This window comes from Oncorhynchus mykiss, chromosome 3 (assembly GCF_057628025.1).
Source record: "Oncorhynchus mykiss isolate SJ-2025 chromosome 3, ASM5762802v1, whole genome shotgun sequence".
Classification (NCBI taxonomy): domain Eukaryota; kingdom Metazoa; phylum Chordata; class Actinopteri; order Salmoniformes; family Salmonidae; genus Oncorhynchus; species Oncorhynchus mykiss.
In genome coordinates, this window is record NC_143024.1 from 72989135 (window position 1) to 73133313 (window position 144179).

The 144179-nt window shown below is 43.1% G+C and overlaps 2 protein-coding genes, 1 non-coding gene and 1 pseudogene across 4 annotated transcripts in view; all 4 read right to left on the reverse strand.

The window, feature by feature from the left end:
- LOC110520312 (zinc finger protein 385B) overlaps positions 1–2647 on the reverse strand; it is a 125601-nt gene extending 122954 nt beyond the window's left edge. The window contains exon 1 of the mRNA XM_036974819.2: positions 2281–2647. Within this exon, the coding sequence (XP_036830714.2) occupies positions 2281–2632 (352 nt within the window). The 5' untranslated portion in view covers positions 2633–2647. The remainder of the gene's footprint in view (positions 1–2280) is intronic.
- A 2656-nt stretch (positions 2648–5303) lies between these two features.
- On the reverse strand, positions 5304–6068 carry LOC149984673 (uncharacterized; annotated as a pseudogene).
- A 38786-nt stretch (positions 6069–44854) lies between these two features.
- cwc22 (CWC22 spliceosome associated protein) lies at positions 44855–96566 on the reverse strand. Of its 2 annotated transcripts, XM_021597545.3 has the most exons (21): positions 96448–96566; positions 96099–96193; positions 94638–94728; positions 86746–87005; positions 85716–85771; positions 85462–85548; positions 84945–85187; positions 81981–82109; positions 81638–81806; positions 81267–81456; positions 80773–80979; positions 73532–73594; positions 73108–73215; positions 72198–72282; positions 65626–65686; positions 55568–55645; positions 53381–53533; positions 48683–48810; positions 48390–48491; positions 47616–47794; positions 44855–46068 (listed from the first exon to the last, which is right to left on the reverse strand). In XM_021597545.3, exons 1-21 carry the CDS (start codon positions 96473–96475, stop codon positions 45341–45343), a joined length of 3240 nt encoding a protein of 1079 aa, XP_021453220.2. In that variant the 5' UTR covers positions 96476–96566; the 3' UTR covers positions 44855–45340. The 2 variants fall into 2 exon arrangements, with proteins under 2 accessions (XP_021453220.2, XP_090086209.1); XM_090230083.1 differs by lacking the exons at positions 94638–94728; positions 96099–96193; positions 96448–96566 and adding an exon at positions 92454–93845.
- A 15899-nt stretch (positions 96567–112465) lies between these two features.
- On the reverse strand, positions 112466–112522 carry LOC118964366 (U7 small nuclear RNA). Its single transcript, XR_005051416.1, has one exon. It is a non-coding gene; the product is annotated as a U7 small nuclear RNA (small nuclear RNA).
- Between the last annotated feature and the right edge of the window lie 31657 nt (positions 112523–144179).

Sequence of the window (144179 nt, forward strand, 5' to 3'; positions counted from 1 at the left end):
GTATGTGGGGCACCAGCACAGAGAGTTGATGTTGCTGCTGCTGTGGGGTGTGTATGTGTGCGTGTGTGTGTTTGCATGCGTGCGTGTATGTAGAGGGGGGTGGGGTGTTACAGCAGAAAGGACCCAGGCCATGTGACGCCTAACCCCCCCCCCCCCCCCCTCCTCGATCTCCCAGGGGCACCAGCTGTCATGGCTGGGACAGTCCACAGACCTTGTCTCACACACACACACACCACTATGATGGAAGCACAGATAAGCTCCCCTGGTAGGGAAAGTACACACTCAATCCTTCGTCTACTACTCTAAGCACCACTGTCACTATCACTGACACTGTGACCCACTCCATCACTCTGTCCTGTCAGCCTGGGAGGATATAGAGGAGATAACGTGTTTGACTCCATCTATACATCTGTAAATCAATCCGAATTCAACCTCAAGGCATGTACATCATTCAAGAATCCTACTCACTGCATTGTAAAGCATTCAACTTCAGTGTGTTAAATGTCTGAACACCAGCTGTCAACATGTTTTTCATGGCCATATTGCATAAACTTGGATTATTAACCAAACTTCAGATAAAATGTCACTGTCACTATATTACAACTCAGGCATTTAAAACAACATAGTTGTTATTTACCAATGAATTTGCTTTGTCTGTTCAAGTCTTGATTTTTAAATTGCAATGCAATTTAAGTTCCACACATTCTTTAAGCCAGTCTGGACAGACTATCTTTATCCTCTGCCTACGGAGCATTTGTGTCACGAATCCCTCCGAAGATGGTGCCTCTTCCTGTTCGGGGGGCGCTCGGCGGTCGTCGTCGCCGGCCTACTAGCTGCCATCGATTCCCTTTCCTTTTGTTTCTGTTAGTTGGGTCTAATTGGTTACACCTGTTTTGAGTTTAGTTTTGTTAGTAGGCTATTTAAGGGCACTAGGCCCGCCGGTTATTGTGCGGGCTTGTTCTCTGTTTTATGGTGTTGGTTGATTAGTGTGATCTCTATTTTTCCTGACAGTTTTAGTCCTGTTTATTTGGACGGGTTGTATCATGCGCCCTTGTGTTTTCCATGTCCGTTTTTCCGCTGTCATTGGAATAAAAGATCCACGTACGGAACTACCTGCTCTCTGCGCTTGACTCCTCCACCCACCATTCATAGAAGTCATAACAATTTGTTTTGCTCCAGTCTGACCAGAACAGAATCAAGTCAACAGAACATGTCTACAGCCAGGCACTAAACAGTCAAGATGATTGTATTTAAACAAGGAGTAAAAAACCTGGGCATCGCACTAATCACCAAGCTCTAATCACTAATCACTAATCACCAAGCACTAATCACTAATCACTAAGCTCTAATCACTAAGCTCTAATCACTAAGCACAGTTTCATGAAATTAGCGTTTTCCTATCTTATATGAAATCCTCTGTTTTAACTACAAACAACTTATGCAAAAGCAAACGTCACCCATAGGTCAACACAGAGAATTAGGTCCCCAGTCAAATAATATGTAAAATCAAAAGGATATGAAAATCCTTAGGCCACTACTGGTGAGAGTGTGGAGGCAAAGATTACAGCATTAGTAAACAGAGCAGTGCTACTGAAAACAACACACATACACACACTGACTGCCATGGCAAAGGACTAAAGTATTTCATAATAGACACCTCAAACTCCGAGCAAACGGACTGATTTATTTCCCTCTATCGCCAGCCACTGTAGACATAGAAAGCTTAACATTAATATTCATTTTCCCAACTAATATAATATAAAAGGGCCTCTGAGCAAAGTTTGTTAAACCGAGCAGTGAAAGAAAACAACAAAATGGCTGAGAGGGATGACGAAGCCATGTGTGCATCCCAAACGGCACCCTACTATGTATTTACTGCACTACTAACCAGGGCCCATAGGCACTAGATAGGGAATAGGGTGCCATTTGGGACATAGATATGTCTCTGAGTCAAATGCTGCAAACTAACTCAGCATGCATCACCATCACCTCTAGTCTGTTTATGCCTCTAGAAGAGAGAGTACTACCGTCCAAGCACCGCTATTTCTACAGAGTTATCTGTGGGTGTAGGAGAGTGCTCCCTCTCCCTGGGTGAGCCAGGGTTAGTCACTACAGAGCTCTTAGTCAGGTCTTCCTTCAAGGGGGTCTCTCGTCTGACCTTAATGGGACTCCCTGGTTACAGACATCAATTGTGTTGGTAAACAGCTGAGGGATTGGGCTCGAGAAATGTAACCAAACAAATATTTTTAAAACATTGACAGAAATTCACTGCAGGCCTACCTGTACTGCTGCTGGTGGTGCTTCTACTGAAGCTCAGCGTAGAGGTGGGTAGAGACCCAGTAGCTGGTGCCGGAGCCTCCCCATTGTTCATCTGTTTGACCCTCTTCAGGTGGGATCTCCCGTTGTAGTGCACCTGGGCCTGAGCCTGGGAGTTCAGCTGGATGTTACACACCTCACACATTGAGTAGAACAGCTTCTTCTTCTCCTGCTGCTGTAGGTCCATGTTTATCTGACCCTGGCCGTTGGTGGTAGGCTCCATCCCTGTGAGCTGATTCAGCTCCAGACAGCCTCCGAACGGAAAGGCCATCCGGCCATGCTCTATGAAGTGGGCCGGACTGAGCGGTGTCTTCATACCTGCAGAAAACAATGACAACAGTGGATTAGAATGACAGACTTTGCTACTGGAAAGCAAGCATGGTGCAGGCACGCACACTTGCCCGCACACACATGGACAGACGGACAGACGGACACACACACTCACTCACGTACAAAACACACATACACAGCCATGGCAAATACTCACATCCTCCTTGTAACATCACTCTCCAATTAAACATAAATAAATTGATGTTTAGGCTACATTCTACAGATTGTAAAATACAGTGCTGAATCAGGGTCTCCCTCTCCTGTGGAAGCAACAGACAACTGTGACTGTGTTAGAGGAGCAGTAGACACTAAGCGGGTGTCTGATTCTGAATCTCTATTCTTTCCTGTTGTAGAGCTAGAACTCAGCTCCACCTCTGATAGTGTAGCTATACTGTCTGACAGTCTGGTGCCACAGCATCATTCAGCCTCTCTACCTGTGGAGCTGGGATGGGGCCGGGGCGAGGCTGCTGTCCAGACCTGGGTTCAAATAGTATAAGAAATCATTCAAATATTTGGTCTGCACTTGATTGAGCTTGACTGACACGATGGAACCAATGGAATAGTCTACAGACTGCAATCCCTGCCTATCTGGCACTCCAGGGCAGGCTCAAAGAAACGCTGAAAGTATTCGAGAGATTTTGAATACTATGTGAATACAGCTTTGCTGGTAAGTGACCTCCTGTGCCCATCTGTTTCCCTCGCGCTGTGTGTGTGTATGTGTGCCCTCACAGAGGAAGCAGAGGGGGATAGAGCCCAATTCACATGTCCACTGCCCATGGGTGTTACACAACCCTCAATTGCAGCACAGACACGGGACGGAACATACGACAGAGCGGGCAGTCTCTCAATCCCCAGACACGACAAAACAACCCATCAGCTTAGATCCACATTTGAAGCTAAATATTTAAAATGGTGAATTGTGTTTATATCCCCATCCAATCCAGACACAGCAACACACAGCATACATTTACGTCTATCAGCATTCAAAGCTGAAATATTTCAACTAGGTGAAGTGAATTTTATCCCCATATAGTATTACATTTGTCATGGTTGATTAATGAGTTGCAACTCTGGACATCGCAGCGGTACTACAGCTCCGGAGTGCTGACATAGGCAACGAGAGGATGAAAAATGTCTTGCTGTATTGAACTGGGAATTACTGTATACCTAAAACCCACAAAATATCCCTTTGTAAGCGCAAAGAAAATAATTTACGTTCAAATTAATACTGCATTTTCAGCAGCAAATCTTTGCAAATGTTTGCAAATCTAAACATACTATACTTCTTGTATGGTATCTGGCCAGGCACAAGGGTCATCTGTATCCATGGATATGATGTCTGGATGAAAAGGAAAAGCAGCAGAAGCTTCTGATTGACCGAAATTCTGATTGACCGGAACTTCCCCTTTCAGTAGCTTCCTGTGTATGATACTGTATGGTTACGTCCAAAATAGCACCCTATTCCCTATTGGTCAAAAGTAATGCACTATATTGGACATAGGGTGCCATTTGGGACACAGCCTGTGTCTGTGAGGCTGTAATGAATAGGAAGGCTGTATTATGAGGGTGAAGTATTCGTGCAGTGTGGCCATGTTACGTGTCCCTCTCACTGGACAGTAAAATAATCCGTCTTACACACATGCACACACACACACGCACACACACACACACACACAATCCCTCTGACACAGACTGGGTAATCTCTATGGGCAGCTGCAGGCCTCTAATACTGACAGATAAACTTCCTTCACAAACTTCCTCAGGGCTCAGTGCTGTGGCCATTCAGCTTAATTTATTACCAACCCCTTCCCTCAGCATACTTTTCATTTTACACCACAGTCAAGTAAGCAAGGCAAACACAGCTAAAATGATCACCATTCAATAGGTTGTGTAAATATCCCGAACTTTCTCTGTAAAAGCAAAGTTGGTGTATTCAGTGGCTTGGCCTAGTTAGATGAAGTAAGGAGAACACACTGAGAAGGAAGGGATGCTGCAGTGCTTTGTTGGGGCTGACTCTGTGGAAAGATATTGTGTGTGTGTGTGTGTGTGTGTGTGTGTGTGTGCCCCCCCTAACAGATGAGATTACCAGAGAGAGCAGTGTTCCTTGCTGCAGGGTCGAGGAAAGAGACAGATCTGACTGAGTGTGAGGTCCTACATGGTCATTCCATCAGAGACATGGGGCCACGGAGCTAGGGGACCAAGGAGGGCAAGGAAGACAGGGAGCTGGGAGAGCTAAAAGGGGACAGGAGGCCAGACTGAGTTAGTGGACCAAGGAGGGCCAGGAAGACAGGGAGTTGGGGGAGCTAAAGGGGGACATGGGGCCAGACGGAGCTAGGGGCCCAAGAGTACCAGGAAGACAGGGAGCTAATGGAACTAAAGGGGGACAGGGGTCCAGACGGAGCTAGGTGCCCAAGAGTACCGGGAAGACAGGGAGCTAAAGGGGGACAGGGGGCCAGACGGAGCTAGGGGCCCAAGAGTACCAGGAAGACAGGGAGCTGGGGGAGCTAAAGGGGGACAGGGGGCCAGACGGAGCTAGGGGCCCAAGACTACCAGGAAGACAGGGAGCTAATGGAACTAAAGGGGGACAGGGGTCCAGACGGAGCTAGGTGCCCAAGAGTACCGGGAAGACAGGGAGCTGAGGGAGCTAAAGGGGGACAGGGGGCCAGACGGAGCTAGGGGCCCAAGAGTACCAGGAAGACAGGGAGCTGGGGGAGCTAAAGGGGGACAGGGGGGCTGATGGAGCTAGGGGACCACAGAGGGCTAGGAAGACAGAGGAACCGTGGAACCGGACCGTGGATCGTCGCCGGAGGCTACGGACCGTGGATCGTTGCCGGAGGAACCAGACCGTGGATCGTTGCCAGAGGAACCAGACCGTGGATCGTCGCCGGAGGAACCGGGCCATGGATCGTCGCCGGAGGCTCCAGACTGGGAACCCTCGCAGGTGGTTCTGGACTGGGATCCACCGCTGGAGGCTCTAGGCTGGGAACCACCACTGGAGGCTCTGGACTGCAGACCGTCGCTGGAGGCTCTGGACTGCAGACCGTCGCTGGAGGCTCTGGACTGTAGACCGTCGCTGGAGGCTCTGGACTGCAGACCGTCGCTGGAGGCTCTGGACTGTAGACCGTCGCTGGAGGCTCTGGACTGCCGACCGTTGCTAGAGACTCTGGACTGCAGAATGTCGCTGGAGACCCCGGACCTTGGATCGTCTCTGGAGGCTCTGGGCCATGAATCATCACTAGAGACTCCGGGCCATGGATCATCACTGGAGGCTTCGGGCCATGGATCAATACTGGAGGGACCGGGCCATGGATCATCACTGGAGGCTCCGGGTCATGGATCATCACAGGAGGCTTCGGGCCATGGATCATTACTGGAGGCTTCGGGCCATGGATCATTACTGGAGGCTCCAGGCCATGGATCATAACTGGAGGCTCCGGGCCATGGATCACCACTGGAGGCTTCGGGCGATGGATCATCACTGGTGGTACCGGGCTGGTGACACGCACCTCAGGACGAGCGCGAGGAGCAGGCACAGGACGTACTGGACTGGGGAGGCACACTGGAGGCCTGATGCGTGGTGCCGGTACAGGTGGCACCGGGCTGGTGACACGCACCTCAGGGCGAGTGCGCTGAGGAAGCACAGGACGTACTGGACTGAGGAGGCACACTGGAGGCCTGATGCGTGGGACCGGCACAGATTGCACCGGACTGGTGTGTGTAGGGGACTCCGGACCGTAGATCATCTTCAGGGACTCCGGACCGTAGATTGTAGCCGGAGACTCCGGACCGTAGATCGTCGCCGGAGGCTCCAGACTGGGAACCCTCGCAGGAGGCTCTGGACTGGGAACCCCTGCTGGAGGCTCTAGGCTGGAAAACCCCGCTGGAGGCTCTAGGCTGCAGGCGTTGCTGAAGGCTCTGGACCGCCGACCGTAGCTGGAGGCTCTGGACTGCCGACCGTCGCTGGAGACTCTAGACTGCAGACCGTCGCTGGAGACTCTAGACTGCAGACCGTTGCAGGAGACTCCGGACCTTGGATCGTCTCTGAAGGCTCTGGGCCATGAATCATCACTGGAGGCTCCGGGCCATGGATCATCACTGGAGGCTCCGGGCCATGGATCATCACTGGAGGCTACGGGCCATGGATCATCACTGGTGACACACACCTAAGGACGAGCGCGACGAGCAGGCACAGGACGTACTGGACTGGGGAGGCGCACTGGAGGCCTGATGCGTGGGGCCGGTACAAGTGGCACCGGGCTGGTGACACGCACCTCAGGGCGAGTGTGGGGAGGTAGCACAGGACGTACTGGGCTGTGGGGGTGTATATCAGGGCGAGTGCGGGGAGGAGACACAGAACATACCGGACTGGGGAGGTGCACTGGAGGCCCGATGCGTGGGACTGGCACAGATTGCACCGGACTGATGACACGCTCTTCCAAACGCCTACATTGCTGCATACTCCTCGCAAACTCCATTCTTCGGTATCCCTCCTCGCACTGTTCTATTGAATCCCAGGCGGACTCTAGCACTCTCCCTGGGTTGACCGACCACCTCTCTACCTCCTCCCAGATTGTCTCTGGTTCACACCTCGGCACCGCCGTCCACCCTGTGTGTCCACCCCGTGTGTCCACCCCGTGTGTCCACCCCGTGTGCTGTCCTTTGGGCTGTCTTTGTGGCCGCCGCTGTTGTCGCTGTTACTCCTTCGCTGCCTCCGCCTGCTTCCACGGCAGGCTTCTGTCTCCTGCCATGATTTCGTCCCACGTCCAGGATGTCCTCCACTCCTCCTGGGCACGCTGCTTGGTCTGTGGGTGGTGGGATCTTCTGTCACATTCGTTGAAATTAGCGGACCAAGGCGCTTTGTGCATAGAGTTCCACATGTTATTAAAATGAAACTCACCAACAAAGGCAATAAACAGCAAACAATACGTAACGACTGGAGTGCTCACAGGCACTACACAAAAACAAGATTCCACAAACTAAGGTGGGAAAAAATGCTGCCTAAGTATGATCCCCAATCAAAGACAACGATAGACAGCTGCCTCTGATTGGGAACCATACCCGGCCAACAAAGAAATAGAAAAACTAGAATGCCCACCCAAATCACACCACGACCTAACCAAATAGAGAAATAAAAAGGCTCTCTAGCAACTAGGAAATGGGCCTACTACAACTTAAAATGGTACTCCACTCCCTGAGTATTTTGAGTTATTGGTATGGCATCGCATTGGTATTATAACAATCCTTACGACATCAACTACCATGTCATAATCTTTATACTTCCTTTTTGAACCAAGTAAAGATGTTCAGCCTGATAATGCATCCGTTTCAAATCCTAAGGGGGTTCAGAAAAATAATACATCCTATAAGGGCATGTCCGTTTGTCAAAAGTCATAATTCAGCAGGCTACAAATAATGTAGTACACAAGAGATGTATCTGAGGTGGAGTCAATCATTAATCAGCCCGACACTGTCTCTGCGTCCCAAATTGTACCCTATTCCTTACATAGTGCAGTACTTTTGATCAGGGACATATGGGCCTTCGCCAAAATCAATGCACTACGTAGGAAATAGTGTATAAATGTCCTGTCTGTAGCATTAAGGGAGGCCTACTGTACTATCAGTGTTGCATTCCTTCCCCACTCTCCCCACACTCTTTTGTCCAGGTTGCATCTCTAGAGCTCCATGGCAGATAGAGTGCTCTGCTCTTACTCTTCCCTGCTCCCACTCTCCCCTGAAGCTCTGAAGGTCCTACAGTACACAATACACAATACAGAGGGAAAGCCATCACTATGGCCTAAAGCACTGTAGGCCTAATGCACTGTGTAGGACTCTCAGCTATGTCCTACAGCACAGGGGAAACCCTTAGCTGTGTTGGCCCTAATGCACTGTAGGCCTAATACTAATGGAAATGGAAACAGGCAAGTGAGTAATCCTGGACGTTTCCAGGCCCAGTCAGTGGTGGAGGTCCTGCCTCCACAGTGCACACACCAACAGCATAACACTATACTGATCTGGCCTCCACACTGCACACACCAACAACATAACACTATACTGATCTGGCCTCCACTACACACACCAACAACATAACACTATACTGATCTGGCCTCCACTACACACACCAACAACATAACACTATACTGATCTGGCCTCCACACTGCACACACCAACAACATAACACTATACTGATCTGGCCTCCACTATACACACCAACAACATAACACTATACTGATCTGGCCTCCACTACACACACCAACAACATAACACTATACTGATCTGGCCTCCACAGCGCACACACCAACAAGATAACACTATGCTGATCTGGCCTCCACAATGCACATACCAACAACATAACACTATACTGATCTGGCCTCCACTACACACACCAACAACATAACACTATACTGATCTGGCCTCCACTACACACACCAACAACATAACACTATACTGATCTGGTCTCCACAGCGCACACACCAACAAAATAACACTATGCTGATCTGGCCTCCACAATGCACATACCAACAACATAACACTATACTGATCTGGCCTCCACAATGCACACACAAACAACATAACACTATACTGATCTGTTTGAATGGAATTTATAAGTCTCTTTGACATACCACTGACATGAAATGGGGGGAGAATTATCTTTCAGAGAAGTATAATAACAACAGGCAAAAAAATGGAGATGGTATGCCGAGTTACAGTACATCACGCCACTCTGCAGCTAGTTCCTAGAAATACACTATTTGACAGAATCTCTCTCTCTCTCTATCTCAATGCTTATCTGAGGGTGTGTGGCAGATGACACAGGATGTTTATGTGTTTTGAAAGATGCGGAGAAGAGAACTCAGAACACACACATTCGGGAAATTATCAATAGCTTAGATCAACTTCAATCCTGACTGTTTGTTTTCCTCTTCACCCCAGAGATCCCCCAGAAGCCCTCAGAGAGACTCTCTAGTGTCTGAGTCACAGCTGGTGTCAGATGTACTCTTCAATAAGAGATCCGAGATGTGGACACATGGCAGGTTCTTAGAGGGCCACTACACACACACAAACACACACATAAACACACACAAAAACAAACACAAACACAAACATAGCAGGTCTTACAGGGACATCCTGTCAGCTTAGAGAACAAAGCAGGTGCAAAGCCCCAAAACAAAACCCAGCACTACAGATAAAGAGAAGATTTCCAAGCAATCTATCTGTCATTCATTTGCCTTGAGGGCTGCTTTCCAATACAATCTAGAATGGTTCTTAAAGGGGGTTTCTAGAGAGGGGGTTTCCTATCCCATTGTAATGCCTAGTGGGGAGGTTTCCTATCCCATTTTAATAGCTAGTGACGGGGGTTCCTATCCCATTGTAATTCCAAGCGAGTGTGTTTCCCATCCCATTGTAATTCCTAGTGAGGGGGTTCCTATTCCATTGTAATGTCTAGCGAGGGGGTTTTCAATCGCATTATAATGTCTAGCGAGGGGGTTTCCTATCCCATTGTAAACAAGCTAAGCGTCAGTATAGAGACAAGGTAGAATGTCAATTCAACGGCTCAGACACAAGAGGTATGTGGCAGGGTCTACAGTCAATCACGGATTACAAAAAGAAAACCAGCCCCGTCACGGACCAGGATGTCTTGCTCCCAGGCAGACTAAATAACTTTTTTGCCCGCTTTAAGGACAATACAGTGCCACTGACACGGCCCGCAACTAAAACATGCGGACTCCCCTTCACTGCAGCCGACGTGAGGAAAACATTTAAACGTGTCAACCCTCGCAGGGCTGCAGGCCCAGACGGCATCCCCAGCCACGCCCTCAGAGCATGCGCAGACCAGCTGGCTGGTGTGTTTACGGACATATTCAATCAATCCCTATCCCAGTCTGTTGTTCCCACATGCTTCAAGAGGGCCACCATTGTTCCTGTTCCCAAGAAAGCTAAGGTAACTGAGCTAAACGACTACCGCCCCGTAGCACTCACTTCCGTCATCATGAAGTGCTTTGAGAGACTAGTCAAGGACCATATACCCTCCACCCTACCTGACACCCTAGACCCACTCCAATTTGCTTCCCGCCCAAATAGGTCCACAGACGATGCAATCTCAACCACACTGCACACTGCCCTAACCCATCTGGACAAGAGGAATACCTATGTGAGAATGCTGTTCATCGACTACAGCTCGGCATTTAACACCATAGTGCCCTCCAAGCTCGTCATCAAGCTCGAGACCCTGGGTCTCGACCCCGCCCTGTGCAACTGGGTTCTGGACTTCCTGACGGGCCGCCCCCAGGTGGTAAGGGTAGGCAACAACATTTCCACCCCGCTGATCCTCAACACTGGGGCCCCACAAGGGTGCGTTCTGAGCCCTCTCCTGTACTCCCTGTTCACCCACGACTGCGTGGCCACGCACGCCTCCAACTCAATCATCAAGTTTGCGGACGACACAACAGTGGTAGGCTTGATTACCAACAACGACGAGACGGCCTACAGGGAGGAGGTGAGGGCCCTCGGAGTGTGGTGTCAGGAAAATAACCTCACACTCAACGTCAACAAAACTAAGGAGATTATTGTGGACTTCAGGAATCAACAGAGGGAACACCCCCCTATCCACATCAATGGAACAGTAGTGGAGAGGGTAGTAAGTTTTAAGTTCCTCGGCGTACACATCACAGACAAACTGAATTGGTCCACCCACACAGACAGCATCGTGAAGAAGGCGCAGCAGCGCCTCTTCAACCTCAGGAGGCTGAAGAAATTTGGCTTGTCACCAAAAGCACTCACAAACTTCTACAGATGCACAATCGAGAGCATCCTGTCGGGCTGTATCACCGCCTGGTACGGCAACTGCTCCGCCCACAACCGTAAGGCTCTCCAGAGGGTAGTGAGGTCTGCACAACGCATCACCGGGGGCAAACTACCTGCCCTCCAGGACACCTACACCACCCGATGTCACAGGAAGGCCATAAAGATCATCAAGGACAACAACCACCCGAGCCACTGCCTGTTCACCCCGCTATCATCCAGAAGGCCAGGTCAGTACAGGTGCATCAAAGCTGGGACCGAGAGACTGAAAAACAGCTTCTATCTCAAGGCCATCAGACTGTTAAACAGCCACCACTAACATTGAGTGGCTGCTGCCAACACACTGACTCAACTCCAGCCACTTTAATAATGGGAATTGATGGGAAATTATGTAGAATATATCACTAGCCACTTTAAACAATGCTACCTAATATAATGTTTACATACCCTACATTATTCATCTCATATGTACAGTGCCTTGCGAAAGTATTCGGCCCCCTTGAACTTTGCGACCTTTTGCCACATTTCAGGCTTCAAACATAAAGATATAAAACTGTATTTTTTTTGTGAAGAATCAACAACAAGTGGGACACAATCATGAAGTGGAACGACATTTATTGGATATTTCAAACTTTTTTAACAAATCAAAAACTGAAAAATTGGGCGTGCAAAATTATTCAGCCCCTTTACTTTCAGTGCAGCAAACTCTCTCCAGAAGTTCAGTGAGGATCTCTGAATGATCCAATGGAGACTCTGTCCATAGGCCAACAATCAGTCGTATATTGCACAAATCTGGCCTTTATGGAAGAGTGGCAAGAAGAAAGCCATTTCTTAAAGATATCCATAAAAAGTGTTGTTTAAAGTTTGCCACAAGCCACCTGGGAGACACACCAAACATGTGGAAGAAGGTGCTCTGGTCAGATGAAACCAAAATTGAACTTTTTGGCAACAATGCAAAACGTTATGTTTGGCGTAAAAGCAACACAGCTCATCACCCTGACCACACCATCCCTACTGTCAAACATGGTGGTGGCAGCATCATGGTTTGGGCCTGCTTTTCTTCAGCAGGGACAGGGAAGATGGTTAAAATTGATGGGAAGATGGATGGAGCCAAATACAGGACCATTCTGGAAGAAAACCTGATGGATTCTGCAAAAAAAAAAAAAAAAAAAAAAAAAAAAAGACCTGAGACTGGGACGGAGATTTGTCTTCCAACAAGACAATGATCCAAAACATAAAGCAAAATCTACAATGGAATGGTTCAAAAATAAACATATCCAGGTGTTAGAATGGCCAAGTCAAAGTCCAGACCTGAATCCAATCGAGAATCTGTGGAAAGAACTGAAAACTGCTGTTCACAAATTATCTCCATCCAACCTCACTGAGCTCGAGCTGTTTTGCAAGGAGGAATGGGAAAAAATTTCAGTCTCTCGATGTGCAAAACTGATAGAGACATACCCCAAGTGACTTACAGCTGTAATCGCAGCAAAAGGTGGCGCTACAAGTAGTGTACACAGAGTTGCAGATGTTATTGCAGATGCAGAGAAATGCTTGTGATTCTAGCTCCAACAGCAACACAAAACAACACATGCATAATCCAAAAAGTAAAAAGAAAGAAATGACGAAATATCAGAATAAGCAATGTCAGAATATACACTGAGTATACAAAACAGTAAGACCTTTCCATAACATAGACAGACCAGGTGAAAGCTATGATCCCTTATTGATGTCACTTGTTAAATCCACTTCAATCAGCGTAGATGAAGGGGAGGAGACATGTCAAAGAAGCCTTGAGAGAATTGAGACATGGATTCTGTATGAGTGCCATTGAGAGCGTGAATGGGCAAGACAAAATATTTAAGTGCCTCTGAATGGGTAATGGCAGTAGGTGCCAGACGCACCAGTTTGTGTAAAGAACTGCAATGCCGCTGGGTTTTTCATGATCAACAGTTTCCCATGTGTATCAAGAATGGTCAACCACCCAAAGAACATCCAGCCAACTTGACACAACTGCGATAGTCATTAGAGTCAACTTGGGCCAAGCATCCCTGTGTCACGCTTTAGACACCTTGTAGAGTCCCTGTAGTAGTTATATATGATGAGCCATGACTTGAATACAGTATATACATACAGTTGACGTCGGAGGTTTACATACACCTTAGCCAAATACATTTAAACTCAGTTTCACAATTCCTGACATTTAATCCAAGTAAAAATCTTAGGTCAGTTAGGATCACCACTTAATTTTAAGAATGTGAAATGTCAGAATAATAGTAGAGAGAAGGACTTATTTCAGCTTTTACTTCTTTCTTTCATCACATTCCCAGTGGGTCAGAAGTTAACATACACTCAATTAGTATTTGGTAGCATTGCCTTTAAATTGTTTAACTTGGGTCAAACGTTTCGGGTAGCCTTTCACAAGCTTCCCACAATAAGTTGGGTGAATTTTGGCCCATTCCTCCTGATGGAGCTGGTGTAACTGAGTCAGGTTTGTAGGCCTCCTTCCTCGCACATGCTTTTTCAGTTCTGCCCACAAACCTTCTATGAGATTGAGGTCAGGGCTTTGTGATGGCCACTCCAATACCTTGACTTTGTTGTCCTTAAGCCATTTTGCCACAACTTAGGAAGTATGCTTGGGGTCATTGTCCATTTGGAAGACCGATTTGCAACCAAGCTTCCTGATTGATGTCTTGAGATGTTCCTTCAATATATCCACATCATTTTCCTTCCTCATGATGCCATCTATTTTGTGAAGTGCACCAGTCTCTCCTGCAGCAAAAGCACCCCAACAACATGATGCTGCCACCCCGTGCTTCACGGTTGGGATGGTGTTATTTGGCTTGCAAGCCTCCCCTTTTTTCCTCCAAACATTATGGTGGCCATAACGATGGTCATTATGGCCAAACAGTTCTATTTTTGTTTCATCAGACCAGAGGACATTTCTCTAAAAAATACGATATTTGTCCCCATGTGCAGTTGCAAACCGTAGTCTGGCTTTTTATGGCAGGTTTGGAGCAGTGGCTTATTCCTCGCTGAGCGGCCTTTTAGTTTATGTTGATATAGGACTCGATTTACTGTGGATATAGATACTTTTGTACCTGTTTCCTCCAGCATCTTCACAAGGTCCTTTGCTGTTGTTCTGGGATTGATTTGCACTTTTCTCACCAAAGTGCGTTCATCTCTAGGAGACAGAACGCGCCTCCTTCCTGAGCGGTATGATGGCTGCAAAGTCCCATGGTGTTTATACTTGCATACAATTGTTTGTACAGATGAACATGGTACCTTCAGGCATTTGGAAATGAGTCCCAAGGATGAACCAGACTTGTGGAGGTCTCCAATTTATTTTCTTAGGTCTTTGCTGATTTCTTTTAATTTTTGATTTCTTTTTGATTTGATTTTATTTTTGTCAAGCAAAGAAGCACTGAGATTGAAGGTAGGCCTTTAAATACATCAACAGGTACACCTCCAATTGACTCAAATGATGTCAATTAGCCTATCAGAGGCTTCTAAAGCCATGACATAATTTTCTGGAATTTTCCAAACTGTTTAAAGGCACAGTCAATTTAGTGTTTGTAAACTTCTGACCCACTGGAATTGTGATCTTTATAAGTGAAATAATCTGTCTGTAAACAATTATTGGAAAAATTACTTTGTGTCATGCACAAAGTAGATGTCCTAACCGACTTGCCAAAACTATCGTTTGTTTTAACTAGAAATTTGTGGAGTGATTGAAAAACGAGTTTTAATGCTTCCAACCTAAGTGTATGTAAACTTCCGACTTCAACTGTATTAAGTGGGTAAAACAGTATGTAAACATTATTAAAGTGACCAGTGTTCAATGACTGTATGTACTGTATGTAGGGCAAAGCAGTTTCTAAGGTGCAGGGCAGGGTTCTAGGTGGAGGTTGGCTACTGATGACTGTTTAACAGACTGATGGCCTGGAGATAAACATCCCTCTCTTACATATCCCATGTAATGCATGCCTCAAATCCAATTTGAGACTTCATTCTGGTGTTTGGTCTCAAAGATTCAGGCTTTCGTGTTTCCACCTATGAACATCGGACGAACATTTTTTTAATATGGAATACATTAACTGTCTGAAAAGGTACATGACTTCCTAAACTACACAATTATGTCAGTTCCTCCCGAGCTTTACCTTGGTGTTTTATGAAAACAGCAGTACATGTATTTGAGTGATGATTTCAATCTGGGTAGCCTTAATGGAAAGCATGACCATTAGCCTCAGTGCACATCAACAGCAGAGCAGACACCAACTCACTGATTCCCACCTTTTTCAGGTTTGCGTGGGCAAGGTCGTTGAGGATTCATGTAGGCCTAGATGGAAATAGTACAACTAAAACCGATGTTCTAAAAAGTGATGTTCAGGTTCTGTGGAAACATGAGGACATTTTCCCGGTAGACTTTGCCATGGATTGCATGGTATGTACTGTATGCTGCCAAGTGTTAAAAAGTAAGCTATAAAAATCACAGAAACTTCGACAGTGGCAAGTTGCATCACATTGACTGAAACCCGTCACTATTCTGAATTTGAGGAAGACAGAAATACTCTCTCCTCCCCTCCCTTCATTACATTCTTTGAAGAGAGGAAGTCCATCCACTGGCTAGGCTGGTACAGCCTGGATTGAGTACACAGTTACATCACTGCTTATGACATAATGATTTACGCACTAAGCTTGTTTCTGCCTAATATAATCTTATATAATCAGCTAAATGCATGAGATCACTAGGCATTGAACATCAACCCGTGTTTGGTCGTACAGTGCATTGTTTCAGACAAAGTTATCCTCTCATCTATGCATGGCAGAGTCAGGCTTTCTAAACCCCTGTTCAGATTTCCATCAGGACTCAGGTTTAGTGTAGGAAGGCATTTGATCACAGGTTACAAGCTGTTAAAAGCTGTTTGGTCTAGAATCAGAGGTTAATACAATGTGAACAGAGCTCAATGACCTGTGGTGGATTTGTAGTCTGGTCTAGTCTGAGTTAGTCTGACATTAACACAATGGATACATATCCCACAGAGCCAGATTACATGTCAAAGGTTTCACACTAATGGAACAAATGTTTTATGTAACCACATTTGGAGCCATACGGGATGATTCCAATGTTTAAGCAAGAATATCAAACTCTCTGTCTCCCACAGTGTTTTCTTGCTTGATTTATAATGGCCCGCTGTGGGTTCCTCTATAGCACCCAGTAGCACTGGATTTGCCACCGCGTCTAATGACATATGTGTGCAATGAGTTCCATTTCATAGTCACACAGACATTCACCTTGAACAAAGTCATCCATCCTGTGAATAAGTATCAATATATAATGGTACTATGAGCTATTTACTGGTTGTCTAGAACGATGACGCCACACTTTGTTGCCAAGTTCTGTGTACTAGTCACAGTGACATAAAAGTTGAGAGTGAGTAAGAGAAAGAGAGAGAGAAACGGAGGGAGAGAGAGAAAGTGAGAGGCCTGCCTGTAAGCTGTGAGGACCATATGGCTTGGTGCTAGGCAATAAAGCCACAGAGGTTAAGGGGCAGCTTATTAACATGAGAGGCACATAACCATAACCCACCACAGACAGGAGTGGAATGTGACACTATTACTAAGAACAGAAAGAGGAACAACATTAAGATAGGTTGTTTGGCCTAAGAAAGAGAAAGCACTCTCATTAAGAGTAGAGAAAGTGACTCTCCAGTCATGTTCAAACTTTTCTCTTCATTCCTGACAACTTCAGGCTGTTCGCCCAAGCAGCTGACTAACCTAACCAAGAGGGCAAAGCATTTCCATTTGCTTTCTGACAGGTTGGAAATCAGACTTGTTTCTCTGAATTATTTTCCTCCCCCTGAGAACACCTGAAAGTCATAGTGCCCAGTAGGCCCAGTAATTGCCTGGGCAGCCCTGCCAGCCTGTCTGTCAGAGTAGCATTCTAGAGGACGACAAGGACCAAGTCAGGCGATCCGAGTTAACATCATGGATGGCTGTGTCCCATAACATGCTCTGATCACACTGCATGTCTCAAATGGGACACATTCCTCCTGGTGGCAGGATTGTGGTGGTGGCAGGTTGGTGGTGGTGGCAGGGTGGGGGTGCCAAGGTTGTGGTGGTAGGGTAGTGGAGGTGGCAGGTTGGTAGTGGCAGTGTGGTGGCAATGTGGTGGGGTGGTGGTAACAGGGGTGGTGATGGCATGGTGGTGGTGGTAGGGTGGTGGAGGCAGGGTGTTGGTGGTGGTGAAAGGGTAGTGGTGGTGGTGGCAGGGTGGTGGTGGCATGGTGGTGGTTGCAGGGTTGTGCTGGGGGTTGTGCTGGTGGTGACAGGGTTGTGGTGGCGGTGGCAGGGTGGTGGTGCTGGTGGCAGGGTGGGGGTGGTGACAGGGTGGTGGTAGTGGTTGGGGTGGTGGTGGCCGGGTGGTGATGAGGGTGGAGGTGGTGGTGGTCTCAGAGTGGTGGGGGTGGTGGTGGTGTTGGAAGGGTGTTGGTGGTGGTGACAACTTGGGGGGGGGGGGGGGGGGGTGTCATGGTGGTGGTGGCAGCGTGGTGGTGGGGTTGATGGTGGTGGCAGGGTTGTAGTGGTAGTGGTAGGGTGGTGATGGTAGTGTGGGGGGTGGTGGTGGCATGGTGGTGGTGGTGGCAGGGTGGTGGTGGGGGTGGTGGTGGAAACCATATTTCTATGGAAAAAAATCGGTCAGTCAGTTGTGCTCCAAACACAAAGGCACATGGAACAAAAGAAGAGACCAGTGCACAGTATGCTGCAAACCAGTTACCCATCTAGGACAATACAGTGAATACAACTAATCCTACCACTACTGATATTACTATAGATTAGAGAACAGACTACTGCTCAGGGAACAGAGCAGCTCTCAGATGGTAACAGACCAGCTCTCAGCAGGTGCCTGGAGAAGCATGCGTCAGAGCTACTGAATCAGGGACAGGCCAAGAACAAGCCACTAGGAGAGTGTGCCATGTGCTGTGCATGTTTTGGCAAAACATTATAAGCTTGGGTTGACCTTTTATAATGAACTGGCTGGCTTCCACCAACGATGCAGGTGTAAGGAAGCCAATTTACTGAGAACTACAATGGCTTTAAAAAAAGATGACAACACAGTCAGGATAGCAGCAAAATAACAAAAGGTTAAGGACACTATTCATGTGCTGCCTTGTCCTGAGTCCTGCCACAATTTATTTACAGAGATGAAGGAGCAGGACGAACACTGTGTGGAAAGTGAGAGTGAACTAACAGAGTTACAGGAGATTAAACAGACAGCAAACAACTGAATGTGTACACCACCACCAAATGCAAATACTGGAAAAAGCTACATTTCAAATACTGGGAGAAAATGTGGGAGAATACCAGGAATGTACATAATCAGTTATCACACATAAATATCAATGGTATGCTGTGTCAGAGAATTAAATAGAACAGTGTATTATCTATCTCTACGGTATGTGCTGTGTTTCCTCAGTGTCACAACAGTAGGGTCAGAAGTGGGGAAACCGATCACTCACAGTCTGTGACATAATGTAATACACTATGCTCATATTTTGTGTACTGAAGAGACCCAGTGGATTAGAGATGATGAAAGGTCACAAGCGATTTACTATCACGGTAGCTAGCTACATCGTTACACCACAAAATGGAGGGAAAGGCAGAATGATGGGGGAGGAAATTATTTTCAATATCATAACCGTGCTTTAGAGATGTTGAGCCGGACAGCTGTTACACATTCAGGATTATGATTATTTAACCTCACAATTATCTCTGGGTTAGTAATCCTAATCTGGCCTGGACCAATCAACTCACAGCCTTTACCATGCCTGGCTGTTAACCTACATGCTGGGCCCTTTGTGCTAGAATTTAAACATCCCTGCAATCAGATTACGTCTAATATAACTGACTTGCATCCTCACTCACTGGATAGATTATCCCTAAGAACCAGACAGGTTACAAGTGTTGTTCAGTGAGATCTGTGTAGTATTGTATGGCATAGCTGGTTGTGATGTAAGTGTGGGGTCAGTTGGGGGATGAGGTAGGTTTCGCCCTAGCACTACACAGCGGATTGAACTAATCAAAGCTTGATGATGACTTGGTAATTTGACGTGCGCCCAGGGGGTCCCCAGAAGTGAGTTTGGGAAACCCTGCTGTAGCTATAGACTTCTAGCCACTACATTTGTGACTGCCCTGCTGCCACACTTTGCACTGCACTTTGATTCAAAGTAGACAAATGGAATGAAAAAGGGAAAATAAAGCCTCGTAAAATATTAAGCCATAACATTGAGAGTAAAAAATTAAACAGAATATCCCAGGCTAGTCATATACAACAGAATTAAAGGCTATTCTGGCTGTAGTGATTTCAGACGTGATTTATGTGTGATTGTGTGATTTCTGTCAGGCCCAGAGATAATGACAACATTTGCAAAGAGGAAGGAGGTGCAGTGCGCCATTCACCATTACTACAATTCCCATTTACATAGTGGAACCATAAAAATTCAACAGCAATGCACTTCGGGTAATGGACGTCTTCATGATCCCTGTAATATTACTCCCAGACAGAAACACCTACCTGAGGCTGAGGGTAGAGAAGGAGGGCAGGCTAGGGGAATTAGAATTATACCATTATGCTACCCTCTGTAGCCGACTAGCCATACGGGACAATCGATGCCTCCAAATTGCACCCTATTCCCTTTATAGAGCACTACTTTGACCAGGGCCCTCTGTACTATATAGGGAATAGGGTGTCATTTGAGACACAGCCTACAGTATGTTAAACTCTATTTAAACCCCTCTGTGGTACACTTGCCATAAGGGAGTATGTTTAATGTACAGAATTGAATGTTTCTATAAAAAGGCCTTTTCTATTGACCCAGTGCAGATGTTAGGGACCTGGTTAATGTGGTGTGTTTCCTATAACCTCAATTGTGTGTGTGTCCTGCCCTGCATGGCTCTGTGGTGTCAGTGTTAAAAGGATTAGAGGTGCTGTAATGTTTCCCAGCTGTAACTGAGTCAACACCCTCTCTTTCCCAAGTTTGATGAAGCTGTAAAATTATCACATTTAGATTCAATATTCAAATGAACCATCAATTTGCTTCCCACATGCATTCCCATGTGGAATCTGTCTGGCACTCACACGTCTTTCTCTCTCTCTCTCTCTCTCTCTCTCTCTCTCTCTCTCCATACAAATTATTCTACATGTAACTTAATGCCTACTTTGGCAGAAACCCCCCTTTTTAATGCATTTTAACTTTGAGCCTTGCTGATTTTCACTCCTTCTCTCTTGCACGGGTTTTACAGAGTGAATCCATTATATTTACATTTACATCCTAGTCACTTGGCAGACGCTCTTATCCATAGCGACTTACAATTAGGGCATTTATCTTAAAATAGCTGGGTGAGAAAGCAACACATCACAATCGTATCAAGTAAAATTCCCCTCAACAAAGTATTTAACAGCAAAGTAATTTAAGATACTCTTCAAAGAGGTAGGGTTTCAGACGTAGGGGTGGGAGGGACAAGAGACCAGAGGTGGCAGAATGGAATGCTCAGGTTCGGGTGTATGGTTTAAGCATAGCCTGAATGTAAGGAGGGGCATTTCCCCTTGTTCTCAAACTGGGGTACGCGCAATGCCTGTCGGGGGTACGCCAAATAAAAATGTGATCCACATTTAAACCGTATTTATACAACATTTTCAAACAGTACATTTATATTTTCCAATGGGGCTATACATTTGGGTGAGGTTTTTTCTCGCCTGAGTAGCCTCGTTTCACAGCCAAAAATAAAACTAAACCATCTAGTTTTCAGTGAAATAACAACATAATGTCAAATACATATGGCTGGGACAGTGCTGGGGGAAAAGGCCAAAAAAACTATACAGACAATGCCTTCATCAAACGACACATCAGTGACATGGCAGGAGATGTTTCGAAACAATTACTGCTTCGCATACAAGCCAGTGAATTATATGATTTACAGCTGGATGAGTCAACAGATGTGGCGGACCTGGCACAGCTCCTGGTATATGTCCGTTATGTTTATGGGGGGTCAATTAAGGAAGACATCCTCTTCTGCAAACCACTGGAAACCAGGACAACATGAGAGGATATGTTTAAAGTACTGGACAGCTTTGTGACATCAAATGGACTTTGGTGGTCAAGATGTGTTGTACTGATGCCGCAAAAGCCATGACAGGGTGTAACGGCCGTTGTTGGTGGAAGAAGGTGTGGACCAATGCGCAGCGTGGTAAGTGTCCATATTTTTTTTCAATAAATTGTACACTGAACAAAAACAACAAAGTGAACGAACGAAACCGAAACAATTCTGTCTGGTGCAGAATACAAACACTCAACAGAAAATAATCACCCACAACTCAAGGGTGAAAACAGGCTGCCTAAATATGGTTCTCAATCAGGGACAATGATTGACAGCTGCCTCTGATTGAGAACCATACCAGGCCAAACACAGAAATACCAAATCATAGAAAAACGTAGACAACCCACCCGATTCACGCCCTGACCATACTAAAACAAAGACATAACAAAATAACTAAGGTCAGAACGTGACACAGGGAGACATAGTGGCGTGGTAACGCGTGTGCAAGCCGTTGCTCCCGACGTCACTTGGGTGCACTGCAGCATCCACAGAGAGGCTCTTGCTGTCAAGGGAATGCCTGACAGTTTGAAAAACATTTTGGACACTACAGTGAAAATGGTTAACTTTGTTAATGCAAGGCCCCTGAACTCTTGTGTATTTTTTGCATTATGCAATTATATGGGCAGCGACCATGTAACACTTTTACAACATACAGAAGTACGCTGGTTCACGAGGGGCAAAGTCTTGACACGTTTTTTTTTACTTGTCTGACCGCTTGCATGTTGACGAGTTTCTCACACAACTGGCCTATCTGGGTGATGTTTATTCTCACGGCCTTTCAGGTTATGTCGATGTAGGACTCATTTTTCTGTGGATATAAATACTTTTATACCTGTTTCCTCCATAATCTTCACAAGGTCCTTTGCTGTTTTCTGGGACTTCAACTGTATGTGCATCCTTCCAAGCACACCCTTCTCATTAACCCGTGGTGAGTTATTCACAACTGTTGATTAACAAATAAGGTTATATATATAAGATGGCTAAATAAAGAGCACAATTATTGATGATTATTATGTTATGATTTGTGCCCTGGTCCTAAGAGCTCTTTGTCACTTCCCATGAGCCGGATTGTGACAAATACTCATTTTTATGTTTAATAAATGTATTGTATAGTGTGTGTGTGTAGCAGGCTTACAAGGGTGGCAAAAAACAACATTTGAGAGTGCGCTGACCCTGGTGCTAGAGGGGGTATGAATTTTTGAAGGGGTACGGGACTATAAAAGTTTGGGAAGGATGAGAACAGAGGAGAGTCAGCTTTCACATAGCGGAGAGCCTCTGTAACACAGAGGAGAGTGGTCTCAGTTGAGTGAGCCGCCTTGGTTAGGGTGCGGTGGAATTATTGTAATCAAAAGGAGATTTGTTCAAAACAATCTAACTTTATTATTTAATTACTGCAGTAATGGATCTGGTCGGTAATCACCCGTGGAGGTGATCACTGAGAACGCAAACGTGCTGGTTTGAGCCACAGCATTTTATATCAAAGTCCATCCTCCTTCAGTCTACATGACAAACAACAGATTTAAGGAATGGGTCACAAGGTTAAGATTAGTATGAAATATACTTATAATTCACTGCAGACAGTATGTCACTGTGTTGAGACCAGTGTCTGTCCCTGGAGTCATCTCTCCCTGGTACCTTATAGAACAGAAACATTAACTCATGCTCTGGAATGCGGTATCACCCTAAGACATCGGAAAATCTTCTAGAGGTCCATCCTCAGTAGAATACACACAGATGAGAGTTCTAACAACCCCTTATTCTGCTGCATAAAACAACCATTTGATGCAATAACAGCATTATAACATAATCATGTAATTTCCACCATAAGGGTAAAAAAGATTGTTCTGAAAGAGCTAATGTGAGTTGGTGAGTGAGAGCATGCTCAAGTGTTTTGGAAAGAAAAGAAAGAAGGGAAACCGGTCTGTAGTTTTTGACATCAGAGTGGCCGAGTGCTGGTTTCTTGAGGAGGGGAGTGACTCTGGCCATCTTGACGTCAAAAGGGATGCAGACATCGGTCAGGGATAAGTTGATGAGGGAAGTGAGTAATGGGAGGTAGTCTCCAGAGATGGTCTGGAGAAGGGAGGAGGGGAAGGGGTCAAGTGGGCAGGTTGTTGGGTGAACATCACTAGTCGTAGGATTTCATCTGGAAAGAGAGGGGAGAAAGAGGTCAAGGTGTAGGGTAGTTCTGTGAGGGTGGAATCAGTGGGCTCAGTAGGCTACAGGTGAATGAGGAGTGGATGTCGTCAACCTTTTTTCAAAGTGGTTGACAAAGTCATCCGCAGAGAGGGAGGAAGGAGCAGGTGGAAGATTAAGGAGGGAGGAGAACGCAGAGAAGAGTTTCCCAGGGTTGGAAACAGAAGCTTAACATTTGGAGTGATAGAAATTGACTTTAGCAGCAGATAGAGAGGAAGAGAAGGTTTCGAGGAGGGAGTGGAACGATTCATGAATTTTCTTCCATTTCTGCTCAGCTGCCTGCAGCCCTGTTCTGTTAGCATGCAGTGCATCCACAAGATTTCTGTGATTTTTGCAACGATTCACACTTTTGTAACTGATATGATGACTCAATCACTCTTACTGAAATCCATACAAAAAGAAGCGGCTGCTGCTACAACTAGGGTAATCTTAATTGAGTGGAAAATGATTAAGGACTCACTGAAATTCTAAAATCAAATGTGAGAAAAAAAGACAACAGTCTACTGTATGTATGAGGCATTTTTTTACCCAGTCGCTGTCAGTCAGGAAGTCTGCTTTGAATCAGTGTGACAGTGCAGTTGTAGCCTTTGGCAATTTCAACTGAAGTGAAACATGATTAAGTACATTTTGAAATTCTAAAATATAATGTGAAAAAAGACAACAGCTTCATTGTCAGTGGTAACTAACATTCAACCGATCATCTCACTGAAACTCTTACTTCTAGAAATCCCTAAATAATTTATCACATATATATTTAACCAGGGTCACCTCTGCATGAGTACGCTAAAACACTAAAGGTTTCACTCCGCTCTAACCCCACTAGAAGAGCTGTTTTTCCTTTTAAACAACATTGACCTCAAAGAGAGTAATGGGTCCAGAGGAAGATATCAGGGCTCATAACAATATATCAGTAAGGGCCTAGAAGAAGACAGACCAACTGAAAGGTTCAACCAAGGTCACAGATAGATTAATTAAAACATACAAAGCATATATTCCTTAAATAAATAAAGACATGTAGAAGCAGATAACCTGACGTTGCATCAGTACAGTTAAACTCACTCCTACATCAGTGTGTTTATGTGTGTGTGTTTTGGTTTTACTATCCTTGTGGGGACATTTCGCCAGCTATTTCACGCTTAGGGGTTAGGTTTAGGGTCAGGGTTAGAATTAGGGTTATGGGTAAGGGATTAGGTTTTGGGTGAGGAGTTAGGGTAAGGTTTATGGGTTTGGGGTTAAGGTTTGGGAAAAACTACATTTTTCTTAACCTGAGCACAAGAAAGCGAAGGTAACCTGCCTAAATTATTACTGCCCCGTAGCACTCACGTCGGTAGCCATGAAGTGCTTCGAAAGGCTGGTCATGACTCACATCAACACCATCATGCCAGAAACCCTAGACCCACTCCAATTTGCATACCGCCCCAACAGATCCATAAATGACACAATCTCAATCGCACTCCACACTGCACTTTCCCTCCCGGACAAAAGGAACACCAATGTGAAAATGCTGTTCATTGACAACAGCCCAGCGTTCAACACCATAATACCAACAATGCTCATCATTAAGCTAAGGACCCTAGGACTGAACACCTCACTCTGCAACTGAATCCTGGACTTCCTGACAGGCCGCCTCCAGGTGCTATGGGTAGGCAACAACACGCTGATCCTCAACACTGGGGTCCCTCAGGGTTGTGTGCTTAGTCCCCTCCTGTACTCCCTGTTCACCCATGACTGCATGGCCAAGCATGACTCCAACACCATCATTAAGTTTGCTGATGACACAACAGTGGCACCGACAACGATGAGACAGTCTATTGGGAGGAGGTCAGAGACCGGGCAGTGTGGTGCTGGGACATCAACCTCTCCCTCAATGTGAGCAAGACAACGGAGCTGATCGTGGACTATAGGAAAAGGAGGTCCGAACAGCCCCCCATTAACATCAACAGGGCTGAAGTGGAGAGGGTTGAGAGTTTCAAGTTCCTTGGTATCCACATCACCAATGAACTATCATGGTCCAAACACACCAAGTCAGTTGTGAAGAGGGCACAACCACACCTTTTCCCCCTCCGGAGACTGAAAAGATTTGGCATGGGTCCCCAGATCCTCATAAAGTTCTACAGCTGCACCATCGAGAGCATCTTGACTGGTTGCATCACCGACTGGTATGGCAACTGCTCGGCATATGATTGTAAAGCACAACAGAGGGTAGTGTGTACGGCCCAGTACCTCACTGGGGCCAAGCTTCCTGACATCCAGGACCTACAGTACCAGGCAAAAGTTTGGACACACCTACTCATTCAAGGGTTTTCTTTATTTCTACTATTTTAATAATAAGAATAATATAATATTATTATAATATTAATAGAATATTAGAATAATAGAGAAGACATCAAAACTCTGAAATAACACATATGGACTATGTCTCATCGCTACAACTCGCTACTACAACAATTGGATACCACGAAAAAGGGGTAAAAAAATATATATATATTTTAACCAAGAAAAAAATATATAATATTTTAAGAAAATAAAGGTAAAAAAAATGTATAATATTTTAAGAAAATAAAGGTAAAAAAATATATATATATTTGCAGAATTAAAGGACACCAATAAGAAGAAGAGACTTGATTGGGCCAAGAAACACAAGCACATAAGACCGGTGGAAATCTGGTCTGATGAGTCCAAATGTGAGATTTTTGATTCCAACCACTGTGTCTTTGTGAGACGCAGAGAAGGTGAACAGATGATCTCCACATGTTCCCACCGTAAAGCATGGAGGAGGAGGTTTGATGGTGTGGGGGTGCTTTGCTGGTGACACTGTCAATGATTTATTCAAGGCAGACTTAACCAGCATGGCTGCCACAGCATTCTGCAGTGATACGCCATCCCATCTGGTTTGCATTTAGTGGGACTATCATTTGTTTTTCCAAAGGACAATGACCCAACCCATCTCCAGGCTATGTAAGGGCGATTTGACCAAGAAGGAAAGTGATGGAGTGCTGCATCAGATGACCTGGCATCCCCAATCACCCACCCTCAACCAAATTGAGATGGTTTGGGATGAGTTGCAGAGTGAAGGACTGATGAGGACCACAGAGTGAAGGAAAAGCAGCCAACAAGTGCTCAGCATATGTGGGAACTGTTGGAAAAGCATTCCAGCTGAAGCTGGTTGAGAGAATGCCAAGAGTGTGCAAAGCTGTCATCAAGGCAAAGGGTGGCTATTTTGAGGAATCTAAAATCAAAAATATATTTTGATTTGTTAACACTTTTTTTGGTTACTACATGATTCCATATGTGTTATTTCATTGTTTTGATGTCTTCACTATTATTCTACAATGTAGAAAATAGTAAAAATAAAGAAAACCCTTGAATAAGTAGTTAACTAGGCAGTGTCAGAGGAAGGCCCAAAAAATGGTCAAAGACTCCAGTCACCCAAGTCATAGACTGTTCTCTATGCTACCGCACGGCAAGCGGTATTGGAGTGCCAAGTCTAGGACCAAAAACAGCTTCGACCCCCAAGCCATAAGACTCCTGAACAATTAATCAAATGGCCACCCAGACTATTTACATGGTAATCAACTAAAGAGTCTAAGAGTATAGTGTGCTGATCTAGGATCAGTGTTGTCTCTTAAATCATAATGAATACGAGTGGGGACCTGATCCTAAATCAGCATTCCTACTCTGAGACGCTTTGTGAATACCGGCCCTGACCTGTGCCAATACCTGCTGTTCTGTTTTTACTGGTGGCATGTCCATGTTTGAGGTACTGCATATTGTTCCATAATAGTGTTGAGTCATGATAAACTGATGATACACTATTTTATTACATAATACAAAGTACTGAAATGCAGTTCCATCCCGTGATCATCGGTATATTGCCTTTTCCAATGAGTGCATATCTTAATATTTTAGATTACAAACGTTGGAATATGACCTTTAGCTCCTGACAAGAAGAAAATGGCCAAATTAGCATTTTTCCTGGCAGCCCGTGGCAGTGTGCTAGCTGTGCCATGTGATTAGCATTTTGATTAAGAGACAAACAAACAGAGAAATAACACATGCATAAAGAGAGCTTAGTTAGAGGGTGTCATGCCAGTGAGCCACACAGGACAACTAGACAAACTGACAAGATCCAATGTAGAGGAGGAATTAAAAGTCCACTTGAAGGAAAGAAATATTGGCTGCAATAAGCTGTTTTAATCAGAGGTGAAATGGAAGCTGCAGTGATGTGTCTCACTTGGTAGAGTATGGCACTCGCAACACCAGGGTTGTGGCTTCAATTCCCATGGGGGACAGGATGAAAATGTATGCATGCAGTAAGTCACTCTGGATAAGAGTGTTTGGTAAATGGAAGGCAGGCAGACTCTACTTCTGCCAGCCTTCCATAGTAGTTAGCTACCGGTTCGTCTGGTTAAGGAACACAAGCTGCTTTACGAAGTTAAAAACAATAGTATTAAGTAAAACAATAGTCTCTAGCTTTGATTGTCTTTCTCCCCCTTGAGTGTAGAAAAGTAGGCTGTCTTGCTCAACCCTCCCACTTTCCCAATGTCATTCCATAGTCAGGTTCTGACAAGCCTCTCTCTTTCTACAGAGAAAACCGATTTTTTCTAGCCCTAACTGTTCAAAAGCTATGACCCATATTACCGGTGCTAGGTATTTTTTAAATTATTATTATTTATTAATTTAAAAAATTGCCTTAGGGACTCGTCACTCGACTCGTGACTCGACCATTGGTGACACGGACTTGGACTCGAGCACTGGGCACTTGGGACTCAACTTGGACTAAAAGTTTAGTGACTAAAAGTTTAGCGACTCGTCTATATCACTGGGAAGAAGTACCTAAGACAAACACACAAGAAGGTGGTAGGTAGCCTAGTGGTTAGAGCATTGGACTAGTAATTGGAAGGTTGCAATATTGAATCCCCGAGCTGACAAGGTAAAAATCTGTCGTTCTGCCCCTGAAAAAAACACTGTTCTCAGGCCAACATTGAAAATTAGAATTTGTTCTTAACTGACTTGCCTAGTTTAATAAAGGAAAAAAAAAAAAAAGAATAGTCAAGTGCGGTTTTGTGTGGTTCAGCTAATAATAGCTTAGTCCTAGCAACACCAGAGTTGTGGGTTCAATTCCAGCTTGTGTCACATACAGTATATATACAAATATATGCACTCACAGAACTGTAAGTTGCAAGTCAGCTAAATGGTATATAAAAGTTTGCAGCATGGATTTTGCAGATAAAATCTCTATTGGTTGTTCTCTGACAGACTGTGTTCTCTCTCTTTCTTCTTCTCCTGATATATAACCTAACGTCCTAGTCCTGTCAGGAACAACACAATATGATTCATTACCCCTTTAGAAAGAAATCAGAGTCTTCCTCCCCTTCCTCTCCGCTACCTTCCATCCTGCTAATTACTAAAACTAGCTGACCTTCCCTCCATCTCTTCACCCCTCCACCATAGGCTGCATCCCAAATGGCACCATATTCATTATATAGGGATATATTAGGAAGGGAATAGGTGGCTATTTGGGACACAGACCCAGTCTCCTGGGCACGGTGCGGTCAGTTATCATTTGCGCTGTAGAGATGTGGAGGCAATGTATTACTTTCTGCCCCATTCCTGCCCACTTTAGGAGAGGCAGCCCCTGGGCTCAGCTCCACCAAAAGAAGAAATAGGCCTACATGCGGAATGTGAATATATTTGCTGCATTCACAGAAAGAAAGATAGAGAGATAGAGATATAGAGAGAATGAGAGAGAGAGAAAGAGAGAGAGGTGTGAATATGCAGCATATTTCACATATTTAACAATTAATTGATTTAGCTAATTCTACTTTGTAAACAGTTTATATAATTATGTAACCTTTGACCAGAAAACATCTTGCAGTTAGTTAATGCAAGTAATGTACTGTTTATAATATGCCAAATGCATTGACTGATATACTCCATAAATGCCAAAGAAGTTGGTTACAGTCAGCATCACTTATTCATATCATAGTTAGATAGTGTCAGTGATATCAGGTTCTCCCTCTGGGTGTGAAACAGTAGTGTTGTGCTGCTAGACAAGGCTCATCATATCACTGTCAACAGTGTCAATGTCATTGTTTCCCCATCACATGGCAGACAATTATCTTCCAATAAACTGAGAATGATTAGAACCATAGCTACAGGACAGGACAGGTGGACGGCTGACGAGGAGATACAGTGTCTCTGTCCCAAATAATACCCTACTCCATATAGTGCCCATAGGGCTCTGGTCAAAATGAGTGCACTATAAAGGGAATAGGGTGACATTTGGGACACATACAGTGCTTAAGCATCCCATAGATCACCTTCACACTGAGTTGGAGGCTCTATAAATCATACCAGACAGAATGGGACTAATTACAGGCTGCACCCCAAATGGCACCCTATTCCCTATATAATTCCCTTAAAGCAAATGCTAAAACGTATTTTAAATATTTCAAATACATTTTTAACCCAGGTCTGCCAGTCACCTAAAAAGCTATCTCATCTCACTACACAATAGCAGTCACAGGGACAGGGACCATATAGGCCTATCCTAAGTGTTTGCACAAGAGCGAAGTTTGCAGTGATAATAGCTTATTACTTTATAGTAGATGGCGATTAATCAACCCTGAGTTCATTTCAGCCTAACAACAACCCCGCACGACTTGATTTGGAATTGAGGAATGGGGCTGGGGATCATATTGGCATGATAATTTGTGAATGAATAAAGCAAGTCCATTTCTTCACAATCAAAATAGCTTATTATTAAATTAACTATACCCAGTGGGGAACCGTGAGGGCATCCTGCGCCTTCAGAGAGGCCCTAAGGATTTATAAAATAATTGTTGTAGTTTTAAAATATAAAATGTTGTTTTAATTTCTATTTAATCTTTTCAATAATTTTTCAATGGTATTGTAATTATGTGAATATTTTCATTGATATTCTGATTTAATCTTGCGTTGGAAAGGAAAGGATTAACGGGTGAAGAGAAAAAATATCCAATCAGGATTTTTCTTTGGTAGTCTCTGGGTAGATAAACCTGGCTAGCTAAGTCAGCCATTGGCTAAGCACTCAGAAGCTAGATAGAAGGCAGCTGCAATTGAGGGAGTTCTATTAACCTGAAAAATGGTGCATCGGTCTATGGACCATGACGTGAACGGGAAAAAGAGGTAAGGGAGGGGCACCCTTCTCAAATCGAACCGTAATCTGCCCCACTCAGTCAAACTAGTTTTCCTTGGGAAGCAGATAAAGCATCTTTATCAAAAGCAATCACTTTTGCATGTGAAAACACAGATTCCTACTCATTACTCTACATGCTTAATGTTTTTGTTTTGAGCCGACTTAGCTGTGGACTTTGAACAGGGCACCTGGCTCACACCTAGAGACAGACCTGTTCTGAAACTAATTCCAAAACTAATTCCAATCACTTTTCACCCGGTGCAAGATAATCGAATCACCTCACTCAACTGTATTAGTGCAGAAGTTTGGAGCGACAGTTGTCTTAACCAATCACATTTTGACTTGTAAAAAAAAATAATGGAAAGGCAGACAGGTCACTGCAATTGTGAACAGTAGGTGTCCTAAGGTCTAGCTAGTAGCTAGCTAGCTTTAGTTGTAGGTTAGTTAAAAGTGTGTAGCGTCTGCAACAAGTGTTATCGAAGAGGATGTTGATGCTAATTTGTTGGCTTTGCCCTTTTCAAGATAAACTAACGTTGGATTAATTGTTGCCTCTAGGGCAATTTATGTGAATGTTGATGAGCATATTGATATGTATAGTGTACACTAAGTTTACAAAACATTAAGAATACCTGCTCTTTCCATGACAGACTGACCAGGGGAATCCAGGTGAAAACAACAGTATGATCCCTTATTGATGTCACTTGTTTTTCCCCTTCAATCAGTGTAGAGGATGGGGAGGAGACATGTTAAAGAAAGATTTGTAAGCCTTGAGACAGTTGAGACATGGATTGTGTATGTGTGCCATTCAGAGAGTGAATTGGCAAGACAAAAGATTTAAGTGCCTCTGAACGGGGTATGGTAGGTGCCAGGCGCACTGGTTTGTGTCAAGGTTCGTAATGTTTTGCACACTCAGTGTATATTGATGTGTTAGATGTGTATTAATGTGAAAGAGACCTTGGTCTCAGCATGAGTCCCTGTACATTCCCTCGTCTTTTCAGTTCGCTGCAGCTAGCGACTGGAACGAGCTGCAACAAACACTCAAACTGGACCGTTTTATCTCAATCTCTTCATTCATTCAACTCAATCATGGACACTACTACTGACAGTTGTGGCTGCTTTGCGTGATGTATTGTTGTCTCTACCTTCCTGCCCTTTGTGCTGTTGTCTGTGGCCAATGATGTTATTACCCTGTTTTGTGCTGCTACCATGTTGTTGTCATGTTGTGTTGCTACTATACTATACTATATGTTGCTGCCATGCTATGTTGTTGTCTTAGGTCTCTATTTTTGTAGTATTGTGTTGTCTCTCTTGTCGTGATGTGTGTTTTGTCCTATATTTTTATTTCATTTATTTTTATTTTGAATCCCAGCCCCCGTCCCTGCAGGAGGCCTTTGGCCTTGTGGTAGGCCATCATTGTAAGTAAGAATATGTTCTTAACTGACTTGGCTAGTTAAATAAAGGTTAAATAAAAATGTAAAATAATAATAAATAAAGGCTAAATATCCAAATATAGTAAGCACATCTAAATAGAAGACATTATTTTGATACTTCATAAAACTTATGTCATTAAAGATAAGCATTCTGCTCTAAGAGCTGTATAGTCTACTAATAGCCAGAAACATGCGAAAAAATGGTTGTCACTTAACTCTGCCCTGCAGTAAAATGTGTATAAAGAAGAATCTGTCAATGTCAGACAAGATCCAAAAAGTGGATACATACAGTCATTCGGGCGGCAGGTGGCATAGTGTTGGGCCAGTAACAAGGTAGCCTAGCGTCGGGCCAGTAACCGAAAAGTTGCTGGATCGAATCCCCGAGCTGACCGGGTAAAAATCTGTTGTTCTGCCCCTGAAAAAGGCACTTAACCCACTGTTCCCCAGTAGGCCGTCATTGTAAATAAGAATTTGTTCTTTAACTGACTTATCATCCACTTATTGTAAAATTATCAAGCAGCATTCTGGACACTGTTAGCAGATCAGCTCTTCATTTTAAACAAAACACATTTACCTAGAAGACAACAAAAGACAAGACTTTAAGTCGGAATAATGGATTTGTAAAGGATTATCTCATGACAACAAAGCTTGTAGCCCATTGACAGCATTATCACTAGGCTGCACAAAGCGAAACCGTTAGCCCACTCTTCAATCGTACTCATTGCCTACAATCAAGGTGGACTGACCAGCCTGAAAACGATCACTGAATCGGACTCAGAAATCGAACTTAAAACCTCATAATTATATGGAGAGATGTCCTTTTATTTTCTTTCTTTCTTTTTTGGATTCAATGCATGCCATGTTTAGCCACCATGGAAATTATATGACATTACTTGACACGAAGCTATGGATTTATTTCCTAACAGGTGGCATGTGTGCAAGAGCCAAGACAAATTAATAACATGTGCATTACTGGTCCGCAAAATAGGAGAACAAACTACGCTCGACGATGCTCAGTTGACATAACATTCTCGCATCACAGCGCAGTCAAGCTCGCTTTCAAATTCTGAAGACACAGCATAACACTTTTATTGCAATTCAACTTTCAAATAACTTTCAACTAAGAAAATTGCTTCCAAAAACAGACTTCGCGTAAAATGAAAGAATAATGCCCCATGTCTATTATTTCAGTGTAAGGATGTAAGGAGTTCGTTAAAGTGGGAACGTCCAGTTGACTCCATCTATTTACCTTGCAAATGGTTCGGTGTGAAATGATGAGGAAATCCGCTCAAATCCATTTGATAATAACTCACGTCTTGCAGTGTATTGCATTACCTGTAGATACCCTTGGATGTCAGGAAAGTAAAACCGTCTCCGTTTTGTTCTTGCCGGTTGTTCCAAACGCCTTCTCCACTGACTCGCGCTCAGAATGTTTGACTGCGATGAGCTGCATGCGCTTGCTCTGCTTTGACCAAAAAACCTTCACGCATGCTCATCCCAGGGCGGAGGCAGCAATAGCAGACCTACCTGAGCCCGCGCAGTAGACTATGGTCTACATTAAGCTACCAGTACTCTGTCTTCCTGCTCTAAAAAAAAGTGTTTTATTTCTCTCAGCTTTATTTAAAAAATTCAAATATTTTGACATTAATCGCTGGTGTTTACTATAATAAACATGCGTAAATGCGCACAGTTATAAACTATATTTAAGTATTCAAAATAATAAAATCAACATTAACAATCTATTGGGAGATGAGACTTAATTGTATGCTACAGTTTTGGTCATCCTGTAAACCTACTATTTTAGAAGTTAAATGCAGGGTTCAGAACACAACCCACACACTGAGGTCTTCCTCTCCTCTCATAAACTTCCTGTGGTCGAGTTAGTTAGGTGGTTCTACACCCTCTCCTTCTCTGGATTAAAATGTATTCATGAGTAAAGCCACTTGAAAATGCACACACTTAGTGTGTTCTAGTAAAATAGTTAGAATACTTACAGTACCAGTCAAATGTTTGGATACACCTACTCATTCCAGGGTTGGTCTCTATTTATAAAATTTTCTACATAGTAGAATAATAGTTAAGACATCAAAACTATGAAATAACACATATGGAATCATGTAGTAACCAAGAAAGTGTTAAACAAATCTAAATATATTCTACATTTGAGATTCTTCAAGGTAGCCACCCTTGGCCTGGATGAAAGCTTTACACACTCTTGGCATTCTAATGAGGAAGTCACCTGGAATGCATTCCAATTAACAGGTGTGCCTTGTTAAAAGTTTATTTATGGAATTTCTTTCCAAGTCCATATTAAGGCAAAAACAGCTTAAATAAGCAAAGAGAAACAACAGTCAACCAATACTTTAAGACATGAAGGTCAGTTAATGGGGAATATTTCAAGAACTTTGAAAGTTTCTTCAAGTGCAGTCGCAAAAACCGTCAAGTGATATGATGAACTGGCTCTCATGAGGACCGCCATAGGAAAGGAAGTCCCAGAGTTACCTCTGCTGCAGAGGATAAGCTCATTAGAGTTACCAGCCTCAGAAATTGCAGCCCAAATAAATGCTTCACAGAGTTCAAGTAACAGACACATTTCATTTCAACATCAACTGTTCAGAGGAGACTATGTGAAACAGCGTGAATCAGGACTTCATGGTCAAATTGCTGCAAGGAAACCACTACTAAAGGACACCGATAAGAAGAAGAGACTTGCTTGGGCCAAGAACCATGAGCAATGGACATTAGACCGGTGGAAATCTGTCCTTTGGTCTGATGAGTCCAAATTGGAGATTTTTGGTTCCAACCGCCGTGTTTTTGTGAGACGCAGAGAAGGTGAACAGATGATGTGTGGTTCCCACCGTGAAGCATGGAAGAGGAGGTGTGATGGTGTGGGGGTGCTTCGCTGGTGACACTGTCAGTGATTTATTTAGAATTCAAGGCACACTTAACCAGTAAGGCTACCACAGCATTCCGCAGCGACACGCCATCCCATCTGGTTTGCGCTTAGTGGGACTCTCAATTGTTTTTTAACAGGACAATGATCCCAAACACACCTCCAGGCTGTGTAAGGGCTATTTGACCATCCAATAGTCAAAGGTGCTTCATCAGATGACCTTGCATCCACGATCACCCGACCTCAACCCAATTGAGATGGTTTGGGATGAGTTGGACCGCAGAGTGAAGGGAAAGCAGCCAACAATTGCTCAGCATATGTGGGAACTCCTTCAAGACAGTTAGAAAAGTATTCCTCATGAAGCTGGTTGAGAGAATGCCAAGAGTGTGCAAAGTTTTTATCAAGGGAAAGGGTGGCTACTCTGAGGAATCTCAAATTTAAAATATATTTTCATTTGTTTAACACTTTTTTGGTTACTACATGGTTCCATGTGTGTTATTTCATAGTTCATAGTGAGACACTTCTTCAGCAACAAGTCAGTTCGTCAAATTTCTGCCTTCCTAGAACTGCCCGGGCAACTGTAAGTGGTGTTATTGTGAAGTGGAAAAATCTAGGAGCAACAATGGCTCAGCCGCGAAGTTGTAGGCCACACAAGCTCACAGAACTGAACCGCCAAGTGCTGAAGCGCGTAGCGCATAAAAATTGTTGTTATAGCAGCAGCTCCTTAATAATGCCCATGATTTTGAAATGAGATGTTCGACGAGCAGGTGTCCACATACCTTTGGCCATGTAGTGTATCTTTGTGCCTCTGTCTTATGTATGCCCCTCTTAATAAGCTCATAGGTAGTAGAAAGCCATTACCAATTTACAGCTGCTTTCATTCATTCACTTTACATCTACTATCTGTGAGACTGGCAGTAAAGGTTATATATCACATAACTACGATATATTGGATATCATATATATCCTTTAGGGCACACTGTAAATACTTCTCAAACTAACTAACATATGTTGTTGTTATAATGTTACGTATTCTGAAGGGTTAAATAGGATAAATGTTCATGTCCGTAAGGGGGAATATTTTCTTAGGCAAACAGTACTGCTGTATAGAAAAAATACAGTGTACCACAGGATGCTGGTGGCAACTTAATTGGGGAGGATGGGCTCGTGGTAGGCTGCTGAGGGGAGAAGGCTCACAATAATGACTGGAGCGGAATTGGTGGGATGGTATCACATACATAAAACACGTGTTTCCATGGGTTTGATGCCATTCCATTTGCTCCGTTCCAGCCATTATTATGAGCCGTTCTCCCCTCAGCAGCCTTCACTGCAGTGTACATGGCACAATTAAACATCTACACAATGCATACATTGCACGTTACCCATGCCATATACAGTACATTGTACACATCTTGTGCCTAAAATATCAAACAGATACCTGATTGTTGCAAAGTTAGTCGATCTACAATCTTATCTCCAGCACATCCAAGAGACAAATGAGAAAAAGTATGAAAATCTGTAGCCTGCATCTAAAACTCCTGCATCTAAAATTACCTCCATTCACAGAGGTGCTACATTCCTTTCAGATACTGGTGCCCCTTCACTTTACTTCCATTCACTTCTACAGACATAGGGCCCGACTCAGACTTAGGAAATGTACACATTTCCCTCTTGCTGGCCAACAGATACTTTCTTGGAGTGTTCATTCAATAGGGTTTTCAGCACATTATCTAAAGCCATCCAGTTAAATTTGGTGAACCTTTAATTGAGTTTTCTCGACAGACTCACTATAAATTATGGAGAGAATGTTTCAGAATAATAGGGATCAATGAAATAAATCCATGAATAAATAAAATCAGTAAAAAAAAGAAACGCCCTCTCACTGTCAACTGTGTTAATTTTCAGCAAACTTAACATGTGTAACAGTATAACTTTAAACCGTCCCCTCACCCATACCCGGGCGCGAACCAGGGACCTTCTGCACACATCAACAACTGACACCTACGAAGCGTCGTTACCCATCGCTCCACAAAAGCCGCGGCCCTTGCAGAGCAAGGGGAACAACTACTTCAAGGTCTCAGAGCAAGTGACGTCACCGATTGAAACGCTATTTAGCGCACACCGCTAACTAAGCTAGCCGTTTCACATCCGTTACACATGTGTAAATATTTGTATGAACATAACAAGATTCAACAACTGAGACATAAACTGAACAAGTTCCACAGACATGACAAAAGGAATAATGTGTCCCTGAACAAAGGGGGGGGGGGGGGGGGGGTCAAAATCAAAGGTAACAAACAGTCAGTATCTGGTTTGGCCACCAGCTGCATTAAGTACCCCACTCTTCCACCAAGGCACCTGCAAGTTCCCAGACATTTCTGTGGGGAACGGACCTAGCCTTCACCCTCCGATCCAACAGGTCTCAGATGTGCTCAATGAGATTAAGATCCGGGCTCTTCGCTGGCCATGGCAGAACACTGACATTCCTGTCTTGCAGGAAATCACGCACAGAACGAGCAGTATGGCTCATGGTATTGTTATGCTTGAGGGTCTTGTCAGGATGAGCCTGCAGGAAGGGTACCACATGAGGTAGGAGGATGTCTTCCCTGTAACGCACAGCATTGAGATTGCCTGAAATGACAACAAACTCAGTCCGATGATGCGGTGAAACACCGCTCCGGACTCTGACGGACCCTCCACCTCCAAATCGATCCCTCTCCAGAGTACAGGCCTCGGTGTAACGATCATTCCTTCAACGATAAACGCAAATCCGACCATCACCTCTGGTGAGACAAAACCGTGACTCTTCAGTGAAGAGCACTTTTTGCCAGTCCAGTCTGTTCCAGCGACGGTGGGTTTGTGCCCATAGGCGACGTTGTTGCCGGTGATGTCTGGTGAGGACCTGCCTTACAACAGGCCTACAAGCCCTCAGTCCAGCCTCCCTCAGCCTATTGCGGACAGTCTGAGCACTGATGGAGGGATTGTGCGTTCCTGGTGTAACTCAGGCAGTTGTTGTTGCCATCCTGTACCTGTCCTGCAGGTGTGATGTTCGCATGTACCGATCCTGTGCAGGTGTTGTTACAAGTGGTCTGCCACTGCGAGGATGATCAGCTGTCCGTCCTGTCTCCCTGTAGCGCGGTCTTAGGTGTCTCACAGTACAGACATTGCAATGTATTGCCCTGGCCACATCTGCAGTCCTCATGCCTCCTTGCAGCATGCCTAAGGCACGTTCACGCAGATGAGCAGAGAGCCTGGGCATCTTTCTTTTGGTGTTTTTCAGAGTCAGCAGAAAGGCCTCCTTAGTGTCCTAAGTTTTCATAACTGTGACCTGTATTGCCTACCGTCTGTAAGCTGTTAGTGACTCATTGTCATCACCAATTGGTAGATAAAAAAATATTCTGATCTTGTATATTATTTAGGGTTAGGAAAGTATTTATGAATAATAAAAAGACAGGTTCGGATAGGCTTTACACCAAAAATATATTGGTGAATCAAAAATACAGTGGTTTGATTCATCCTGAAAGTTGCCATATTCAATTGCTCAATCCATTAAATATTGGAAGGTGAGAAAGTGTTCAATAGTGGTTAACAGTAGCCCTATAAATCTAACCTAATAAACCTCACTAATCACAGAACTGTGATGACAATGGTCCAGTCATCGATAACTGTGCGCCAGGCTCCAGATTTAAACTGCTACCTATGGTCTGCATTACACAATGATTCAAATTTAAGGAAACTAACACTAAAGTGACAGTTATAAATGTATGTGGGTATAATTAATGGTGGCTACCGATAGTACTAATATTTAACACAATACAAATTGTAAAGAACACAAAGAGAAGTCCAGGCATATTATTAAAAATCCGACCATCACCCCTGGCCATTTTGATGAAATGTATCACTAGCCACTTTAAACAATGCCGCTTTATATGTTTTCATACCCTACATTACTCATCTCATATGTGTATACTGTACTCTATACCATCTACTGCATCTTGTCTCTGCCGTTTGGCAATCACTCATTTATATATGTTTATGTACATATTCGTACTCATTCCTTTACACTTATGTGTATAAGGTAGTTGTTGTGAAATTGTTACGTTATGTTACTTGTTAGATATACTGCATGGTTGGAACTAGAAGCACAAGCATTTCGCTACATTTGCATTAACATCTGCTAACTATGTGTATGTGACAAATACATTTGATTTGATTTGATAAAACATTGTAGAAATCATAAATCAACTCGGTAGGTTTGGCACTCAACTGTCATTTGCACATGGCTACAGAAGCCTATAGCTTGGGTCTCCAAATTTCCTCCCTGCAGGTTATAAGGCCAGCATTTCATAAACTTGGTTGATATGCTTTAGTTTGCTGCCATATTACTGGTTTCACATTTGTCACGAGCGATCATGAGGTAAAATAGATCTTAAACAATTGTCATTTATATTTACAATCCCGTATTAATAGTTCAGCCTCTTATCAATTAGTAAATGAGAGTGCATGGAGAATAGTGATATTTCTATCAAGGGATGGAACCGTTTCAGGGAACAGATCAGAAAACCAGAAAATAAATACATTATTTGAGGAAAAGAATACGAACCAGAAATGAAAGTGATCTATACTGTTCTGGAACATTCCAAGCATTTTATTTCCAGTCCCACAAAAATTGCCTATGCAAAGCCCTCACTGTCACTCAGAAACTTATTGCAGAGTCTGCCTGCCAGCTGGAAATCTTTTCCAGTGGGTGTGGGTGTGTGTAGTAGGGTTGAATGGCAGGAACCCGGTTACTGAGATTTACAGAGATTTACCAACCAAAACCACTCCCTTTTCCCAGGATAAACAACTGTGAGAAACTGGTAAATTATAACAAATGCTTTATATCAAATCAAATTTTATGGGCCTTCCTCTGACACAGCTGAGTATATAGGTCCTGGATGTCAGGAAGTTTTGCCCCAGTGATGTACTGGGCAGAACGCACTACCCTCTGTTGTGCCTTACGGTCAGATGCCGAGCAGTTGCCATACCAGGCGGTGACGCAACTGGTCAGGATGCTCTCGATGGTGCAGCTGTAGAACTTTTAGAGGATCTGGGGACAAATCTTTTCAGTCTCCTAAGGTGGAAAAGGTGTTGTCGTGCCCTCTTCACAACTGTCTTGGTGTGTTTGGACCATGATAGTTGGTTGATGATGTGCACACCAAGGAACTTGAAACTCTCGACCAGCTCAACTTCAGTCCCATCGATGTTAATGGGGGCCTGTTCGGCCCTCCTTTTCCTGTAGTCCACGATCAGCTACAGTTTTGAATTTTGCGCCCTGCACTTTCACTGGCTGTTGTCATATCAACCCGTTAACGGGATTGCAGCCCTAAGTTAATGACTCCAACCTAAGTGTACAGTGGGACAAAAAAGTATTTAGTCAGACACCAATTGTGCAAGTTCTCCCACTTAAAAAGATGAGAGAGGCCTGTAATTTTCATCATAGGTATACTTCAACTATGACAGACAAAATGAGAAAAAAAATCCATTCCATTGTAGGATTTTTAATGAATTTATTTGCAAATTATGGTGGAAAATAAGTATTTGGTCAATAACAAAAGTTTATCTCAATACTTTGTTATATACAAATCAAATTTATTTATATAGCCCTTCGTACATCAGCTGACATCTCAAAGTGCTGTACAAAAACCCAGCCTAAAACCCCAAACAGCAAGCAATGCAGGTGTAGAAGCACGGTGGCTAGGAAAAACTCCCTAGAAAGGCCAAAACCTAGGAAGGAACCTAGAGAGGAACCAGGCTATGTGGGGTGGCCAGTCCTCTTCTGGCTGTGCCGGGTGGAGATTATAACAGAACATGGCCAAGATGTTCAAATGTTCATAAATGACCAGCATGGTCCAATAATAATAAGGCAGAACAGTTGAAACTGGAGCAGCAGCACGGCCAGGTGGACTGGGGACAGCAAGGAGTCATCATGTCAGGTCGTCCTGAGGCATGGTCCTAGGGCTCAGGTCCTCCGAGAGAGAGAAAGAAAGAGAGAAAGAGAGAATTAGAGAGAGCACACTTAAATTCACACAGGACACCGAATAGGACAGGAGAAGTACTCCAGATATAACAAACTGACCCTAGCCCCCTGACACAAACTACTGCAGCATAAATACTGGAGGCTGAGACATATACTGTACCCTTTGTTGGCAATGACAGAGGTCAAACGTTTTCTGTAAGTCTTCACAAGGTTTTCACACACTGTTGCTGGTATTTTGGCCCATTCCTCCATGCAGATCTCCTCTAGAGCAGGGATGTTTTGGGGCTGTTGCTGGGCAACACAGACTTTCAACTCCCTCCAAAGATTTTCTATGGGGTTGAGATCTGGAGACTGGCTAGGCCACTCCAGGACCTTGAAATGCTTCTTACAAAGCCACTCCTTCGTTGCCTGGGCGGTGTGTTTGGGATCATTGTCATGCTGAAAGACCCAGCCACGTTTCATCTTCAATGTCCTTGCTGATGGAAGGAGGTTTTCACTCAAAATCTCACAATACATGTCCCCATTCATTCTTTCCTTTACACGGATCAGTCGTCCTGGTCCCTTTGCAGAAAAACAGCCCCAAAGCATGATGTTTCCACCCCCATGCTTCACAGTAAGTATGGTGTTCTTTGGATGCAACTCAGCATTCTTTGTCCTCCAAACACGACGAGTTGAGTTTTTACCAAAAAGTTATATTTTGGTTTCATCTGACCATATGACATTCTCCCAATCTTCTTCTGGATCATCCAAATGCTCTCTAGCAAACTTCAGACGGGCCTGGACATGTACTGGCTTAAGCAGGGGGACACGTCTGGCACTGCAGGATTTGAGTACCTGGCGGCGTAGTGTGTTACTGATGGTAGGCTTTGTTACTTTGGTCCCAGCTCTCTGCAGGTCATTCACTAGGTCCCCCCGTGTGGTTCTGGGATTTTTGCTCACCGATCTTGTGATCATTTTGACCCCACGGGGTGAGATATTGCGTGGAGCCCCAGATCGAGGGAGATTATCAGTGGTCTTGTATGTCTTCCATTCCCTAATAATTGCTCCCACAGTTGATTTCTTCAAACCAAGCTGCGTACTTATTGCAGATTCAGTCTTCCCAGCCTGGTGCAGGTCTACACTTTTGTTTCTGGTGTCCTTTGACAGCTCTTTGGTCTTGGCCATAGTGGAGTTTGGAGTGTGACTGTTTGAGGTTGTGGACAGATGTCTTTTATACTGATAACAAGTTCAAACAGGTGCCATTAATACAGGTAACGAGTGGAGGACAGAGGAGCCTCTTAAAGAAGCCTCTTAAAGAAGAAGTTACAGGTCTGTGAGAGCCAGAAATCTTAATGGAGGGCTTATAAAATGTATTTCATGTATAGCTAGCTCATCAGGCTCCGTTAGCATCAGGCTTGATTTTTTATTAAATTTCCAATCAAATTCAGACTTTTGAATTACACTTCTGGTTTTGTCGGGAAATAGCTAAAAAGTTATTTATTTTTGGGATGGAACATTTAGTAAAATACCAGGAAAATATTCAACCATAGTGTGTAGGCTTATCTACCCCTCCTCTCTGAAGTATAGGTTACCATAGCCCGCCTTACAAGCGTGATTGGCTTACCCAGTGATTTTAGCCATGTACCTCTACTGGCAGCACAGTGTGTGAGATAGTCTTTCATTATGATTAAACCATGCTGTTAATGCAATATACAATTTGCTCTTAAAGACTTTCCTCTACAGATTAAATAGTTTACCCTCTCCATAGCACGCTGCTCTATCCGCACTGATTGGTGAAGTAATTTAATGTTGAGCTAAATGTAAAAACAATTTCGATTTCAGAGGTTTAAAAAGGAACAGAAAAAACTATATTAACCAATACTTTTTGGGTGTTTGAACCCGTTCAGAATTTTTATTTTGCTGGTCAGAACAATGGAACGGAACAAAAAATAATGGTTCAGTTCAGAACAAAATTATTGGAAAATCCAAAACGATTTCTAATAAAAAATAAATTAAGTAAATGTTGTTCCACTTGGAACCGATGTTGCTCGACCTTATTCGTTTCATCAAGCGTAAAGGTGGTGGAATTATGAAGAAATGAAGTCAAAACCAGAATACAGTGTATCTGTAGACACATCATCCCAAACGGGAATTACGTTCCATTTACTGACACTTAACTCGGGTCGGAATTCCCCCCAAAGAGACTGTTCTGTCTCGGGAGTTGAGCAGTCTTAACCCAGTGCAACTGATAACGGAAAAGCATGGTTCTATCATTCCTCGCATCTTATCTCCTTGCTTCTTTTTCAACCTTACTGGAGTTCTAAGGTCCCTCCTATCAGACCTTCTTATGCAATGCATTCTGAGGATGGTCGATGCAAGGATTCAAGGAAAGATTAAATGAGAAAGAGTCACAGATTCCTTCAAGACAACCCACTGAGACTCAACCAGGCACTATAATCTGCAGTATGGGAAACTTGTCTATTGTTCTCCATGAATTCTTAACCGTTTGTATTAATCGTAAAACAGTTGAAATGAAACCTATTCTTCGCTTGGAATCTAATATTTGAAAAGGAATACATTGCGCAGGAAAACATTTGAGGAACACTGGTAGTTAAAGAATTTAACAGCATAACAAAACGAAAACACTGGCATCATGGTCTTCCTTCCTAGCACAGAACCAACCAAATGAATTAAAATATTAACAGTGCTAGTCCTTTTTAACAGAATATGTAGTCTATGCTGATTTTATAATTTCTATTGTGCTTCTACTTTTCAGTTACATCTTAAAGCAAAGCTTGAATCTGCCTCCTATCCACTTCTCCTCCACTAGGCAGGATTCTACTGACAGACATCAGTTCATTCCAGTGATTTCCCAGAGTTCCGTATTCTATCCCAACGGAAGAAATCTTCCATTCTACTAGCCAAAACACAAATGAAAGATGACCCAGTTTTCGTGGTACCCTGTGGTATTTTGATACATACAGTACACCCTTAGGGAGAATGCTGAAGGTCAAATAAGGTAGGCTCTATCTGGAGATCAGTGTGAAGACGTATGTAAATTATGTAAGAGGCATGTATTCATGCATATTGTATACTGTGGGTGATAATGACAGGGTCTTGAATTCATTCTTGCAAGTATGTTCAAAATGAATAATGTCAGATTTGACAAGATCGGATCCTTGAATTGATCTGTGTTAACGATCACCTGCTTGGTGTCGAAAAATGGCAGCGATTCAAACATTTTATGAACTGGCTGATGTTCTTCAATCACAGGTGTTCAGGTTAGACGGCACCCAATGTTTTTAAGTGGACAATGTGTGGCTCAGTCGGTAGAGCATGGAGCTTGAAACACCAAGGGTCATGGATTGGATTCCAGCTGGGGCCAGCCATACGTAAAACGTATGCACGCATGACTAAGTTGCTTTGGATCAAAGCATTTGCTAAATTATAAGGACACTGCCATGCATTGTTCTGGTGTATTTCCCCTCTAACCTGTTTCAATATAGTGCAAACAAGTTCAGTATACTGTATAATATTTAGTAATAAATCAAGTACAATTGAACTGTTGAAAGGTTTTTAATATGTTGTCTCATTCTTTTTACCCCCCCCCCCCCCTCCCCCAAAATAGGTTGCATCAGATACAAACTTCACACATTTTCTTAACATTACCAGTCTTACATTGATAGAACCCACAGAAAGAAACCTTCATATATACACTACTTCTGCAAGCAGAGCTTTGTACTGTTATTGTTCCAATACAACCGCTGAACCATTTCTAAGAAAGACATTTCATTGGGCGATATAAAACATACATTTTATGCATAAACTGTATACATTGAGAGGCACAGAACTATGGCAGAGGATGAGATGGATGAGTCCAATTTACAACTGGCTTATGAACAGCATGACTACAGCGTAGGCTCTGTTTCAACGTTCACACTAGCACACTACTTAGAATGAAGTTCTGGACATGTACTTGTAGTATGCTAGTATGGACATTGGAATGTAAGCCTAGTACATTTCCTTTTTGAGTAACGTCCGTCCGGCTATCTCCGTCTACGTGGGGAGCTATCCCTGCTCCGTTCCTCGTTTCTCCTGGGTTCTCTGTATCTGTCAGAGTGATGGCGGTTCTCCTTGTCCGCCCGCTCTGCTTGCTGCTCCACCCCGTTCCTGTACGAGTTCCTGGAAGAATCTGTGTCTTTCTCCTTGCGGCTGCTCTTCTCCCGTGACTTTGACCTCTCTCTGTTTCTGTACCTGGCTGGTTCCTTCTCAGGGCTGCGGTGTCTGACTCTGTCATGGTCAGCCTGGTCAACCTGGGGGGCTTGGTGTTTCCCATCATATTTCCCCCCATCGTCCCTGTTGTGCCTGCGGGACTCTGGATGTCTGTCACTGTCCTCGTAGTCTCTGCCTCTGTCAGGCCTGCCACGAGGCTGCTCCTCATCTTGGTGCCCCCCACGGTTGCGGTGGGGTCTCTCATACATGAGTTGCGGCGCGTCTTCTTCTCGACCCCGGTGGCGAGAGAATTTGTGGTGGTCCTCAGGCTCTGGTCTACTCCCACCACGCTTCGCCGCCTCCTCATCGCTACTGCTGTCATTGCAGCGACGGTTGTCGTTTCTCGGGCTCTTATTGGGCCGTTGCTCCAGTGGTGACTTCTGATTTGAGGAGGTATTTTTGGAAGAAGCCTTGGACTTGGTCATCTTGTCTTTCTTCTTGTCTTTGTCACTCTTCTTATTTTTTCTCTGGCCCTTGCTCTTCTTACGCCTCGATTCAGAATCTGTAAAACAGTAAGTACGTCTTAGAAGCACGAGATAATTCCAGATTTTGAACCAAAATCTGTTAAACATAAGCAAAGAACCTAAATAAATCCAGAAGCATGAAAACAGCACACCGCATTGCAATCCAATAGAGCGAGACATTATATATGCTGTAAAATAAAATAAAATGACAAGAAAAATCACCCAATGACAGTCTGTCATCACCCAACATCTGCACACACAGGTTGTCCCCCAAATGGCACCATATTCCATATATAGTGCACTTCTAGGCCCTGTTCAAAAACAGTGCACTAAATAGGAAATAGGGTGCGATTTCGGACACAACCTGTGTGTGCAGATAATGTGTGGCGATGACAGACTGCTTTTAGCAGGTGCCTGGAGTGCCCTACTCTGCCATGTTAACATGTCACTCTACCCTACAGAGAGCAGGCCAGGGACACCCAACACCACACCAGTCAAACAGTCACCAGACTGCCAGAGCACTGACTGCAGGGAGGGTGTATTTGTATGTGTGTGGCCATTGCAGGGACTGACTGACTGACTTTACATGCATGTTTTTCATATATATTTGCATACAAATACACAGGATGAATGGTAAATAGCCACATCAACATCACAGCAGGAAACACCTCTAGTATCTCAAACAGGCTTGGTATCATGATCAGGACAATTGAGAACCAACAGAAGCTCAGAGGACATTTCAGTGCCATTGGACATTTCAGTGCAAGGGCATTTCAGAACTATTGATTTGATGTGAAAGCAGTGATTGTGTAGAGAACGTCTTTCTCCAGGACAATTGCTGCTCTCTTCTCAAATAGGACATTTCAAGTTCTGCTCTGACAGACATTTTTCTTTAATTGAATAAGTGAATACAGACAGGTCCTCAGTTGGCTGTGGTTGCATGTCATCAGCAAGGGACTCACACGAAAAGCCATCTTAATGTCCCACAATCAAACAAGAGGTTGCCTAAACAGGTCTTTGGATTAAAACCTTTGCAAAATGGAATTTGGGGAGAAGCATTTTCCAGGGAAACAGTGAAGTCCTTCAAACATCCAAGTTTAATTTCAATAGAGCTGGTCAATTAAAATAATTAGCATGCCGAGTGAGAGGGACTGAGTACAACACAGTGACATTCTTCAAGGTGAGGCAAGCGATGACCCATAACCCAGGCGCGCGCACACGCACACAAGCAACAGGCTGTGCCACCCTCACATCAGGGACAGGACCTCCCCGACACAACACAGGCATTTTAATTAGGTAGAGGTGAATGTGGAGGGCAGACAGTTAATAAATACTGAACTATCGAAGGATGAATTAAAGGACAAGCACTTTGAATTCCTCAGAAATAATTCAGATATTGCTGTTAGAAGAGGGCTGGTTATAAATTGATTGCAACTACCTAAGTGTTTCAATAAAAAGCCTAGTTAGGGTAGCCTGGTCCCAGATCTGTTTAAACTGCTGTTTGTGCTGACAATGACCAAAGTCAATACAGTTTAAGAAACAGCTCTGGGACCAGGCAACTGTAAGGGTGGTAAAATGACTGTACCCGAGCTGCTGCTGGATGAGGAGGAGGAGTCACTGGAAGAGTCAGAGCTGTCACTGTCGCTGCTGTCACTGTCTGAGGAGGACGAGTCAGAGGACGAGTCGGTGTCAGACGACTCCACTTCCTGGTTCTGGGTCATGATAATCTTGGGGGCGTTCTTTAGATGCTCACGGAGCTCATCCCTGTGGTAATGAAGAGGAGAGATAGAGCAGGAGAGAGAGCGAATGAAAGAGGAGAGAGAAGGAGCGAGTGGAAATTATGACACTGGCAAGAGATCACAGGAGGCTGGTTACGCAATACACCAGCCTGTTATAGATGCCAAGGTTGTGAGTTCAAATCACACAGGGATCACAACACAGAAGGTTGGTGGCACCTTAATTGGGGAGGACTGCCCTATAAAAATCAGTTTTATTTTTAAATACATTTAGTTGATGACCTATAAGTTCAATACATTTTGGGATATTGTTGAATTCCGTTTTTGTTGTGTGGATTAAGTGATTCAGTCTGCGTTCTCCGTATCAGATTTTATAGTGCCCTAGTAATGGCCGGAGTGGAATGAGTCGAATGGTATCAAATACATCTAGTACATGGTTTCCATTAGTTTGATGCGATTCTATTCACTCCGTTCCGGCCATTATTACGAGCCTTCCTCCCCTCAGCATCCTCCTGTAGATCACAAACATACATCAAATCTATGCACACATTGAGCTGTCGCTTTGGGTGAAAGCATCTGCTAGGTGGCACGTACTATCATATTATTAGGATGGAGGCACTTACGTAAGTCCACCCAGGCCGATGGAGGTGAAGAAATTAATGGCGAATCTGGTGTTCCTGGGGTTGTCACGAGGAAAAAGACCCTCAAAGAAGGGCTGCAGCGTCCTGGAAGATACAGCAAAGACCAGAAACAGAAAAAAAGGAAAAAAAAAGTCATTTTCCATTCAGTTAAATTAATTCAACTTTATTTTTCCTTTCAGGGGCAATAAAGAAAAACAGAGCTGGACTACAAATATCAACATCCTCAGGTAATATATTAGTTTACAGTGAATGAGGAAAAGACTAGATTGACTAACATATCCTTGAGTCGTTCATTGAGCCTGGGAAGTCCCATATAGGCACAGAGCTCCTGAAACAAGATCTTGACGAAGATACGACTGGATGAGGTGGTGGTGTCCTCACTGACTTTAATACATTCCAGCACCTGAGAGAGAAAAACCCAGACGGTGTAACTAGATTAGTAGCTGTTTAAAGGAAATCAAAATCACCAACCCCAAAAAATCTTGGCTGACCGAAAGTCCTAAGGTTATTTCGACCTATCGATTGGTTGAAATGTTTCAACATGTATTATTCCATATAGACACACCCTATGTATTTTAATAAAATCAACTTGTCTGATTCTGTTTGATGAAATAAGACAGAAATTACTCAAGAGGGAGTCAGAGATCAAGATAACCAGAAGAGAAAACCCTTAAACCGACCATCCTACTCCCGCTCCTGCTAGCTTTCGCAGATTCTGCCATTACTCTCCTGAAGTTGCCGGTAACAGGCTACACGAGGAGTCTGCAACCTTTGTCATGTGGCATGCCAATTTATCTGAACATTTCTACCAATCAACGTGCCAGTTATGGTTTTCATATGCACATTTTCTTCGAACAATTAAATGTATAATAACGTCTTCGTATCTCAAAATCATTGTCATGTGGTTAATTAACATGTATTCAAATCTGAATGAAAACGATAAACCTAAAATGTTGCATCTATTGCCAACTATGTAAAAAATATCCTACATAAAGCCCCCCCAGCAAATATTGCACCCTGCAGGTAGAACAAAAATATTCTGATAAAAAACATCATAAATCACACTGGCTACACATGGCCTGTCTGCAACGAACTTGAAACATTGTATAAACGATCAACTTTGGTCCAGCCGTGCCAGTGAGCTCGGGACAGACACCGCTTTAGGCTATTTTCCATAAGGGATAAGAGGTCATCAGGTAGACCTATTTTTTAAAAAAAAAAGAAAAAAAAAAAGAAAAGTTTCCACTGGATCAGAGCATGACATTTTCCCCTTTCACGCTGAGTGATTATCGAAAGGCAGAGCTGGAAAGACCTTCCAAATACATTGAGTGTCATTCTCAATGGATGTTTAAAAAACAGACTCCACAGTTCATTAGTGGTAGTGCGTTAAGACAATTAGAAATACTATCAGATCCCCAAATGAGCACATTTATATGCCTACATTTACATGCAGGCCAGGTAGCCAACTTCTATGCGTAATCAGGTGCCTGTCCTTACTCATCATTGACAGTAGCGCTTTCTCACAAGTGTAGCATAGGTTGTGCGCTCTGCAAGCAACGTGTCTACTGGCCATGAGAACGGTAAAAGACGAATAATATACTGAATGCATTAACTGAAATTACCATAACCAAACAAACATTGTAGATGAGAAATTACAGGAATTAACAGTAAATGTAGGCTACTAGTGGTGAGATATATATATATATATATATATATATATATATATAGATATAGATAGTGGAGAATAGACACTAAATCAAGGAAAACAATTCACACAATTAAGTTACGAAACAATGAATGTGCACAAATTGGCGGGAGAGCGCATTGGATAGAGACTTGCATTGTGCGGTGTCTTGTGTGCCATAAAAAAATATAAAAAAATAAAAAATAAAAGTATATATATATATATATAGATATATATCTATCTCTCACCAGTCAAAAGTTTGGCCACCTACCCATTCAAGGGTTCTTCTTTATTTTGACTATTTTCTACAATGTAGAATAATAGTGAAGACATCAAAATTAGGAAATAAAACATAATGGAATCATGTTGTAACCAAAAAAAAGTGTTAAACAAATCCAAATATATTTTAAAATTAGTAGCCACCCTTTGCCTTGACAGCTTTGCACACTGTTGGCATTCTCTCAACCAGCTTCACGAGGAATGCTTTTCTAACAGTCTTGGTGTTCCCACATTTGCTGCTTTCCCTTCACTCTGCGGTCCAACGCACCCCAAACCATCTCAATTGGGTTGAGGTCAGGTGATTGTGGAGGCCATCTGATGCAGCACTCAATCACTCTCTTTCTTGGTCAAATAGCCCTTACACAGCCTGGAGGTGTGCTTTGGGTCATTGTCCTGTTGAAAAACAATTGATAGTCCCACTAAGCTCAAACCAGAAGGGATGGCGTATCACTGCAGAAGGCTGTAGTATCCATGCTGGTTCAGTGTGCCTTGAATAAATCACTGACAGTGTCACCAGCAAAGTACACTCACACCTCCTCCTCCAGGCTTTACGGTGGGAACCACACATGCAGAGATCATCTGTTCACTTACTCTGCGTCTCAAAGACAAAGCGGCTGGAACCAAAAATATCAAATTTGTCTCCCATTCTCATTGGTGTCCTTTAGTAATAGTTTCTTTGCAGCAATTCGACCATGAAGGCCTGATACACGCAGTCTCATCTGAACAGTTGATGTTGAGATGTGTCTGTTAAGTGAACTCGGAAGCATTTATTTGGGCAGCAATTTCTGAGGCTGGAAACTAACGAACTTATCCTCTGCAGCAGAGTTAACTCTGGGTCTTCCTTTCCTGTGGTGGTCCACATGAGACAGTTTCATCATAGCACTTTATGTTTTTTGCGACTGACCTTCATGTCTTAATGGACTGTCGTTTCTCTTTGCTTATTTGAGCTGTTCTTGCTATAAAATGGACTTGGTCTTTTACCAAATAGGGATATCTTCTGAAAAAACACCCACACCTTGTTACAACACAACTGATTGCCTCAAACACATTAAGAGATGGTTTGGGATGAGTTGGACCGCAGCTGTACATTTCAATGAAACATGAAGCCCCAAAATTGCCCTCGCTAGAAGCCTGTTTCAGACATAAGGAAGTGGAAGGCTGCAAACTTTCCACTTTTAAACTCGGACAAAACAGAGATGCTTTTTCTAGGGCCCAAGAAACAAAGATCTTCTGTTGAATCTGACAATTAATCTTGATGGTTGTACAGTCGTCTCAAATAAAACTGTGAAGGACCTCGGCGTTACTCTGGACCCTGATCTCTCTTTTGACGAACATATCAAGACTGTTTCAAGGACAGCTTTTTTCCATCTACGTAACATTGCAAAAATCAGAAACTTTGTCCAAAAATGATGCAGAAAAATTAATCCATGCTTTGTTACTTCTAGGTTAGACTACTGCAATGCTCTACTTTCCGGCAACCCGGATAAATCACTAACACTTCAGTGCTAAATACGGCTGCTAGAATCCTGACTAGAACCAAAAAATGTGATCCTTTATTCCAGTGCTAGCCTCCCTACACTGGCTTCCTGTTAAGGCAAGGGCTGATTGATTTCAAGGTTATACTGCTAACCTACAAAGCATTACATGGGCTTGCTCCTACCCATCTTTCCGATATTGTGCTGCCAAACATACCTAATACGGCTGCTAGAATCCTGACTAGAACCAAAAAATGTGATCCTTTATTCCAGTGCTAGCCTCCCTACACTGGCTTCCTGTTAAGGCAAGGGCTGATTGATTTCAAGGTTATACTGCTAACCTACAAAGCATTACATGGGCTTGCTCCTACCCATCTTTCCGATATTGTGCTGCCAAACATACCTAGAAGTATGCTACGGTCACAAGACGCGGTTCTCCTAATTGTCCCTAGAATTTCTAGCAAACAGCTGGAGGCAGGGCTTTCTCCTATAGAGCTACATTTTTATGGAATGGTCTGCCTACCCATGTGAGAGATTCAGACTCGGTCTCAACCTTTAAGTCTTTACTGAAGACTCATCTCATCAGTAGGTCATATGATTGAGTGTAGTCTGGCCCAGGAGTGTGAAGGTGAACGGAAAGGCTCTGGAGCAACGAACAGCCCTTGCTGTCTCTCCACTGGGATTCTCTGCCTCTAACCCTATTACAGGGGCTGAGTCACTCACTGGCTTACTGGTGCTCTTCCATGCCGTCCCTAGGAGGGGTGCGTTACTTAAGTGGGTTGAGTCACCGACGTGATCTTCCTGTCTGGGTTGGCTCCCCCCCTTGGGTTGTGCCGTGGCGGAGATCTTTGTGGGCTATACTCAGCCTTGTCTCAGGATGGTAAGTTGGTGGTTGAAGATATCCCTCTAGTGGTGTGGGTGCTGTGCTTTGGCAAAGTGGGTGGGGTTATATCCTGCCTGTTGGGCCCTGTCCGGGGGTATCATCGTATGGGGCCACAGTGTCTCCTGACACCTCCTGTCTCAGCCTCCAGTATTTATGCTGCAGTAGTTTTTGTCGGGGGGCTAGGGTCAGTTTGTTATATCTGGAGTACATCTCCGGTCCTATTCGGTGTCCTGTGTGAATATAAGTATGCTCTCTCTGATTCTGATTTGATTTGAAGAAGCACATAAAAGTTCATGTGAAATTTAACAATCACACCTGTTAATTGTAATGCAGTCCAGGTGACTACCTCATGAAGCTAGTTGAGAAAATGCCAAGAGTGTGCAAAGCTGTCAAGGCAAAGGGTGGTTACTTTGAAGAATCGAAAAAATATTTTGGTTTGTTTAACACTTTTTTGGTTACTACATGATTCCATAAGTGTCATTTCATAGTCTTGACATCGTCAGTTTGATTCTACAATGTAGAAAATAGTCAAAATAAAGAAAACCCCTGGAATGAGTAGGTGTCCAAACTTGTGACTGTTACTGTATATTTTCTACTGGTTATAAGTATACCATATAGGGAATAGGGCGCCGTAGAGAGCAACAATACGTACACTCCACGGGACTGAGTCTGTGTACAAGAGATGGGCGAACATTCTAGCAACGTTCCTCAGTTTATTGGTCTCTAGGCGATGGATGGTTTCATACTGCTCCATGAAGATGGCCTCAAAACTCTCCATGTAGTCCTTCTTCAGCAGACAAAACCTCTGACAAAATAACAGTCACAGTTAAAAATGTTAGTTGATCATAGAATAAAGTTGTTTTTTTTAACTTAGTGCACTTGAAGGAGAGTGTTAAAGGCCACATTAGTGAACTGTACTACTGTACCCTAAAGCTTAGCAACAAATGTAATTTCAAGGGTGATGAAATTCCCATTTTCCCAATGCAACATAAACAGATTTCAACTAAATAAAAGAATGTCTCAGGCATAAAAAAATATTAAATTTTAGTAATTTAGCAGACGCTCTTCTTCAGAGTGACTTACACGAGCAATTAGGGTTAAATGCCTTGACAGATGTTTAATTCAGTTGGCTCGGGGATTCGAACCAGTGACCTTTCGGTTACTGGCCCAACACTCTTAACCGCTAGGCTACCTGCCGCTACTATGAAATATAAACTGCTCAAAAAAAATAAAGGAAACACTTAAACAACACAATGTAACTCCAAGTCAATTACACTTCTGTGAAATCAAACTGTCCACTTAGGAAGCAACACTGATTGACAATACATTTCACATGTTGTTGTGCAAATGGAATAGACAACAGGTGGAAATTATAGGTAATTAGCAAGACACCCCCAATAAAGGAGTGGTTCTGCAGGTGATAACCACAGACCACTTCTCAGTTCCTATGCTTCCTGGCTGATGTTTTGGTCACTTTTGAATGCCGGCGCTGCTTTCACTCTAGTGTTAGCATGAGACGGAGTCTACAACCCACACAAGTGGCTTAGGTAGTGCAGCTCATCCAGGATGGCACATCAATGCGAGCTGTGGCAAGAAGGTTTGCTGTGTCTGTCAGCGTAGTGTCCAGAGCATGGAGGCGCTACCAGGAGACAGGCCAGTACATCAGGAGACGTGGAGGAGGCCGTAGGGGGGCAACAACCTAGCAGCAGGACCGCTACCTCCGCCTTTGTGCAAGGAGGAGCACTGCCAGAGCCCTACAAAATGACCTCCAGCAGGCCACAAATGTGCATGTGTCTGCTCAAACGGTCAGAAACAGACTCCATGAGGGTGGTATGAGGGCCTGACGTCCACAGTTGGGGGGTTGTGCTTAAAGCCCAACACCGTGCAGGACGTTTGGCATTTGCAAGAGAACACCAAGTTTGGCAAATTCGCCACTGGCGCCCTGTGTTCTTCACAGATTAAATCAGGTTCACACTGAGCATGTGACAGATGTGACAGAGTCTGGAGACGGCGTGGAGCATCCTCCAGCATGACCGGTTTGGCGGTGGGTCAGTCATGGTGTGGGGTGGCATTTCTTTGGGGGGCCGCACAGCCCTCCATGTGCTCGCCAGAGGTAGCCTGACTGCCATTAGGTACCGAGATGAGATCCTCAGACCACTTGTGAGACCATATGCTGGTGCGGTTGGCCCTGGGTTCCTCCTAATGCAAGACAATGCTAGACCTCATGTGTCTGGAATGCGTCAGCAGTTCCTGCAAGAGGAAGGCATTGATGCTATGGACTGGCTCGCCCGTTCCCCAGACCTGAATCCAATTGAGCACATCTGGGACATCATGTCTCGCTCCATCCACCAACAACACGTTGCACCACAGACTGTCCAGGAGTTGGCGGATGCTTTAGTCCAGGTCTGGGAGGAGATCCCTCAGGAGACCATCCCCCACCTCATCAGGAGCATGCCCAGGCGTTGTAGGGAGGTCATACAGGCACGTGGAGGCCACACACACTACTGAGCTTCATTTTGACTTGTTTTAAGGACATTACATCAAAGTTGGGTCAGCCTGTAGTGTGGTTTTCCACTTTAATTTTGAGTGCGACTCCAAATCCAGACCTCCATGGGTTGATAAATTTGATTTCCATTGATCATTTTTGTGTGATTTTGTTGTCAGCACATTCAACTATGTAAAGAAAAAAGTATTTAATAAGAATATTTAATTCATTCAGATCTAGGATGTGTTATTTTAGTGTTCCCTTTATTTTTTTGAGAAGTGTATATTGTGGTTATATTTTGTTATATTTCATATAAAAAAACATGTAAAAATATATTAAATTTGGTCTACTTACCCCTGCTAGAAGACCAAAGAACTTCTCGTATGTCCTCTGTTGGGCACAGCAGTCCAGAATCATGTTGCACAGCTCTTTCTGTTGAGAGAAGACACAAAAATAGCTTTAATCTCTGGCACATGGACATAGAGAGGGGATGCTGGCCAAGCCAGGCAGGGCTGCACCTACGGGGGATAGAAAATACCTTGTACTGGCCTGGAGTGGAGACCCATCTGTTACAACCTCCTGCAGCCAGCCAGAGGCTGCTTCTGAAATAGGACCCTATTCTCTACATAATGCCATTTGGGCCTGGTCAAATGTAGTGCGCTGTAGGAATAGGTTGCCATTTTGGACAGAGCCATTGTCTTTCCTCTCTCATTCTCCAACAATTATCCCAGCCAAGCAGGTTATTGATTTCATAAGATTATATTTTCGATGAGGAAGCCAGCCTTGGGCGACCATGGGCTGCGGTATGATCAATCTTCACACTAATGTCCTGGACAGGCCATGACAAAATTACACTGGTAGTGAGGAGAGATAGGAGAAAGTAAATATCTCAGGCTAATAATAGGAGAACTATGATATGGAGATGGGAAAATGTATTTTCTATTTGTTTGACTAAAATATGAACACATTCAGATAACACAACACCTCAATCACTCTCTCAGCACAGTTATTATAATAATGATGGGTATGAGGCTAGGCGCTGTATGTATAGTTTGTTACTGAGAAGCCATTCTGCTTGCCGACGGTCTCTCTCTCTCTGCCACAGAGGAAGCCCTGGCAGAGGCATCAGGAGACTTATGTTGTTGTGTGATACAGAGATTGAAAGTGTGATGTTCACACAGTGTGCCTGATTCACACGCCGTCCATGCCTGGCAACATGATGGGAATGGAATGAGACTGCTGTCTGTCCCCTATCTCATCTCAGCTGCTTTCCACCCGGAGGTCATTGAGGGTACCTCCCAAATGGCACCCTATTCCCTTGTTTAGGGATGGGCAACTTTGATGGGTTGGGGGCCACATTAAATCGTAACGCATCATGAGGGGATGCAGTGGTTTGTGGGTCTGCATACCCACATCCATACCCAGGTCCAACCTTTTGGGGTTCCTAAGCAAACCTTTGTTGCAGGATAGTTATTTTCCTACAATTCTACACATTTTTCCATAGGGTGGAGAGAAATGTTTGCAGTTTTAATATGATACACTACATGATGAAAAGTATGTGGACACCTGTTCGTTGAACATTTAATTCCAAAATCATGGGCATTAAAATATGGAGTTTGACCCGCCCCCCGCTACTTCTCATAGGTCCTCTTTTGGGCACAGCAGTCCAGAATCATGTTGAAAAAAAATAAATTGCTTTAATATTGGGCACATGGACACAGAGGTGATTCTAGAGATTGCTGTCCTGCTAAAGGTGCCCTGGTCAACTGTAAGCACTGTTGTTGTGAAGTGGAAGGAGCAACAACAGCCCAGGTGCGAAGTGGTAAGCCACACAAGCACACAGAACGGGACTGCCGAGTGCTGAAATGGGTAGCACGCAAAAATGGTCTGTCCTCGGTTGGAACACTCACTACAGAGTTTCAAACTGCCTCTTGAAGCAACGTCAGCACAATAACTGTTAGTCGGGGGGGGTAAAGCTCACCGCCAGTGGAAACGCGTTCTCTGGAGTGACAAATCCCGCTTCACCATCTGGCAGTCCAACGGACTGATATGAGTTTGGCGGGTGCCAGGAGAACGCTACCTGCCCGAATGAATAGTGCCAACTGTAAAATTTGGTGTAGGTGGAAAAATGGTCTGGGGCTGTTTTTCATGGGGCTAGGCCCCTTAGTTCCAGTGAAGGGAAACCTTAACGCTACAGCATACAATGACATTCTAGATGACTCTTTTGGGCTAAGGGCCCAAAAAGGTGACTTTTTTTTTGTTGCACTGAAACATGCAAAAAAAATCCCTGATAGGGGGAAATGCAGGTTAACTAATTACTAATCTGTCATCTCAGATTTTGAAATTATGCTTTACAGCGAAAGCAATTCAAGCGTTTGTGTAAGTTTATCGATTGCATGAAAAAACATTAAGTACACCTAGCATCAGGTAGCTTGGTCACGAAAATCAGAAAAGCAATCAAATTAATCGTTTACCTTTGATGATCTTCGGATGTTTTCACTCTCGAGACTCCCAGTTACACAAATGTTCCTTTTGTTCCATAAAGATTATTTTTATATCCAAAATACCTCCGTATGTTTGGCGCGTTATGTTCAAGAATCCACAGGAAAGAGCGGTCACGACAACGCAGACAAATTCCAAAATATCCGTAATGTCCAGAAACATGTCCATTTTTTTTATAATCAATCCTCAGGTTCTTTTTAAAATATATAATCGATAATATATCAACCGCAAATGTCTTTATCAGTAGGAGAGGGAAAAACAATAGCTGTCCAAATTCTGTTGCGCAAGCAAAACTCATGTGACCACCTGACGTGATGTTATCTTTCTGGCTCATTTTTCAAAATAAAAGCCTGAAACTATGTCTGAAGACTGTTGACACCTTGAGGAAGCGATAGGAAAAGGAATCTGGTCGATATCCCTTTAAATGGCGCAATGGGAGGCTATGGAACATGGAGTTTTCAAAATAGAAGCCACTTCCTGGGTTTGATTTTTCTCAGGGTTTCACCTGCAATATCAGTTCTGTTATACTCAGACAATATTTTGACAGTTTTGGAAACTTTAGTGTTTTCTATCCTAATCTGTCAATTATATGCATATTCTAGCATCCGGTCCTGAGAAATAGGCTGTTTACTTTGGGAACGTTATTTTTCCAAACATAAAAATAGTGCCCCCTAGCTTCAAGAGGTTAACGAGTCCGACGAGTATATAGTGCTTTCCCGGGAACAGGCCCAAAATGCCCATCATTTGCGTGAAGAAAATAGAGTGGAAAGAGGACGCAGATTGGGCTATACAGCTCAGCTGTAAAATACAGCTCAGCGTTAGTGTTACTTTTTGCTTTAGTTCATTTGGTAAATATTTTATTAAAACTCTTCTTCAACTGCACTGTTGGTAAAGGGCTTGTAAGTAAGCATTTCACGGTAAGGTCTACACTTGTATTCGGCGCATGTGACAAATAAAGTTTGATTTGATGTCCCCACAACATGAGCAGCATCATACCCCCACAACATGATGCTGCGACCCCCCGTGCTTCACAGTTGGGATAGTATTCTTCGGCTTGCAAGCATCCCCTTTCTCCTCCAAACATAACGATGGTCATTATGGCCAAACAGTTCTATTTTTGTTTCATCAGACCAAAAGACATTTCCCCAAAAAGTACAATCTTTGTCCCAATGTGCAGTTGCAAACCGTAGTCTCGCTTTTTATGGCGGTTTTGGAGCAGTGGCTTTATCCTTGTTGAACGGCCTTTCAGATTATGTAAATATAGGACTTGTCTAACTGTGGGTATAGATACTTTTGTACCTGTTTCCTCCAGCATCTTCACAAGGTCCTTTGCTGTTGTTCTGGGATTGATTTGCACTTTTCACACCAAAGTACGTTCATCTCTAGGAGACAGAACATGTCTCCTTCCTGAGCAGTATGACGGCTGTGTGGTCCCATGGTATTTATGCTTAAGTACTATTGCTTGTACAGATGAACGTGGTACCTTCAGGCGTTTGGAAATTGCTCCCAAGGATGAACTAGAATTGTGGCGGTCTACAATGTTTTTTTCTGAGGTCTTGGCTGATTTCTTTTGATTTTCCCATGATGTCAAGCAAAGAGGCACTGAGATTGAAGGCCTTGAAATACATTCACAGGTACACCTCCAATTGACTCAAATGATGTCAATTAGTCTATCAGAAGCTTCTAAAGCCATGACATAATTTTCTGGAATTTTCTAAGCTGTTTAAAGGCACAGTCAACTTAGTGCATGTAAACTTCTGACCCCCTGGAATTGTGATACAGTGAATTATAAGTTGGAAAAATTACTTGTGTATTGCACAAAGTAGATGTCCTAACCAACTTGCCAAAACTATAGTTTATTGACAAGAAATTTGTGGAGTGGTTGAAAAATGTTTTAATGACTCCAAACTAAGTGTAAGGAAACTTCCGACTTCAAACTGTATCTGTTCTCCTTTAAAAACAGAGGCAGACAGGCAGCGTTTCTGTGTGTCCACAGTCCAGTGAGCCGTGAGAAGAGAAACGGGCTATACTCTGCTGTGGCTGTGAATTGGTTGACAATCACTGCTTCGGTCATTAGCTTTTCTAATGGGTCTATACAAATCACAGCTAAGATAGAGCAGTTCATAAGATCAAGGTCTCCGTTATTATCCTATCCACTTGGGTGTCGGTCCAAGGAATTCTCTAAATGAATGTGTACCCATAGCCTAGAATATGTGAATTATAGAATGTGTGTGTGTCCTTGTCCACCTGGTTGTGAGGGCAGAAACCTCCATCACTGACACTCCGAGTCCTTGTAGCTGGGTGGGTATTACTTGCTAAGGTCGGCTCTATAGGAAGTGTGAGGATTATATATGCAGACATAGAGAACTATTTCTATATGGTTCTGTGTGTGCATGCTTCCCAGCAGCATTAAAGAGTTCACTTTAAATAACATTTGGTTCATTACCATGAAAGCAGTTTGTGGACATGGAAAGACAGCAGTCATGCTTTGGGTTCATTTACTGAGCAATTTCTTACCAAAAACCAATGCAGCCCTGACCATCCCTGCAGCTTACTATGGTATTTCTCTGGGCTGCAAAGAAAGTATTCAGCCTCTTTGCTATGAGAGACGAAATTGAGCTCAGGTGCATCCTGTGTCCATTAATCGTCCTTCAGATGTTTCTACAACTTTATTGGAGTCCACCTGTGGTAAAGGTCCCACAGTTGATAGTGCATGTCCGACAAAAAAACAAGCCATGAGGTCGAAGGAATTATCCGTAAAGCTCAGAGACAGGCTTGTGTCAAGGAACAGATCTGGGTAAGGGTACCAACAAATTTCTGCAGCATTCAAGGTCCCCAAGAAAAACAGCGGCCTCCGTTATTCTAAAATGGAGGCAGTTTGGAAGCACTAAAACTCTTCCTAGAGCTGGCTGCCCTGCCAAACTGAGCAATTGGGAGAGAAGGGCCTTGGTCAGGGAGGTGACCAAGAACCCGATGGTCAATCTGAATGAGCTCCCCTGTGGAGATCGGAGAACCTTCCAGAAAAACAAACATCTGTGCAGCACTCCACCACTCACCACATGACAGTTGGCATGGAGTTTGCCAAATGGCACCTAAAGACTCTCAGAACATGAGAAACAAGATTCTCTGGTCTGATGAAACCAAGATTGAACTCTTTGGCCTGAATGCCAAGCGTCACGTCTGGAGGAAACCTGGCACCATCCCTACGGTGAAGCATGGTGTTGATAGCGTCACACTGTGGGGATGTTTTTCAGCGGCAGGGGGACTGGGAGACTAGTCAGTAACGAGGGAAAGATGAATGGAGCGAAGTACAGAGAGATTCCTTGATGAAAACCAGACTGGGGTCAAGGTTCACCTTCCAACATGCCAATTACCCTAACCACACAGCCAAGACAACGCAGGAGTGGCTTTGGGACAAGTCTCAATATCCTCGAGTGGCCAGAGCCCAGACTTGAACCTGATCAAACATCTCTGGGAAGACCATAAAATAGCTGTGCAGCGACGCTCCCCATCTAACCTGACAGAGCTTGAGAGGATCTGCAGAGAAGAATGGGAGAAACTCCCAAACTACAGGTGTGCCAAGCTTGTAGCGTCATACCTAAGAGCCTGTAGTCTCTGCCAAAGGAGCTTCAAAGTACTGAGTAAAGGGTCTGAATACTTATGTAAAATGTCATATTTTCAACGTTTTTATTGTAATAAATTAGCAAAATAAAAATATATTTTTTTTCCTTTGTCATTATGGGGTATTGTGTGTATATTGATGAGGAAAAAATACAATTGAATATATTTTAGAATAAGGCTGTGACCTAAAAATGTGGGAAAGGTCAAGGGGGCTGGAATACTTTCCGAAGGCACTGTAGATAAAGGCCAAAAGGGTCTCACTCCATGCTGCAGCATCATAGGAGGCTGAAGATTAAACAAATCCTACAAACTCTTAAATACAACAGCATAACATTTCTAAACCAACCCTAGACAATCGGAGACTCATCAGCCGAAAGACTAAACTGATAACATTGGTGTGCTTTCTTTTTTGTGTTCACAAGGTGAAAAAAAAATCCTAGCTGAAATGTACATCTTTGCTATATATTTCACAGCAAGCGTACTTTTATGGAAGCATGTCATTCCAGTATGAGTAAGTAAAATGCATGTAAAACGTGTAAATCTCCATATAAACATTTCAAATATTTAAGAGCACAGATTCTGATTGTTAAAGCGGGGCTGACAATCTCAATCTTTGTTTTTTTCTAGCAGAACAAACCTTCACGGTGAAGCATGGAGAGGCAGGCAGGGGTGCTGTGAACAACGAGAAACCTAGCTGTAGAAACGACTGACACTGATTAATTATTCATTCACTCCCCTTAAAAAAATGACATGTTCGCTCTCTCACTGCTGATAATAATAAAGGGCAATAATTAGGCCTGCTGTCAAGTCAGCTACATGGTGCCAGACTAGTAGACAGAAAGAGGTGATAGAACTGATAATCATCCACACACAGCTCATCTCCTTTATTAAGTTTGCGTCACAGTTCACACCACATAGAAATGAATGACTAATAAGCTGTGCGACTGTCATATAGGCCTATCTAGCAATATTGGCCTGGTGATGGTACGATGCTTAAAGGCTCATCCCAGGTATGACATTATACTATACATTGACACAGGACTGAAAGTCATTGAGGGTCAGTTTATCTGATCCAGATTAGCCTAAACCTAGTCCTGGACTAAACAGCATGGTCAGTGGAAAAATCACCATTTCAAGTTCTTTCTAAGGAGCCCTGGAGTAGGCTTAATCGGAATCCAGGAAACTGGCCTTCAACGTGGGTGGCAGGTAGACTAGCGGTTAAGAGCGTGTGGCCAGTAACCAAAAAGACGCTGGTTAGAATCCCCAAGCAGACTAGGTAACAAAAAAATCTGCCTATGTGCCCTTGGTCCTGCAAGTCGCTCTGCATAAAATGTTGGGCTGTCCAACTCAAACAAATAATCATCTTGGTCGACCGAGAGTCCTCCTGTTTTTTAACCTTATTTTTCCATATATTGGACACACACCCTATGTGTTTGAATATAATCATGTTTATTGGTTGTTCAGGAGGGAAAGGGCAAGTTCTGACGAAAAAAATATATAAAGCCTTTATTGCAGCAGAAAATAAACAGTTGCTCGCATTCGTGAATTGCATGAATGTCTCGTATTGCTGTGATGGCATAAACAAATTAATGATTGATACAGTAGCTTATATATTGAAATAAAGGCCTAAGTTACAGTATTTAGACTAAACAGGCCTACAGCTAGGAGGTGGCTATACAAAGATACTATACAAAGCCTACTCATAACGACATTACTTATTATTATAATGATTATCATAATAATAATAACAATAAGGAAATCAAGAAAAGGGAGGATATAGGAGCAGGAGCTGCATGCATATTATGTGTGACAAACAGGTGCTGTTAGATTATATTATTCTGCCTGTTTGGAACAGTGTAAGCACCAAATAAATTAAAAGTAATACCAGTCTGTTCTAACGAAAACAACTGTAAAGCCTTTATTATAGCATAGCAAAGATAAAAAAACAGACGAATCTGTGAAATTGCTTTATCCAACATTTTGCCGTTGCATGAGGCTTGGTGATCATGGAATCAGTAAGCTATTAAAACACACACTCAAAAAGGGAACAAAGCAATATGTCTTATTTTTGTAGAGATATATATCTCTCTATCTACGATTTATAAAGCCAGGCACATTTAACAGTTACGCTATTAATTATAGACCTAATTAAGTTGGGGTTTCCTCTCTCCTCAACTTTCTTAGACAATTAGGCTAAGGCAAGGGCTGTTTCCTCATCTCTGCTGCCTCTGCCACATTGATCTCAATCCCAATATGATGGTTACCTTTGCTATTATGCACATATCAACATAGGGAAAGTTGCCGCGGTTCTGAAACAGTATCCAACGCAGGACCGTATCCAACGCAGGAACGCAGACCGTATCCAACGCAGGAGAAAGCATGTGTTATAAAATAGTATTAGATTTATTAGTGTTGCTTCATTATTTTTTACATAATATAACGATATACAATTTCAGTATCACATGTCTTAGGGTAGGGCTCTCCAACTCGGTTCCTAGAGAGCTACTCTCATGTAGGTTCACTCCAACCCCAGTTGTAACTAACATGATTCATTTTATCAACCAGCTAATTAGAATCAGGTGTGCCAGATTGGGGTTGGAGCAAAAACCTACAGGACAGTAGCTCTCCATGAACAAGGTTAGAGAGCCCTGTCTTAGGGTGATGGAAAGTGCCATCCACAATGTCCACTGAGACAGGTGTCTTGTGCACCATGACAAAATAAATATTGGGTGACCAACAGCCTATCGCCGAAATGGGGTCAGCCCTACTAAAATGTAAATGTAATTAAATCATGAAGAGAGGATATAGAGCAATCACAATTCTTGTGTTCCCCTCCAGTCTAATGACCTTGCATTTCAGCCAGACAGGATCTGCCGAATATGTAGGTCAACCTGTTTAAAATCGGGTTTAAGTGTCTTGTCCCTAAATGACAGCACCGTGTGAACAGCCCATCAGCACTCAGTCACTAGAGTCACACCTCACGTAAAGACCTTCGTCTACGCATTTAATACAAAGACCATTCTCCATCTTCTACCATCTCTAATTATCTGTGACTGCTATGGTAACAAAGATAGGGGAAAGGATAGTAGGCAAGAGTGAAAGAGAGAAGGGGAGAAAGAGACACCTAAAAAGACTGAGCAAGAAAAATGTAAACTCAGCAAAAAAAGAAACGTCCCTTTTTCAGAACCCTGGCTTTCAAAGATAATGTTGATATAGAATCGGTGATCAAAACACAGCCATAGGTTCAGAGAACATGCTCATTAAAATACCACGTTACAAATACATGAACCAAGTAGTCTAGTATTTCATTTATTCACGAGCCAAAAAAACTAACAGTATAGCTATAGTACTATTTGAATACAGCTGTAAACTTCATCATGCACAACTCTATTCCTACACTAAATACCTAGATGGGCACAAACTGAGGAATTATTTGGATGTTAAAAGTGACCTAGTAGTAAGTTCACAAAAGCAGCCATTTGATATGTTATACAACTGCTGGCCCTGTGGCTATACAGCACAGTGTACCCATGATATACACCTCAGTGATTCCTTTATTAAGCAGGGAAAAGACAGATGTATCAAAGACGCCTGGGTATATTTTCTTTCACTATTTACTTACACATCATAGCTTTATTTTCAACACTTATTTCTTATGGAAGTAGCCAACTTACAATTGCATAAGAGACTAAACATATTGCAGAGTACAGGTACATGAGAGCGAACACATAATATTATTATTTCCACCCACAAACATGTGTACTGTAGGCTGGCCACGAGAAAACATGACCTATCGCACAGCTATTTTAAGATAACATAAATCACAGGCAGTAAATCACAGCGTTGCATTACATAAAACGTGTAGGTGCATTAACGGTGTGTAGGATGTCTCTAAACCTCTCTGCTCTACTGGGGTTCTACTGTAAAGACTACAAGATACTGAAGCTTGTTATTACAATGTCCACAACTGGCACAGTTAAAAATGGGACACTTCGGGAAAAAAAACTACTTGATCGGCTAAATCATAGTGGGGAACACCCAGTTCCTAAACGAGGGCTTTCTTTGGCCTGGCGAAGACGCAAAACAAGAAAATTAAGATGACAAATGCTTCCCGGGTGACTGAAGAATCCAACAACCCAGCAGACCAGAAACTATTTAGACGAAGCTAAAAGTTTTGATAAACAGCTCTGGAAGCTCTTTAGATTAGATGGCCATGATATGTCAGTCTAGCAGCTAGGGGGAAAGTATACTGGTGGAAGGGTATTGGGAGGAGAAGTATTGTAACCTACCGTTTGGCTGTCAGGAAAGTCCATCTTGATCAATTTGTGGGCACACTCCTCAAAATCCAAACTGTTGAAAGAAGAGAAACATGTATTCACTATTCATCATGACTTAATAAGACAATAATAATTAGCCAATAAGTGCATAAGTTTGCATTATCATATTCCAAACAGCTTTATCAGGCCATATGGACTAGGACAGAGTGTCCAGGCACTAGGCCGGGTTATGTCTTTGCTTGGATGGAATTTTAAAAACGTATCACACAGAAAAAATAAACTTTATCTGCCCTCATGTTTATTTTAGAAGTACATTCAGTACGCATTTAGACTTTATATATCCATAAACAAACATGGGGAAGATGATGTCTAATTTTGTTGTTTGATCACTTTGGAAAATTCCATCCAACCCAACTGCATTTAGGAAGCAGGCATTCTGCAGACATGGTGTAAAACTGTGGTAAACACCACGGACCTCTCATTTCATTCATACATTTCCACCAGCATTCTGCATCTCTTCTCTAACCACTGACAAACCCAGACAGACTGCTGAGCCAACGTGTCGATCCACGTGTTCCAAAACCACACAACACTCTAGAAAGCTGTCCTGACCATTTCATTTACCACGACTAGACAGGAGAATTCTGATGGGACGGTGTTAAAACACAGAGGTTGGATAATCCCAGTGACGGTTACAGAGCCTTCTTCAATACATGTGACATGTCATACATGTTATTATATCACATTCATAAAGGACAATTTGTATAATCTCATTTTGAAAGAGACACTGATCTGCGTGGAACTCCACAGGTTATGCATCAAACCGGCTATATTCATGCATCCGTAGAGGTAAACAGTAGAGAGCAAGGCCTCATCGAATTTCCTATGTAATCACATATCAGGGTTCCTAAAGTTCAGTCCTGTCTCCGTGTTGATGCTACTGCCTTTCTACCAGCTAGAACAGAAACCCTTCTCACACTACAGAGCCAAACCCAGATAGGCCAAGTGGAGTTGAACTGGGCCAATGTGAGCCAAAAATAGCTACGCCAGCCCAGTTCGATTCAGGTCGGCACAATGTGAAAAGGCTAAGAGAGAACAAGGACCACAGCACTACCTCTTTCAGATTGAGTACAGTGTGGCTATTTATCACACGGAGACAGACAAGCCGGCCGGTCAACGGAAACTGATTTGAGTATATCACAGAAATTATGGAAGAATTATTGAAAATGTGACAAACTAGGCTATGACAAACTACTTACCTTTACTGGAAGGCCACAAATATGCCAAATGTCTATGTCCCCATGCTTATAAAAAGGTGCATTGCAGTATGCAAACACATGTAATACAAATATGTGGGAGGCCTACACTGCACATACAAATACTCAGCCTGTCTATTAGTGGCCTGAAGACGTTTAATTCAGAAACAAGGTAAAATAGACTGCAAACACGTATAACCTCTTATCTGAAAGGGCTTAAGAGAAGAGGAGCTTTCAGCATCATCAACATATGACTGGTCACTGACTGGCCCTGAGTTAGTATGTCTGAGACAGTTGATGGCTATGCACTCTGCTCTTCCAAACATTGCGGTGTGTCTGATAGTAAGTGGATTGCTCTGCAGTGTGTCATCCTTCCACCTGCAACATCTTGAGAGCAAGTCTGCTCGGTTCTCTCCTTCCTACACCCTACATCAGCTGGAAAAAGACCAGCTCAGATTTAGAGAAGCAGAAACTAAGAAAAATAACCAACAATGGTTGCCATTCTCTTGGACCTCTATGGCCAGGTTTTACTCATTAGGCAGAAAAATGGAAGAAACTGTGATTGGACTACCTGGACAAATGTATTGTTATAGTGTGCTTTAAGAGAGAAAACTTCCCAAAAAGATGAAACTAGAGCATGGTGCGTTCTGATCTTAGACTTCAGCACGGCTGCTGCGTATGACTGAATAGCCTACTTCATCACTTGCTGCAGCAGTCTCCCTAACAGCAATGTTTTAGCTAGTCACTAAAACATGGTTTAAAACACCCCCGTCTCTCTGGACAATGACAAGTCTGTTCCTCTTCAAATCTACCCCAACATCCCTTAACACAATGCTATTAAATTCTGCTCTGCAGAAGTCTGTGCCATTGAGAACTTAACCCTATAAAACATTTTATGCCAATTAATTATGAATGCGTGCAAAACAAAAAATTATCTTTCAATTAAGAGAAAAACAACATTCAGCAAATACAGCTTTAAATACACTGCATTCGAGACTTGTCTATCTGCTGTGGACATGCAGTGATTTTCAGCCATCTAGGTTTGTCCCAGAGGAAAAGTCTACTGCCCCATTTCTCCTGAAAACATCCCTGGATCTGGACCCTTTCCCATTCTGTTCTGTGGTTTGGCAGATCTAGTTTACTTTTCTTAACAGAAAAACCACATTCAGGCAGCACGGACACACAAAGAATAAGATGGATTTCAATAAGGGTGATTGAGTCATATCAGTGAATCATTGCAAAAATTATAGCTAACTAGCAGATGCACTCTGCATTCACCCTATAAAACCTGTGAAAGAGTGAAAATCTGCATTTATCAAAATTAAAATGCATCAAAATGTTTTTTTGGGCCAAAGCAGGCAGTAAGTTATGTGCAGAATCATTTGTATGGGGTATGCAATGTAAGTAGTGTAAAAACGGCAAGTCAGTCAAGCTAGCAGAATGATGCTGAAATTTGGAGCGAGAGGCAAATTGAGGGTTCATTTGAATTCCAAAATGTGATCATTTCACCACTTCACCTGACTTGGGAGGGCTCAGTGACCGCTGGAAAACATGACAGCACGTCTAATCCTTTTAACACACACACACGAGACTGAGGTTATAGGAAACACACCATGCTAACCAGATCCTGATAACGGATAAGAAACAGAGGATTGGCTGCAGTAAGCGGGCTGCACAATTCATTTAATTTTAATAGAAATTGCGACGTTGACATGTGCAATATGCAAATCGCAATGTCTTTGACGTCTCTATCCAGTCACCCTCGCTTTCATGCAGCTGCTTGCTTCCGACACAAACCAAGTCCCGCCCCTTGTCACTCAAGCAGGCACAGCTGGCTGTTAGATTCGCTCACTCAGCTTGAGTCGGCATGCTTGTTTGCTTCTTCGTGTCAATCCACATGTTTCCTGTATTCGACTATTTGTTTTTGTATCTTTATCTCTGCAAACAGCTAGTTGGTTAAAGCTCCATACCACGTGAATCCCCAAAAACGTGTTAGTTTATGTTCATTTCTCTAATACAGGCTGCTGCCAGTGACTGAGGCCGCATGTTGTTTGTGCAACGACATGTTCTGAGTCAGAGAAGAACATGTGAAGCGTATTTTAAAATCTTGTCTGAATATAACATCTATTCAAAATGTATTTTGGGTCTCCTGGGAAACACTGATCAGCACTTTGAATTCTACCCTGTCACAACTCCTTCTATAAGGTATTTTTATTCGTTGTCATGCCGAACACCAGCCATATACATTTAAATAGCCTACTCATTCTATTTCTATGATTCCAATGGTTCAAATCACACACACACAAACTGCCTTCAATAAGTATTCAAACTCCTCAGTTTATTCCACATTTTGTGTTACAGCCTGAATTCAATCTGTTTTTTTCTCTAATCCATCTACACACAATACCCCATAATGACAAATTAAAAATATGATTTTAGAATTACCAAATATATTGAAAATGAAATACAGAAATCTAATTCACAAGTATTCACACCCGAGTCAATACTATGTAGAAGCACCATTGGCGACGACTACAGCTTTGGTTTCCACCCTGTGACAATTTCTACTATTTGGTATTTTTTATTCGTTGTCATGCCAAACACCAGTCATAACTTTTTTGAGTCATCTTGGGTAAGTCTGCATCAGCTTTGCACATCTGGATTTAGGGATTATCTCCCATTCTTGCAGATTTTCTCAAGCTCTGTTAAGTAAAATGGGGAGCTGCAGTGACCTGCGATCTTCAAGTCATTCCACAGATTTTCAATGGGATTCAAGTCTGGGCTTTAGCTGGGCCACTCAAGTACTTTCACATTCTTGTTCTGAAGCCATTACAGCTTTGCTTCGGCTGTATGCATTGTCCTGTTGGAACGTAAACCTTCGCCCCAGTCTAAGGTCGTTTGCTGACACCACCATGAAGCTGACACCACCATGCTTCATGGTAGGGATGGTGTTAGACGGGTGATGAGGTGTCCCTAGTTTTTTCCAGACATAATGCTTAGCATTCAGGCCAGAGTTAAATTTTTGTCTCATTAGACCACAGAATATTTTGTCTTACACTATCAGGTGTCTTTTTGCAAACTCCAGGCGTGCTGTCATGTGCCTTTTCTCAGGAGTGATTGGTCACCTCCCTGACCAAGGGCCTTCTTGCCCGATTCCCCAGTTTGTTAGGTCTAGGCTGGGAAAATCCATACATCTTCTATTTCCCAACTTTTAACACTCAAGAATGTTGTATACCCTTCCCCCGATATTTAGTACCAGTCAAAAGTTTGGACACCTACTCATTCAGGGGTTTCTTTATTTGTTACTATTTTCTACATTGTAGAATAATGAAGACATCAAAACTATGAAAAAAACATATGGAATCATGTAGTAACCAAAAAAAGTGTTAAACAAATCAAAATATATTTTAAATTTGAGATTCTTCAATGTAGCCACCCTTTGCCTTGATGACAGCTTTGCACATTCCTGGCATTCTCAACCACCTTCACCTGGAATGCTTCTCCAACAGTCTTGAAGGAGTTCCCACATAGGCTGAGCTGGCTGCTTTTCCTTCATTCTGCGGTCCAACTCATCCCAAACCATCTCAACTGGGTTGAGGTCAGGTGATTGTGGAGGCCAGGTCATCTGACGCAGCACTTCAACACTCCTTGGTCAAATAGCCCTTACACAGCCTGGAGATGTGTTGGGTCATTGTCTTGCTGAAAAACAAATGATAGTGGGACTAAGCCAGATGGGATGGCGTGTCGCTACAGAATGCTGTGGTAGCCACGCTGGTTCAGTGTGCCTTAAATTCTAAAATAAATCACTGACAGTGTCACCAGCAAACTACCCCCCACACCTCCTCTATGCATCACTGTAGGAATCACACATGCGGAGATCATTCTTTCACCTACTCAGCGTCTCACGAAGACATGGCGGTTGGAACCAAAAATCACAAATTTGGATCATACCAGTTTAATGTCTATTGCTCGTGTTTCTTGGCCCAAGCAAGTCTTCTTATTGATGTCCTTTAGTAGTGGTTTCTTTGCAGCAATTTGACCATGAAGGCCTGATTCACGCAGTCTCCTCTGAACAGTTGATGTTGAGATGTGTCTGTTACTTGAAACTGAAGCATTTATTTGGGCTGCAATTTCTGAGAATGGTAATTAATGAACTTATCCTCTGCAGCAGAGAACTCTGGGTCTTCCGTTCCTGTGGCGGTCCTCACGAGAGCCTGTTTCATCATAGCGCTTGATGTTTTTGCGACTGCACTTGAAGAAACTTTCAAAGTTCTTGAAATGTTCCAGATTGACTGACCTTCATGTCTTAAAGTAATGATGGACTGTCCTTTCTCTTTGCTTATTTGAGTGGTTCTTGCCATAATATGTATTTGGTCTTTGACCAAATAGGGCTATCTTCTGTATACCACCCCCTACCTTGTCACAACACAAGTGATTGGCTCAAACACATTAAAGAAATTAATTCCACAAATGAACTTTTAACAAGGCATACCTGTTAATTGAAATGCATTCCAGGGGACTACCTCATGATGCTGGTTGAGAGAGTGCAAAGCTGTCGTCAAGGCAAAGGGTGGCTACTTTGAAGAATCTAAAATGTATTTTCATTTGTTTAACACTTTTTTGGTTACTACATGATTCCCTGTGTTATTTCATAGTTTTGATGTCTTCATTATTATTCTACAACTTAGAAAACAGTCAAAATAAAAAAAAAATGTGGAATGAGTAAGTGTCCAAACTTTTGACTGGTACTGTATGCCTCATCACAATTTTATCTCGGAGATCTACGGACAGTTCCTTGGACTTCATGGTATAGTTTCTGCAATGACATGCACTGTCAGCTGCCGGACCTTATATGGACAGGTGTGTTGAATTGGCCACTGGTGGACTCCAAGTTCTAGTGACATCAAGGATGATCAAAACAAATTGGATGCACCTGCGCTCAACTTGGAGTGTCATAGAAAAGGGGTGTGAATACTTAAGTAAATTAGATATATCTATTTTCAGTAAATGTGCTAACATTTCTAACACTATGTGTTTTCAATTTGTAGAAAGGTGAGTCAATTCCATTTTGAATTCAGGCTGAAACAACAAAATGTGGAATAAGTCAAGGGGTATGAATACTTTAAGGCATATATGCCATTTAGAATATGCTTTTATTCAAAGTGACTTACAGTCATGCGTTCATACATATTTTCTGTATGAGCTGTCCCGGGGATCAAAGTGTTTTGATCTAAATTGCAATAAAAATGTATAAATCGCGGTAAACAAATAGATTTTTGGCACATATCGTGCAGCCCTAACACACAGACGCACAGCCCAACTACCCACCTTGACTGGATGGCGAGATAGATGGTACGGCGAAATGCGACTAGGTTGACTTCCGTCTGGTCAAAGATGGTGACTTTCTCTGCTTCTATAAAAGTAAAACAGTACATAGTTATAAGGATGAAGGAGGGTTGTATTAATTGTTACACTGTCAGGTGTTGTCATGCTATCGGTCTCCACACAGAAGTCAATCTGTTTGTCGCCAAGCATGGCGTTGCCAATGCCAAAGTCGTGTGTTTGATTCCCGCAAGATACTAAAAATGAATGCACTTACTGAAGTCGCTGTGGATAAAAGTGGCCAAGTGGCATGTATTATAATAATAAAACTGGGGTCATTCAAGTTCATACACAGTTTAATGAATAGAGTGCCGAAGTGTTCTGACAGACCATCTAGGAGAGAGCAGTCAATGAAACGTAAAAGCAGTGACCGATCTCTTGCTTGCCATGGGATAGCATGGAGACACTGAGAAATGACCATGTGCATCCCTAAATGGCACCCAATTCCCTATATAAGGGACTACTTTTGACCAAAACCCATTATAGTGCATTATATAGGGAATAGGGTGCCATTTGGGATGCACACAGAGAATCAGAGGTCTCCTTCCTACCTAATGGTCTTGGTATGCAGTGCATTTCCTTTGCAGTACTGAGCCACTGGGGATGATGAGATTTCTGGGGCAGATTACCTCTGGGACCATCAAGGACAGCCAAGGCCACCACTATAACCACCACTGTCCCCAAGTTACCGCAGTACAGAACACGTCACTGAACTGAGCACTGTTAACATAACAGTATCCTTCCTCTTGTCACATGTTTAGAGTTTTGAACCATACTCTTTGTAATTGTTGAATGTCAGTGTCCTTCTGTGTTAATCTTTGTGATTTTTCAAATCAATAAGATGTTGTATGCATACCATCTCCACCCTCTTCCCCCTCCTTTTCTCCATCATTATCATCATCTTCATCATCATCACTTCCATTGGCATCCTCTCCAGAGTCGCTGCTGCCCTCATCCAGGATCTCTGTGGAGAAAAGAGATGGTCATATGACATATTCTACACTAAAACACATTACTTTCTCCAACATTTGTATTTATTTAACTAGGTATGTCATGGAGGACACCATCTTTTACAATAACTATCTGAAATTATGGCAGAGTATGGTGGAATTCAGTTGATCATACAGACTTTATACACTGTAGTAGCTGCAACATTAGCTAGGTAGCTGCCAGACAACAATAACCTATTACACATTAAACCATATTCAGTTCAAAGTCAAATGTTTTGCTTTGTCTTAAGGCAATAATTGGCATTGTGATCCATCCATCTAGCAACTCACCCTTTTTAATTGCTTTGTACTTCTCCTCGTTCTCCAAGAAGTCTGTATCCATCTTAAAGACATCTGCAAGATACAGAACATTATTGTTTTTAATAGCAACCATTCGTTTGCAATTACTACATTCCAGAGCAATTAAAATCACTGCAAATGAGCCACAATCAGAAGTAATTACCCATAAAACACACTCATTGTGTATTAGGATGCATTTCATATCAGGGCTTAAAGTGATAATGGCTTTCTTCCCTTCTCTTGCACCCTGAAGGAACGCTTGTATAGATTTTCCAATTAGGACAAGTGTGTATGTGCTGAAGCTACAGAAAATATGTTCATCATCTGTTGAATTGAACAAACATAAATAAATAGAAGCAGAATCTTAATGTCAGTCTGAAAATATAACCCTCTTTTACGAGAGAGCGAGGGAGTGAGATAGAGGGCAGAGGCGAACACTGTGATTTCTCTCCTCTCAGAGAACATCATTCCACACTGGGACATCTAGAGAGAGACTGATAGAGGAAACCCCCAGCTATACCAGTATAATTAGCTCAGAATCCTTAGGGGCCTAAAGGACAGCAGGTGAATTGACTGAATAATGGGACGGGGTATTCTCTCCCCTGGCAATGAACATGCTGAAAACTAAGCCATCACAGATATGGCTCAATCGTATTTTCTTAAAAACATGTTCTCACCTTGTCTCCTCCCCTTCATTTACACAGATTCAAATAGTCTTGATCGTTGAAAACCACACGGTGGAAGCTAACCATTGGCTGGCTTTCACTGTCAGTTATTTCAGAACAGCGCAATTAAGTAGGGTGAGGATAGGACTGTTGTGGTGACCATATTAGTGCCACACTGGCAGTCACGAGTCAGTCAAATTCCACATCAAATTTTATTGGTCACATACACATGGTTAGCAGATGTTAATGCGAGTGTAGCGAAATGCTTGTGCTTCTAGTTCCGACCGTGCAGGAATATCTAACAAGTAATCTCACAATTTCACAACAACTACCTTATACACACAAGTGTAAAGGAATGAATAAGAATATGTACATATAAATATATGGATGAGCGATGGCCGAACGGCATAGGCAATATGCAGTAGAGGGTATAGAGTACAGTATATACACATATGAGATGAGTAATGTAGGGTATGTAAACATTATATAAAGTGGCATTGTTTAAAGTGACATTTATTACATCCAATTTGCCAACATACTGATTTGAGTCAGTATGTTGGCATCAGCCACTCAATGTTAGTGATGGCTGTAGTGATGCTGTTTAACAGTCCGATGGCCTTGAGATAGAAGCTGTTTTTCAGTCTCTCGGTCCCAGATTTGATGCACCTGTACTGACCTCGCCTTCTGGGTGATAGCGGGGCGAACAGGCAGTGGCTCGGATGGTTGTTCTTGATGATCTTTTTGGCCTTACTGTGATATCGGGTGATGTAAGTGTCCTGGAGAGCAGGTAGTTTGCGCGCAGTGATGCGTTGTGGAGACCTCACTACCCTCTTGAGAACCTTACGGTTGTGTCTGGAGCAGCTGCCATACCAGGCGGTGATACAGCCCGACAGGATGCTCTCGATTGTGCATCTGTAAAAGTTGGTGAGTGTTTTTGGTGACAAGCCAAATTTCTTCAGCCTCCTGAGGTTGAAGAGGCGCTGCTGCGCCTTCACCACGCTGTCTGTGTGGGTGGACCATTTCAGTTTGTCCGTGATGTGTACGCCGAGGAACTTAAAAAATGTCCACCTTCTCGTTGATGTGGATAGGGGGGTGCTCCCTCTGCTGTTTCCTGAAGTCCACGATCATCTCCTTTGTTTTGTTGACATTGAGTGTGAGGTTATTTTCCTGACAACACACTCCGAGGGCCCTCACCTCCTCGTCGTTGTTGGTAATCAAGCCTACCACTGTAGTGTCGTCTGAAAACTGGATGATTGAGTTGGCCACACATGAGTGAACAGGGAGTACAGGAGAGGGCTGAGAACGCACCCTTGTGGGGCCCCAGTGTTGAGGATCAGCGAGGTGGAGATGTTGTTTCCTACCCTCATCACCTGGGGGCGGCCCGTCAGAAAGTCCAGAACCCAGTTGCACAGGGCGGGGTCGAGTTGAGGGTACTATGATGTTAAATGCTGAGCTGTAATCGATGAACAACATTCTTACATAGGTATTCCTCTTGTCCAGATGGGTTAGGGCAGTGTGCAGTGTGAGTGCATCGTCTGTGGACCAATTGGGGCGGTAAGTGGGTCTAGGGTGTCAGGTAATGTATATGTGATATGATCCTTGACTAGTCTCTCAAAGCACTTCATGATGACGGAAGTGAGTGCTACAGGGCGGTAGTCGTTTAGCTCAGTTACCTTAGCTTTCTTAGAAACAGGAACAACGGTGGCCCTCTTGAAGCATGTGGGAACAGCAGACTGGGATAGGGATTATGTCCGTAAACACACCAGCCAGCTGGTCGGCGCATGCTCTGAGTACACGGCTAGGGAGCCTTGCGAGGGTTAACACTTTTAAATGTTTTACTCACGTTGGCTGGGGTGAAGGAGAGCCCACAGATTTTGATAGCGGGCCGCGAGCAAAGTTGTTTAGTTTGTCTGGGAGCAAGACGCCCGTGTCCACGACGGGGCTGGTTTTCTTTTTGTAGTCCGTGATTGACAGTAAACCCTGCCACATGCGTCTCGTGTCTGAGCCATTGAATTGTGACTCTACTTTGCCTCTATACTGACGCTTAGCTTGTTTGCTTGCGGAGGGAATAGCGACACGGTTTGTATTTGGTCATGTTTCCGGTCGCCTTGCCATGATTAAAAGCATTGGTTTGCGCTTTAAGTTTTGCGAGAATGCTGCCATCAATCCACGGTTTCTGGTTGGGGAAGATTTTAATAGTTACCGTGGGTACAACATCATCGATGCACTTGCTAATAAACTTGCTCACCGAATCAGCGTATACATCAATGTTGTTGTCTGAGACTATCCAGAACATATCCCAGTCCACGTGATTGAAGCAATCTTGAAGCGTGGAATCAGATTCGTCGGACCAGCGTTGAACAGACCTGAGCACGGGTGTTTCCCGTTTTAGTTTCTGTCTATAGGCTGGGAGCAACAAAATGGAGTCGAGGTCAGATTTGCTGAAAGGGCGAGGGAAGGCTTTGTATGCGTCGCGGAAGTTAGTAACAGCAATGATCCAGAGTTTTGCCAGCCCGGGTCATGCATTCGATATGCTGATAAGATTTAGGGAGCCTTGTTAAAAATACCCAGCTACAATAAATGCAGCCTCAGGATATGTGGTTTCCAGTTTACATAGAGTCCAATGAAGTTATTTCAGGGCCGTCGAGGTGTCTGCTTGGGGGGAGGGGGGGGGGGGGGGGGTATACACGGCTGTGATTATAATCGAAGATAATTCTCTTGGTAGAAAATGCGGTCTGCATTTGATTGTAAGAAATTCTAGGTCAGGTGAACTTGAGTTCTTGTATGTTGTTATGATCACACCACAACTCGTTAATCATACGGCATACACCCCCACCCTTCTTACCAGAGAGATGTTTGTTTCTGTCGGTCCCGATGCGTGAAGAAACCGGGTGGCTGTACCGACTGATAACGCATCCCGAGTGAGCCATGTTTCCGTGAAATAGAGAATGTTACAATCTCTGATGTCTCTCTGGAAGGCAATCCTTGCTCGAATTTAGTCTACCTTGTTGTCAAGAGACTGGACATTGGCGAGTAGTATACTCGGGAGCGGCGAGCCTGTCTACGGAGCCTGACCAGAAGACCGCTCCGTCTGCCCCTTCTGTGGCGCTGTTGTTTTGGGTCGCATACTGGGATCCGATCCATTGTCCTGGGTGGTGGTCCAAACAGAGGATCCGCTTTAGGGAAGTCGCATTCCTGGTCGTAATGTTGGTAAGTTGATGTTGCTCTTATATCCAATAGTTCTTTCCGGCTATTTGTCATAAGACTTAAGATTTCCTGTGGTAACAGTGTATGAAATAATACCCCAAAAAACAAAATACTGCATAGTTTCCTAAGAAAGCAAAGCGAACATCTCTGGCGGAACCATATCACACACGTTTAGTCACAATAATTTGGATTCTCCAAGCTCTGATGCTGCTGCTGGTCATTAGTAGCCTTCCAAACTTGCTAACTGCCTGGTACTCAGCACTCTATTGTTCCTTTAAATCACTATGACATAAATGCAAATTTATTAGAAAATCTAATCAAACACTTCATGAGAGCCCATGAGCTCATGTTGCACAACATTTCTATAGGCTATGCAACTGCGGGAGAAAACAGAGTGATGGAATCCTCTTTTTATTAGCGGCCATCAGCTTTCTATAGGCTAGGCCTACTATATTTATTTCTCAACTTTCCTAATATTAAGTACATTGCTTATATTTCCAACAGGAGTAAAGCCTACGTGAAAATAAACCATGGGGAAGTGTCCTCCATTCAGTATTTAAGTGCATAGATGACATGTATTTTTTCCCGTTGCTCCTGTTTCGAGACAGGTGTATGATAATGGTCCATTCTAAATTAAATGTCAGACATATGATTTGCTATATATAAAGACAAGATTAAATCAAGAACAGTCTGATGAGTGACAATATTAGCCTATCACTTCTGAATGATATATTATCACTTGTGAATGATGCCCAGCATCAAGGTCAGAAACTATGCCTTTTTTGGGCAACTTTTTTGAATAGCCTAGCCCATAAGCCTATATGTTTTAATAAGGTTTGTATCACAACTAAAGTAGACAAATAACTTCTTAAAATGAAGCACATTAATCCATTTTACAAGGGGTGTAGAGCCTAACTGGCAGCGCGTGAGTTTCAAGTTTGGGGAAGAGCTGACCAAACATTTGAAGATAAATATTCTGATCTGTTGAGTCAGCCTCATTGCTTTTAAAAAAATGTTTTGATGCTAATGGATGTATTAATTTGGTATCTATCGCATCCCACAACTATGTTTGATATGTGTTCCTCGCACAGAATAGGTAGACTTTCGTACTACGGGGAAGAAGACTGACATAGGATAGTCCTTTTGCTGTTCGTACGTCTACTCATCTTGTTGGCTGACGAAATGTAAATGTGGACAATTCTTCCAATATCTTCAATTTGCACCTCGGAATTGGAGGACGTGCGCAGTTGCATCCCAACGTGTATGTCTTCACTTGTAGCCTGTGAGAAAGACCAGATCACATGATGGCGAGCAACGTAAGTGAGAGACGCTTCGGATTGCACAGCACACTCAGGGAGAAGGGCACAATGCAGCACTCTGGGCCACAAAAGGCATGGATTTTTTGGGGGTGAATTACAGCCACAAAAGGGATGCCACTGTGAAATTCAAGACATTATCAAGTGCTTTCCAAATTGTGAATGAGAGACTACTGGAGTGTGCACAGCCTGTCCAAAAAACAAAGCAGAGCTCATGACTTTCAAGCAATGTTTTTCAAATCATCATTAGAGACGATGCAGCCTTACAACGTATTAAACATCTAAACATATAACATTGGTAGTAGAACTAAAGGTACATTAATAATTCAAAATTAAGCATATAGGAGTACCTATTTCTTTGTTAACCACTCAACACAGAAAAGCCACGTGTGCGCACTCCTTCAAATCATTGAGAAAATATTTATATTTTATTCAGCTTTGTTCAATTGTATTCTTCATACTATAAAATAATGCCACGGAATTCTAAGCAAATCTTGTCTGCTAAATTAACTAGTGTAGCCCCCAGCCATTTGGCATAGCCACATCAGGACAACTCATAGTATGCTATTCTGTTCTTCTGAAATAGCCTACACATTTTCCTCATATCATACTTCTTTAGACCTGTCTAAAATAAATAATGGATTTATTGTGAAGGTGACTTTTTGTCTTGTAGGCTGTGTGTGGAAGCCAGCAGATGCTAAATGTGTTTATGTAAATTAACTGTCAATTACCGTGAGGACAACAGTTATTTCCTTGACAATCGCCGGCAGACAAAATTGTGACCACCACAGCCCTAGGTGAGGACACTGTTTTTTTTAATAAAGTCTTGGCTGGTTAGGCCTACAGTATTTGAAAGCCTGGGCCTACCTTACTCAGGATATCTTCTTGGTTGTAGTGATCCTCTAGGGGCAGCATGGGTGTGAACTGACCCTTACTAGGGACTCGCTACTAGAGGTTCCAGAGTGGCGCAGCGGCCTAAGACAATGCATCTTGGTGCTAGAGGTGTCACTACAGAAACCCTGGTTCGAATCCAGGGTCTATCACAACCGGCCGTGATTGCAAGTCCCATATGGCACCCCACAATTGGCCCAGTGTTGTCCGGGTTTGGCCTGTATAGGCCGTCATTCTTAACTGACTTGCCTAGTTAAATGAAAGTTAAATAAATATTCTATACACAGGGCCACTCAGTGGCCAGTTTATTTGGTACACCACCCCCCGTTCACAAAAATGGTTCTCTCCTACCGACAGTAAGTCACGTGGCCTACTATATAAAGCAGGCAGACAGACAAAGGCATTCAGTTACTGCTCGATTAAAAACAAGTGACCTAAGCGACATGGTATGATCGTCGGTGCCAGGCACACCGGTTCTAGTATCTCAGAAACATTCAGCCTCCTAGGCTTTTCACGCACGACAGTGTCTAGGGTTTACCGAGAATTGTGAGACAAACAAAAAAACATCCAGTCAGTGGCAGTGCTGTGGCCAAAAACAGCTTGCTGATGAGAGGTCAAAGGCGAATGGCAAGAATAATGCACGGTGGCGGGCCACAAACAGGCAAATAACGGCGCAGTACAACAATGTGTGCAGAATGGTATCTTGGAACACACAACTCCTCGGTCCTTGTCACAGATAGGCTATTGTATCAGACGACCACACCGGGTTCCAATCCTATCGGCTAAAAACAAGAAGAGGCTCCAGTGGGCACGCGATCACCAACACTGGATAATTGAGAAGTGGATAAACATTACCTAGTCAGACAAATCCCGGTTCCTGTTGCGTCATGCTGATGGCAGAGTAAGGATTTGGAGTAAGCAGCACGAGTCCATGGCCCCATCATGCCTGGTGTCAACGGTATAGGCTGGTGGTGATGGTGTGGGGAAGGTTTTACTGGCACACGATAGGTCCCTTGATAACAATTGAGCAACGTTTGAACGCCACACCTTGTAGAATCTATGCCCTGAAGAATTCAGGCTGTTCTGGTGGCAAAGGGGGTCCAACCCGGTACTAGATGGGTGTACCTAATAAACATAATCTGTAGCATCTTACTGAGTATATCTTCTTGGTTGTAGTCGTCCTCTAGGGGCAGCATGTGTGTGAACTGATCTTCTTCCTCCACCAGGTCCAGCCCCTCTGGGACGATAGGGTGGTCCTTAAACCCATCCTTCCTGATGGCAAACATCACTTCGATCATGTACTGCACCCGCTTGTCAATCTCTGACTCGTGAAGGATGTTGCGCAGCCGCTCGAAAATGGCTAAAAACAGAAGAGACAGTGTTTAAATTAGATAACAGGCGAAATGGGATGTAAGAACACCTGAGAAATAAAGAAATCCCTTGATTTCTCTGAATGAGCTGTGCTGGTGTGCTAAAAGGATTCTGTAGCTTTGATGGAACTAATGCTTCCTTCTCTCAAGCCTGTTCAAACTGTAAGAGCTGACGTGTTCTGTATAGCCATGGACCATTAATGCCCCTAGGAGACCTCAGGGTATAGCCATGGAACATTAATGCCCCTAGGGGAGACCTCAGTGTATAGCTATGTACCATTGATGCCCCTAGGGGAAACCTCCGTGAGTTTGAGGCCACACTCCTTGAGGAAGCTGATGGACACCTCCACGCTGTCGTCAGTAGGTCTCTCCAGGAGCAGAGTCAACATCTCCAGACACAAGACCTCATGGGCCACATTCTGATTGACGAGATGAGCAACAAACTTTGATGCCGTGAGACATTGTGCCTGAAAAACAAGAATACAAAATGTATTAGAAAGAGTTAAACAGCTGAACTCTGAACTTCTCCATAATATGTATCAACGTTATATGTATAAATGAGGCAGAGTGACTGAAGTAGCTGAAGCAGTCACCGTGTCTTCCCATCACATCGTTATGTCAAAACTAAACGAGGCGGCAGCTAGTCACCTTGTCGTTCCTCCGGTAGCCCTTGCGGAAGTTAAGGATGAGTCTCTTGAGGATGAGCTCTCCTATCTGAGGGAACTTGGAGTTGATGATGGCTACCACAGCAGCATAGACGTGGGTGAAGGTGGCCGAAGCACTCTGGGCTTGCAGGGTGGACCTGGCCAGGAGACCTCTGGAGAATGGACACGGACACACACAGGCGGCACAGACAGAGACAAGGACAGACAGACGGATGGACAGACAAACACACAGTGAGCTGTACTTAAAAATGACTTTACCCAAATAATCCTTGTCTCAAAGCTAAAGAGTAATACATTTGACTGATAAATCAAGCTGGAGCCATTACCTGCCCCTAACAATGTTCTCCTGCAGCAGCTCCTGAATGATCATGGCGATGTTGGACACATTCACCTTGTTGATCAGACCGTTGATGGACTTCTTCAGAGCCTCCCAGCTCATACGCTGGTACGCCAGACTGGAAACAGGAGAAAAATCATCCTTATCAATCAAATGTATTCATGAAGCCATTTATACATCAGCAGTCAAAAAGTGGTTATACAGTAACGCAGCCTCACATCCGCATGCTGAGTCGATTCAGCTCATTTCAGAATGGTGATTGCAGCAGGGATGTGTGCAACCAAGTAATTACAATACATGTTAACAGCGCATTTCTACAACACACTTTCCATGAAGCAGAACATATTTCAAATTCTTTTGCAAAACAATACATCCTAAAATGTCAGTACCTACACCAGACTACCGCATCTAATTTTAACAATTTCAGCCTGGTTAATAGACATATCTGCTTTTCCCACGATAAATAAATAAATATATACAATTGAGGTAGGAAGATTACATACACCTTATCCAAACACATTTAAACAGGTTTCACAATTACTGACATTTAAATCGTTTAAAAATTCCCCGTCTTAGGTCAGTTAGGATCACCACTTTATTTTAAGAATGTGAAATGTCAGAATAATATTAGAGAATGATTTATTTCAGCTTTAATTTCTTTCATCACATTACCAGTGGATCAGAAGTTTACATACACTCAATTAGTATTTGGTAGCATTGCATTTAAATTGGTTAACTTGGGTCAAATATTTCAGGTATCCTTCCACAAGCTTCCAACAATAAGTTGGGTGAATTTTGGCCCATTCCTCCTGACAGAGCTGGTGTAACAGAGTCAAGTTTGTAGGCCTCCTTGCTCGGACACACATTTTCAGTTCTGCCCACAAATGTTCTATTGGATTGAGGTCAAGGCTTTGTGATGGCCACTCAAATACCTTGACTTTGTAATCCTGAAGCCATTTTTGCCACAACTTTGGAAGTATGCTTGGGGTCATTGTCCATTTGGAAGACCAAGCTGCCAAGCTTTAAATTCCTGACTGATGTCTTGAGATGTTCCTTCAATATATTCACATAATTTTCTTCTCCATGATGCCATCTATTTTGTGACATGCACCAGTCCCTCCTGCAGCAAAGCACCCCCACAACATGATGCTGCCACCTCCATGCTTCACGTTTGGGATGGTGTTCTTCAGGCTAGCGAGCCCCCCCCTTTTACCTCCAAAAATAACGGTGGCCATTATGGCCAAACAGTTATATTTTTGTTTCATCAGACCAGAGGACATTTCTCCAGAAAGTACGATCTTTGTCCCCATGTGCAGTTGTAAACAGTAGTCTGGCTTTTTATGGCGGTTTTATAGCGGTGGCTTCTTCCTTGCTGAGCGGCCTTTCAGGTTATGTCGATATAAAACTTGTTTTACTGTGGATATAGATACTTTTGTACCCGTTTCCTCCAGCATCTTCACAAAGTCCTTTGCTGATGTTCTGGGATTGATTTTCACTTTTAGCACCTAAGTACGCTCATCTCTAGGAGACAGAACGCGTCACCTTCCTGAGTGGTATGACGGCTGCGTGGTCCCATGGTGTTTATACTTGCGTACTATTGTTTGTACAGATGAACGTGGTATCTTCATGCGTTTGGAAATTGCTCCCAGGATGAACCAGACTTGTGGTCTACAATTTTTCTTCTGAGATCTTGGCTGATTTCTTTTGATTTTTCCCATGATGTCAAGCAAAGAGGCACTGAGTTTTAAGGTAGGCCCTGAAATACATCCACAGGTACACCTTCAATTGACTCAGAAGCTTCTAAAGCCATGACAATTTTCTGAAATTTTTCAAGCCGTTTAAAGGCACAGTCAACTTAGTGTAAACTTCTGACCCACTGGAATTGTGATACAGTGAATTATAAGTGAAATAAACTGTAAACAATTGTTGGAAAAATTACTTGTCATGCACAAAGTAGATATCCTAAAAGACTTGCCAAAACCATAGTTTGTGGAGTGGTTGAAAAACGGGTTTTAAATGACTCCAACCTAAGTGTATGTAAACTTCTGACTTCAACTGTACGTGATGTATATATATTGATGGTGATGCTTTATTCAGGGACCCTAGAGTAGGCTCATAGTGTACCTGTGTGTATGTATGTGCATCTGTGGACGTGCTGTGTGTGTGTGTTAGTTTGTGCTTGAAGGCTCTGTGAGGAAAGAAGGATAGCAGGCCAGGCTAACTCCTTCATTGCCCTGTTCTGCTCCAGAAGATCTCATTGAACCAATCACTACTTCATTATCTTCGCCACCTTCTCTGCGTCCCAAATAGCACCCTATTCCCAATATTGTGCACTACTCCTGACCAGGGCCCAAGGCACTCTGATGAAAAGTAGTGCACTACATAGGGAGTTGGGTGCTATTTGGGACGCAGACCTCGTCTCAGGGTACTCGGACTTAAGGCGCCAAAATGCTATTCCAAGAAATGACAGGAAGGTGACTGAAAACACCTTGAGCTACAGATAGTCTGTCTGAAATAGCATCCTGGTCCATATATAGTACAATGCAGGGATTTGCTATATAGTACTACGTAGGGATTAGGGGGACATTTCGGACACAAACATAGATATTCAAGCCGCTCTCAAGAGAGTCAGCTGTTCATTTTAGCCTCTTGCTTCAACACCTTGCTCCCGCCAGACCAAAAATGATTATCTATTGTGTTGCCATCAACTTACTAGACAGTATCTTAGAAGAACTTCATTTATAGCATTCTTTTATATTAGAAATATGATAATGTTTTATTCTTTGATTGTAGTCTTGAGTTTGACTTCACCATCCATGAGTATTTGTTCTGTGATGACAGGCAGATATAGAATCCATAGAATGGACAAAGCCCCTCAGACCACAGCAATCTAAATGGGAATGTCCATTCTAATAATTTGATTTCTAAGTTTTCAGACAACAGCTTAACTCACCTGCTCTTGTCAGTGATCTGGGCCTGCATCATGCGCAGTTTGGCCGGGGGAATGTAAGCTCCACCAGTCCTGGTCAGGATAGGGTCCAGTTCCTCCTTCTTTTTCTTCACTGGTGGTTCCTCTGTAGCTGGGTTTTTCTTGGCTGGGGAGGGCGACCGGCCTCTCCTCCTGAACTCAGCCTCTCTGTCACGACTTGACTGGCGCTCGTAGTATCGGTCCCTGTTACGATCATCCTCCCTTGACCTGTGGTTGAGGCAAGGGCAGGTCAATATATCAATACTGTAGTGATCTTTTTAAGAATGGGGCTAGGGCTAGTCTAAATGTGGTCTACCCTAAATTAGCTGTAAACATGATACAAACAATTCAATCATATTTAGAAAGCCCTTTTCACATTCATCACAAAGTACTTTACAGTAACTTAGGCCCCAAAGAACAAGCAGAAGTGGCAAGGAAATACCTCCACAGAAGGAAACCTCAAGTGGAAGAGGGCAGACTGTGCCGTGTTCCGTTTTCATACCTGCCATAACCTCCTCCACCGTAGCGCCGGTCCCTCTCCTGACTTCGGGAACGGGACCTAGAGCAGGAACTGCGGCGATCACCATCCCTGGAACAATGAGAAACAGCTGTAGGGTTGCAAAATTATAGACTTTCCCAAACTTTCCCAGGTTCATAAATACCAGTTGAAGGATTCCTGGAATCAGGAGGAAAGCCCTGAAGAGTAAGGGATGACCTATAGCTCTTATCTGCAGGTTAACAGAGATAGTCACTCACCTGTCATCTGGGGTGGGGCTCCTGCCTCTGTTCGCACTCTGGTCATCTGGACCACGCTGGAACACAAAACGTCAAAATCCCCCATCCGGTCAGTGTTGACCAACATTACCACAGCGCAAACTTTTGTAACAGCATGTACGAATATCAGTTTGGAGCGTTTGTTTCCCGGACAGTCGGACACAGATGAAACATAGTCCTCAACTAAAAAGCATGGTCAATAAAGAATCTCCACTGGGCAGTATACTATATTTCACGATACACCGGTAGTGACGCAAGGACCGGTTTGGGTTTTTACTTAACCTTCTATAATGGTATTTGAATGTACTTGAATATCTGGTTTGTTAAATGTGATATGCCGACCCCATGTGTAACATCCATTTATAGTTTACTTTGCTACTTCAGTCATCTCTCTCGCTTTCAACAGACCTAGAACCCGCCCCGTCATTCAAGGAGCATATTTTAAACAGATCATACGGTCCCCTAGGACACACAACACTTTGATTCCTACCCTGTCACAATAACTCCTGCCTGGCATTTTCATGTCAAACACTGTATTCAAATTATAGAATTAGATGAATCATTATATTGCCATGATTCCAAAAGTTAACTTTAAGTGGTTGGTTCTAAATCCCAAGTCAAATCACAATTGCAACATTTGGCAAAAAATAAGGCATAGATTGGGCTGTACGATGTGGGTAAACAAAGTGACAAAGTGTGGAAATGATCTCAAATGAGCACAGGAAATGCAGAAATGTATTAAAATAATTTGGGGTTGAAAGCATAACACAATCAGAATAGAGAAAGAAACCACTTAGAATGTATGTGTTGCCACACCAGGGTAAGACACTACTCATAAAGCACATTTAGAACTTCTATTTTTCAAAAACATAAAATAGTTGTTTTTTTTATACAGTGATACAATATATTGGCCATAACGCCCAGCCCTAGCTGAAAGTATTTTTGGGGTGCAGGATTACTTTCCAAACTGTCTGGCAAACGGGCCACGAATGTGGCTGAGTCAGTCACTCACCATGATCTGTGCCACGCTGCTCTTCATCCTGCAGCCTACTGCCTCATCACTGCTCCCATCAGAGCCGCTGGACTCATCTTCCTCCTGGCTGACACTGGCACTGGATGGGGCCCTACTACCCCTGGTGGCTCTGGAGCTGGCTACTCCTGGACTGGCCACTCCAGGACTGCCTAGAACTATGGGGGCCTCTGAGCTGGCCGCTCTGGGACCTTTGTGTCCAGGACTGGCTGCAGGGCTATCTGCCCCCTCTGTAGCTTCCACTGCAGAAAAAACAAAGTTTGGTTAATAAGTGTCTTTTACCACGCAGTTCTACGTGATATTGTAGGACAAGGTGTCATGTTGTCCAAAATGACCGTTTTTTCTTGGAGACAAAGTTATACAGTGCATTCAGAAAGTACTCAGACACTTGAATTTTAACACATTTTATTACGTTACAGCCTTATTCTAAAATTGATTAAATAGTTTTTTTCCCCTTCATCAATCTACACACAATTCGCCCCTAATGACAAAGCAAAACCGGTTTAGAAATTGTTGCAAATTACAAATAAAAACCTGGAATATCACAAGTATTCAGACCCTTTACTCAGTACTTTGTTGAAGCAACTTTGGCAATGATAACAGGCTTGAGTCTTCTTGGGTATGACGCTACAAGCTTGGCACACCTGTATTTGGGGGGTTTCTCCCATTCTTCTCTGCAGAACCTCTCAAGCTCTGTCAGGTTGGATGGGGAGCCTTGCTGCACAGCTATTTTCAGGTCTCTCCAGAGATGTTCGATCGGGTTCAAGTCCGGGCTCTGGCTGGGCCACTCAAGGACATTCAGAGACTTGTCCTGAAGCCACTGCTGTGTTGTTCAGGATCATTGTCCTGTTGGAAGGTGAACTTTCACCCCAGCCTGGAGCAGGTTTTTAAATCAAGGATCTCTCTGTAATTTGCTCCGTTCATATTTCCCTCAATCCTGACTAGTCTCCCAGTCCCTGCCGCTGAAAATCATCCCGACAGCATAATGCTGCCACCACCATGCTTCACTGTAGGGATGGTGCCAGGTTTCCTCCAGAAGTGACGGTTGGCGTTCAGGCCAGAGTGTTAAATCTTGGTTTCATCAGCCCAGAGAATCTTGTTTATAATGTTCTGAGAGTCCTTTAGGTGCCTTTTGGTAAAGTCCAAGTGGGCTGTTATGTCCCTTTTACTGAGGAGTGGCTTCCGTCTGGCCACTACCATAAAGGCCTGATTGGTGGAGTGATCCAGAGATGGGGGAACCTTCCAGAAGGACAGCCATCTCCACAGAGGAACTCCGGAGCCCTGTCAGTGACCATTGGGTTCTTGGTCACCTCCCTGGGCCCTTCTCCCCTGATTGCTCAGTTTGTCCGGACGGCCAGCTTATGGCTGGAGTTTTTCTCTGACATACATGGTCAACTATGGAACCTTATATAGACAGGTGTGTGCCTTTCCAAATCATGTCCATTCAATTGAATTTACCATAGCTGGACTCCTATCAAGTTGTAGAAACATCTCAAGTATGATCAATGGAAACAGGATGCACTAGAGATACATTTTGAGTCTCATAGCAAAGGGTCTCCTGACCCCTCCTGTCTCAGCCTCCAGTATTTATGCTGCAGTAGTTTATGTGTCGGGGGGCTAGGGTCAGTTTGTTATATCTGGAGTACTTCTCCTGTCCTATTCGGTGTCCTGTGTGAATCTAAGTGTGCGTTCTCTAATTCTCTCCTTCTCTCTTTCTCTCTCTCGGAGGACCTGAGCCCTAGGACCATGCCCCAGGACTACCTGACATGATGACTCCTTGCTGTCCCCAGTCCACCTGGCTGTGCTGCTGCTCCAGTTTCAACTGTTCTGCCTTATTATTATTCGACCATGCTGATCATTTATGAACATTTTGAACATCTTGGCCATGTTCTGTTATAATCTCCACCCGGCACAGCCAGAAGAGGACTGGCCATCCCACATATGCTCTCTCTAATTCTCTCTTTCTTTCTCTCTCTCGGAGGACCTGAGCCCTAGGACCATGCCCCAGGAATACCTGACATGATGACTCCTTGCTGTCCCCAGTCCACCTGACTGTGCTGCTGCTCCAGTTTCAACTATTCTGCCTTATTATTATTCGACCATGCTGGTCATTTATGAACATTTGAACATCTTGACCATGTTTTGTTATAATCTCCACCCGGCACAGCCAGAAGAGGACTGGCCACCCCACATAGCCTGGTTCCTCTCTAGGTTTCTTCCTAGGTTTTGGCCTTTCTAGGGAGTTTTTCCTAGCCACCGTGCTTCTTCACCTGCATTGCTTGCTGTTTGGGGTTTTAGGCTGGGTTTCTGTACAGCACTTTGAGATATCAGCTGATGTACGAAGGGCTATATAAAATAAATTTGATTGATTGATTGATTGGGTCTGAATAGATCTGTAAATAAGGCATCTGTTTTTATTTTGTATACATTTGTAAACATTTCTGAAAAATAATTTTTGCTTTGTCATTATAGGGTAGTGTGTGTAGATTGTTGAGGATTTTAAAATAATTTTTGTAATTCATTTAAGAATAACTTACAAAATGTGAAAAAAGAGAAGGGGTCTGAATACTTTCCGAATGCATTGTATGTCTTAGATTCATTGCGCCTGCATATTTTTTTTCATTTAACGGGGTGGATCAGCTTTAACATTGCAAATACATTGTGGCTTCCCTCAATGTAATTGCCTGCATCATTTCCAATCAATTTTTTTCTTTATAAATATATTACTTTAAAACATATTTTAAATATATTTTCCATTATCTCCCCCCAACTAACCCTCCCCTAATGGATAACGACACTTAGACTTCTACTCACAGCTTATACATTTCATGGACATATAAATATATATTAGTTATCTATTGTTTGTTTTTAATCCCATCCTTCAGCTCCCCTCAACCGCTCCCATCCATCTCTGAACACCATCCAGTTTTGATTTGACATTTTCAGCTGTGCCGTAAAAATAAAAAAAATCGAAACCTACATACATTTTACGGACACAGTATATTTTAACATCAGTGAGCTTGTTGTTTGTTATTTTTAGTCCCACCCTTCAGTTCCCCTCAACCCTTCCCATCTATCTCTGATCTCTCTCTGTTTTGATTTATATTTGACACATATTTCTTTCAACGGTGCTGTTTCAAAGTTCTGAACCTTTCTATTCTCATAGTTTCTACAGATTGTAAAACATTATTTTTTGCTAAGAGTATTATTATATTATGCTTGTCTATTGTTGAACACGTTGAATGTGTTAATGAAAGTGGGATATGGAAATGTGTCTTGAGTCTTTTACAATATGTAGACAATCTACATTCAGACCACAAGCAATCGACAAGCAAACAAGAATAAAAAAGAGCGAGAGTGAACTTCAACTGACATTCAGTTAATGCTCTATTTGAGAGAACTGACTGTGCTGAAGGCTTAAGAACAGGAAGGCTGTATTAAATAATTGATGAAGTGCACTGTAGTGGCCTGCTGAGATAGATCCCTAGTTGGACCAGTGACTCATCTCCTGCCCAGTCCCCAGCTCATTCCTTCAAGCCTGTTGGCTGATTTCTAAGTAGACTCTGACATGTTAACTTAGCACATCATGCAGTTATTACAGCAAACGTTTTCAAGAAACAATGAAACATGAAAGTTAAATATTGCGAGAATTACTTCAAGCTCTGTCTATGCATACAGCGAGACAATTACAAAATCACATGAGAATAAGAGTGGTCTACTAATTTCATAGCTGGAATCCCAAAGCAGTGCAGAGTGTCTTGCAGGCAACTGCCATCAGAGTTAAAAGGTGTGCCAAAAGGTCTCCGACAGCAATATCAATTTCTAGATGCTACCACAGCACTCGGCTCTGTTACACACACACACACAGAGAGAAGACACTGCAATGCATTGTTGAGAATTGGCACTGTGTGATTTGCATAATACCAATTTCAATATTCAATGTTGACAGTGAGGAATAAAATGTTATTTGTCACATGCGCCAAATACAACAGGTGTAGTAGACCTTAGTGAAATGCTTACTTACAAGCCCTTAAGAAAAAAAGTGTTAACTGCATTGTTGGTTAAGAAAGTATTTACTTAAATAAACTGAAGTAAAAAAATAAAAAATAAAGAGCAACAAAAAATAACAATAACGAGGCTATATACAGAGGGTACCGGTCCAGATTCAATGTGAGGGGCACCGGTTAGTCGAGGTAATTGAGGTAATATGTACATGTAGGTAGAGTTAAAGTGACTATTCATGGTTAATAAACAGAGAGTAGCAGCAGCGTAAAAATGGGGGAGTGGGGTGGGGACTAGAGGTCGACCGATTATGATTTGTCAACGCCGATACCGATTATTGGAGGACCCAAAAAGGCTCTGACTCCGCTTGTACTGAACACAAGAGAATTAACACAATTTATCTAGTTAACTTCTCTAGGGTAGGGGGCAGCATTTGGAATTTTGGATGAAAAGCGTGCCCAAATTAAACTGAGTTCTACTCAGGCCCAGAAGATAGGACATGCATATAATTGGTAGATTTGGATAGAAAACTCTAAAGTTACCAAAACTGATAAAATAGTGTCTGTGAGTATAACAAAACTGATTTGGCAGGCGGAAACCTGAGAAAAATCCATTCATGAATTAGGATTTTTTTTTTTGCAGTTTTCTATTCAATGCCATTACAGTATCCATTGACTTATGACTCAAATTGCAGTTCCTATGCCTTCCACCAGATGTCAACAATCTTTGGAAATTGTTTCAGGCTTGTATTCTTAAAAATGAGGGAGTAAGAGCAGTCTGAATGAGTGGACCCTGCCATGTCACAGAGCTTTTTCATGCGCGCGACCGAGAGTGCCTTTCTTGTTTACCTTTTATATTGACGACTTTATTGTCCGGTTGAAATATTATCGATTATTTAAGCTAAAAACAACCTGAGGATTGATTATGAACATCGTTTGAAATGTTTCTACGAACTTTACGGATACAATTTAGATTTTGTCTGCCTGTTGTGACTGCGTTTGAGCCTATGGATTACTGAACAAAACGTGAACAAAACTGAGGTTTTTGGATATAAAGAGACTATCAAACAAAAGGAACATTCATTGAATAATTTAATGTCTTCTGAGTGCAACCATATGAAGATCAAAGGTAAGTGATTAATTTTCTCTCTATTTCTGACTTGTGTAACTCTTCTACTTGGCTGGTAACTGTTTGTAATGATTTGTCTGCTGAGCTATGTCCTCAAATAATCATAAGGTATGCTTTTGCCGTAAAGCATTTTTTAAAATCTGACAGCGTGGTTGGATTCACAAGAAGTTCATATTTAAACATATGTAAAATCTTTGTATCTTTTCTGAATTTTTATAATGAGTATTTCTGTATTTCAATTTGGCGCTCTGCAATCTCACTGGATGTTGGCATACCCTAGAGAGGTTCAAATAAATTAATGTTAGCAGACAATATTAACTAAATATGTAGGTTTAAAAACATATACTTCTGTGAATAATTGATTTTAAGAAAGGCATTGATGTTTATGGTTAGTTACATTTGTGAAACGATTGGGCTTTTTTCACCAGCACCGCATTGATTATATGCAATGTAGGACAAGCTAGTTCGAGTAACATCATCAACCATGTGTAGTTAACAAGTGATTATGTGAAGATTGATTGCTTTTTATAAGATAAATTTAACGTTAGCTAGCAACTTACCTTGGTTCCTTGCAGCCACAAGGTCCTTTTGACACTGCACTCGCGTAACAGCATGCCACACAGTTTCCTCGTAGCGCCAATGGCCATAATCGGCATCCAAAAAGGCTGATTACCGATTGTTATGAACACTTGAAATTGGCCAATTAAAATCGCTCAACCTCTAGTTGGGACAATGCAAATAGTCCAGGTAGCCATTTGATTAGCTATTCATGAGTCTTATGAACAGTCAATGACTAGAGAGGCTGGAATCCTTGGCAATTTTTTGGGCCTTCCTGACACCGCCTGATATAGAGGTCCTGGATGGCAGGAAGCTTGGCCCCAGTGATATATTGGGCCGTACACACTACCCTCTGTAGTGCCTTGCGGTCGGAGGCCGAGCAGTTGCCATTTTAAGTATCTGAAGACCCATGTCAAATCTTGTCTCCTGAGGGGGAATAGGCATTGTTGTGCCCTCTTCACGACTGTCTTAATGTGTTTGGACCATTATAGTTTGTCTCATTGTTGTCGGTGATCAGGCCTACCACTGCTGAGTTGTCGGCAAAAATGACAGTGGAGTCGTGCTTGGCCATGCAATCATGGGTGACCAGGGAGTACAGGAGGTGACTGAGCATGCACCAGAGGGGCCCCTGTGTTGAGGATCAGCGTCGCATGTGTTGTTACCTACCCTTACCACTTGGGGGTGGCCCGTCAGGAAGTCCAGGATCCAGTTGCAGAGGGAGGTGTTTAGTCCCAGAGTTCTTAGCTTTGTGATGAGCTTTGAGGGCACTATGGTGCTGACCGCTGAGCTGTAGTCAATGAATAGCATTCTTATGTAGGTGTTCCTTTTGTCCAGGTGGGAAAGGGCAGTGTGGAGTGCAATAGAGATTGCATCACCTGTGGATCTGTTGGAGCGGTATGCAAATTGGAGTGGTTTAGGTTTTCTGGGATAATGGTGTTGATGTGAGTTTTGACCAGCTTTTCAGAGCATTTCACACCTACAGACGTGAGTGCTTCAGGTCAGTAGTCATTTAGGCAGGTTCCTTGGCATTCTTGGGCACAGGGACTATGGTGGTCTGCTTGAAACATGTTGATATTACAGACTCGTCAGGGACAGGTTGAAAATGTCAGTGAAGACACTTGCCAGTTGGTCAGCGCATGGTCAGAGTACATGTCCTGGTAATCCGTCTGGCCCTGCGGCCTTGTGAATGTTGACATGTTCAAAGGTCTTACTCTCATCAGCTCGTCCTTTAATGATGCTTTGCCTGTGTGATGGTTCGTTGGAGGGCATAGCAGGATTTAGCAGGAAGCGTCCGGGTTAGTCCCGCTCCTTGAAAGTGGCAGCTCTACCCTTTAGCTCAGTGCGGATGTTGCCTGTAATCCATCGCTTCTGGTTGGGGTACGTATGTGTGGTCACTGTGGGGACGACGTCATCGATTAACTTATTGATGAAGCCATTTGCAACCAAAAGATGGAAAGAGGAACATTCTTACTCTTTGTGCAAGAACACAAATAGCACAAGTCCCTACTGGACTGCTGTGGGGGGAAATGCAACAGCTCTAACCCTACTTTTGCCCAGAGCCCCATGAGCCCTGGTCATAATTAGTGCACTGAATAGGGTGGCATTTGGAATACAAACCCCTGGATGTTACAGAGGAACTCGTTTTAAGGGACTATCAGCAGCAGACAGCACATTCTGTGCTCTGACAATTTTCAAATGCCCTTGGGTTGAGGGCAGCTTGTGCTGCTCTGCCCTCTCTATCATCCCTCACTCTCCTCTAACTCAGAGCAGAGGAAGGATTTGCAACAGATTAACAGAAGGGATGATTGAAAGCATTATCTGGACAATAAGAGAGGCTAAAACTAGGCTATAACTGTCTGTCAGTGATGAGGTTGAGAAACCATGGAGACCTGGAGTGTTTCATCAGATAAACAGATGGGAGATAGCAGGACACAAGGTTCAACAAGACCAGTGCAAAACAAATATATGGGTTCTTCTCAACAGAAACTGATCGTTGATAGCCTAGTTGTTCACTTTTTCCACCAGTCAAGGGTTTATTTTTTAAGTGATAAGATTTCATCACACATTTTAAAACAAAAGGAAGCTTTTTAGATGTTTATCTTGGCCTATTACATAGATTACATTTACAATTTATCTTCAGGTGACAAAACCTTTGTTTATCTGAGGAAAAAGTCATTTCCACTCACTGCTGCTCCTCTGCTGTGCCACATCGTTTTCCCCCTCTCCTTCCTCTGACGGGCTCCTGCGGGGCTGACCCATGCCACTAGACCTGGAATGCTGGAGGACATACAGAGGACACAGCTGGTTTAGACTACATGGATATCTGAACTGAAGTTTGATGTTATGTGTTATGAAAGCAAAGGGCCTGGAAACAAATGGTAATGCAAGCTCCTCACAGAACAAACCCCTCCTTGAGCAGAGACATTAAAATGCATAACAGCAGGCAAATTAATATCATTACTGAGATCATGTTGTAGGCCACTGGGCCAATGTGCTCTGGCTGCCACTGCTGGAAGGAAACGGAAATCAGAGGCTGTAGTGTAGAGGTTATATAAACACAGGTTATAATAAACCTGAAGGAAGCTAAATTAAGCCTGCAGCTGTTAGATATGAGGTCATATGTGTTTGTTGATTAGATGGAGGCACAAAAACAACAAGTAGCCTATATGCACCAGCAACACCTGTGTCTGCAACCACAACAGTACAAGACATCTCAAAGGAAGTGGTAATTTTCCCTTCAAACATTACATAAAGGTTGCCACTTGCCAACCATGCTGCCTCTAGCTCAGCTAGCTCAACCAAATGCAATGTGCTCTATCAGCAGGACTGGCAGGCCTACGCCTGTCTAAGCTCATCCCTCGTGTGTTGCCGAGGCGGGTGTCACTGGGCTGAACCAGTCCCTGATGGAGATGGATAGTGAGCTGGGTAGGAAAGAAAAAGGCAACTAATAGCAACAACCCACGGCTACGCTTTGCTGCTAGATGCTTTCCACTGCATAAATGAAATGCGTTATGAAATTAGACTTTGTCTTTAACATTCAATGACAAACTGCCATGCTGATGGGAATCTAACAATGGACATTTGTACATAGGTGAGACACCCGTCTGCAGATAACTAACGTGAGACACTGCCATGTTCTGTTGATCAATGTGTACACAAACATAGCTGGCTAACAAAACCCTAGTAGCTGGCGACACACTGACAATCAACACTGACCACGTTGAACAATAGGTTTGGACTGAAATGTACACCGTTGTTCCATGTTTCTGTTATCATGTTTTTGTTTTATGTGGCGTAGCTAGCTAGCTAACATCGATATGAAACTAGTTAGCTGCTGCTAGCGATTTTATTTTTACCCAACAATAAAACATTAAAAATTTTACTGACCAACTGACTATCTAGCAATCTAACTAACTACCCAGTAACTAACTAGTTACGTCGAGGCGAAACAGCAACTAACCCCTTGCTACATGGCTAGTGTTTAGCTACAAATGCGCTCTCCTCCATGTGTGCCACTTCTTGCATTTGAGAAGCGCGATAGATAACTTTGCTAGCCTGGCTAAAACACAACTTGGAATAACTAATACTTCCGTATTCATGTATGGCCTTTTATCTTTCGTGTATTTATACGAGTGTAAACTTCTTACCTCTTCTTTAGAAGTAGAGCTCAACTCCACTGCTAAATCGTTGTTGTCGTTCGTCTTCGTAGCCATTTCCCCCCTGTCCTTTTCCACAAGTTTTGCTATGGATAGCAGTAAGGGCCAAAAAGAACGCACGTAAATGCGAAATCAATGAAGCCTACTGTTCTAATGTAATTTGCAAGCGAACAAATCAAACAGCAAAGTCAATTAACTATGTTGCCGTACATCTCATATTACGATGTAACAAGTGCCCTGTATGATGATCTCAGATATGAGGATTAGTGATACGCTGATTTACTCAACCCTGTAGAGTGGTTTAGGGTCGGTCATCAAAAGGATACTTTAGCTACTTTACCTGACTCAGATGAACTCGTGGATATCATCTGTTTGTCTCCATGTCCAGCACAAAGGAAGGTAACTTTGCGAGCTGATAGAGTACCACAGTATGAGTCATAATACCCATACAACCTAGCAGTCAAACAGGGAAATGGTTCCAATCGTTTTTCCACCATACATTTTTCCCATAGGGGATTTTAGAAACACTTAAGATAAGGGCCGTGTTTCATGTAGGCATACCCTGGTGTGTCGTTATGATAACCGTGTAAATCTCTCTAGGAGAACGAGATTTTTATCAATATATTCATCTGTATTTAACACCCAAAAATTAAATTCTAATTAGCTGCTAATGTGGCTATCATAAAGAACTACAAATGCCATGATGCTCTGGGCGAGACTGACGAATCGAGGCAAAGGTAAGAATCTCTGGATTAGCTCTACTTTTAGCTAAATGTAACAATAAATTGGCATCATTTCTTGCAATTGACAATTATGAAAACTGTCTTATGCAAGTGTTAAATTGTCACAATAACTTTTAACAAGTGTCAACTTGAGATCATGGCAGTAGCTTGCAGGGATTTCTAGTTTTGCACAATGTCTCCTTTGATGCTAATTATCATTTTTGAATCAGAGAGTAAATAGAGCCAAATATATTAATAAACGTCACCTTGTCTGAGAGAGATTTACATGGTTCTAAAAACGTCACACCATGGTAAGCCTAAACGAAACACATCCCTTATTTTAGGTGTTTATAAAATCCTGTATGGAAAAAAATGTATGATGGGAACCATTTCCCTGTTTGACAGCTAGAGTTTAATTCAATGAGAGAAAAGCTGGGTGAGAAAGGAGTTGGGTTCAGTTGAATCAGTGAAGGTAACCTGTAGTGGACTGATATTTGTTTGTGTCTCTTCTGATCAGAGGGAGGGGGTGCTCCTTCTCATGCAACTTGGGTCAAGATTTGTTTCTTACTTTGCTCTTAGGAACAGGGCACCATTGAAAGGAATGATTTCTGGGGTAGCATTAAGTGTGGCGATGGAGCAATTGAAGTTGAAGATTCCTGGTGTTTGTAACGCCCATCGCTTGGTGCGTCGCAGACCCGGTGGAGAGCGTGGTAAAACAGAGGATTCACTGCCAGTCCTTTTTTAATTTTGAGTCCGTCTTTACCTGACAAAGTTTGTGCCGAATCCACTGCGTTGTTTCAGGTGTAACGTTTATGGCCATGTCGCAGCAGTGTGTAGGAAGGAGATTCCAAGATGTGGGAAGTGTGCAGAAGGGCATGGGACAGAGGACTGTGTAGTTTTGGTGGATCAAGTTGTGTGCATTAACTGTAGGGGTGCCCATGTTACTGATGATCAGAAGTGTCCAGTGCGAGGGGCAGGCTGAAGTGGCTAGAGTCAGAGTAGTGCAGAAGGTGTCATATGCTGAGGCAGTGAAGAAAGTAGAGAGGGATGGGGAACCTGACAGGATTCCAGTGAGTCATATTTGTGCCATGACAGAGGGACAGGAAAACAAGTGTTTATGATTCAGTAAGGTTGGCTTCTTAATGTCCTTACTGTAGCAATGGTCACGGAAAATATATGTTGTGTTGACAGCTGCAGAGATGTATTTGGGTATACGAGATTTGACTTATGAAAAGTTACAGGGTGTGTTGAGGGGTGGTGTCCCATCCTCCCAGGCCGTTGGCATGGTCCATATGGTCAAAGTAGTGGAATGGGGTAGTGGGTTTTTAATGAGTGTAGGTGGTGGTGTCTAGGGCTATATTCATTTTCTTAGAGGAACGGGACTAATGAAGAGAATTTAATGTATGTAGGCCATGACTGGCCTCACACTTCAGTACAGTAGGTGGCGGTGTGCACACCAAAAAGTTGGATGCGATCCTCCAACCAAATCCCGAAGAAGAAGGGAACTGCCTACTGTTCAGATGGTTTAAATGGAAACTGAAATCTGACTGTAGCACAGGAGGTTGGTGGCACCTTAATTGGGGAGGACGGGCTCTTGGTAACAGCTGGAGCAGAACATTTTTAGTCAGAAGAAGGAACAGAAGTGGAGAAATATTATTTTTCTTTTAGCATCTTGAAAAAATGTGAACCTGTAGAGGGGCTATCTTTATCAGCATCATAAAAGCTGATAGTATTTCAACCCCATAAAATATGCATCCAAGCCGAACTGAAATCTTATCTGAAACATATATGGGACGTGTTCACAGTTTTCTATTTCCTGAAAACCCTCAAACTGATGTATTCCCCTTTTTCTTTTAGTTAATGCATTTTCCTTCCGGACTCTAAATGTCTTTGCTCTGTGAAAGAAGCAGAATGAAGCGTTCATTCTATCGATTTATGACATTCTAGTGATCAAGGGTTTATTTAGTCTTCTAGGGCAACATATAATGACAGAAGAGAAGCTGCATATATCTAATTACAGACAAGTTAACTAACAAATAGCCTACCAAAAGGTCAGAAATTATAGTCAGAAACATCTAAGTCAGGCAAAAAATATTACACCCCTGTTAAAAAATGGTTCTGCCTACTCTGACAGTAGCCTACAACGCATTTTCTAAATTGGCGGGTTGGGTCCGATTCGGGCCTCCAGATTTTCACTTCATCACATATAGTTGGGCGGTTGAGGATGGGTTATTAGCAATTGCAGGCAGGTACGGGTGAACAAACAGCTAACACAAGCACCACTAATGAGGATGCCTGAAGATACTAGCTAGATATTAACTTAGAAAAAAAGGACGCTAGATTGTATATTACTGGATCTTAGTTGGAGTCATTATGATTGTGAGGGTAGGAACTAGTGATGGGAATGTCAGGTGTTCTGAAGCATTCACCAAATTGTGTTGAAAAACAATTTATTACTCAGAGCTTTTAACACAATGCACATTAGTGACATCTGCTGGTCAGCAATAAATAGCAGCTTCTGGTGTTCACTCGTATAAAAGTTTATTCCACATTGTTTATTAAAACTCTGTGGCACAGTGGTTAGTCGAAGGCTTTGAAACACAATAGTCACATCCCTTTTTTGCCTTCAACTCAGCTAGCACAGTGGATCTGGGCCGATCCCGGCTGAGAGTCGAGGCACTCCGCTGAGAGTCAGATTCGGCTGACGTCATGTGGCCTAAGTTTGGGCCGCCTTCGCCATTATTACTTATGGCTAGGATGTGGGGATTGAGCTCGTGCTGATTCCGGTGTGAGTTATCTGTCCCAAATGTTTTTCTTGAGGCTCGGGCAGATTCCGGGTATAGTTATCTGACCCAAATGTATTACTTGGGGCTCAGGCAGATTCCGGGTATAGTCATCTGACCCAAATGTATTACTTGGGGCTCAGGCAGATTGGGGCTACTCTCTGGCAGATTACATGGGCTGCTTTATTTAAGTAATATTTAATTCTTTATTTTTCAATATTTTCTCATTGTTTCTGTAATCAAAAAATACAATTAACATTTAAATGAAATTCTTTAAGAGTCCTGTGTAGTATTTTAGCATTTTTATACTTTGAGAAAGGCAATTGATAAGCATAAAAAAAATTGTCAGATGGAGACTCCCAAGTAGCTCAGCAGTCTAAGACACTGCATCACAGTGCAAACTGTGTTGCTACAGGGATGTCCTTGTCATATCGCGCTGTAGGGACTCCTGTGGCTGGCCAGGCGCATGCACGCTGACAGGTGTATGGTGTTTCCACCAACACAAAATATTTTTTGTGGATGGGTAAAATTTGTATGTATAAAATGTATAATAGTAATGTTTAAAATTACTAAATCGGGTAATTTTGTATACATTTATTTAAATTTTCATCAGCCCGCTTCTGGAGGGATTCTGGTAAGATGCCAGAAGAGTCGGCTGAATTCCGGTAGGCGGAAACGGACGGATGTTCTTGGGCCTATTCTGGGATGTCATTCATTTTGATTCCGGGCCGAGTCCGACACCCGATTCCGGGCTGATTCAATCAGTTCTGACCCCCGGAAGAGGGCCGTTTCTGGGCCGATTCCTCAATGCTAGCTGGGAAGTAAAATAATTTGATCCAAAAATATGAATTCATGGAATTAGCCTACTTATGCATAGGACAAAAGCGTTATTATTATATAATAGATAAGGTAATTAACTGCAGTCCTTCCACGGGGTGCAGATATTCATACTTTTGAGAAAAATTATTCACTGTATCACAATTCCAGTGGGTCAGAAGATTACATACACTAAGTTGACTGTGCCTATATTCAGCTTAAAAAATTCTAGAAAATGATGTCATGGTTTTAGAAGCTTCTGATAGGCTAATTGACATCATTTGAGTCAATTAGAGGTGTACCTGTGGATGTATTTCAAGGCCTACCTTCAAACTCAATGCCTCTTTGCTTGACATCATGGGAAAATCAAAAGAAATCAGCCAAGACCTCAGAAAACAAATTGGAGACCTCCACAAGTCTGGTTCATCCAATTTCCAGATGCCTGAAGGTACCACGTTCATCTGTACAAGCAATAGTACTTAAGTATAAACACCATGGGACCACGCAGCCATCATACCGCTCAGGAAGGAGATGCATTCTGTCTCCTAGAGATGAACGTACTTTGGTGCAAAAAGTGCAAATCAATCCCAGGACAACAGCAAAGGACCTTGTGAAGATATTGGAGGAAACAGGTACCAAAGTATTTATATCCACAGTTAAACGAGTCCTATATCGACATAACCTGAAAGGCCGCTCAGCAAGGAAGAAGCCAATGCTCCAAACCCACCATAAAAAAGCCAGACTACGGTATGCAACTGCACATGGGGACAAATATCATACTTTTTGGAGAAATGTCCTCTGGTCTGGTGAAACAAAAATATAACTTTTTGGCCATAATGACCATCGTTATGTTTGGAGGAAAAAGTATGAGGCTTGCAAGCCGAAGACCACCATCCCAACCGTGAAGCACGGGGTGGCAGCATCATGTTGTGGGGGTGCTTTGCAGCAGGAGGGACTGGTGCATTTCACAAAATAGAGGGCATCATGAGGGAGGAAATTATGTGTATATATTGAAGCAATATCTCAAGATATCAGTCAGAAAGTTAAAGCTTGGTCGCAAATGGGTCTTCCAAATGGACAATGACCCCAAGCATACTTCCAAAGTTGTGGCAAAATGGCTTAAGGACAACAAAGTCAAGGTATTGGAGTGGCCATCACAAAGCCCTGACCTCAATCCTATAGAACATTAATGGGCAGAACTGAAAAAGTGTGTGTGAGAAAGGAGGCCTACAAACCTGACTCAGTTACACCAGATCTGTCAGGAGGAATGGGCCAACATTCACCCAACTTATTGTGGGAAGCTTGTGGAAGGCTACCCAAAACGTTTGACCCAAGTTAAACAATTTTAAAGGCATTGCTACCAAATACTAATTGAGTGTATGTACATTTCTGACCCACTGGGAATGTGATGAAAGAAAGAAAAGCTGAAATAAATGATTCTTTCTATTATTCTGACATTTCATATTCTTAAAATAAAGTGGCGATCCTAACTGACCTAATACAGGGAATTCTTACTATAATTAAATGTCAGGAATTGTGAAAAACCGAGTTTAAATGTATTTTGCTAAGGTGTATGTAAACTTCTGACTTCAACCGGTGGTTGTACTCAATAAAAGTTTTTATTAAAAGTGTAAATAGGGCAGGTGTAAACCACAAAACTTTACTGACTTTTAACATCACTTTGTTGCTGCAGTCTGGGCGTTGATGTAGAAGAGGCTCTCTCTAGACAGGTGCTCTCCTTTGGGGTGTTGTTGCAGACTCTCATTAGCTCTCTCGTTCACATCATGAAGGACTGTGAGGTGCTTTCTGTTGTAGACCTTGCATGATACTACACTTGGCTGACTGATGGCCTCGGCCCCAACAGCAGCATATGTGGTTGCTCTTTTTCCAGCTGATTGTCTGTTCTTTTGTGAGCTGCTTGAAGTTAGCACAATCATTAAGAAAGTGCTTGGTGTTTTCACAGTAGGGACAGACTTTTCCTGTGTCTTGGCGGCGGCAGGATCGGGGGTTGTTTCTGGAGCAGGAGAGGCAGAGTCTGGCGATTTCATCAGTGTAGAGGAGAATGGTGGTTATTCTGAGAGGGGGTTTGTGTTTTCTGTGCTGATCCTTCCCACAGTTACTGGTGAACACAGACCCATCTTCGTGGATAAGGATTTCGTATTCCAATGAGTCAGCGAAGTCGAGTAGTTTTCTGGTTTTAGCTGGTGGACAAACCTCTTGAAGTTGGACCTTAGGTCATGTGGGAGCTTTCCTGACAGCCGGGAAACGTTGGACCCGCTCCATGTCACCTTTCCTTCCCAGCTGCTCCAACATGGACACCAGGGAACAGATTGAGTGCCAACATACGGAAAGCCTTACCATCTCCACTGCGAAATCCAGGGCTATCCATAAGTTCAGCGATGCAGGGCCAGCTGATGTGGTTGTCCATACTGCTCAGTGAGAGAGTATATGGTGTCTGAATATGGGTACCTGGAGTTACTGTATGAATCTGCAATCAACAGGGCCTCTTCCAGTCTCATGTGATTGGTGAGGATCTGGAACTTGAACCTTTCGGTCGTATCTGCTGACAGATGTTCTCTGGGGCTATTTTCATACGTGCAAACTCTGGCCAGGATGGACAAAGTCTGGTATGGTAGGAAGTATGTTTTTTTTTCTGGTTTGGGTGCACCATGGAGAACTGTGATGACGGGAAGCAGAACGGTGGCAGTCAGGTGAGTAGTATCCTCTATTTGATCTGTCATAGTAGTCCTGACATCACCAGGGGGGTTTCAGGGTTCCCGCAGAGAAGGGTGCCAATGTCTGTCTTCGGTGTGATGGTGCCGTCTGCTTGGGGCTACAGAGTGGTCAGGTGACACAGCTGCTGCTGATCTGGAGGGGGCCTGTACCATCTCTGAGTGTCTTATGTGCTCTCTGAGCGCCGCAGCCACAATGTTGGGGTCTGATGAACACACATCCTCATCTTTGTCTGGAGGTTGGCTCCTTGTGTGAGGCGCAGAGACTGGTCTGTCTCTGATGTCCATCTTCTGACTTTGGTTTGCTTAATGTTGTGTTGAGATGTGGTTGGCCATGGTGTCTGTAGCTGAGTAGAATCTGGAGCCTTGAAGTGTTTCATAGTCATCCTTGGTGGCCTCATGTCAGTTCTATTATTGTTTCTGATTGTTCTCTTGCCTTGCGCAGGAGGGCTGCATTCTTCATTTTTATGTTTTGGTACGTAAACCTGTACTCGTGCAGGTGGCTAACCTCGCTGCAAGGTACTTGATTTCTTGCTCCATCTCTCTGAAGGTGACAAACCACTCACGGGGACTGCTGCTGGGTGAGGTGGAGAGTGCCTGATCATATAAGTCTTCTTGTTCTCTTTGGTTGGATGTAGCAGGGGGGTGAGAAGTGCCTAACATAACCTGGACCTCTCAGGTCAGAATCTATCACATTATCCGGGAGGCAAGTCTCACGCCGGGGCTGCGTGATAGTTGGGTCAGGCTGGTGCATCCTCTTGATTGTGGTGGTTCCTATATCCGGCTCTTCTGAAGGACCATGTAAAATAGGGCAGGTGTAAACCTGTGTTCTGATAGCTAAGCAAGGTTGCTGTGTTGGATATTGAATCTGGCCCACCAACAAAATTATTGGCCCCCCAAAGCCCCAAAATGTATTTTGAATTTTATAAACATTTTATAAAAATAATAATTTTTAAAAATTCAGACCCGAGATATCAAAAAGTCCCAAATGCAATGTCCCAAGAAGGAAGTTACTCTTCCTAAATAATGCACAACTACATTTTTTACTTCATTCATGAGGAGAGCAAATGCAGGAGACAGTTAACTAATAAAGCAGGCAGCATACCATTGTGTGGTGTTGAAATGTAAAGCTGCCAAATATTATTTGGCCCCCCAAATTAATTATGTATTTTATATCAATAATAAAAAATCTCAGACCCGAGATGTAAAAAGTTCCAAATGCAATGTCCCAAGAAGGAAGTTATGCTACCTAAATAAATGTAATAGTTAAAATGTGTACTTCATTCATGAGGAGAGAGAATGCAGGAGACAGTTAACTAATTGGCTCCCGATTGGCACAGCTGTCTAAGGCACTGCATCTGTGCTAGAGGTGTCACTACAGACCATGGTTCAATTCCAGGCTGTATCACAACCTGCCGTGATTGAGAGTCCCATAGGGCGACGCACAATTGGCCCAGCGTCATCCGGATTATGGTTTGGCCGTCATTGTAAATAAGAATTTGTTTTTAACTGACTTGCCTAGTTAAATAAGTGACTTGACAGTTAACTAATAAAGCAGGCAGCGGACTATTTTGTGGTGCTGAAATGTAAAGCGGCAACCGCGTCTGTACTGGTTCCTGTCGTGAGTCTTAATTGTATTCATAGAGAAAATACTTATTTTCCACCATAATTTGCAAATAAATTCATTAAAAATCCTACAGTGGGATTTTTCTGGATTTTTTCCCTCATTTTGTCTGTCATAGTTGAAGTGTACCTATGATGAAAATTACAGGCCTCTCTCATCTTTTTAAGTGGGAGAACTTGCATAATTGGTGGCTGACTAAATACTTTTTTGCCCCACTGTATAGGGAGCCATTTGGGATGTATTCGAGGTCTACTGAGGTCCCTGTGGCCAGACAGACAGCTCAAGTCCTGCTGTGACCTCAGTGAAACGCAGACACTATGGTCTAATTAAATTAACCAGCCAGCCTGGCAGTGCAGCTAGGACATGTCACTGTGCTTCCCTCCTCTAGCCTTAAGCACTCTGTAATGTGAGTGAATGCCACCAGGCAAAGGCTTATCATCACACAGACGGGGTTAGAGTTTGTTTGGGTCACTGGCTTCACCAAAACAAACATAGCTAGGAATACTAATATTAAGGATCCTGGATTTCTCATCAAATAAATACATTTGTTTCATGGCTTTGTCTTGAAAATGTGAATAGACACGCATCACAACCTCAGTATCCTCTCATCCATCCAGGCACTCAAAGACAAATGCTCCCTCCCTAAGGGCACTCCAGGATTCAGCTATCAACCAATGCTCTGGGGGTTATAAAAGTAAGGGCCATTCTCTATTCCAGCCTAGTTTATTCTATTATTTTGCTGTTGTTTATATACAATAGGTTAAACTAACATCTAGTACACTGTATTTAGTACAGGGACTACAGGAAACGGAGTTCACCCCCATCCACATCAATGGTGCTGTTTTGGGGAAGTTCGAGAGCTTCACGTTCCTCAGTGTTTACACCACTACGGAATTAACATGGTCCATACACCCACACAGTTGTGAAGGAACGACAGCACCTCATCTCCCTCAGCAGACTGAAAAGATTTGGCATGGGCCCTCAGATCCTCAAAATATTCTACAGATCCACCATTGAGGGCATCTTTACTGGCTGCATTACCGCTTGGTACGGCAACTGCAAGGCACCCGACCGCAAGACGCTATACAGAGGGTTGTGAGTACGGCCAAGTACATCACTGTGGCCGAGCTCCCTGCCATCCAGGAACTCTATAACAGGCGCTATCAGAAGAAGGTCATCACAAATTGTCAAAGACTCCAGCCACCCAAGGCATAGACCAGGGGTATTCAACTCTTACCCTACGAGGTCTGGAGCCTTCTGGTTTTCTGTTCAACTTGATAATTAATTTCACCCACCTGGTGTCCCAGGTATAAATCAGTCGTTGATTAGATGGGAACAATGAACAAATGCTGTGGAATTGACTTTGAGGTCCAGAGATGAGTTTGAGTGTCATAGACTGTTCTCTGCAATCGCACGGCAAGTCTGGAACCAACAGGACCCTGAACAGCTTCTATCCCCAAGCCATAAGACGCTAAACAAGACTGCTAAATAGCTAATAAAATGGCTACCCAGACTACCTGCATTGACCCCTATACTGACTATGCACACACACTAGACTCTACCCACACACTCACACATACTTAACACTGACACCCTAACACACACATATATGCACACCATACATACATACATACATACATACATACATACATACATACATACATACATACTGACAACACACACACACACACCGTACACTGCTGTTCCTGCCTATCATCTATCCTGTTGCCTAGTCACATTATCCCTACCTACTGTGCATATGTACATAGCTACCTCAATTACTTCGTACTCCTGCACATTGACTAGGTACTGGTACTCCCTGTATATAGCCTTGTTATTACCTCGTACCCCTGCACATTGACTAGGTACTGGTACTCCCTGTATATAGCCGTGTTATTACCTCGTACCCCTGCACGTTGACTAGGTACTGGTACTCCCTGTATATAGCCTTGTTATTACCTCGTACCCCTGCACATTGACTAGGTACTGGTACTCCCTGTATATAGCCGTGTTATTACCTCGTACCCCTGCACATTGACTAGGTACTGGTACTCCCTGTATATAGCCTTGTTATTACCTCGTACCCCTGCACATTGACTAGGTACTGGTACTCCCTGTATATAGCCTTGTTATTACCTCGTACCCCTGCACATTGACTAGGTACTGGTACTCCCTGTATATAGCCGTGTTATTACCTCGTACCCCTGCACGTTGACTAGGTACTGGTACTCCCTGTATATAGCCTTGTTATTACCTCGTACCCCTGCACATTGACTAGGTACTGGTACTCCCTGTATATAGCCGTGTTATTACCTCGTACCCCTGCACGTTGACTAGGTACTGGTACTCCCTGTATATAGCCTTGTTATTTTGACTTTATATTGTTATTCACTGTGTATTTATTCCTCATGTCACTATTTCTATTTTTCTATTACATGTTCTATCTTTAACTCTGCATTGTTGAAAATGATCCATAAGTAAGCATTTCACTGTTAGTCTACACCTGTTGTTTACTAAGCATGTGACAAATATAACTTGATTTGATATAAAACATTTGTTTTACACTCGGCAACTCTGGAGCAGTGAATGGCCTCCATAATATAGCTCTTTTTTGGGAGGGAATGCTGTGTCTCTGTTCGCTCATGGACGTCTTTGGCATTTTCTCTGGCTGGAGTGAAAGAGCAGTGCCTCCAAGGCTGCCTTTCTCTCCTCCGTGGCACTTTGCTCCTTAAACAGATCATTGTGAAGGGACCTGTGTTACATTGGTGTTATTGTTATTCTCTCCCTTGACTTTTTCCACAAGGCAGTTAGTGTCAATAGTGTTAATGTCAAGGGATATGAAACATATATTGCAGTTCAGGGCGAACTAAGCTGTCCTCCACTTTCAGTGGCTGAGCATTCCACAGATAATACATAGAGGGAGCAGTGATGACATGTTTTATTGTCAATATTAAGCCATGAAAAGCAATTATTAGAACACAATAAATGTGCCATGATGATCAAGAAACATTTTAAACCATAAGCATCTCTTGATGATTCATTATAAGCAAGACAAGATTTTTATAGTTTAACCCAAAAGAGGAGATGCCTAGAGAATAGATCCTTCTCTATTTATATAATATTTATGTCTCAACACAAAGATTGGTAGGATGGATGTGAAGGGAATGTTTTTTCCAGTCGCAAAATGTAATGCATAGTAATAGACTTCACTATTACTTGGCCAATCTATCATTTTTGTTTTGTAATTGAGCTGCAAACATGACATGAGCCATTAAAGACACAACACTGTCATCTACTGGTCATAGTGAAATACACTGACATTATATCTGTGCCATAAATCAAGACTAATCGACCTCCTGTCTTTTGAAAAGTAATATTTGTCTGGTTCTACATTACAAGTGGTGAGATCATATTTAGCATTTTATCTTATTCAGACAACGCACAACGTGTGCTTTAAGGCTGAATCTGATGGCTTCATTACAATGTATTTAATAATCCACTGTCAATATTTACCATTGCACAGTGGAGAAAAGGAAAAATAGATGTTCTGTGTATTAAAGAGACCACCAGACAATGGATTGCATACTCGTATCAACCATAAAAGAGACTCATCTATAGTCTACTGCTACTGTCTATCAAGCAAATACAGTGTCTCTTTATCTTTACTTTATTAATATAAAGGAAATATAATTTGCTGAAGCGAATATTAGTAGCTAACAACCGGTAGGCTTGAGTGAGCTAGGCAGTGCACATGAGGGTGAATACCAAAATAAACCTCTGGCTCACGATCGTATGTGGATCAGGTTACCCCCACACATACACACGGACACACAGGGTCACACACGGTCACACACTGACACACACACAGACACTTGTGAGTAGCAGCAGGACAACTCCTCATTGGTCTCTGGTTGAGGAGTCAGAAGCTGAAAGGTCATGGAAGTAATGAATAGCACCGTTCCAGCCAATTGATTTACTGTAGCTGAGTTTGGATGGGGGCATCAGAAAACCTATCTAGAAATCATACGTTTATGCACTGTGTGGGTCTCTGTCTCTGACTCTGCCTCTCTATCGGTCCATCCTTTCTCTCTTTGTCTCTCTCTCTCTCTCTCATCTTAACATTCATAGAGCAAGAAGGCACTGTGCTCTGGTCTCATGGTTATTTCATACAATTACTGTGCTTAAAGTTTTGCCTCATTCCATCCTTCTTCCTCAATTAAGACATCAGTAAAAAATCCCTGTTTTAGGGCAGTTAGGATCACCACTTTATTTTAAGAATGTGAAATGTCAGAATAATAGTAGAGAGATTGATTTATTTCAGCTTTTATTTCTTTCATCACCTTCCCAGTGGGTCAGAAGTTTACATACACTCAATTAGTATTGGGTAGCATTGCCTTTAAATTGTTTAACTTGGGTCAAACATTTCAGGTATCCTTCCACAAGCTTCCCACAATAAGTTGGGTGAATTTTGGGCCATTCCTCCTGACAGAGCTGGTGTAACTGAGTCAGGTTTGTAGGCCTCCTTGCTCAGACACAGTTTTTCAGTTCTGCCCACAAATTTTCTATGGGATTGAGGTCAGGGCTTTGTGATGGCCACTCCCAATACCTTGACTTTTGTCACGGTTTTCTGTATGGGAAGGAGAGTCAGACCAAAATGCGGCGTGGCTATTGCGATCCATGTTTAATGAAACTGAAGCAACACGAATCTAATACAAAAACTACAAAACAATAACCGTAACGAAAACCGAAACAGCCTAATACTGGTGCACATACACACAGAAGGACAATCACCCACAAAACCCAACACCAAACAGGCTAATACTGGTGCACATACACACAGAACAAGGTCATAAGGACACTAAGGACAATCACCCACAAAACCCAACACCAAACAGCCTAATACTGGTGCACATACACACGACAGAAAAAGGACACTAAGGACAATCACCCACAAAACCCAACACCAAACAGGATACCTAAATATGGTTCCCAATTAGAGACAATGACGAACACCTGCCTCTGATTGAGAACCATATCAGGCCAAACATAGAACTAGACAAACTAGACATGTAACATAGAATGCCCACCCAGCTCACACCCTGACCAACCAAAACATAGAAACATACAAAGCAAACTATGGTCAGGGTGTGACAACTTTGTTGTCCTTAAGCCATTTTGCCACAACTTTGGAAGTATGCTTGGGGTCATTGTCCATTTGGAAGACCCATTTGAGACCAAGCTTTAAATTCCTGTCTTGAGATATTGCTTCAATATATTCACATAATTTCCTCCCTCATGATGCCATCTATTTTGTGACGTGCACCAGTCCCTCCTGCAGCAAAGCACCACCACAACATGATGCTGCCACCCCTGTGCTTCACGGTTGGGATGGCGTTCTTCGGCTTGCAAGCCTCACACTTTTTCCTCCAAATATAACAATGGTCATTATGGCCAAACAGTTCTATTTTTGTTTCATCAGACCAGAAGACATTTCTCCAAAAAGTATGATCTTTGTCCCCATGTGCAGTTGCAAACCGTAGTCTGGCTTTTTTATGGCGGGTTTGGATCAGTGGCTTCTTCCTTGTTGAGCGGCCTTTCAGGTTATGTTGATATAGGACTCGTTTTACTGTGGAAATAGATACTTTTGTACCTGTTTCCTCCAGCATCTTCACAAGGTCCTTTGCTGTTGTTCTGGGATTGATTTGCACTTTTTGCACCAAAGTACGTTCATTTCTAGGAGACAGAATGTATCTCCTTCCTGAGCGGTATGATGGCTGCGTGGTCCCATGGTGTTTATACTTAAGTACTATTGTTTGTACAGATGAACGTGGTACCTTCCGGCATCTGGAAATTGTTCCCAAGGATGAACCAGACTTGTGGAGGTCTACAGTTGTTTTCTGAGGTCTTGGCTGATTTCTTTTGATTTTCCCAAGATGTCAAGCAAAGAGGCACTGAGTTTGAAGGTAAGCCTTGAAGTACATCAACAGTTACACCTCCAATTGACTAAAATTATGTCAATTAGAACACCAGAAGCTTCTAAAGCCATGACATCATTTTCTGGAATTTTCCAAGCTGTTTAAAGGCAATGTCAACTTAGTGTATGTAAACTTCTGACACACTGGAACTGTGATACAGTGAATTATAAGTGAAATAATCTGTCTGTAAACAATTGTTGGAAAAACTACTTGTGTCATGCACAAAGTAGATATCCTCACCGACTTGCCAAAACTGTAGTTTGTTAACAAGAAACTTGTGGAGTGGTTGAAAAATTAGTTTTTTTAATGACTCCAACCTAAGTGTATGAAAACTTCCGACTTCAACTGTATATAGTGCACTACTTTTGACTAGGGCGCAGGTCAAAAGTAGTGCACTATATAGGGAATAGGGTGTCATTTGGGATAGACAACCATGTGTGTTTGTGTGGTTTCGTTTTACTATCCTTGTGGTTACAGAAGTGGTTACCAGAAGTCCTCACAAGGATAGTAAAACAAGGGAAATTCGGACAAGCGGGGATATTTCACAAGTCCCCACTGGAAAAATGATATTTTATGCTTGGGGGCTAGGGTTAGGGTTATAATTAGGGGTTATGAGTTAGGGTTAGGGTTAGGGTTAGGGGTTAGGGAAAATAGTATTTTGAATAGGAATACGTTTTTTGGTCCCCACAAGAATAGTAAAACAAAGTGTGTGTGTGTGTGTGTGTGTGTGTGTGTGTGCGTGCGTGTGCACATGCAAGCATGCGTCTGTGTAAATTATTGTGTATGTGTCATTAGACTACAAGTCCACTGGAGGTGAGCCCTGCGAAGCAAAATAAATGGTGTAATACAGAATATGAAGGTTGGTTTTATCAGACTATTCCTCAGGGCTTGGAGATCTAATGGAGGGAGAGGTGTTGCTGCTCACTGTATGAAAGGGAAGCATTTCATTTCAATTTGAACTGAACGCACGAAGAGAAGGCGCTGACTGTGACCTCTGTGAAAAATTGTGTGTGTGTGTGTGTGTGTGTGTGTGTGTGTGTGTATTATGTCCAGAGAAGGCCAATTAAGAGAGGCATATTCAGAGCTAGTCATACTGGAGCTGTTTAGTGATTTGCATCTGATAAAGCTTTGTTTGAGATCTGACAATTTCCCAAATTTGGCAACCTTTTTGAATAAATTGAATTGCGTGTGAATATACCACAGGGAGTGAGGTGTACCTGAACGGCATACCAATACACTGTTAACAGTCTACCTATACTCTCTGAGTTATTATCCACGGAATTAATTGTCCCTTGGTAAATATGTGATAGAGAATGTTTTGAAATGACTGGTTTGAACTATGACAAGTTGATCAAAATGAGTCTAGCCTATATTTTCAACATAAGGGGCCGACTACAAAGTGTAAATAGGATCATTCTGGTCATAACCCAGTGTAATGTTTTTGTGGACTTTACGGTAGTATTTACTGTATTATACTATAGTATTGACAGTTAACTATAATATAAAACTAGAGTAAAAGAAAACTGTAGTATATACTATTAATGTCATGTTTTTGCGGATTGTAGTATATTTGAGTATTTACTGCAATATTTTTGCGGACTGTAATATACTGTATTATTTACTGTAGTGTTTTTGTGGATATTACTGCAGTAAATACTAAAATACTGCAGTATTTACTATAGGGTTTTTGTTTTATTATCTTTGACATAGGCTTCCTCCTTGAGTAAACCTACTGGAGAAATACTAATAGAGCAAATGTTCTATAACCTGTAGGTAGGTAGGACTGGGGTCTGAATGGATAGTTTAGAGCTTCTGCTCTTTTCTATAACCTGTATCTTCTTCGAGTTTTTATTGGCTGATTCGCAACCAACTGAAAGGTGCATACACCGCCACGTACTGTACTGGAGTGTGAGGCCAGTCACAGCCTACCTATACAACTATATTCTCTTACTTAACAAACCCTGAATTTCTAACAAAATAAAGAATTCCCTACAAACCTCATCCCTTCCACCCAAAATACCACTCAAATCCCAAAACTATAACCTGCAGGGAACACAATATATGGTCTATACTTGTACTGTAGGTTTCTCACTTATGGGTGGCACAGATTGGGATATGGGGAGAGGAATGGGCAGGGTATATGCAAATTAAATACTGTATTAATTACTATAGTTAAAAAAGCGTAGTGTTTTTGCGGACATTACTGTCAACCACACTGCACACTGCCCTAACCCATCTGGACAAGAGGAATACCTATGTGAGAATGCTGTTCATCGACTACAGCTTAGCATTTAACGCCATAGTACCCTCCAAACTCGTCATCAAGCTCGAGACCCCGGGTCTCGACCCCGCCCTGTGCAACTGGGTACTGGACTTCCTGACGGGTCGCCCCCAGGTGGTGAGGGTAGGTAACAACATCTCCACCCCGCTGATCCTCAACACTGGGGCCCCACAAGGGTGCGTTCTGAGCCCAACTCCATTCTCCGATAACCTTCCGCGCACTGCTCCATCGAATCCCAGACGGGCTCCGGCACTCTCCTGTACTCCCTGTTCACCCACGATTGCGTGGCCACGCACGCCTCCAACTCAATCATCAAGTTTGCGGACGACACAACAGTGGTAGGCTTGATTACCAACAACGACGAGACGGCCTACAGGGAGGAGGTGAGGGCCCTCGGAGTGTGGTGTCAGGAAAATAACCTCACACTCAACGTCAACAAAACTAAGGAGATGATTGTGGACTTCAGGATACAGCAGAGGGAACACCCCCCTATCCACATCGATGGAACAGTAGTGGAGAGGGTAGTAAGTTTTAAGTTCCTCGGCGTACACATCACAGACAAACTGAATTGGTCCACCCACACAGACAGCATCGTGAAGAAGGCGCAGCAGCGCCTCTTCAACCTCAGGAGGCTGAAGAAATTTGGCTTGTCACCAAAAGCACTCACAAACTTCTACAGATGCACAATCGAGAGCATCCTGTCGGGCTGTATCACCGCCTGGTACGGCAACTGCTCCACCCACAACCGTAAGGCTCTCCAGAGGGTAGTGAGGTCTGCACAACGCATCACCGGGGGCAAACTACCTGCCCTCCAGGACACCTACACCACCCGATGTCACAGGAAGGCCATAAAGATCATCAAGGACAACAACCACCCGAGCCACTGCCTGTTCACCCCGCTATCATCCAGAAGGTGAGGTCAGTACAGGTGCATCAAAGAGAGACTGAAAAACAGCTTCTATCTCAAGGCCATCAGACTGTTAAACAGCCACCACTAACATTGAGTGGCTGCTGCCAACACACTGACTCAACTCCAGCCACTTTAATAATGGGAATTGATGTAAAATATATCACTAGCCACTTTAAACAATGCTACTTAATATAATGTTTACATACCCTACATTATTCATCTCATATGTCTACGTATATACTGTACTCTATATCATCTACTGCATCTTTATGTAATACATGTATCACTAGCCACTTTAACTATGCCACTTTGTTTACATGCTCATCTCATATGTGTATATACTGTACTCGATACCATCTACTGCATCTTGCCTATGCCGTTCTGTACCATCACTCATTCACATATCTTTATGTACATATTCTTTATCCCTTTACACTTGTGTGTATAAGGTAGTAGTTTTGGAATTGTTAGTTAGATTACTCGTTGGTTATTACTGCATTGTCAGAACTAGAAGCACAAGCATTTCGCTACACTCGCATTAACATCTGCTAACCATGTGTATGTGACAAATAAAATTTGATTTGATTTATTTACTACAGTGTTTTTTTTGTGGATAATACTGTAGTATTTACTATAGTATTCTATGGTATACTACAACATTATAAAGTAAGTATTACATATAATCAAGGGTTACTACAGTGTGTAGTATGGTACTATACAGTATACTACAGTTCCTACAGAATTATACAGTAAGTTATTTTGTATTTTACCCCCTTTTTCTCCACAATTTCGATATTGTCTCATCGCTGCTTTTCCCAATGGGCTCGGGAGGTGAAGGTCGAGTCATGCGTCCTCCGAAAAATGACCCGCCAAACCGCAATTATTAACACCTACCCGCTTAACACTGAAGCCAGCCGCACCAATGTGTCGGAGGAAACATTGTTCAACTTACAACCGAGGTCAGCCTACAGGCGCCCGGCCCGCCACAAGGAGTCGCTAGAGTGCGATGAGCCAAGTAAAGCCCACCCGGCCAAACGCTGGGCCAATTGTGCGCCGCCCTATGGTACTACCTATCACTGCCGGTTGTGATACAGCCCGAGATCAATCCCGGGTCTGTAGTAACACCTATAGTACTGTGATGCAGTGCCTTAGACTGCTGTGCCACTCGGGAGGCCCCCAGTACTGTATTATTCTATAGTAAACTGTAGTATTTTTGGTCACACTTTATTTGGATAGTCCAGATTTTCCATCTGAAGATGCTCATACTATCTGAAGATGCTCATACTAGTCATACTATCTGTTGATAAGCAACTGCTTGCTAAGGTTACGGTTAGCGTTCGTTGGGTTTAGCATAAGGGTTAGGGTAAGGGTTATGACAAAGGCTAGGGTTAGCATATAGTTGGTTGAAATGTTACTGATAGTCTGTAGATTGTCCATCTGTAGATGCTAGACAGACTATCCAAATCAAGTGTTACTGTATTTTTTCATATGGGAAAGTCAGTCTCACATTTTGAATTCAGTCATGCCGCTAGCATTTCTTAATTAACCAAATAAAAAAACGAGGCCAAATTAGGAAGTTCAGTCACCCTTTAAAGGTCAACTGCCTCTTAGAACCAACTTCTCTGGTTTTAAACATCAGAAACATAAATTTACTCCAAAGTGTAAATACATTCATTTTGGTGAGTTTGTCACGATTTACAGGAGCGTTGGTGCTGTATTACTGTATTACTTAATGCTCACTTTTGCCAATGATACCCAATTGCCCAGAGACAACACTGGGGCCTGCCCCCAGTTGTTATGTGGACATTTGTTGTCAAGTCTTCATATGGGTCTGATCAAAGAGGTTGGTGGCACATTAATTGGGGAGGACGGGCTCGTGGTAACGACTGGAGCGGAATTTGTGGAATGTTAGAGAATACATCAAACACATGGTTTCCATGTGTTTGAGGGCATTCCATTTGCTCTGTTCCACCCATTATTATGAGCCGTCCTCCCCTCAGAGCCTTCACTGCTTGATCAGCATGGTCTTCTTTCACCCAGAGATTGGCCAAACAAATTAGCTTTATCCTGTCAGATCCAACAATTACTGTCTGCTCACATTAGGCCCAAGAGGGAAGGGAACAGTGTTTTCTCTCGTGGGTTAGCAGCAACACAGCCCTGTTCATGTCCTCTTCATCTATCTACCCCGTGGTGACTTCGAGAACTAAAGCCTGTTGGGCCTAAGAATCCTAGCCTGGTTCCAGATCAGTTTGTGCTGTCTTGCCACAAGTTTGTACTGCTATTGCATGACAATAGAAGTTGGCAAAAAACACAAACTGATCTGGGACCTGGCGAAAATAATCCCTCCAGCCCTCCCTGGTGGAGGGTTTGGCCTAGCTAGCAGGACAGAAAGATCACTGCCTGGTCCAATATCTTGCTTAGATAGTCTGCAGAAACAACCTCCAGCAACAACCAAGGTCAGGGTATGGAAATGGTGTAACTGACTCAGAGCTGTCTCTCCTCAAACACTGACAGATGAGAGATGAGACTGATCCACGAAGACAGAATAGGACAGTGGTAGAGGGTCACCGAGAGAGCTAGGAGGGAAACTGCTCTGATGGCTTTAAAAGGTGGTTTATGAGGATCTAAACTAGACAAGATATGTGATGGATATATTGATTGTTCATCCCTCTGTCAGCAAGACATACTGAATGCTGTATCTGCACTCTAACAACAATTAGGATGTACCTTTAGATTCAAAATCCAAGTCCTTGTGATCAAAACTGTAGTGAACTGCTGTCCAATCATCAACAATGTAATCATATCCTGTATCCGTTAAGTGGAGTCAGTGGACAGACATTATAATCATATCCTTTACACTTCTACTAACCACCTTCAAAGTCCATTATCAGCCTTACCTAATTAATATAACAGACATTGTTGCTTTGCTCCTAAGCAGGGCGAGGGCATAAGAGAGGAGGGTTCATTTCATGCCAGTAAATTCAACTTTAGAGGCGTTGCCGCTTTGGTATGGCTTTTATTTGTTTTAAATAATTGCCTTAATGACTCAGAACAGAATGCTTAACCCATGTATGATGAAAACGTCTGATAGATGGCTGCATTGATGACATGACCTGGGGATAAATCACAGTATGGACCGAGAGAGAGAGAGAGAGAGGGGGGGAAAGGAGGAGAAGGGAAGGGGAGGATAAGGGGGGAGGAGAGGGAGACAGACAGAGGGAGGGGGAGAGGGGAAGAGAGGAAGATAGAGACAGACCAAAATAAAGGGGTTCCAAAAAAATTCCGGTCGCGAGGACCACAAATACAAATTCCATCTAGACACCGTTGCCCTAGAGCACACAAAAAAACAATACATACTTTGGCCTAAACATCAGCGCCACAGGTTACTTCCACAAAGCTGTAAACGATCTGAGAGACAAGGCAAGAAGGGCCTTCTATGTCATCAAAAGGAACATAACATTCGACATACCAATTAGGATCTGGCTAAAAATACTTGAATCAGTTATAGAACCCATTGCCCTTTATGGTTGTGAGGTCTGAGGCCCGCACACGAACCAAGAATTCACAAAATGGGACAAACACCAAATTGAGACTGCATGCAGAATTCTGCCAAAATATCCTCTGTGTACAACGTAGAACACCAAATAATGCATGCAGAGCAGAATTAGGCCGATACCCGCTAATTATCAAAATCCAGAAAAGAGACGTTAAATTCTACAACCACCTAAAAGGAAGCGATTTCCAAACATTCCATAACAAAGCCATCAACTACAGAGAGATGAACCTGGAGAAGAGTCCCCTAAGCAAGCTGGTCCTGGGGCTCTGTTCACAAACACAAACATGCCCCAGGACATCAACACAATTAGACCCAACCAAATCATGAGAAAACAAAAAGATAATTACTTGACACATTGGAAAGAATTAACAAAAAAACAGAGCACACTAGAATTCTATTTGTCCCTAAACAGAGCGTACACAGTGGCAGAATACCTGACCACTGTGACTGACACAAACTTAAGGAAAGCTTTGACTATGTACAGACTCAGTGAGCATAGACTTGCTATTGAGAAAGGCCGCCGTAGACAGACCTGGATATCAAGAGAAGACAGGCTATGTGCACACTGCCCACAAAATGAGGTAGAAACTGAGCTGCACTTCCTAACCTCCTGTCCAATGTATGACCATATTAGAGACACGTATTTCCCTCAGATTACACAGATCCACAAAGATTTCGAAAACAAACCCGATTTTGATAAACTCCAATATCTACTGGGTGAAATACCACAGTATGCCATCACAGCAGCAAGACCTGTTGTGACCTGTTGCCACAAGAAAAGGTCAACCAGTGAAGAACAAACGCCATTTTAAATACAACCCATATGTATGCTTATTTATTTTCCCTTTTGTACTTTAACCATTTGTACATCGTTACAACACTATATATATATGTGTGTATATATATATATATATATATATATATATATATATATATATATATATATATATATATGTATGTATTATACACACACACACATAATATGACATTTGTAATGTCTATATTCCTTTGGAACTTCTTTGAGTGTAATGTTTACTGTTCATGTTTATTGGTTATTTCACTTTTGCATATTATCTACTTCACTTGCTTTGGCAATGTTAACATATGTTTCCCATGCCAATAAAGCCCCTTGAATTGAATTGACAGAGGTAGGACGTGAGAAGCATAGAGAGGGAGAGGGGTAGGGAGAGAGAGAGAGAAACTGAGAAAGAGATCCCAGACATCCAGAAGAACTCATAAAGGTTCATAGTAGTTAATGTGGTTCCATCCAGAACTGCTCATAAAGGGTTATAGTAGGTCATGTGGTTCCATCCAGAACATCTCATAAAAGGTCACATGGTTCCATCCAGAACTGCTCATAAAGGTTCATAATGTGCTTCCATCCAGAACAGCTCATAAAAGGTCATAGTAGGTCACGTGGTTCCATAAACATTACTTGATGTTCATTCATCATTCATCACCAGGTGAAATGAAAATCACAAAGCATGCTTCCAGAGACAGAATTCATTAATTCGTTCTTTCGTTAATTTGTTCATTCAGTCATTCATTCCACAGGGGTAATGCAATGCAGTTCCTCTCTTCACCCACAATCAACCTCAATGGGAAGTTACTGTGGAACACATTAACCTCAATGGGACTGTACTGTGTAACACATCCCCTGACTAGGTTGACGTCCCTGAGCTAGAGAGCGTTAAATCTGTGTTACCATAGGAAAACACCAAGTGGTAGGTCTGTTGACTATGCTAGCCCCTGTGGTGCTCAGACATGCAGGGTTGAGACATTTATAATCGTCTCCTATTCCTATCCCACGTCTTACTCCATAAAGCTGGTCTAAGCTACTAATAAAGTTTGATGTTAGTTTGACGTTATGTTCCAGCTTCAGGCAGCAGTCTCATGTAGCTCAGTTGGTAGAGCATGATGCTTGCAAGGCCAGGGTTGTGGGTTAGATTCCCACGAGGAACCAGTATGAAAAAAGAAAATGTATGCACTCACTATTGTAAGTTGTCCTGGGTGTATAAAATGTGAGCTGTTTATACTCAAGAGATTTAATAATGTTCCATTTAGAGATGCCTTCAGTGCACATCCGGCACACTCATCAGGCAGGAGTAGGCAGCCGCCTAAGGAGGCAGATTGACGAGGGTAGCACTTCTTGAGCCAAACCGACCAAGACGCACCTCCAACACATAAAACCTCACATAAGCAGTGCCCACTTTGTCTAAGGCATTGGCGCAAAATATTTACCTTGTCCGTTCCCAGCGCGCCTCTCCAGGGTGAAGTTGGAGAGATGCACCTCTGATGCGCTCCACCAACGTTCAGTTAAAAATATCATCTAACATAAATCATGTAGCGGATATAGGATATGGTAGAAACAGTATGTGCCATTTTCTGTAGCCTACAGACTGGAGATAAAATGGATGACAATGTAATGAGATGGACACTTTTTACATCATGCAAGTTTCTCCGATCAAATAGCCTAACCTAAATGGCACTCAATCAAATAAATGAGCTGTTATGTTTGCAAACAACACATCCTAAAAACAGGTCAGGTCAAAGTTAAATAGATAATATGGAATGGACAATCACAACTGTTGTCCAGGAGTTTCACCCCATTGTGATGATCAGTGGTTTCAAGTTTATATTTGTCAATCTTTGACAAGCTGATCATAGTGAAAAATAAAATACTTGTGCATCTCCCGCTGTGTAAACACATTACAAATAGGCTCACGATAACTCCTGTTAAAGTTGGGTAGCTGATATTCAAAGCTTAAATAGCCAAATTGATTAGTCACAGGAATCAGGACTAATAAAGCCAATGCAACAGCCTGTTTTACAAATGTTGGGCCTAGCACATGGATGGGCATTCATCAAATTCCATTAAGGGCCGACACCCCAGTAAGCACTAGCCAACAACGTCTTTTGGACTTTTTTATTTGGTTCGGTCCGGATGTCATTTTTTTTTAAAGACTACCACATAGATGGCATTCATAAAATTGAATTTCAGGCAACACTATAGGCTCCACCTCAGTAAGCATGGACCGACACTGACGCCTTTTGGACATCTTTTTTGGTGCAGTTCCAGACTTAATTTCCACATCCACGGACATTGTTCTGGACCAGCCTTGATTTGGCCCAAACATAGATGCCTATAAATGACTTATTTTCAACTTTCATTCAGGACCTAAAATAAGCCTGATTTCAACATTTGGAAAATACATACTTTCAACTTTCATCCTGATTTCAACGTCCGGAAAATACGTATTTTTCAACATCCGTAAAAGATGCCTTTTCAACGTACTGAAAAATATGTATTTTTAAACATACAGAAAATACATTTTCACCTGTCATTGAGAACCTAAATTGAACCTAACTTCAACGTCAGGAAAATACTTTTGTTTTGCATTTTTTTGGTCTAGCCTAGGGCGGCAGAACGGCAAGGACCGGCCCTGCTTCAGTGATATATGTTCCTAATCATAAAGATCAGATCACTTCAATAGTAGTGTACACTATAATATATCTAATTGTCCATGTTGTACATCAAGTACACTAACAGGTTTGTACATCAATGCTCTTACTTGTTTTCCCAATAATTGTGTTTCAGCTAAATATAATGGCAGATAACATAATAACAGTATAATTATGTACTTTGGTATTGAAGAATATGAGTTCCTGAAATCCGTGAACCCTCAGGAGTGAAACACCATGTAAATTGTATTTGATGAGCATCTTACAGTTTTTTTTCAATTGCTAACAATTATCGGTCAATACTGATGCCAATCTTTCAAAACTCTTTACACAGTCTGCATTACCAACATGCATCTTGGCCAAACAGTTAATCTCACCTCCAGAACTCACTCAAACCACCGAAACACTTCATACATGTCTCAAAATAAGCTTGTTCGACCATAACACTGGCAACAATTCTCACTCAGAAAAAATACATTGTCATATACTAAAGTAAATGTTACGAATGAATTAGAAATGCAGCAATTTGTTTCAATACCCTGAATTTTTTTCTATATCTTTGCATATAATAATTTACTTGTGAAAAATAAAAAGTTGAAACAAAATACAAATTCCTGAAATTCCAGGGCTGCAATAATACTAAATTGAAGGGGAAAAAAAGCATACTGTACCCTGTGAGGGTTCTAGTTCTCATCCCCATCTATAGTATAAATCACTCATACTGTACGGTACTGTGAGGGTTCGAGTTCTCCCTCTCTTTGGCCAAGTTCTCATCAACATCACATCTTATGTCTTCTCTGGCGATGCATCTTGGAAAGTATCTTCCTGAATGTCTAATCGAACCCTGGCAGTCTTCAGGAGAAGTGTCTCCACACCCCACATTCATAGCATTCAGTAAGGACATCTGGTCATGTGAATGGTGGTCATAAACCTTCCACCTCCATGCAGAGAAAAACTCCTCTATGGGGTTTAGGAAGGGGGAGTATGGAGGCAGGAATAGTACTGACATCCTGGGATGTGCAGCAAACCAGTCTGTGACTGCAGCAGAGTGGTGGAATGCCACATTATCCCACACGGCAACGAAGGTAGGGGAGTTTCTTGCCCCTCTCTCCTCTGCTGGCACAAGTCGATTATGCAGGTTAAGCAGAAAATAAATATGCCTCTCTGTATTGTAGGGGCAAATGAGTGGTTTGTGTAACAGCAAACCATCATTGGACAGTGCTGCACACATTGTGATGTTAGCTCCTCTCTGGTCTGGGACATCCACGGTTGCTCTCTGTCCAATCACATTTCTTCCCCTGCGGTGTGTTTTTGCCAGGTTGAATCCAGCTTTATCTACAAAGATGAATGTTTGCACTTCTATCTCCATTACTCTAAAATACTATAAATACACAGTTTTACAGTAATTTCGTTATGCATAGCTGTGTATGAACAGACATCTTACCTGGACATATTGATACCGGACTTCTTTCACACGTTCGTTCATAATTTCTCTCAAAGGGTACAGAGTACAACTACTTCATCCTTATTTGATGTTTCTCTGGAACTCTGGCAATTGTCGTTGTGCTGACCGTATTCACATTCCCAGAAGTGATATTGTCTGCCAGCACTCTGTCCCAAATTTCCCGCAGTTTTATTGCATTGTTGCCAATTACCATGTCAACAATTGCATTTTCCTGCGCATCTGATAATATTCTGCCTCTCCCTCCTGTGGGAGGCAACCTTTGGATCCTACTGAAAAACACAAACCAATCAATATATTTCAAAATGTCAGTACATGTAAAAATGGGAACATGCGGTATTGTACTGTAATATGTAATTAAATTATAATTGAAGCATGCATATCTAACCTGTTGTTTTGACAGAAAATTCATACTATTGATGCAGCTCCAGATTTGGTTGCACCCTTAAACTGTCCTCTCTCAAAGAGAGACCATGGTTTACAACATGGTCAATAAGTGTGGCCCTTATCTCATCTGAGACCACCGCTCTTGGTCTTCCTCTCCTTTGTCCTCCACGCGTTCTCCCTCTCCCTGCCACTCTTCTTTCCCCACCAACCTGTCTCCCTCTCCCTGCCACTCTTCTTTCCCCACCAACCTGTCTCCCTCCCCCTGCCACTCTTCTTTCCCCACCAACCTGTCTCCCTCCCCCTGCCACTCTTCTTTCCCCACCAACCTGTCTCCCTCTCCCTGCCACTCTTCTTTCCCCACCAACCTGTCTCCCTCTCCCTGCCACTCTTCTTTCCCCACCAACCTGTTTCCCTCCCCCTGCCACTCTTCTTTCCCCACCAACCTGTCTCCCTCCCCCTGCCACTCTTCTTTCCCCACCAACCTGTCTCCCTCTCCCTGCCACTCTTCTTTCCCCACCAACCTGTCTCCCTCTCCCTGCCACTCTTCTTTCCCCACCAACCTGTCTCCCTCTCCCTGCCACTCTTCTTTCCCCACCAACCTGTTTCCCTCCCCCTGCCACTCTTCTTTCCCCACCAACCTGTCTCCCTCCCCCTGCCACTCTTCTTTCCCCACCAACCTGTCTCCCTCCCCCTGCCACTCTTCTTTCCCCACCAACCCGTCTTCCTTGATCCATGTTTCCAAACTAAATCATTCCGAAGCTGCCCTTTTTTGTCTGTTTGGTAACAAGACTAAAAACAGGACACTTGGGTAGGCGTTCAGCTAAAATTGCAATCAGCTGTGTTTGGAATAATTAAATATTCTGCTGAGATTTTCTATATGTTTCAATCTGGTTACTGCAGAAATGCACAACATTTGCAATCATTCTGTTTTGAATGTGTTTTAACAGTTTTGGAAACAGTGTGTTTGCATTTGAAAACATGTGCTGCAAATATATAGTTTTGCAGGGGCTGGAGTATGAATGAGAAAAGAGTTCATGGATTTTGGAGAATGTGGTCATTGAATGGATTTTGTGTGAAAGCAATGAAAAATGATTCACAGTTTGGTTCACATACACTTCTGTTTCGCTGACTGTGTGAAGAGTTTTGACAATGTGACTTCAATTTTGACCAGTGCATGTTAGCAATTGAAAAAAACTGTAAATTGATATCTTGAATGTGTCTTTTATGGAGCAAATAATTTGTGTATGTCACACATTTTGTTCACCAAAGAACAATGCATTTTTTCCTCCTGCTACATTGTTAACTGAGACAGTCACAGTCAGTCAACATATATTGATGGATGGAGCCTGGTGATGTGGGAGAGAGGTGAAGCAAGACATTGTGTTGTGATAAAAAGGTGCCCAGAGTAAACTGTCTACTACTCAGGCCTAAAAACTAGAATATGCAATGTAATTATTACATTTGGATAGAAAACACTCTGAAGTTTCTAAAACTGTTTGAATGATGTCTGTGAGTATAACAGAACTCATATGGCAGGCAAAAACCTGAGAAGAAATCCAAACAGGAAGTGGGAAATCTGAGGTTTGTAGTTTTTCAAGTCATTGCCTATCAAATATACAGTGTCTATGGGGTCATATTGCACTTCCTAAGGCTTCCACTAGATGTCAACAGTCTTTAGAACCGTCTTTAGAGCTTCCACTGTGAAGGAGGTTGGATTGAGGGCTATTTGAGTCAGTGGTCTGGCAGAGTGCCATGAGCTCAGTCTCGCGCGCTCCCGTGAGAGTTATCTGCGTTCCATTGCATTTCTAAAGATAAAGGAATGGTTGGCTGGTTGGAACATTATTGAAGATTTATGTTAAAAACATCCCAAAGATTGATTCTATAGGTCGTTTGACATGTTTCTACGAACTGTAACGGAACATTTTGACTTTTCGTCTGGACCTAGTGCTAGTGCCTCATGAATTTGGATTACTGGGCTAAACGCACAAACAAAAAGGAGGTATTTGGACATAAATTATGGACTTTATCGAACAAAACAAACATTTATTGTGGAACTGGGATTCTTGGGAGTGCATTCTGATTAAGATCATCAAATGTAAGTGAATATTTATAATACTATTTCTGACTTCTGTTGACTCCACAACATGGCGGGTATCTCTATGGCTTGTTTCTGTGTCTGAGCGCTGTACTCAGATTATTGCATGGTGTGCTTTTTCCATAGTTTTTTTGAAATCTGACACAGCGGTTATATTTAGGAGAAGTGGGTCTAAAATTCCATGCATAACACTTGTATTTTCATCAACATTTATGATGAATATTTCTGTAAATTGATGTGGCTCTCTGCAAAATCACCGGATGTTTTGGAAGCAAAACAATACTGAACATAACGCGCAAATATAAACTGAGATTTTTTAATATAAACATGAACTTTATGGAACAAAACATACATGTATTGTGTAACATGAAGTCCTATGAGTGTCATCTGATGAAGATCATCAAAGGTTAGTGGTGAATTTTATCTCTATTTCTGCTTTTTGTGACTCCTCTCTTTGGCTGGAAAAATGGCTGTGTTTTTCTGTGACTAGGTGCTGACCTAACATAATCGTTTGGTGTGCTTTCGTTGTAAAGCCTTTTTGAAATCGGACACTGTGGCTGGATTTACAACAAGTTTATCTTTAAAGTGGTGAAAAATACTTGTATGTTTGAGGAATTTTAATTTGGCGCCCTGCAATTCCACTGGCTGTTAGCGAGGTGGAATGCTACCGCCCCATATATCCCAGAGAGGTTAATGTCTCGTTTCCAAGGGAGCCCTGCATGAACACAATTTATAAAACATACAATGTAATACATCTCGTAGATCAATGCACTGCTCTCTTTGTGTATAAAGCCCTCTTGTGCAAACTTCCTTCATACTTCATCCTTCATTGTTAAATTACAGACATATGAGTCACCAGCCCCAGATCTCAGGGATGCCTGACTCTAGAGATCCCTTCTAGAGATCCCTTCTAGAGATCCCTTCTAGAGATCCCTTCGGTCTCCACTGAATTAGGTAGATCTGCACCTTACTTGTGGAATGATGTCAAAAACTCTCTAAAGTTGGATGTCTTGGTACCGCTAGGGCATTTCAGACAGCTGGTTGATTACTTTTCTACTGAGTAATGTTTTTTTTTCATGATCGTGTTTTGTATGTTACAATATTTACAAGTAATTTAAGAAAAGTATGTTTTTATTGTGTTGGAATTGTAAATATTCTGAATTTGTGTGACTGTGTGCAGGGCTCCCTTGTAAAAGAAGCCTTGGTCTCAATGGGATTTTTATGTTTAAATACATTTTAATAATACAAAATACATTCAATAATACAATCAATTTAAGAAGCAAAGATATTCCTCAACAATGAGGTCATCCATTAACAATTTGAACTGCCCAAGAGGCAGAAGAGCATCAACGTGCAGAGAGCTCTGCAGATCATTGCATATACAAGGCGCAAAAAAACTGAATGCAGATTTACCTAATTCTGAAGAGATCAACGGGACCTCTAGAGTTAGCCATCCCTGTGATCGGGTCTGGTGACTCGCATGTCTGTAATTTAATAATGAAGTAAGGTATGTTGTTTGAACAAGATAGCTTTATAATCAAAAATAGAGCAGGGAAATGATCTAGAAGACTTAAGAGAGGGCCAGCCTACTTTCTGACAAAGAAGACAGTGATGTGTATTGAACCTGTCACCTGTAATAAAGTGCAGTGCACTATGATAAACTGCATCCAATGGTTTCAAAACAGCGGCAGCCACATTCATATAGACGATTTCACCATAATCTATAACTGGGTTGAATGTTGACTGAATTATTTGTTTTCTGCTATTTAACGGAAGGCATGCCCTATTTTGGTCTCCCGAGTCGCGCAGCGGTCTAAGGCACTGCATCTCAGTTCTAGAGGCATCACTACAGACCCTGGTTCGATTCCAGGCTGTATCACAACCACCTGTGATTGGGAGTCCCATAGGGCGGTGCACAATTGGGCCAGCATCATCCGGGTTAGGGTTTGGCTGGGGTAGGTTGTCATTGTAAATTATCATTTGTTCTTAACTGACTTGCCTAGTTAAATTAATAAGTAAAAAATGACTACTAATAATCAGTGGTGAACAGCATCAAAAACCTTCGACAGGTCGATTGAAAAGGCCAGCACAATACTGCCTTTTGTCAATGCAATTTACAATGTAATTTATCACCAAAGAAGCAACAGATCTAGTGCTATGATCTGGCCAGAAAACCAGACTGATGGACTTAGAATACATGTTGTGGCTAGAAAAGATCTAATGTGTGTGTTGGAAAAGATTCAAACATTTTTGCTAGGCAAGACAGTTTACAGATCAGACGATAATTATTCATGTCAGAGGGGTCACCACCTTTGTGAGTGACCCTATGGGCCCTGTTCAAAAGTAGTGCACCATGTAGGGAATAGGATGCCTTTTGGGAAAATAATGTGTATTATCTCTTTTGGAAGACAAGTGAAAAAAGATTTTGGTGAAGAATACAACACTAATCTTTGTAGGGGATTTACATGAGCATTGAGCCTTCAAGCACTGACACTGACAGGCAGGCAGGCAGGCAGACTGGTGAAGCACGCTTCTTGAATCCTGAAGTACTACAAGGTGCAATGATTCTAGTACTATCTACAGCACAAGGTGGCATCTACAGCACGGAGTGTGCATCCCAAATTGTACCCTATTCCCTATATACAGTTGTATAAGACTTATGTATAAGACTAGAGCCCTATTGGCCCTGATCAAAAGTAGTGCACTAAATATGGAATAGGGTGCCATTTGCAATGCAGCCAGAGGCTGAGTTTCTAGGCTTCAATAGGCATACAGACTGCTTCATTAAGTCTGTATGTCACATCACCCCAGATTTACTCTGTATGGACAGAAATGCTTACAGGGCCAAAAACTCTGCCGACACATTTCTCTTTTCTCCTCTTTTTTTCTCCATGCCCCCGAGGCTTAGTACGCTGATCTCAGAGAAAAAGTGTTGCTCTCTACTCTTGGTTGTGTAGGTCTGTTTGACACAGACCTCCCACTGGGCACACACTGGTTGAATCAACGTTGTTTCCATGTTATTTCAATTCAATTACGTTGAACCAACGTGGAATAGACGTTGAATTGACATCTGTGCCCAGTGGGCTGCTTAGGCAAGACTGTTATGATTACCCACATTTTTGGGAACTTTGATAATCTTTGTACCTTATCACACACATAGGCTATATAGAGTAGCTGGGGTTTCTTATTTGCCTTGCTGATGCTGTTGTATGGGGAAACCTGTACTGTATAGCTTGATTTATAATGAAATTGTTATTTTATTTCATTGTTTTGAAATACCTTGGGGTATTAGTTATGAAGATGATGTCATATCCCTCTTGGTTATCTTGTATTTTGGTAATCGTGTATTATCCACTTTGTGCACTGTGTAAAACTACTCTCTGTGGGACTGTGTATTATATTTTCCCTATGATTTTATTGGGTGAGAGAAAATAAGAGTCTGTTTTTATATTTAACATGTGGAGGTGGAGAGGATCTGAGAGATGTGAGTCAATTGCTGTACAGATCAGTAGGCGGAATTTGAATATAACCATGTAATCAGAACTGGTTTCCTTAAAGTGGTGTTCCCACAGTGTGCTGGCTTGGCTGGGACTCACATTATAGTCAAGATGTCTCTGGCCAAGTGCCTCACACCCCATATATTTTAAGATTGCCATTTACTGAAGCTACTGCATAGAATAAATCAAATGTAACTTTATTGGTCGTGTAAACATATTTTGCAGATGTCATCACAGGTGCAGAGAAATGCTTATGTTCCTAGCTCCAAAAGTGCAGCAATACCTAACAATAAAAAAAAACAATACACGTAAATACAAATGAATAAAAGAAAGGAATTAAAAGTCCGGAATATGAATACATATGTGTATAGACATTATGGACAGTATATGAATAGAAAAGGTGTGTACAGCAGTAGTTACATTGGATGAGCCTTGACCAGAATAAAGTACACAGTCCCTTCAGAAAGAATGCTTACCCCTTGACTTATTCCACATTTTGTTGTTAGACTGAATTCAAAATGTATTAAATGTGTTTATTTTCACTGCCATCTACACATGGTACTCCATAATGACAAAGTGAAAACAGGTTTTTAGAAATGTTAGAACATTTATTGAAAATGAAATACAGAAATATCTCATTGACGTACCAGTAAAAAGACACACCTATTAATTCAAGGGTTTTTCTTTATTTTTACTTTTTTCTACACTGTAGAATAATAGTGAAGACATCAAAACTAGGAAATAACACATGGAATCATGTAGTAACCAAAAAAGTGTTAAACAAATAAAAAATGTTATATTTGAGATTCTTCAAAGTAGCCACCCTTTGCCTAGGTGACAACTTTGCACACTCTTGGCATTCTCTCAACCAGCTTCATCAGGAATGCTTTTCCAACTGTCTTGAAGAAGTTCTCACATGCTGAGCAAATGTTGGCTGCTTTTCCTTCACTTTGCGGTCCAACTCACCCCAAACCATCTCAATTGGGTTGAGGTCAGGTGATTGTGGAGGCCAGGTCATCTGATGCAGCACTCTAGCACTCTCATTGGTCAAATAGCCCTTACACAGCCTGGAGGTGTGTTTTGGGTCATTATCCTGTTGAAAAACAATTGATAGTCCCACTAAGCGCAAACCAGATGGGATGGCGTATCGCTGCAGAATGCTGTGGTGGCCATGTTGGTTAAGTGTGCCTTGAATTCTAAATAAATCACAGACAGTGTCACCAGCAAATCACCCCCACGCCATCACACCTCCTCCTCCATGGTTCACGGTAGGAACCACACATGCGGAGATCATCCATTCACCTACTCTGCGTCTCACAAAGACATGGCGGTTGGAAACAAAAATCTCTGCACATGGACTCATCAGAACAAAGGACAGATTGCCACAAGTCTAATGTCCATTGCTTGTGTTTCTCGGCCCAAGCAAGTCTCTTCTTCTTATCGGTGTCCTTTAGTAGTGGTTTCTTGGCAGCAATTTGACCATGAAGTCCTGAATCACGGAGTCTCCTCTGAATAGTTGATGTTGAGATGTGTCTGTTACTTGAACTCTGAAGCATTTATTTGGGCTGCAATCTGAGGTGCAGTTGACTCTAATGAATTTATCCTCTGCAGCAGAGGTAACTCTGGGTCTTCCTTTCCTGTGGTGATCCTCATGAGAGCCAGTTTCATCATAGAGCTTGATGGGTTTTGCAACTGCACTTGAAGAAACGTTCAACGTTCTTGAAATGTTCCAGATTGACTGACCTTCATGTCTTAAAGTAATGATGGACTGTCATTTCTCTTTGCTTATTCTTGCCATAATATGGACTTGGTCTTTTACGAAATAGGGCTATGTTCTGTATACCACCCCTACCTTGTCACAACACAAGTGATTGGCTCAAACGCATTAGTTGAAAGAAATTCCACAAATTCACTTTTTTACAAAGCACACCTGTTAATTAAAATGCATTACAGGTGACTACCTCGTGAATCTGGTTGAGAGAATGCCAAGAGTGTGCAAAGCTGTCGTCAAGGCAAAGGGTGGCTACTTTGAAGAATCTTAAATCTAAAATATATTTTGAATTGATTAACACTTTTTTGTTTACTACAGGATTCCATACATGTTATTTCATAGTTGTGATGTCTTCACTATTATTCTACAATGTAGTGTCCAAACTTTTGATTGGTACTGGAAGTATTCACACCTCTGTCAATACATGGCAGCAACTACAGCTGTGAGTCTTTCTGGGTAAGCCTCTAAGAGATTTGCACTCCTGGATTGTACAATATTTTCCCATTATTATTATTTTTTAACTCTTAAAGCTCTGTCAAGTCGGTTGTTGATCATTGCTTGACAGCCATTTTCAAGTCTTGTCATATATTTTGAAGACAATTTAAGTCAAAGCTCTAACTAGGCCACTCAGGAACATTCAGTGTTGTCTTGGTAAGCAACTAAGTTTATATTTGGCCTTGTGTTTGAGGTTATTGTCCTGCTGAAATATGAATTTGTCTCCCAGTGTCTGGTGAAAAAGCAGACTGAACCAGGTTTTCCTGTGCTAGTTCTGTACAGTTTATTTTCATCGTAAAAAAAAACCTCCCTAGTCCTTGCCGATGACAAGCATACCCATAACATGATGTAGCCAACACTATGCTTGAATATATGAAGAGCGGTTCTCTGATGTTTTGGATTTGCCCCAAACATAACGCTTTGTATTCAGGACATTGCCAAATTGTTTTGCAGTTTTACTTTAGTGCCTTATTGCAAACAGGATGCATGTTTTGGAATATTTGTATTCTGTACAGGCTTCCTACTTTTAACTCGGTCATTTAGGTGAGTATTGTGGAGTAACAACAATGTTGTTGATATATCCTTAGTTCTCCTATTATAGCCGCTAAAGTCTGTAACTGTTTTAAAGTCTCCATGGGCCTCATGGTGAAATCTGTGAGCGGTTTCCTACCTCTCCGTCAACTGAATTAGGAAGGACACCTGTATCTTTGTAGTGACTGGGTGCATTGATACACCATCCAAACTAATGAATAACTTCACTGTGCTCAAAGGGATATTCAATGTATGCTTTTTTTTTACCCATCTACCAATAGGTGCCCTTCTTTGTGAGGAATTGGACAACCTGCAGTTGAATCTTTGTTTGAAATTCACTGCTCGACCCGAGGGACCTCGACCGAGGGACCTTGCATGTGTTGGGTACATCGATGAGGTAGTCATTAAAAAATCATGTTAAACAGTGTTATTGCACACAGAGTGAGTCAATGGAACTTAAGTCTGTGTGGATGGTCCATTTCAGGTTGTCAGTGATGTGCACGCAGAGGAACTTAAAGCTTTCCACCCTCTCCACACGGCCCTGTCAATGTGGATGGGGGTGTGCTCCCTCTGCTGTCTCCTGAAGTCCACAATCAGCTCTTTGTTTTGTTGATGCTGAGGGAGAGGTCATTTTCCTGGCACCACTCCACTAGGGCACTCACCTCCTCTCTGTAGGCTGACTAGTCATTGTTGGGACTTCAGGCCTACCACTGTTGTGTAATCTGCAAACTTAATGATTGAGTTGAAGACGTGAACAGCGAGGACAGGAAAGGGATGAGCATGCACCCTTGTGGGGCTCCTGTTTTGAGAACCAGTGTAGCGGAGGTGTTGTTGCCTACCTTCATCACCTGGGGTCGGCCCGTCAGGAAGTCCAGGACCCAGTTGCACACGGCAGGAGAATAGATCTCTGTAGTGAAAGCCTTGTCAAAGCAGCATGGATCAGAATAGGAAGTACAGTAGAGGTGTATATTGTCATAATGTGGTTAACTGTCTTGAAACTTTAACTGTAACTATCTTAAACTGTCTATAAAGGTTCAACGTTAAAATTGGTAATGTAATGTTATCAGCTTAGTCAGGAGGGCTGATCAGCAATCAAGTCAGCGAAGTAACACACACAGGACCACCGTAATGAGAATTGACTCATCAGTCAATAATTGACTGATGCCAGGTCAGGTTTGTGAGCTTATCTTTATGCATCATGTACTGTGAAATAGATTCCTTTGAATCATGATCAATGACACATTGCAACGACACAGTCATGGACATGGCCCCGTGTGGCTCAGTTGAAAGAGCATGGGACTTGCAACACCAGGATTGTGTGTTTGATTCCCATGGAGGACCAGTACGAATGAAAATGTATGCACTCACTACTGTATGTCTCTGGAAAAGAGTGTCTGCTAAATGACTAAATTGTAAAAAGTAATTTTTAAATCATACACCTCAGTGTGTGAATTGACACCTGAACTTGTTTCACTTACCTAAACCCATTCCCTTCAAGGCTCATTTAATTCCCCCTAGTCTTCTTCTTCACCCCTTCCTTCCACAAAACAATCTCACAACACAACACCTTGCTGTAGTTAGAGCCAAATGCAGCACAGGCACGGGATACTTACAGTGTGACTGCCATACAAGAGACAAGAGGAGTCGGCTATCTGGACTTTTACAGCACAGGAATGAGAATGACAGATCCCAAGGGTGTTGAGAGAGAAAATTGAAAATAGAGAGGGAGACTACCAGAATATAGAGTAAACCTAATCTGGCTTCTCTTCTGTGGAAGCTATGAGAGAGAGCGAGAGAGAGAGAGATTTGCACCATGCAACACTCCTGGATGTAGCTACTGTGGAGACGAGGAGAGGGGGAAGAAAGGAGAGGGAGAGAGAGTCTCTGATTTGTACCATGCAACGGTCCTCCTGGCTCCAATGTTCTCCTCCTTACTCCCCAGCAGGACAGAGACAGACAGAGCTTGTTTCTCTTCCTCTCAGCCTGGAGTGAAAGAGCGGAACAGAGGGCTGCCAGTCCCCCGCCAGTCCCCCAGTGGAGTAGGCTGACTTGGCTGGGTGTGAGGGCCAGATGCTGCAGATGGATGGAGCAGGGCTCAGACTTAGCCACCATACCTCCCCTGTCCCTGGCTGCAGCTAGCTTCCCAGGGGCCACGCCACCCAATCTATCACCTCCTCCCTCTCTCTCCTTAGAGGAGAGGAGACACTTCACTGACTCACTAGCTGTGGAATAATGGTGTCGGTCCACATGATCACCAAATGACGGCTTGAGAAGAAAGATATGAAAATCCTCCACACTGCACTCGCCAGTATTACTTGCTTATTTGAGCTTACCCATCAACCTCACAGCCTTCGTCAAAGCAAGATGAGACCGATAGAAACAGATACACCTCCATCTCCATGTGCAACCACCCTCAACAACATGTACTGGATGGATTCTGTTCTGGTTATCTGACAGACAAGACTGAGCACTATTCCTGTTTTACCTGCTGCAATCATCACAACTCATCCTGACTAGGGATCAGATCAGGAGATCATCTCATCTATCATTCCAAGGGTATATAGCCTACATGGAGTTTTATGCACTTTCAAAATAAAACAGGAGCTGTCTAAAATAATGTACAGTACATAGATAACAAGGGGATGTTCACTCACTGTTTTTCTGCTCCCAAACTTGATATTTTAATAAAGCTTTGGTGATTTAAGATGTATTTTAAAGCGGTCTCACAAGCCAAACGCTTTATCAACAGTCTAGACTACTTGGCGAATGCATTGGGCAGGACAAAACAAAACAGCCTTCAGTGAGAGGAGGGGAGGAGAAGCTTGGATTTTAATCAAATGAAATGAAATGGGAAAAAACATACTTTTATAATGTTCGTAAATAAAAGGTTTACGTGCACAAAAAGCACATATCTCTTGTTCCATGAGCATATGGGCACGACTGGATAGGCTGCGCTTCCACTGTCAAAATCCATGCTATAACCCTTGCCATAACCAACCTCGTTACCAGATTTTGGTTGGTCTTGATTATCCCCATCAGCGTTGCTGAAATTGGCACTTTGGCGTCTGTATTTTAAGGACACACCTCATATATTGCCGCCCCTCCCACCTGAGTGCAAGCGAGTTTATATAAAACAAGTAAATTACCAATCCTGGCGCTAGGGTTTGAAAATAGAAGAGCGCTGGATTTAACAGGATCGAAATTGCAAAGGAGAGTGCGTTTGACAATTGCGCTGACTTAATGCCAGCCTAAAATAGAGCTATAGTTGTTTGACAACGACAACCTGCCCCTTCCCATTCTGTTGTCTAATGTAGTGTAGAGGAACAATGTGTAAGACAGAGTTTGTGTCCCAAATGGCACCCTATTCCCTATTTAGTGCATTACTTTGAACCCTATGGGCCCTGGTCAAAAGTAGTCCACTAAATAGGGAATAGGGTGCCATTTGGGACGCAGACAGCTCCCCCCTCCTCAGTCTGCCCCCACAGTGTGAGCACATTGTTTAGTATGCAGCTGCAGCTGCTGCTGCCATTGTGCCTGTGCTGTTCATTCTCCTCCCTCCTCCGAAGGCTACCCTGAGGGAATGTCTTCCCCCTCTCTACCCTGTCTTCCCCTCTTCCCTGTCTCTGTCAGTAGGCCCACATTTTTAGCCCCACCTTCAGCTAGGGAACCTCACAGACACACAGGAAGACACATTAAGACACAAATGCACAGACAACCAGGCCCAACAGTCAGCAAAGGCATTGTTACAGAGAACTGTGTTATCAAGCCAAAAAATATTTGAGTAAAGCATATTTTGGGGGGATTTTTTTGGAAGGCAGAAGAAATGCATTCTCAGCATTAAGCCTATGTGTTCCAGCTGTCCTGTGTGTGCTGTGACTAGAGTCTGATCTGTGGGATTAATTGCATCGTTAGTGCTGCGTATTTAAACGTTTTTTAGCCTCTTTAAAACGACAGTATGTGCTTATTGATGAAGCTCACAGGAGATGATCGAGATTGTTTGAGTCATTCAATAAACCTGAGACCTGGCCCATTCAGTTCTGTCTCTTTCCTCACACTGTCTGCCTGGCTGTCTGCTTACATTTGCATGGATGATAATGATGAGTAGATATTACTTTATTGTAAGTTGTGTTCCTTTTTTTTGCTGGTCCAATGATACTTATATATAATAATGAGTGATGATATCCAATTACAGCCATATGTGTGTATGGTTAGCCTACTGAGGTTGGGCCCTGTGTGATAGTGATAGTGATACCCTGCCCTGCTTTTAACACAGGAGACAAATTGGCTTTGTGTAAAATGTCAGGGCGGGTTTTATGGGCACTCCCTTAGGGGTGATGCAGAGTAATTGGGGCCTGTACATTCATCTGGCTCCCATAGATGGAAGATCGGGTGGGTTCCTACACATTACCCACACACGCACATAGAAAGCATACACATAGAAAGACACACCTACACAGCTAAGTCTAAATCATGACCCACATTCTGCAGCCACTCGGTCATACCTCTAGTCTATGCTGCGTGTGTCCATGTTTGGGTCCGTGTGTCTGTGTGTGTATTTTCTGACATCAGCTGGTGACTGGGTTGAATGGATATAATGGCTTTTACAGCTGCTTCCAGGGACCAGACAAAGCCATTAGAAACACATCGGCCAAACACATACAGTAAGCTCCAATTGTATTGGGACAGTGAGAGTTTTGTTGTTGTTTTGGCTCTCTACTCCAGCACTTTGGATTTTAAATGATACAATGACTATGACGTTAAAGTGCAAACTGTCAGCTTTAATTTGAGGGTACTTTCATCCATAACAATTGAACTGTTTAGAAATTACAGCACTTTTTGTACATAGTCCCCCCATTTCAGGGGACCAAAATAGTTTGGACAAATTCACTTACAGTACCAGTCAAAAGATGGGACACACCTAGGATTTTTCTTTATTTTGACTATTTTCCACATTTTAGAATAATAGCGAAGACATCAAAACTATGAAATAACACATATGGAATCATATAGAAACCAAAAAAGTGTTAAACAAATCAAAATATATTTTATATTTGAGATTCTTCAAAGTAGTCACTCTTTGCCTTGATGACAGCTTTGCACACTCTTGGCATTCTCTCAACCAGGTTCTCCTGGAATTCTTTCCAAACGTCTTGAAGGAGTTCCCACCAATGCTGAGCACTTGTTGGCTCTTTCTCCTTCACTCTGCAGTCCAACTCATCCCAAACCATTTCAATTGGGTTGAGGTCAGGTGATTGTGGAGGCCAGTACATCTGATACAGCACTCCATCACTCTCCATCTTGGTCAAATAGCCCTTACACAGCCTGGATGTGTGTTTCGGGTCATTGTCCTGTGAAAAAACTAATGATAGTCCCACTATGCGCAAACCAAATGGGCTGTCGTATCGCTGCAGAATGCTGTGTAAATCGCAGACAGTGTCACCAGCAAAGCAATCCCAAACCATCACACCTCCTCCTCCATCCTTCACTGTGGGAACCACACATGCAGAAATCATCCATTCACGTACTCTGCGTCTCACAAAGTCACGGTGGTTGGAACCAAATATCTCACTTTTGGACTCAGACTAAAGGACAGATTTACACCGGTATAATGTCCATTGCTTGTGTTTCTTGTCCCAAGCAAGTCTCTTCTTATTGTTAGTGTCCTTTAGTAGTGATTTATTGGCAGCAATTCGACCATGAAGGTCTGATTCATGCAGTCTCCTCTGGACAGTTGATGTTGGTGTCTGTTGCTTGAACTCTGTGAAGCATTTATTTGGACTGCAATTTCTGAGAATGGTAACTAATGAACTTATCCTCTGCAGCAGAGGTAACTCTGGGTCTTCCGTTCCTGTGGCGGTCCTCATGAGAGCCAGTTTCATCATACCACTTGAAGGTTTTGCGACTGCACTTGAAGAAACGTTCAAAGTTCTTGAAATGCTCCAGATTGACTGACCTTCGTGTCTTAAAGTGATGGACTGTCATTTCTCTTTGCTTATTTGAGCTGTTCTTGCCACAATATGGACTTGGTCTTTTACCAAATAGGGCTATATTCTGTATACTCAGTGGTGGAAAAGTACCCAATTGTCATACTTGATACTTGATAGATTAAGATACCTTAATAGAAAATGACTCAAGTAAAAGTGAAAGTCGCTGAGTATAATGCTACTTGAGAAAAAGTATTTGGGTTTAAATATACTAACCTCTTCGATGTAATGGCCAAATGTAGATTTCCGCCTAAATAGACATACCCAAAAGTAACTGTTATTCATGTGTAATTACATGATTCTGACATGCCAAACCATCTGGGAGATTATTTGGAAATGATAAAAAGATAGGAGTTACATAGTTCAGAATACACAAGATCAAGCACACACAAAATAACCGTTTTTTACGTTTTGAAAGTAATCTTTCATTGACAAGCTACAAGTGAATTATTGATGCCCAGAGCTGGAAACACATCAGATGGCTTCCACAACATGTGTCAAGTGTCAGTATGTAGCGTGTAGGACGAAGTCAGGCGCAGAACCAAGAAAAACTTTACTTTACTCGAAAATAAACCAACAAAATATTCCACGCTGGGAAACACACCAGCTCACAGAAATACTGACCACTTAACAACAAACAAACACGCACAAAAACCATGGGGAAAACAGAGGGTTAAATAATGAACATTTGGGAATTGGGGAATTGAAACCAGGTGTGTGAAACAAAGACAAAACAAAAGGAAAATGAAAAGTGGATTGGCAATGGCTAGAAGGCCGGTGACGTCGACCGCCGAAAGCCGCCCGAGCAAGGAGAGGGACCGACTTCGGCGGAAGTCGTGACAGTACCCCCCCCCCCCCCCCCTTGACGCGCGGCTCCAGCAGTGCACCGACACTGGCCTCGGGGACGACCCGGAGGAAGAGGCGCAGGACGACCAGGGTGGAGACGGTGAAATTCCTGCAGTAACAACAGGTCCAGGATGTCCTCCACCGGCACCCAGCATATCTCCTCCGGACAGTACCCCTCCCACTCCACAAGGTACTGAAGGCCCCTCGCCCAACACCTTGAGTCCATGATACGCCAGGGCCCCCCCGGAGGGAGTTTTGGGCCATCTCAGCCCAGGGGATGAAAGCCGTCCAGCACACCCACATCCTGGTTAACTCTCTCCACCTGCCCGTTACTCTCGGGGTGAAAACCTTAGGTAATGGCTGACCGAGACCCCCAGGCATTCCATATACGCCCTCCAGACCCTAGACGTAAACAACTGGGGACCCCGATCAGAAACTATATCCTCAGGCACCTCGTAGTGCCGGAAGACGTGGGTGAACATGGCCTCGTCAGTCTGTAGAGCTGTAGGGAGACCGGGCAAAGGAAGGAAACGGCAGGACTTAGAAAACCAATCCACTACGACCAGGATCGTGGTGTTTCCCTGTGACGGAGGAAGATCTGTCACGAAATCCACCGATAGGTGTGACCACGGCCGCTGTGGAACAGGTAGGGGTTGTAATTTCCCTCTGGGCAGGTGTCTAGCTGCCTTGCAATGGGCGCACATCGAGCAGGAGGAAACATCAGCCCTCACGTCCTTAGCTAAAGTGGGACTCCCACTAAGACAGCGCACTGTCCGACCGATGCCAGGATGACCAGAGGAGGGTGACATGTGAGCCTAACAGATGAAACGATCGCGGACATCAGACGGAACGTACAGACGCCCAACTGGACACTGGGTGGGAGTGGGCTCTGTACGTAACGACCGCTCAATGTCCGCGTCCACCTCCCATACCACCGGTGCCACCAGGCAAGAAGCCGGAAGTATGGGAGTGGGATCCGTGGGCCGCTCCTCTGTGTCATACAGCCGGGACAGTGCATCTGCCTTCTGGGAACCTGGTCTGTAGGATTGGGTGAAAACAAAACGGGTGAAAAACATGGCCCATCTTGCCTGGCGAGGGTTCTGTTTCCTCGCTGCCCGTATGTACTCCAGATTGCAGTGGTCAGTCCAGGTGAGGAAAGGGTGTTTAGCCCCCTCAAGCCAATGCCTCCACACTTTCAGAGCCTTTACGACAGCCAGTAACTCCCGGTCCATAGTTACTCTCCACCGAGCTGAGCTTCTTCGAAAAGAAAGCGCAGGGGCGGAGTTTGGGTGGCGTACCCGAGCGCTGAGACAGCACAGCACCAGCCTCGGACGCGTCCACCTCCACTATGAACGCCAAAGAGGAATACGAATGAGCCAGCACAGGAGCCGAGGTAAACAGAGCCTTCCGGTGACCAAAAGCCCTTTCTGCCTCAGCCGACCACCACAGCCGCACCGGTTCCCCCTTCAGCAGTAAGGTAATGGAAGCTGCTACCTGACCAAAACCCCGGATAAACCTCCGGTAGTAGTTGGCAAACCCTAGAAACCACTGCACCTCCTTTACCGTGGTGGAAGTCGGCCAATTAAACACGGCTGAAATGGGGTCACTCTCCATCTCCACCCTTAAAGTGGAAATGAGGTACCCTAGGAAGGAGACGGACTGTTGGAAGAACAGACATTTCTCAGCCTTGAAATACAGGTCATGCTCCAACAGTCAACCAAGCACCCTGCTCACCAGGGACACATGCTCGGCGCGTGTAGCGGAGTATATCAGAATGTCGTCGATATACACCACTACACCCAGGATTGGAAGACTAATGGAGCATTCATCAGCCTGTATGGCATGACGAGGTATTCATAGTGCCCAGAGGTGGTACTAAATGCCATCTTCCAGCAGTACGGATGACCTCTTGATAAGTGTGTGAATTAGACCCTTTTCCTTTCCTGCTAAGCTTTCAAAATGTGACGAGTACTTTTGGGTGTCAGGGAAAATGTATGGAGTAAAAAATACATAATTCTCTTTAGGAATGTGGTGAAGTAAAAGTAATAATTGTAAAAATATATAACTACGGAAGTAAAGTACAGTACAGATAGCAAAAAAACTACTTATGTGGTACCTTCAAGTATTTTTATTTTTAGTACTTTTCACCACTGTGTATACCAACCTTACCTTGTCACAACACAACTGATTGGCTCAAATGCATTAAGGAAAGAATTTCCACAAATAAACTTTGAACAAACCACACCTATTCATTGAAATGCATTCCAGGTGACCACCTCATGAATGCCAAGAGTGTGCAAAGCTGTATTTTGTAGAATTTAAAATATATTTTGATTTGTTTAAAACTTTTTGGGTTACTACATGATTCCATATGTGTTATTTCATAGTTTTGAGGTCTTCACCATTATTCTACAATGTAGAAAATAGAATGTGAAAGTAGGTGTGTCCAAACTTTTGATTGGTACTGTAATGTATTCACCCCCCTTGGCATTTTATAAGATTTGATGCAGCCAATTACCTTCAGAAGTCCCATAATTAGTTAAATAAAGTCCACCTGTGTGCAATCTAAGTGTCACATGATCTCAGTGTATATACAGTGTTCTGTATATATATACCTGTTCTGAAAGGCCCCAGAGTCTGCAACACCACTAAGCAAGGGGCACCACCAAGCACTATGAAGACCAAGGAGCTCTCCAAACAGGTCAGGGACAAAGTTGTGGAGAACTACAGATCAGGGTTGGGTTATAAAAAATGATTAGGAACTTTGAACATCCCATGGAGCACCATTAAATCCATTATTAAAAATGGAAAGAATATGGCACCACAACAAACCTGCCAAGAGAGGGCCTGTCACGCCTTGACCTGAGAGCCTTTTTATTTCTCTATTTGGTTAGATCAGGGTGTGATTTGGGTGGCAATTCTTGTTTTTCTATTTCTTTGTTGGCCGGGTATGGTTCCCAATCAGAGGCAGCTGTCTATTGTTGTCTCTGATTGGGAATCATACTTAGGCAGCCTTTTTTCCACCTTAGGTTGGTGGGATCATGTTTTTGTACTGTTGCTTTCCAGCCCTACAGAACTGTGCGTTTCGTATAGTATTCGTTATTTTTTCAGTGTCATCAATAAAAGAAAGGTGTACGCCTACCACGCTGCACCTTGGTGTACTCCTTCCATTGACGAACGTGACAGAAGATCCCACCTCAACTGGACCAAGCAGCGTGCCCGGGAGGAAATGGCATCCTGGTCTATAGAGGAGGTTGAGGAGAGAATAGCCTGGACTTGGGAGGAAGTATTGGAGAGATATGAAAGCCTGCCGGGGAAGCAGGCGGAACCTGCAAAATAGCATCAACGACGACTCCGGGGGTCGCAACCACGAGAGGCAGCCCCAAATTCTTTGGGGGGGAGGGAACACGGGGTGGTTGACGGAGCCAGGTTTCAGACCAGAGCCAACACCCCGCACTCGCTTTAAGGAGCGTGTGACCGTTCAGGCACCATGTTATGCGGTGATACACACTGTGTCTCCAGTGCGGATTCACAGCCCGGTGCGCTCGGTGTCAGCTCCCCGCACTTGCCGGGCTAAAGTGAGCATCCAGCCAGGACGCGTTGTGCCAGCTCTACGCTCCAGACCTCCAGTGCGCCTCCACGGTCCAGTATATCCTGCGCCAGCTCCATGCACCCGGCCTCCAGTGCGTGTCTCCAGCCTGGTACGTCTTGTGCCTGCTCCACGCACGACGCCTCCAGTGATGATCCATGGCCCGGAGCCTGCAGTGACGATGCATGGCCCGGAGCCTGCAGTGATGATGCATGGCCCGGAGCCTGCAGTGATGATCCATGGCCCGAAGCCACCAGTGATGATCCATGGCCCGGAGCCTCCAGGGATGATTCATGGCCCGGAGCCTCCATTGATGATTCATGGCCCAGAGCCTCCAGTGATGATTCATGGCCCGGAGCCTCCAGTGATGAGTGATGGCCCGGAGCCTCCAGTGATGATCCATGGCCCAGAGCCTCCAGTGAAGGTCTGCAGTCCAGAGCCTCCAGCGACGGTCTGCAGTCCAGACCCTCCAGCGACGGTCTGCAGTCCAGAGCCCCAGCGACAGTCTGCGGTCAAGAGCCTTCAGTGTCGGTGTGCAGCCTAGAGCCTCCAACGGGGGTTCCCAGTCCAGAGCCTCCTGCGAGGGTTCCGATCTACGGTCCGGAGTCCCCGGCGACGATCTACAGTCCGGTTCCACGGAAGCGGAGGGATCAGCGAGCGGAGCGGGTTCTACGTCCCGAACCGGAGCCGCCACCAAGGCTAGATGCCCACCCGGACCCTCCCTCATGGAGTCAGGTTTTGTTTGTGTGTAATTGCTTTCTGCACTGCATGTAGCTTTATGTTAATTTTAGTATTTTGTTGTTTTTTCGGTGTCATTGAATAAAAGTAAAATGTATGCCTACCACGCTGCACCTTGGTCCAATCCATCTCTAAACGATTGTGACAGGGCAGCCCACCAAAACTCACGGACCAGGCAAGGAGGGAATTAATCAGAGAGGCAAGAAAGAGACCAAAGGTAACCCTGAAGGAGCTGCAAATCTCCACAGCGGAGATTGGAGTATCTGTCCATATGACCACTTTAAGCCGTACACTCCACAGAGCTGGGCTTTACGGAAGAGTGTCCAGATAAAAATAAGCAAAAATGTTTGGTGTTTGCCAAAAGGCATGTAGAAGACTCCCCAAACATATGGAAGAAGGTACTCTCGTCAGATGAGACAATAATTTAGCTTTTTGGCCATCATGGAAAACACTATGTCTGGTGCAAACCCAACACCTCTCATCACCCCGAGAACCTCATCCCCTCAGTGAAACCTGTTTCAGTCTTCCAGAGATTTGAGACTGGGACGGAGGTTCACCTTCCAGCAGGACAATAACCCTAAGCATACTGCTAAAGCAACACTCGAGTGGTTTAAGGAGAAACATTTAAATGTCTTGGAATGGCCTAGTCAAAGCCCAGACCTAAATCCAATTGAGAATCTGTGGTATGACTTAAAGATTGCTGTACACCAGCGGAACCCCTCCAACGTGAAGGAGATGGAGCAGTTTTGCCTTGAAGAATGGGCAAAAATCCTAGTGGCTAGATGTGCCAAACTTATAGAGACATACCCCAAGAGACTTGCAGCTGTAATTGCTGCAAAAGGAGGCTCTACAAAGTATCAACTTTGGCGGGGGTGAATAGTTACGCATGTTGAAGTTCAATGTTTATTTGTCTTATTTCTTGTTTGTTTCACAATAAAAAATGATTTGGCATCTTCAAAGTAATAGGCATGTTGTGTAAATCAAATGATACAAACCCCCTAAAAATCCATTTTAATTCCATGTTGTAAGGCAACAAAATAGGAAAAATGCCAAGGGGGTGAATACTTTCACGACCCACTGTATGTGTATTAAAGTAGTCTTAAGTGTAGTATTTGGTCCCAAATGCATAGCAGGCAAAGACTACATCAATCTTGTGATTACAAATTTGTTGGATGCATTTGCTATTTGTTTTGGTTGTGTTTCAGATTATTTTGTGCCCAGTCACTTTAAATGTAAATAAGATTAGAATACGTTTGTCATGTTTGTTATAAGGATCGGACCATGGCGCAGCGTGGTATGCGTACATTCTTTTATTTAACTGAATGAACACTGAACAAACTAACAAAATAACAAAACAAAACGTGAAGCTATACAAACGAGTGCTGACAGGCAAATACCCATAGACAAGATCCCACAAACACCAAAGGGAAATTGCTACCTAAATATGAACCCCAATCAGAGACAACGATAAATAGCTGTCTCTGATTGGGAACCATATCAGACCAACATAGAATACAAAACCCTAGACATACAAAACCCCTAGACAATACAAAAACCCTAGACAATACAAAACTAGCGTACCCACCCTAGTCACACCCTGACCTAATCAAAATATAAAGAAAACAGAGATATCTCAGGTCAAGGGGGTGACAATGTTTCTAAACACTTCGACACTAACGTGGATGCAACCATGATTACAGATCATCCTGAATTAACCGTGAAAAATGATGAGTGAGAAAGTTACAGAGGCATAAATATCATAGGTTAGCATGTCGTGGGGGTATGATATTTGTGTGTCCTATTAGATCCATGGTTG

What these genes read in the sequence shown, in the direction of transcription:
- cwc22 (XM_021597545.3), bottom strand. Translation starts at nt 96,475, where the DNA reads ATGATATCCACGAGTTCATCTGAGTCAG. An exon ending in GGCACAGCAGAGGAGCAGCA is followed by an intron (nt 87,006 to 94,637) that starts GTGAGTGGAAAT and finishes TTTTTTCTGCAG; the next exon opens with TGGAAGCTACAGAGGGGGCA. An exon ending in GCAGCGTGGCACAGATCATG is followed by an intron (nt 85,772 to 86,745) that starts GTGAGTGACTGA and finishes TTTGTGTTCCAG; the next exon opens with CGTGGTCCAGATGACCAGAG.